Genomic DNA, 144,179 nt, shown 5'->3' on the forward strand with positions numbered 1-144,179 from the left:
ATTTTATAACATAAGAATACAATAACAAAGGTACAAAATACATCATTAAAGAACATAACAATACAGATAACAGTTGTAGTAAAACAGGCTTTACAAAAGAATAGAAATAAACATGCACATCAGTGTTACAAACATTATGACATAAGTACATACATAAAGATCAGAATAACTTTTGAAACATAAACTTCACATGTGAGTATTAAAACAGAACACAACAAATAATGGCTAAACATCTTAATGAAGTAAATAACATATTATTAATGCAAATTATACTTGAGGATAACAGTATTCCCCATCATAGTGAATTTAGCTTAGTATTAGAAGATAAAAAATTCTATAACACAGTACACAGAGACAGGGAGAAAACAAATACACAAGGGTACACAAACACATAGTGGGATAACACAAGAGGAAAGGGGAGGGTTTGTTTTCAGTGTAACATTTGGTACTGCAGTCCAACCCAAAACTTCATGTCATAGATCTTTCGTCTTATTTCAACATTTGTTTCCACCAAAAAAATTCTATCCAAGCATGCTTTCTGTATTTATATGTTCACATATTTCTTACCTCATTATTTATATTTCAGTATCTTACCTCATCATTTATTTCCAAGAAAATCCTACCTAAACCTGTTTTCCCTAAACCCTATTTTTTTGTTCCTATCGTCTTTCAAAATACTTTTTTGGCCAAACAATTTTCTTATAGCTTCTCAATGCATTCCTTCCAATTCATCGCAACTCATTCTCTTATATAGTCTACTCCCTCTTAAGCTAACTTAAATCTACTGAGCTCAGATGCTAAACTAACGGAGGAGGCAATGCAGCAGCACAAAACAATTAATACAAGCAGCAATGACAAAAATGGAAATTGTCAAAGCAAGCAGCAGCAAATGCAATAACTTATATCTAAACATGACAAAGGTCAAGCAGAAAAAATATTACAGTAAAAATGGCCATGTTTAATAGATATGTCAAATCTTAACACTAGGGTGATGCATCACGAGAACTTACACTAGCAGATAAGTTACCAAATCATAAAAAAATTATTTTTGCAATTCCTGTGAAGGGAAATGTCTATTTGTGCTCTCTTTTCCACGAAAGTACATCGTAAAATTTTTCTTTACTGGGTCTGTAGACAGAAAATAGTTATATTAGTAAGTCAATTAAATTTTATTATAACCAATACTGCAGTGCAACTAGAAACTAGATATTAAACAAAATAGGCAAAGCAAGGTGTGAAACGTCATTCGCTAGCCTTAAGGCATTTCATAATGCAATAAACAATCTTTCAACTAGCAAGACAATAGACACGAAATGTTTCTCATCATTTCATTTCAGTAAATATCATAAATTAAGAGCTCCACAGTGTAATCATATGTTTTCAAGTTTGAGCGTGTCTTATTTGCGATACTTTCTACAAAGGAATGTCAATAGCGAGGATAATTGCCTCTTTTTTTACCTAATAACTTTCTTTTGTCAGGCGACTACCTCCAGTTCATGACATCCAGTCTTACAAATTTACTCTCTCTGATGGACACACGTCCAGATCATCCGCTCTCAAAACTCCGCCATTTCTCTCCCCACATCCACCACTGATTGCGGCTCACCTGCAACTCCGCAACGCTATGCGCTGTTAGCATCCAGCTGCCGCTGCCCATTACTACAATGGCAGACAACAATGCAAACCAGCCACAGACTGCAAACGGCACAGCCAGTGATTTTCATACAGAGCGCTACGTGGCGTTACCAATAAAAAAACCTAAACAGCCTACTTACAACATTCACACAAACACATACATAAGATTGAATTGTTACATCATTTGGTACAATTATGTGAAGTTAAGGTCCATAACTTATAAAAATTCATCATTATTATTCATTTTCTTTTCGACGCATCGCCACACTGACGCTGCGTCTGCACCAGACCATGCGAGCTGCTAACATGGCCCGGTTCGAAGCCAGTTTCTTCTTCTCCTACACTATGGCGAGGGTCCCACAGCATCGTATCGTATAAGGTAGCGAGTACGATCCGATTACTCGTGCCCCTCTGGTGACCTGCGTTGTCCAGTCGCTGCTCTCCTGGTAGACTGCACTAACAACTCAGTACAGCCTGCCGTAAGACGGGCCGCGTCACCACTGTGGTTCAGTCTGCAACAGTTAGCTCACTTCTCTCTTATGCACATACATGTTCATTGTTTTCGTCATGGCACATTGTTTCTGCACTTAATTGATTGTGTGCATCTAGTATGACTAATCTCTTGTCACTTCACAAGTGTCCTATCGGTCTAGTAACCAGTACAGCTTTTTGAACACTGTCACTATTTTATTGGTAATGCTCTATCATCGAAATGTTTTTCACCAATTTTAAGTTTATTGGTTTATCTGCTTATATTTATTTTCCTTTACTCGTCTGTTATCTGGTTTTTCTCAAAATAAGTGATCATTTCCTGTTAAATTAATTTACTTACTCCGGAATGAGCATGACAAGATGATTCAGTGTGCTTGCGTACTTTATATTACGTTGATGCCTCGTTTATTTCATAACATGATGAGACACGTTAGTAAAAGAATAACAAACAAACATTAATAATTAAGTTAAAATAGACACATACTTAATTACTTAATAAACTTTTAACAAAAGCCGTTATCTTTCTCGATGGCTTACTAAACAAAATGAAAAATGCTTCTGTTCCTTAGTAAACTTTCAATGAAACTCGTCATCTTCTTTGATGAATTAAAATGTAACGTAAGTATTACAAGAACTCCTACTGCTGATTAATTGTCCACTAAGTCTACATTGAAAAGTTGATAAACATTGTTCACGTCTTCTTGCTTTCCATCTTATCCTACATTACACCTGAAAAAAAAATTAAGCATAACTTAACTTCTTGTTATGAGTTGGCTTGAAATGCTTCATGTGCCTCCTAGGTGCAATTACGTTTACTGTCTGCTGCTACTTGCAGAGCGCATGACTTTGTGTCACATTTGTACTATTGGAATTAAAGCATTCTGGAAAATCTTGGACTCCCTGGAACCGATATCTCCCGAAATGGATAAACTGTTTATAAGCCAGATCTTTATTTTATTTTCGCGTTAATACTTTAAGGCAGTTCGTACAAATGTTACGTCCGTAACCATGGTATGACCCCATATAGAAGAGCCACAACCGCCTTGGGTGAAATTAAAAGCAAAGCCTCCAATATTAATACTGCAAGAGGAATTCCACAGTCAAACGCAGGGGATGGAGGCCGTGAACGGAAGGGGGTCACTGAAAGCCACTATCAGGGGGATAACAGTCTGATGACGTGTTAGAAGAAGAAATGAGAGTCGATATAGAAGACATAGGAAATCCAGTTTCTGAGCCAGAGTTTCACTAAGCTTTGGAAGATCTGCGATGAAACAAGTTGTACGACAGAGATAACATTTCTTTGGAATTGGTAATGAAACAACTATTCATGCTGGTTTGTGGAATCTGAGTCTTGGTAGATGCCATCAGACTTTCGAGAAAATATGACTCACACAATCCCGATGATAGCAAGGGCAGACAGGTGCAAGAAATATCGTACAATAAGCGTGACGGTTCAGGCATCCAAGTTGCTAACAAGAGTAATAAACAGAAGAATGGAAAGGAAAATGGACTATTTGTTAGTTGACGGCCAGGTTGGCCTTAGTGAAGGTAAAGGGACCAGTGAGGCTGTTATGACTGAGAATGAGATTCCAGGTTAAAAACATGGGTGGAAAACTTTGGGCAGCCTTGGGATACCAGCATAACCATATGGTCCGAAAACCAGGAGTGATGGTTTGGTTTGCTATTTCACTTTATATCAGGACAGATTTGGCTGTCATCCGACGCAGCCCTACAGCACAGCTGTACGTTGACGACATTCTACGCCTGTTCTTGTTGTCCTTCACGGTAAGCCATCCTGGGCTTACGTTTCAGCAAGATAATGCCCGCCCGCATACTTGTGTGCATATCTTCGTGGTTGCCAAATTGCACATTTGCATCCCCAATTGAGAACATTTGGAGCATTACGGGCAGTGCCCTCCTATAACCTCGGGAGTTTGACGATCTAATACACCAGTTGGGAAGAATTTGGTACGATATCCCTCAAGGCATCCAACAATTCTACGAATCAATGCCAAGCCGAATAACTGCTTACATAAAGGCCAGAGATGGACCAACACATTACTCACTTGCTCAATTTGTGAAGCTTTTACTCTTGAGTAAATCATCCAGTTTTTCCGAAATCGTGATCATTTTCTGTCCATAGAAGCATTAAACATCTATTGCTCTCCGTCCTATTCGGATAATTGCCTCGTAATCCGCCGTTTTCTTCTGTCTTAGAGTACAATACGAGACAGACGAGGGAAGGAGGACGACAGAAGTCGACTAGTACAAGCGAAGAGGGAATTTCTATCCAAAATAGTTCTACTAGTATCATAAATCGGCCTGATTTGAGAAATAAATTTCTGGAAATGAACACGTGGAGCACAGCGTTGTACGAAAGTGAATCATATACTGTGAAGAAACGGGAACAGAAGATAATCTAAGCGTTTGAGATGTGGTGCTACAAGATGATATTGGACATTACGTGCATTGACATGATCAGAAATGATGGGATTATCCGCAAGAATCGGCGAGGAGAGGAACGTGTGGAAAACTGACAAGAAGAAGCACGATGGTAGAACATGGGTTCAGTAATAATTTCCATAGTACATGGGAGAACTGTGCACGTTAGAAACTGTAAGGGAAGACACAGACTGAGGAACATACAAAAAATATATAAGTATTTTCGGTGCAATTGCTACACTGTGATGAAACGTTTCGCGCAAGAGAGAAATTCGTGGCGAGGAGCTTCAAACCAGTCAGAAGGGTGAAAAAAATTTAATTCCAACAGATTACGTATTTCACGTGGGTGTACATTTACAGGGATAAGTGTGTCAGAGAATGGGAAGTGGATATCAAAGGAAAAATAATTGGTTGCTGTCAAATTTGTGGACAAATATTCGACTTGGTAGAGCGTTGAAGATTAGAAGCTGATACAACACTCTTGTGGGGAAGGTTAACCAGACCAAAAAGCGAGATGGAGTGGCATTCCAGGATTTGGAGGTAGTCAAAGAGATTTATCATATAGGAATGAGAGGCATCGCTGGCATCCTAGAGGATAACAAATGAACCACTCTGCTCCGGATATGTGCCGTTCTCAAACTTCCTGGCAGACTGAAACAATATCCCCGACCAGGACTCAAAACGGGAACCTCAGCTTTGGCAGACAATGCACCTAGAGACTGAGCTAGCCACGCAATCTCCTACTGTCCAAACATCATTGTCTCTCTCCCAAATATCTCGGTAAACCAGGATTCCTGGAAGGAAGGTTATTTTAGAGAATCTCCTTGCCACAGTCTAAGGTGTCGTTTATAGAGCTAAGAAATAATAGATCTCATGAAGGCTTTGTAGATGTAGAGCACCTGTGCGTGCTCCAGCATTGTGCTCTTTTGGCAGAGATGCTACTGATCACCATCTATCCTACTTTACAGAACAGACAAGTCTACGAACGCCATGTTCTGTTAAGAGTCGTGAACATCCAACCATTCACTGTCATACCTCTTTTCGTAGGTGCCCAGGACAGGAGCAAGTGAACATCCAACCAACTTCGCCGTTTTAGTGATACTCGTTCACAGTCTCTTCGTATTAATAACCTGCCCTTTGTCAAAGGTGCTTATCTCAGTGGATCTTCCAATTTGCAGACCATATCTTCGCTGGGGTGATCCCCCGTCCGTCTCTGTTCCGCTCACTTACTATTGTCTCCGCGCCATGATCCCGCAACGCCAGCAGGCGGTATCCAACGTCGCGGTGGGAAGTGATCATAATGTTTTTTCTTATCAGTGTACAGCAGATATTCACCTGCGCTTGCATGTAGCCTATGATAGTAATCAAAGACACGCTAACAGCTGGGAACCACCTGCATCCCTTCATGCTTAATGTCTTTCCTGACGGCGATGTCATCTTTCAGCAGTGTAATTGTCCGTGTTTCTGAGACAGAACCGTGCCACAGTGGTTTGAGACGCATTACAGCGAAATCATGTTGATGTCTCGGTGACAAAATTAGCCTGATGTAAATCCTATGGGACCCATTTCGATCGCTATCGGGCGCCATCATTACGTACGCAAATCAGCGGACCACTATTTCGCGAATTACATGACCTGTGCGTGGACACCTAATGCTGCATACCTCCACAATGCGCAGAATGAGTGATGTATTTCGTTCCAAAGACTGACAAGTAAGCTATTAAGCAGGTGGTCATACTGTTTTAGCTCATCAGTTTATACTGCATATATGTATACATTAAACAGGGTCGGCAACATACTGCAGCCCTAAGTGCTTTCGATTTTTGGAATGTCTCATCAACTTTCTCCCTATTTTAAATGCTGCATACGATTGATGATATATTCTCCGAACTAGGGATATTTTTTGTGCTTCTACATCTATATACTCCATCGCTTCCCATTAGTACGTTAACGGATACAGAATCATACGCTTTTACCTAAATCCACTAATGTTAGGTGTACTTCCTGACCCTCAAAATACGTCTTCTCACTTATTTATCTAATGCTAAAAATAAGATCCACACAAGATCGTCCAACAGTAAAACCTGCCTGTTTCTCTCGCATATTTCCCTCTGCCTCATTCTCCAACATGGTTTTCAGTATAGCGCTAAAAGGTCTGCTGATAGATGCCGCAACACTAGTTCTCCTATAATTATTTGATTGCTTCTTGTGTCCTTTTTCACACACCACTCCCTTGGTATTTCCTCTTCCTCCACAATCTGACTGAATAGTTTACATATAAGTCTCACCATTTGAGGGGGTCCATATTTCCACAATTCCATTACAATTCCTCCCGGTCCACTTGCCTTTTTCACCATCTCTTTTGATTCTTCCTCTAGCATGTCTTCTGTTCTCTCTAATAAACTGCTTTTGTTGTAGATATGTATCACGTGGTGTATTGTTTTTTTTTCTACCAGGAGCTCTTTGAAGTGTTTTTTCTCGTGTGCAATAGATGCAAGTTGTATTGTGGGTGCAGGATTGCTAGCCATTTTCATATTCCTTATCATTTTCCATGCCTCTGTCGATCTCCTATATACAAGCGAATGCCCTACTTTCCCACACACTCTTTCTCATTTCTCTTCCATGCTTTTTTGTTATTCTTTAGTGGCACGTCATATTGAATAGGTTGACGTTTTTAGAGCAATGTCGATTTTTGTACTTTCCGGTCACTAATGGTTTGAGCTTCTCACCCGAATTGCAACACAATACCACCGCCAGTCTCTCCATGCCACATTTTCCTCCATGACATTTTTTGCCCTTGACATGTCATGTTTTTTGAGACATCATGCTATAAAAAACGCTGGAGTCGTCATATTAAATATATCTCTTAGGTGATACAAATGAGAGAGCTAGGACTAAAATTCCCGTGCCCACTCGTTAGGATCTTCCTCAATTATTCTATGTGCTTCGACAAACACGCTGAAAGTACAGATTTTATGTCTCTTCTATAAACGTCTTAGTCCGTCCTCAGAACACGTAAACACAGCATTTGTCTTTCTCTGGGCGATTCCACGACCCTTTTCTTGAAGCATGGAGCTGGACAAGGGAATCTGCAGCGAGCACATATGTGTTGGAACCATTCAGACAGCGAATCCTCCACTTCTTCACGTTCGTCTTCCTCATGTGTTAGTTATTGTTGCTGAATGATCAGCTTGTCAGACTTGCCTCTATTTTCTGTCTTTAACTTATTATAGGCGAGAGAGTAGATTTTGGGATCTAAAAGTGTTCTGCAACCTGTGTTTCAGTCTTTTCCCCTCTGTCTACCACATGTAGAACTTGGCGCCTTTGTTTTAGCGTTAGAGCGTTATGAGCTCGTTTCTACTTTGGCAGCAAATTGGGAGTGATGGAGCGAAAGGAAAAAAAAACACATTCACTGTTCAGAAATACAGACAGAGAGCTTTCGGTATTGTGTAGCGAGCTGAGTGTAGCGGTCTACTGACAGGGCTGGAAAAAAACAGTCTGTTAAAAAAAAACAGTCAGTTAAAACCGCTAGCGGTATTTCAGTTCTGAATAACCGGTATTTTTCCATATTTGGTTGGCCTCGGTTATAACAGAACCGAAATATCAATGAGCAATAGCAGCACTGCTAGAATTTATCGTTCCTAAATAAACCTTTTTAAAAAAATGAGTAACTCTTATTGGCAAAATTTCCATTGCTTTGAAATATCGCGTTATAACACAAAACGGAAAAAGCAATCAGTGCTGTTTTAATAAGAATGCCGACAGAAACGAGCATAAGAAGTGGCATAAGAAGTGGTACAGCGTTGATCAGACAGTGTTGTGGCGTGACAATTTAGATCTACATCTACATCTACATCTACATGACTACTCTGCAATTCACATTTAAGTGCTTGGCAGTGGGTTCATCGAACCACAATCATACTATCTCTCTACCATTCCACTCCAGTTTTCACTGTCGTCGACGGACATCAGTTGTATTACAGAATGGCGACATTCATAGTCTGGAAGTATTTTACGAAGTACTGTATCAATGAAGTACAATGCTCCATTTGATTTAAAAGATTAAAAACCATAGGAGCCACAACAAAGGAGAACACTTAGAACTTAACATTTGATTCATAGTTTACTATAGAAACAGAAAGCAGCTGATCAGCTGCCTGTGTTTAAATAATATGCCTTTATCTGCTTGCAGCCCTTGAAAACGGACAAATTAACATATACTTCAGCCTCAATTTTCACTCTTTAGCACTGACTCTTCGTAATGCTCAAATAGTACTATGTTTCTCGATTACGACATAATTTTTGGACAGAATTTCAAAACACTAGAATCAGTAGGACAATACTGGTGATTTTTTTGTAGTATTCATCCACTTATCACTTTTCGAAAAGAAAAGGGCGAAGGGTGGACGGATTAGGGTTTCTTTCATTTGCTGTTTAATTTAATATTTTGACTCTGTTTAATTTGAAACTGGGGGAGTCAAATTTTTCAATCTTTGTTCGATATCTACGTTCATCATAGAAAATAAGAGGAATAAAACGAAAATCAATTATTTCGGGAATCGGTTTTTTCAGCTGTCTTAACAATCAGGTGAAACTGGCATAGAAAAGAGCGACATAATCGAAAACTGGTTGTTTCAACGATAACTACCAATCCTGTCTGGTGACGAACCCTTCTCCCCCCCTCCCACACCCTTTCCCTCTTAGGCTTCGGATGCGACGCGTGAGCAGCTAGCAAGCGATTGGGCCATTGTTGCAAAACTACAGTACAGTACGTTACCGTGAAAAATTATGTGGAATGCATAATGGAGAACACCGTAGGTTCCAGCACTACATATATACATACTTATTCGGTCTGGACGAAGAATGAGATATGGCCCATGTATGTGGGTACCAAATTTTCGTTTGTAGCACGAATTATCCGAACTTCGGTTTACGTGGTAGATCTTTGAATGTAATTTGGCAGGGATCGAACAGCTAGTACGGCTTCATCGAGTTTTTGGTTTATCTGATTTCGAAATAATGAGTGTCTACTGTACTTCGCTTATAACGTCACGTGTCCGCCACGCTAACATAGCATTCGGTCTCACGCTCGGTAGCGCTCTTAATGGCTCATCAGTGCATAAGTGATGAGCGATCGATCTGTTGTTGAGTGCTTCTAAATATGGCATTAAATGAAGTGGATAATTAGAGGCTAGCAACGAGATAAGGCCGGGTATACATGGGGGGCGAGCAGCGGAGTCACCAGACGACAGGATGCGCGCCTCTGCACTGTGTCTGTCGCCGCTGCTGGCATTACTGGCGCCTGCGCTGGCCGCCGTCTCCTACAGGGGGTGAGTCTCGCTAATGTAACGCCAACTGACGTGGCGGTCCACCTAAAGCTCACATCCTCGCTATGGCTCTCGGCGATGTGACTTATGGGAGTTCCTGAAACGATTCAAATCGAAATAGGCTGACCGTCTTTGAATGCTTCCCGGGAGCTAGCAACTTTAGCGACCAGACGACACATAGTGCATCTTACGTCTAACTTGTCAGTACATCGATTAGTCAATTACGCACAACACTTCAATGATCATCACGTCCGTCAGTCATTTCTGGTTTACTGATTATAGACACCCTAAGTCCAGTGTCGTCTGCTAGTTAAAGCATGCAAAAATCAAGAACCAGGTAATACCTGTCGAAGTTATGTGATCTCTGTTTACTGAGATATTGCTATCAGCCGTCTGAGCGAGATTTTTGTAATACTCGAATAGGATACACATGTGCGTGCTCTTCAAAGATAAGAGTGTTGTGTGGAAGAGTTTCAGAGATTTTACGCCAACCGGTGTGACCGAGCGGTTCTAGGCGCTTCAGTCTGGAACCGCGCGACCGCTACGGTCGCAGGTTCGAATCCTGCCTCGGGCATGAATGTGTGTGATGGCCTTAGGTTGGTTAGGTTTAAGTAGTTCTAAGTTCTGGGGGATTGATGACCTCATATACTAAGTCCCATAGTGCTCAGAGCCATTTGAACAAGTCATTTCACAAATAAGAAACTACATATTACTGCAGAAACTTCATTCTAAATCCTTCTGTCTAAAATGCTTGAGATAACTGTATACTTGTTGTCACTTTTTTCTAACATTCTAACATTGAACCCTACCACTTCTCCTCAGTTCTCCTTCTTGTTATGTGATGAAAGAGAGTAAATCAGTGGTTCAAAAGAACTTCGTAACGACCAGATTCTTGTTTGATTATAAGAGGGTGATCTTTATCATAGTATGAAACACAGGTTTCGTCCCGAAATCCACCAAACACACTCAACTGAAGAGTTTCAGCTATTCACTTCGCTTTTTACTTCCTCTGTACTAGATGCGACCGGATATGTGTTCATCTACTAGGGAGCTAAGTCATCCGTACTATCGACAGTGGAACAAAGGAAATACAAGATAAGGCAACTTGGACAGCCCCCAAACACATATCCAGAACTATTAAATGTATGGAGCTGCGGTTTTGTATATTTTAACGGACAATATAGCGAATTTATAGCGGCTGAGTCATAACAAACACTTTTTCAGTGGTACAATATACTTCTTTAGTGGCACTGCAAAGAGCCTGCGATGAGATCTTGCGGACATTACATGTGTAGAACTTGATCAGATAGTGACACCGTGAACCACTGTCTCGCCGTAAGCAGGAGAGGTCCCAAAAAATCTGTGCTACAATACTGAACGTAAACAAATACATAATAAACCTATGGTGTTTCTTATTATGACTGTCATATCAAGTGCTCAAAATGCTGACCTCAGTCGTCGATTCGTGCTAAATGGGATTCCGGACTGTCATACTTACATATCAAAGCAGTGTATCACCGTATTTAACATCATACAGAGTTGTCGATGTGTCATTGTAGATCTTATAATTATTCCCACGGATAAAAGTCCAGAGGTGTTAAGAAGTGCGAACGTGTACGCCATTTTGTGTTTCCTGAACGACGGGCCAAACAATGTCAAAATTTTCTGTTGAGGTAGTCTGTAGTTATCTGTGCAGAATGATTGGGCCATCATCCATGCTCCACAAGGATTTCCTCATAGTGGGATAACTGAGGCAGCATGCCTGCTAGGACCTGAAAGTTATCTGTCGTTGTTTAGAGTCTCATCAATGAAACAAGGAACCAAAGATGCGATTCTTGGAAAATCACATCACACGTTGACGCATTAAGGTCATTGTTTATCCATTTCTCTCAGCCAGCAAGGATCTCCAGTTGACCTGTAGTGTATAATATCAGGATTAATTTGATTGTGGTTTGTAAATAATGCTCAATACGTAAGAAAAATCCTACATAGTATCGTTTCAACGCTTTGTAGTTGTAGACAACAATCAGAGAACTTCAACCAATTCTGAAGGTAATTACCCCGCAGCAGGGCATGGAGCGTAATGTGCAAAAAATGATATACATTAGAATGTAACATTCGCACGCACTTATTTGGCTGATCTCACTTGCACCCCAAGTTGCCACGTAGCAACATGAGGGCTGTGTGCTACCGTTGCTAAAACGTAAGGTGTATTTCTCTCATCTGCTACTGTATTTATTCGTTGGCATATTATACCATTCGAACTTCGAGTTTCTTGAAATATTTTGACAACGTTTGTAAAGACAGATGGTGAGTGTTTGGCATGGCCAGGATACCTCTCAGTTGCATCCGCACTGCTGCTCCAACAGTTTGGTGACATCGAACTGTCGTATATGTTGCGTGGGTCTGAACAGCAGCACAAGCAAATTACCTGGCCAGACTAGAGGGCTTCAAGTTCACTGTGTCTCAAACAACTAGGGAGAAGTATCAAGTTGCAACGATTATCGTACTTGTGCTAGAGCGGAGTTACATTAATTTAATTGAGTACAGGTAGAATGGAATACTAGTTATACTGTTGTAATCAATGCTCGCAAATCATCTTAGATACGTGAAAGTTGATCCAGCCTTTGGGCCATTAGTTGTAATACCAAGAAAAGTCTTAGAAAACTGCTTTCTATCAATAGTAATGAACTTTGCGAGACATGTTATTACTTCCCAATATCAAAAGTTGCAATAGGCCAAGTCATTGTGAGAATAGACCCTAAAAACTAACAACTGTTACAGAATACCTATGAAAGGTGTGTTCGGTAACACTATTAATTGCCGCCTAAGTCCTGATAACAGGTTCCTAGGAGATGATGACTCTGGTCCCTGTCGTTTGATTGCAGACCACTTGCTATCGATGCAGCATTTTTATACGAAAATATCAAATGAATCAGTTGAGTTCATAATCATTTTCTAAAGTCAATTCTTGTCGTTGCGGCAGATCACTTCTTTCGTCTACATTTCCTTGCTTAGTAGTTTTAGTATCTCATGATCTGTACTAATTCTATGATACTCATTCATTAGAACAATCATTACTCAAAACATATTTAAATATTACGGAACTGAATAGAGTACCCACTGACGATAGCTCAAGGGCGCTGAAAAATGTTTAGCTGTATACAGAAAATAGCTGTATGTATATGAGATGGACCTGAAATCCAGTAACTTGAGAAGCTACGTCAGCAACATGATGGCCATTTTGAAAGTCGCGTTCTTGAATCACTAATGGTTCAAATAGCTCTAAGCACTATGGGACTTAACATCTGAGGTCATCAGTTCCCCTACATCTACATCTACATCTACATGATTACTCTGCAATTCACATTTAAGTGCTTGGCAGAGGGTTCATCGAACCACAATCATACTATCTCCCTACCATAGCACTCCCAAACAGCGCGCGGGAAAAAGAACACCTAAACCTTTCTGTTCTAGCTCTGATTTCTCTTATTTGATTTTGATGATCATTCCTACCTATGTAGGTTGGGCTCAACAAAATATTTTCGCATTCGGAAGAGAAAGTTGGTGACTGAAATTTCGTAAAAAGATCTCGCCGCGACGAAAAACGTCATTGCTTTAATGACTTCCATCCCAATTCGTGTATCATATCTGCCATACTCTCTCCCCTATTACGTGATAATACAAATCGAGCTGCCCTTTTTTGCACCCTTTCGATGTCCTCCGTCAACCCCACCTGGTAAGGATCCCACACCGCGCAGCAATGTTCTAACAGAGAACGAACGAGTGTAGTGTAAGCTGTCTCTTTAGTGGACTTGTTGCATCTTCTAAGTGTCCTGCCAATGAAACCCAACCTTTGGCTCGCCTTCCCCACAATGTTATCTATGTGGTCTTTCCAACTGAAGTTGTTCGTAATTTATACACCCAGGTATTTAGTTGAATTGACAGCCTTGAGAATTGTCCTATTTATCGAACTCCAACGGACTTCTTTTGGAACTCATGTGGATCATCTCACACTTTTCGTTATTTAGCGTCAACTGCCTCCTGACACACCATACAGCAATCTTTTCTTTGCAATTGATACTGGTCTTCGGATGACCTTACTAGACGGTAAATTACAGCATCATCTGCGAACAATCTAAGAGAACTGCTCAGATTGTCACTCAGGTCATTTATATAGATCAGGAACAGCAGAGGTCCCAGGACGCTTCACTGGGGAACAACTGATATCACTTCAGTTTTACTCGATGACTTGCCGTCTGTTACTACGAACTGCGACCTTCCTGACAGGAATTCACGAATCCAGTTGCACAACTGAGACGATACCCCATAGGCTCGCAGCTTGATTAGAAATCGCTTGTGAGGAACGGTGTCAAAAGCTTTCCGGAAATCTAGAAATACGGAACCAACTTGAGATCCCCTGTCGATAGCGGTCATTACTTCATGCGAATAAAGGGCTAGCTGCGTTGCACAAGAACAATGTTTTCTGAAACCGTCCTGATTACGCATCAATAGATCGTTCCCTTGGAGATGATTCATAATGTTTGAATACAGTTTATGCTCCAAAACCCCTAGACTTATAACTACTTAAACCTAACTACCCTATGGACATCACACACATCCATGCTCGAGGCAGGACTCGAACCTGCGACCGTAGCAGGTGCGCGGTTCCGGACTGAAGCGCCTAGAACCGCTCGGTCACAGCGGCCGGCTCTTGGATCAAACTCGTAATTTTCAGATAAAGGGGGTCAAGTCACATATCACGCAGAGAACTACACGAGAAAAACAATGGTGTCTTTTTTAAAATATCTTTATTCATTCTAAAGTTACAATTTTATAGAACAAGGAAAACGCTGATGATAGAGCGACCGCAGGATGTGCTCGGTGTGTTGTTAGGCGTATTGTAATGTTGTTGTTACCCGCCTCGCCCATTCCGTAACTAACACATGCACCAAAATGTGAAAATCAGCAATCTATCCCCCGACACGTGCAAGATTTGTGATCATCGCATACTCACTTGAACTCACATGTCCCCACAGGTAGTAAACTATAGGTTTTAAGTCTGTGGAACATGGAGGTCACTCCACCAGACGTCTGTGGTCTATCCATCTGCAGATACGTCCAGACAGCTATCCCCAATGAGGCGCTGCACTCCATCCGTGATTATCAGTCGATTACAAGGGTCACCCAGAAAGTGATATACCTCATCTTTTTTCTCTGCCAACAACAATGGTATGAATGCGAAACTTTAAGTATGCATTATTTGAAGTTTCCGGAGTGCGCGTATGTGAACATTTTGAGCAAACTCAAGAAGAGCTTACAACAACTTGAGCGTCGTTAACAGACCAGATGATAACGCTAGGCTTGACACAAATTTGAGGACTTCGGAACACATCATTAGACACGGTTGGACAGTCTTCCCCTATCCACCCGTAAGTAGCCCTCACCGAACTCCCTAAGAGTTCAACATGTTTGAGCCATTAAAGGATGGTATTCGTGGAAGACATTTTGAGGATGACGAGGGGATAATGCGCGCAGTGAAGAAATGGCTTCATGACGAGAAGGTGGAATGGTACCGACAGGGCAAACACGCCCTTGTGTTTCGTTGGAGGAAGACCGTCGAACATGTTCTTAGCTGTTTTAGAGGAATCGACGTAGTTTACCAGTTCTTCTATGTGAAACCACTTTTATGTGATGGTAGGTAAATTACGTGCGTTGAAAAATCTTCTACACCAAAATGTAGTTTGAGCATTGTTATTAATATTATGATTATTATTATTAATCATATGGTAATTACGTATCAGTTTAGAAATAGAACTGCAATACACAGTTCCGCCATTGATGGGCTTTTATCCCTGTGTAAGTGCATTGTAGACATAGTAATTTTCTTTTGTATAAGAACTGGTAGAGGTGGGTGTTCGCTTTAAGGCCTGGAGATCTATGACTTTAAGGTGACAGTTGTGTGCTATGAAATTATCTAGAAATGTGGACTGTGGAAGTTCACTAATTATTGATCTCATGTGTTACGCATATTTTATTCGAAAGATTTGATACGCTATATCACACGCGTATTGATTTTCAGTCATCACTTGTTAACTAGGATCTCCCTGCTTCGCCGAATTCCTCTGAGACTCCACTTGGCGTTCGTAACTGTTTTTGTGGTGTGTTACCTGATCTGCGGGTTTCCTGCACTCCCTGTTTTCGTGCGACGTTTTCCACTCCATAGAATACTTAACTATTAAATGCTTGTGTGTGCCACTGCTATAGGTTTCCTCCTTCATGTGCTATTGCTATATGGCACTGGAATATTCCTGTGTAACGTTTCAGTCTCCTTGGTTATGTGTTAGACAGTCACGTTTACACTTCATGTTTCAGTTTGTCTACTGTGTCTGACTTTCTCTTATGTCTTGCTGTGGCGCTTGCCTTGTTAAGAGAGGCGTGCTTTTAGAATGCCACCCTATAAATCCTTAGACAAGGCAGCCATAAAATCGTCATACAACGACATTCCTTCCTCAATACTTGCCTAAACTCACTACTTTTTCAAGACAAGAACAATCACAGCATTTTCTACAGAGTTTGTCCCTTAGAACTGCTTGTAGTGCGAGCAAATATCAGGATCTGTTACGCTGTGGGCTCCACATAAGGCCCATGGCAATATTGCACTGTGACGTTGCCTGAAATGACATTGAATCCAATTCATTTAAAATTTTATGAGAAGACCTTTAACGCATGGTAACTGATGGTAATACATTAAGGACGGTTTTCTTAAATGAAGCATAACGAACTGTGGAGGTAGAAGAGAGTTGGCGATAAAATTGAACTATGAATATTGAATGGCAGGTAACAAGTTTTATGATTGGCATAGTATCATTAAAACTGCCCACTGACACGAAAAGGACGGAAAGTGTGCTCCCAGAAACTACAGAAAAGACGAATCTGAAATATTAAAAGTGGCTGTACTCTATTACTCACAGTTGACATGTTGGATCATCTGTCGGATCGTTTGTCAGCGGACACGCAGTATCGACGTTTCGACCGGCGAGAGTATCATCTGTACGAGAAGCCTGTAGACCTCAGTAAAGTGGCGTCTCTTACTGTTACCACTATTACTACTACTGCCACTACCAGAAGGGGGAGTGTTGTTGTTGTTGTGGTCTTCCGTCCAGAGACTGGTTTGATGCAGCTCTCCATGCTACTCTATCCTGTGCAAGCTTCTTCATCTCCCAGTACTTACTGCAACCTACATCCTTCTGAATCTGTTTAGTGTATTCATCTCTTGGGCTCCCTCTACGATTTTTACCTTCCACGCTGCTCTCTAGTGCTAAATTTGTGATCCCTTGATGCCTCAGAACACGTACTACCAACCGGTCCCTTCTTCTTGTCAAGTTGTGCCACAAACTCCTCTTCTCCCCAATTATATTCAATACCACCCCATTAGTTATAGGAAGTATCATTTGCAAAGTAAGCATTCAGGATTCTACATGGAATAATTAATGTACATTTGACTTTCATCCTTTACCAATCACTCCGAGATGTACTGGGCCCACATTTAATCTCCTTGTTCTACTGAAAATATAAATTAATAGTGTATTCGTCAATTTAACTACATATTGTGCTGCACTGCTCACTTTCCCTTCCTGTAATCTGTTTCCAACCATGTAAATATAGTTGTTGTTGGTTTACGATCAGCTATTTGGCGTCCAGAAGTCATTGAAATGGCTGATAGGACAAGAGGGTCAAATGATAATTAGTGTTCAACGTGAGGTCATAAAGCACACCAACGTAATCGATGCCCAAAGAAGTAAACACTACCCTGATGCGGGATGTGTTAAGTTTTCAGGTGTCGCTGCATCAACTCTGTACAGTATGATTCCAAAGATGTGTGTTTATGTACTGTGGAGTGGTTCGATGTAATGTGTCACTGATTCATGGTTTGTTGAGAGGCCGAGATAGACATTGATATGAACGGAAAATGGTAGCCAGTTGGACCATAGTAATACCACGGAAAGCTTGCAGTTTGATGATGGTATAGCCGTTGTGTAAGGGGACATAGAGACTGATCGAAGTCCGGCGACTGTCGGCTTAGGTGGTGGCTGAAGGAAAACGGTTAATGAATGGAGTTGGATGTATGAGGTCCGCAACCCAAAGTGTGGCTCTGCCAGAATGCAGTTGCCACATATCTCCTTGCTTTTAGTTACAGCATCCATCCCAATCCTCGAGCGGTTCTAGGCGCTTCAGTCCGGCTCCTACGGTCGCAGGCTCGAATCCTGCCTCAGGAATGGAGGTGTGTCCTTAGGTCAGTTAGGTTTAAGTAGTTCTAAGTCTAGCGGGCTGATGACTTCAGATGTAAAGTCTCATAGTGCTTGTAGCCATTTGAATCATTCCAATCTCTTCTGGCGGAAACAGACAACACATAAATTGAACGGTAGCTGGCCGGTGGCTTTTAGACTAGTCTGAAGAGTCGCACCTGTGCTTTTGGTAAGACGCAATCCATCGAGTGCATCGACAGCTCAGTGAGACACTTCACCTGTCGCATGTATGTGTAAGTGGTGTAGTTCAGACCGGAGGTGGTCCTGTGAGCTTTTGGGGTGTTTTTCGTGTCATGGTTTTGGGCCTATGGATCCAGCATTCTCGGTGACCAGATTGTTGCTCCTTTTTCTACATCTTAGTGAAGAGTACTCTGTGGACTTTCCTATCTTCGAAGACTACAACATGAGTGGTCGCAGAGTTGCACGGATTCATTCCTAGTTCGAGTGTGACTCAGGCAATCTATCACACCTTGAAGTGCCCGCTAAACCGTGTGGTCTTAATATGGGACCAGTTCGACTAGCAGATGAAATGTAGCAACTAATATCATAGCAATTTAGTGGCTCTGCTGGTTCTAGTAATGAATGTGTGGCTTCATTTAGATGTGGCATACCTGAAAATAGCTTGTGAAGGCTCTTTCTCAAAGAATTAATGCCATTTTCAGGGCTAGAGACGGTATCATGTCGTAATAGCATGTTGTCTCCTCGGGGCTACTAGTACACTACTGGCAATTAAAATTGCTACATTACGAAGATGACGTGCTAGAGACGCGGAATTTAACCGACAGGAAGAAGATGCTGTTATATGGAAATGATTAGCTTTTCAAAGCATTCACACAAGGTTGGCGCCGGTGGCGACACCTACAACGTGCTGACATGAGGAAAGTTTACAACCGATTTCCTGTACACAAACAGCAGTTGACAGGCGTTTCCTGGTGAAACGTTGTTGTGATGCTTCGTGCAAGGAGGAGAAATGCGTACCATCACGTTTCCGACTTTGATAAAGGTCGGATTGTAGCCTATCGCGATTGCGGTTTAACGTATCGCGAAATTGCTGCTCGTGTTGGTCGAGATCCAATGACTGTTAGCAGAATATGGAATTGGTGGGTTCAGGAGGGTGATACGGAACGCCGTATCACCTCGTATCACTAGCAGTCGAGATGACAAGTATCTTATCCGCACGCCTGTAACGGATCGTGTAGCCACGTCTCGATCCCTGAGTCAACAGATGGGGACGTTTGCAAGACAACAACCATCTGCGCGAGCAGTTCGACGACGTTTGCAGCAGCATGGACTATCAGCTCTGAGATCATGACTGCGGTTACCCTTGACGCTGCATCACAGAGAGGAGCTCCTGCGATGGCGTACTCAACGACGAACTTGGGCGCACGAATGGCAAAACGTCATTTTTTCGGATGAATCCAAGTTATGTTTACAGCATCATGGTCGCCATACTGGCATATCACCCGGCATGATGGTATGGGGTGCCATTGACTACACGTGTCGGTCACCTCTTGTTCGCATTGACAGCACATTGAACAGTGGACGTTACATTTCAGATGTGTTACGACCCTTGGCTGTGCCCTTCATTCGATCCCTGCGAAACCCGACATTTCAGCAGGATAATGCACGATCGCATGTTGCAGGTCCTGTACGGGCCTTTCTGGATACAGAAAATGTTTGACTGCTGCCCTGGCCAGCACATTCTTCAGATCTCTCACCAACAGAAAACGTGTGGTTAATGGTGGCCGAGCAACTGCCTCGTCACAATACGCCAGTCACTACTCTTGATGAAGTATGGTATCGTGTTGAAGCTGTATGGGCAGCTGTACCTGTACACGCCATCCAAGCTCTGGTTGCCTCAATGCCCGGCGTACCAAGGCCGTTATTACGGTGGTTGTTCTGGGTACTGATTTCTCAGGATCTATGCACCCAAACTGCGTGAAATGTAATCACATTTCAGTTCTAGTATAATATATTTGTCCAATGAATACCCGTTTATCATGTGCATTTCTTCTCGGTGTAGCAATTTTAATGGCCAGTAGTGTATTTTGTGTGCTGTGTTTGTTTTGTGTTCTGTAGTTGCTCCAAAATTGTGTTCAGGAACATGTCCGCATTTCTTCATTGTGCTTATCGTTTGGGCGTTGTTCTAATGGCTGTGTTCTTCGTACAGACACGAAGTGTACCGACTGGTGCCCACGGAGGAGCAGCTGCCTGTGCTGGCAGAGTGGCGCCAGCGTCCTGGCTTTGACTTCTGGTCGCAGGCGCACCTCGCCGGCCACCCTGTGGACGTGAGGGTCCCTCCACACTTGCAGCGAGAATTCCGGGCAAACCTAGACAGCCACGGAGTGGAGAACCAGCTGCTGATCGACGACCTCGAACAGTGAGTTTTCCTTTCTCTCACACGCGCTCTCATTCGACAGCAGGACACTGTTCACAAATACACCTCCTGAAAAAAAAGAAGTGAAGCACCAGAAGGAAAGGAGGAAATGAAAATTCGCTACTGAAGAGGACATGTAATGTTATTTCAGTAGTTTCAACATGGAATAAGATTTTCAAAGAACTTGGCAGGAAGGGCCCACTTATCAGTATAACATTGCGCCCCTTTCCGTCATGATGCGTGCAGTCATTCGGTTGGGATGGGTGCTATAAAGTCGTGGCTTACAAGGTGCTTGTTCGACAGATTCCTGAGAACTGTTCATCTATATGAGAACCTTACCAGGTAAGAGTGATAGAAGAGACAGAATATCTAAAGAACAGAGGCGGATTTCGTCACATGATAGTTTAATGGGCGCGAGAGCGTTACAGAAATGTTCAACGAACTGTAGCGGCAGACTCTAGAAGAGAGACGTTGGGCATCACGGAGAGGATTTCTTCTGAAATTTCAAGAGAGTGGTTTTTGGCAAGAGTCGGACAACATATTATTTCGTTCCACATGCATCTCGCGAAATGACCGCAATGAAAAATTCGAGTTAATACAGAGGCTTACCGGCAATCATTCTTCCCACGCGCCATTCGCAAGTGGATCAGAGAAGGCGAATCCGTTTGTGCTACCAGAAGTACCCTTCACGACACACCGTCAGGTGGCTTCCGGAGTATTGATGTAGATGTAGATCCTCTTGTGAGCAGAGCTGGTTTAAGACCGAAATGATACAAGCAGTGATTGCCACAATTTCTGCATTTATACGGTGTCTGCACACTACTTTACAATGTTCTTCTGTATGTATGTCTGGAGGACATAGTAATGTAAAATACAGACAGTGTATGAATATATGCATTGTGTAAATACTTTGTATACAATCCTCAATGGGCTAAAATGACAACAGTAAAAGTTTACTTTCCCTGTGAGAGAAGTACAAAGTTCGAGTACTTTTCATGTGCCATTAATAAAATGTACAGCTGACATCAATAGTTACTCGCATATTTACAACAGCTGCGAATCGTAAAAACGGTGTCTCTTCCTTTAGAAGTTCATGCATATTTAAAGGACATAATAATGTAATACACTCTACAAACAAAGACATTGTATAGATCATTGGTATGTATCCCTCGATGGGCTAAAATGACCGTAATAAAAATTATCTCTCCCTGTGTGGGAAACAAGGACTTCAAGCATAGGGGATATAGACAACATGACAATGGAAGTTTGGGTCGGCCCAGGAGGCGTTTGCAGACAGCCGTAGTTGTTATGGCGAACACTCGCAATAAACGAAAAATCCGGGTTCGAGTTGTCGTCTGGCACAGATTTTCATGTGACTTGTACACTGACGCCACTACATATTATCAAATTGCGAATCCATTTCGTAACAGCATAAAAAGCAGCAACCAAGCTGAGAGGGAAGCCAAAAGCGATCCTAGTGCAAAATTTACACACAGGATGTATGGTAATTAATAATGAAAACAACCCATTTCCAAGATCACTACCTTTAGATTTATTTTTAAGAGTTTTACGAAGTCGGCAAGGAACGACAACCAGCGTATTGGTGAGGGAGGGAAAAGGGGGTGGGTGCCAAATGATACCCCGGCTGTGTGAGAAAAATGAGGGTTGAGGGGTTGCCAAATAATACTTCGCTTGTGCCGCTCCTGAGGCAAGCTGGGCAACAGCTGCTGTTACTCGTCCTTGTTATCCCGGATATCGATCCTGGGACGGAGGGCACGCCTGAAACCATCCCACACACGTTCTGTCAGTCATAGGAGTAGCTCAACATCATGTAGACAATTCAGTGAGATATGTACGAAGTGTGGACGAACATTGTCGTATTGAAAAATGGCGCCACCATTCTCTCACATGATAGATGACAAATGAGGACAAAGAATATCCAATCACTTACCGTTGTTTCTCCAGCCACTATCAAGTAAACGTGACACCAGAAGTAACTACGCTGTGTTTCCCCGTCTCTCCAGAACAATGTAAGACTGGAACCTCTCCCAAGATTTCCATCATACTCGCCAACGGTCAGCTGGGATGGTGTAGAAATGCGATCCATCGTGGAACCCAGTGCGACGTCATTTATCAGCAGTCTTTGCTTCCCAGTCATGGCACCAATCCACGCAAACACGTGGGACGGTAACTCTGTACTCCAGCTGCTCCGACCAGTGGAGCAGAGTGGCACACAGTCTGGCAGGGATTCTGTTACTTGTTCTTCAATGGCAGGCTCAGACGCTGTGCATGGTCCACAATACGGCTCTGCTCCCATATAGTGGTCAGATGTCGTTGACTAAAAACTTGATCAAGAGTATGTTGCCATTACGTTTAAATCCAGTTCAGCACGAGGCCAACGTCACACCCGGTAGTCTCACAAATCTGGATGTTGCATGATTCGACCCGTCGTTGAAACCGAGACCCGCAGTACCGCCCCATTCAAACCGTCAGATGGTGATAACACCGTCTCTCACGAGTACGCAACATCTCCGTCTCCTTCACAGTTATCACAACACCTGGCGCTGTTCCCGCCCCTTATATAGTGAAGAGCCAAATAAACTAGTACTCCTGCCTAATATAGTGTAGGGTCGTAACACGGCGTGGCATGAATTCGACTAAAGTCTGAAGTGGTGCTGGAGGGAACTGACACCTTGAATCCTGCGCGGATGTCTATAAATCCGTAAGAGTACGAGTGGGTGGAGATCTCTTCTGAACAGCACGTTGCAAGGCATCATACATATACTCAGTAATGTTCATGTCTGGGGAGTTTGGTGGCCAACTGAAGTGTTAAAACTCAGAAGAGTGTTCCTGGAGCTACTCTGTAGCAATTCTGGACGTGTTGGGTGTCGCATTGTCCTGCTGGAATTGATCAAGTCCGTCGGAATGCAGCATGGACATGAATGGATGAAGGTGATTAGACAGGATACTTACGTACGTGTCTCGTGTCAGCGTCGTATCTAGGGGTACCATATCACTCAAACAGCACACGCCCCACACAATTACAGAGCCTCCACCAGCTTGAACAATCCCTGCTGACATGGAGGGCCCATGAATTCATGAGGGTGTCTCCATACCCGTAGAAGTACATCTGCTGAATAAAATTTTAAACGAGACTCACCAGACCAGGCAACATGTTTAGAATCATCAACTTTCCAATGTCGGTGTTCATAGGCCCATGTGAGGCGTAAAGCTCCGTGTCGTGCAGTCATGAAGGGTACACGAGTGGGTGTTCGGCTCCGAAAGCCCATGTCGATGATGTTTCGTTGAATGGTTCGCACGCTGACACTTGTTGATGGCCCAGTAGTGAAATCTGCAGCAATTTGAGAAGAGCTGCAGTTCAGTCACGCTGAACGATTCTCTTCAGTTGTCGATAGTCCCATTCTTGCAGGATCTTGTTCTGGCCCCAGCACTGTCAGATGTTTCCCCGGATTCCTGATATTCACTGTGCATTCGTGAAATAGTCTTACGGGAAAATCCCCACACAATCGCTACCTCGGACACGCTGTGTCCCATCGCTCGTGCGCCGAGTGTAACACCACGTTCATACTCGCTTAAATCTTGATAATCTGCCATTTCCTGACAACTGCGCCTTACACTTCTCTTCTTATATAGGCGTTGGCAATAGCAGCGCCGTATTCTACCTGTTTACATATCGCTGTATTGGAATAGCATGCCTATACCAGTTTATTTCGAGCTTTAGTTCATATCCTACCACGCTTGGTAAGCGCGCTACATACGAAGAGCAGTAGTTACTTTCGCAGACAGTTCTAGCTGTCTCAGAGAATTGCGAGTCTAATCATTTACAAACCCTCCGATAGGGTGCACATGTACGACGTTACGTTGACAGCCGACAAAGTCTTCCAGGTGCTTCACATTTTTGGCTAGGCAATAGAGATCCTGTCGTACACTTGTCACAAAGGGTAGGGTATTCAGGAAATGTTACTTAAAGCAGAATGGGCAAGTTAAATTCTAAATCAAAACTGTTTGGAAACGTTGATGGCTTAGTCTCATATACGTTGTAGTATATTAGGTGAATACTGTGGTTTATTCGTAGGATGAAGACGTACTTGAGAAATATTGACTTGTGTAGAATGTAGATCATCTCACCGGCATGTAAAAATAAAAATGTCAAAAAAATTGTTGCTCATTTTGGATGTGGCGGTCATAATATTAATATATATAAAGATTCTACAGTTGATCCTACATAAGGTCCTTTCTTGTAAGTTGCGGGAATGTCTACTTGGCACGGCATTTCGACAACGTAACTAAGCCAGATGAGGGACCGCGCTACCTGAGGTTTACGCCGTCGCATAGTGAGAGGTAGTAGATTGGTCAATGGATACCCAGGAGCGAGTAGCTCAATGTTTCTTCTGTGGTATTCCCTCCTGGACAGCATCAAAGGTAGTGGCATTCAGATCTGAAAATGGCTCTGAGCACTATGGGACTTAATATCTGAGGTCAAAAGTCCCCTAGAACTTAGAACTACTTAAACCTAACTAGCCTCAGGACATCACACACAGCCATGCCCGAGGCAGGATTCGAACCTGCGACCGGAGCGGTCGCGCGGTTCCATGCAGATCTAAACTCTTCCATACCTTCCTACCTTCTTAACACATAAATTGTTAGTTTAAGCATTTCCGTTTCCTGACAAGTTTTCTTCCCCAGGATATACACTGAAGAGCCAAAGAAACTAGTACACCCGCCTAATGTCGTGTAGGGCCCCAGTGAGCAAGCGGAAGTGCCGCAATAGGACCTGGCATGGACTTGACTAATGTCTGAAGTAGTGCTGGAGGGAACTGACACCATGAATCCTCCAGGGCTGTCTATAAATCCGTAAGAGTACGAGTGGGTGGAGATCTCTTCTGAACAGCACGTTGCAAGGCATCATACCTATGCTCAGTAATCATGTCTGGACAGTTTTGTGGCCAGCGGAAGCGTTTAAACTCAGAAGAGTCTCCCTGGAGACACTCTGAAGCAATTTTGGACGTGTTGGGTATCGCATTGTCCTGCTGGAATTGCCCAAGTCCCTCGGAATGCACAATAGACGTGAATGGATGCAAGTGAACAGACAGGGTGCTTATTTACGTGTCACCTGTCAGACTCGTAGATAGACTTATCAGGGGCCCATATCACTCCAATTGCTGAAGCCCCACACCATTAGAGAGCCTCCACCAGCTTGAACAGTTCCTTACTGATATTCAGGCTCTATGGATTCATGAGGTAGTCTCCATACCCGTACACGTCCATCGCTCGATACAGTTTGAAACGAGGCCCATCCGATCAGGCAACACGTTTTCGGTCACCAACAGTCCAATGTCGATGTTGACGGGCCGAGGAGAGGCGTAAAGATTTGTGTCGCGGAGTCATCAAGGGTACACGAGTGGGCCTTCGGTTTAGAATGCTCATGTCGATTATGTTTCTTGAATGGTTCGCAAGCTGACACATATTGATGGCCCAACTTTGAAATCTGCGGCAATCAGCGGGAGAGTTACACTTATGTCACGTTGAAAGTTTCTCTTCAGTCGTCGTTGGTCCCGTTCTTGCAGGATCTTTATCCGGCCGCAGGAATGTCGGAGATTTGATGTTTTACAGGATTCTCGACATCCACTGTGCACTCGTGGAAATCCCCTCTTCATCGCTGCCCAGAGATGCTGTGTCCTATCGCCCGTGCGCCGATCTGACAACTGCGCCAGACACTTGTTGTCTGAATTAGGCGTTGCCGACGGCAGCGTCGTATTCTGCCTTTCTACATATCTGTGTATTTGAATGAGCGTTCCGATACCAATTTCTTTGTGCTTCAGTGTAAATCTATTAACTATGTTTGAGCGACTAGAAACCAAGTTACCTTCATTTTTAAGTGCATGTACAATTTAATACCGTCGAAGGACGACCTGTCTTAGCCACTACCATCAGGTCAAATTGTTGCAAATAAAAACTATAAAATAACACGTGATCCTTGTCAGGTGCCAAGAAAGATGCTCTACCTTTTATATGTACTGATTGTATTGAAATTTACATATAGCTAGACTTGAGGATCGCCTTAAACTAGTTCTTACCTTAGTGAATGGCTCTTAACGACACCTTCCTAGATCCTCTCTGGTCGGCACAGTAGTTACATCCAACTTACTGGGAACCAGGTTCTCCATATTTAAATACAATACTAGTTTTTTCGCAAACATGTAGATCATAAAATATCTCTCGTAATTCACATTTTCGAAACTGCAAATACATTGGCATTAGACAACCGTTAGGTACATAGGGCAATATTTGTAATAAATGGTGATAAAGTTGGACAACTCGTGCCAGGAAACATCTGTTACAAATCACAAATTGACGATGCTGCTCAAACGCACGTGCACGAATGGTTCAAATGGCTCTGAGCACTATGGAACTTAACATCTACGGTCATCAGTCCCCTAGAACTTAGAACTACTTAAACCTAACTAACCAAAGGACATCACACAACACCCAGCCATCACGAGGCAGAGAAAATCCCTGACCACGCCGGGAATCGAACCCGGGAACCCGGGCGTGGGAAGCGAGAACGCTACCGCACGACCACGAGATGCGGGCGCGCACGTGCACGATAAAAACATTGGGCGCTGCAGCTAATATATTCAAAGAAGTGGCGCTAGATTAGAAACATCATATCAGAGTATAATTTCTACAAGTGACAAATCAGATAACTAGAGTCATTACGCTGTGATAAATGTATTGGTTTCTAAAAATATTTTCATCCCAATGTGTCCTGTATCATAGTAGTCGTCTAATAGTTCTCTACAAGTCTTTGAAGATCTTTGAGCCAACAGAATCTATTTCACCTGAATATTCTTTAACGTAAATAAATAAGTCAGATAACTGAAAAAAGGTTCTCAACTATACCTTCTACAAATTTCGGATGATTATTTTATTAGTGGGCCTGTTTTTACACTTACTTACTTTTACCAAGGGAAGAAACAGATGAAAGCAAAATGTTGTATTTGTACGTTAATTCCTTCACGCTACCGGAATATTTGTAATGACTGAGCTGATGGACAGCCGTTGTGTTATTAAACACTCATGCTTTTTAATAACGGCATATACTGGGCTGACAAAAGTCATGCAATACCTCCTAATAAAGTGTCGGACCTCCTTTTGCCCGGTTTAGTGCAGCAGTTCGACGTGGCATGGACTCAACCAGTCGTTCAAAGCCTCTGCAGAGATATTGAGCCATGTTGCCTCTATAGCCGTCCATTATTGCCGGTGCAAATATTTTGCACACGAACTGACCTCTCGATTGTGGCACATAAATGTTGGATGGAATTTATGTCGGGCGATCAGGGTCGCTAAATCATTCGCTCGAACGGTCCAGATTGTTCTTCAAACCAGTCGCGAACAATTGAAGCCCAGTGACAGGGCGCATTGTTATCTACAAAAATTCCACCATTGTTTGGGAGCATGAGGTCCATGAATGGCTGAAAGTGGTCTACAAGTAGCCGAACATATCCATTCCCAATCAGCGGTTCATTTGGACCGGAAGAAGCAGTCCATTACATCTAAACACAGCCCATATCATTACGAAGCCAACTCCAGCTTGCGCAGTGCCTTGTTGGCAGCCCGAGTCTATGGCTTCGTGGGTTCTGCGCCTCGCTCGAACGCTACCATCCATTCCTACCAACTGAAATTGGGACTCATCTGACCAGGCCACGGTTTTCCAGTCGTATAGGGTTCAACCGATATGCTCACCTGCCTAGGAGATTCCTGCAGGCGATGTCACGCTGTTAGCAAAGACACTCGCGTCGGATGTCTGCTGCCATAGCCCATTAATGCCAAATTTCGCTTCACTGTCCCTACGTTTACGTTAGTCGTACATCCGACAATGATTTCTGGAGTGTTGCTTGTTTGTTAGCACTGACAACTCTACGCAAATGCTGCTCTCTATTGTTAAGTGAAAGCCGTCAACCATTGCGTTGGCGGTGGTGAGAGGTAATACCTGAAATTTGGTATTCTCGGCACTCTATTAACACTGTGTATCCCGGAGTTTTGAATTTCCTAACGATTTACGAAATTGAATGTTCCACTCGTCGTTCAGAGTCTATTAATTCCCGTCGTGCGACCACAACCACGTCGGAGGCCTTTTCAAATGAATCACCTGATTACAATGGACTGCCCTTTTATAGCTTCTGTACGCGATACTACCTCCATCTGTATATGAGCATCTCAGCTCCATCACATTTGTCACTTCAGTTTATATGAGAGTTGTTATACCTCCTTCATTGCGTTAACATCGCCTCAGGGGTGTCGAGACAAAAAATGCTGTTATTTATTTATTTAATCGTATGGCTAGGGCTCTCGTCCGGAAGACCGTTCGCCTGGTGCCGGTCTTTCAATTTGACGCCACTTCGGCGGCCTGCAGTCGATGAGGATGATAGGATAATGATGAGGACAGCACAACACCCAGCCCCTGGACGGAGAAAATTCCCCCACCCAGTCCGGAATCGAACCCGGGCCCAGAGGGTTGACAATCCTGACAATGACCATTCAGCTACCGGGAGCGGACAACAATACGGTTATTTACCTGTACGCGTCCGGAAACATGCGCTAACTAATGTGTTACAAAACGGTGCGCATAGAAACAGGATTCTTCCGCCGCTCATACTTTGGATTGTATTGTTGGTAAAAACGTAGGGTGCAGCGCTGTGGATAGCCCTTGTATACTCAATACAAGGATAGTCTCAATGTCACTCTCCCTCAGTGCAGGGTCAAAAATGAGTATTATGCATTTTTTTCTGCTTTGGAGAATGGAGCTAATCAATTAACTTCTTTTGTATTTGCGTAGGGGGAGGGGAGGGGGAGAGCCTTAAGGGGGTTATGGAGGCACCAAAACGGAGCCGCATATTCCAAGACGGTTATGCAAAGCAGCGCTTGAAATTTTACTATGTATTTTTAAGACGTAGGGGTGGAACAACCTTTAAAATTTTCTTGATATTATTGTTCGTTTCCGATATGCAGCGGTGCAGCTTTACCCTACTTCTATACTTAAAACACGCACGTAAAATCGAGTGTGAGGCGAAACGTAGTTTGTAAAGTAAATGAAATGATCAGATGGCATTTTGTCCAGGAGGTCCCCTTCGGGTGAGTTCTGCCGCCGTATTGCAAGTCCTTTTTTAGGTGACGCCGCATCGGCGACTTGGGAGTCAATGATGATGAAGGACACACAACACCCAGTCCCCAGGGAATCGAACTCGGGCATCCTGCGTGGTAGGTGGTAGCGCTACCGCTACGCTACGGAAGCGGACAGTTTGTAAAGTGACGTAGCACGAAGAAATATGCTGCAGTGTTTCCATTACCATCATAAGGGTTCTGGGAACCCCATGTTGTAGTACTGAGCAGAAGCAAAATTTTTGTGCCTGTAAAATCCGGTCTGACGTGTATAATTAGTATTGCGTTACTTCTTTTCACGTAAGTAAACTATCAAAATTTTACTGACCCATAAAGCTCTTTTCATATGAGTGACATGTCCTGCTATGGTAAGAACCCCGAAAAAAAATTCTCAGTCGGAGTACAAAAAAGGCGAATATGCTCCTGTTTAAAAGACTCTGACTGGAAAGTAATTCCACCTTTCTCAGCATCTTTAAATATTTTCCGAAATCTTTTTACAAGCTAACATATTCGCGCTTTCTATACTGAGAGCAAAGGAGACAGTGGCAGTGGGAAAGAGACGGAAGAGTAATAAATAGTGGAAGGCAATAGTGTTTGTGATATAGAAAGAGCGAAGGAGATAATGGCATTAAGAGACAAAAGAAGGGACTCAGTGGCAAAGGAACATAGCTGACATGGCAGAACAGTGCTAGGGAAAAAGTGAAGGAGGCAGTGCCGGTGGGAGAGGAATAAAGAGACAGAGAAAGTGGGTGCGAGCCAGTGATAATGAGAAACAGTCTATGACAAAGACAACTAGGAAGAGAGGGATAATAACAGTGAGAAGAGACAGCAATAGTGGGTAGGAATGAATGAGTAGTAGCAACAAAAGAGAGGAAGAGGGAGAGAGCTGCAGTGGGAGGAGACAACAATAGTAGGACGTGACGAAGGAGACGTGTATGTGAGACGGGAGACATTGACAGAGAGACACAAGGAAATAATGACAATGAATTGGGCTGAATGAGTGAGTAAGAATGGGCATTTGGGAGTGGGTGTGTATGAGCGACTTACAGCGATGGGCTAGTGTGTGTGTGTGTGTGTGTGTGTGTGTGTGTGTGGGTGGCTTACAATTAGGGGAGGTTTTGGGAGTGAGAGGTGCGTTACATGCTAAAAAAGCGCTAATATGTCCGCACGCCAAAATGTTCCGTTAAATTTGTAAAGGTGTTGAGAAAGGTAGAACGGGGCAGCTGGAGCCCGGCTTTTCAGTTCGACCTTTTTAGGCAGGAGCAATTTTCTGCTTCGACTTGGGACGTTTGTGACCAATGTAGCTGTATGTATAATCGTTAATTAAGAACAATTGCTTTTCTGTATTGTTATCGTATGTATTAAATTAAATTATTATCATTGTACTTGTATCAAACCATTTCTACTCTTTGAATAATACCTCAATGTCGCTTTGCAGGGTCTTCGAGAAGGAACGACAATGGGCGCAGACAAGAGCAGTCTCCAAAAACACCGAGTCTCGCATATCGTTCACCGAGTACCTTCGGTACGATGAGGTACGTTGCCACAAGACGGAACTGCAAATTTAGAACCATAACATTTCACACAGGTTGGTCACTACATTATCTTACGTAAGCTAAATACACACCACGGCAAAAAAGTGATGCAGCCAGAAAGGGAGGAAGAAACGAAAGGAAACTTCCAGTGATTATCAAATCAAGTGAAATTTACCAACAATTTGGCAGAATGAGACTTGTCATCGTGACGTTGCACCCCCTCTGCATGTGTGACACTGATTTGATTGGGGAAGCTATCATGAAGCCGTTGTATGCCCTCCTGAGACAAGATGCCCTACAACAGCTGTAACAGGTCGTAAATATTCTAAATACTGGCACTGTGACGGTGTTGATGTCCGAGATGGTGTCACACATTATATTGGAGACAGATCTGGGGATCTAACTGGTCACAGTAGTACCTCAACATCAGCGAGACCGTTCATAGAGACACGTGCCAAGTGTGTACGATCCTAGTCCTGTTGAAAAATGGCAGCGCGATTCTATCGCATGTGATGTAACACAAGAGGACACGCGAAGTACATGGCGTACCGTTGTGCCGCTAGGATTGCGTTAATCACCACCTGCCTTTGCCTAAAGCCATACCAGATGGTTCCCTATAACATGTCGCCAGGAATAACATCACTAAGCCTCTCCTAAACACTGGAACAATGGAACCTCTTCCAGATCGCCGCCATACTGTTCGACGACTGTCATGCGGATAGTGAAGAACCGCAGTTCATCACTGAACTCAGTGCGACGCTATTCCACAGCAGTCCACGCTTTCCAGTCATTTCGCCTCTCCAAACGCAGCCGTTTGTTTTTTCTTAACGGGAACCTGCTTGTGGGACTGTAATTCCCAAGTCCGGCTGCAGCCGGACGCAGGGAATCCATTATTTGTTCTTAGTAGGCAGGAACTGACGTGAAGGGGTTATGATGTGCTTGGCGCTCAATACGGCTGTACCACACGGTGGTGGTCAAAAATGTACGACCGAGATGTGTACTTGCCCTTACTTTCCCATGCAGTCAAGCACAATGTCAACGTCACATCCGAATGTCCCATAAATTTGGATACTGCATGATTCGACTAGCCGGCCAATTGGAGAACCACAATAAGGCCCCTTTGCAACTCTGTCAAGTGCTGACAACGCTATCTCACACGAGCACTCAGCATCTTCATGTTATTTACAGCGATCACTCAAAATCCTACGCTGCTCGTGCCCCTTTTATATGCTACGAGGCCTGGTAACAAAACTAAACACATGCAATACTAATGCAGTCTGGTGGCCATTCTACTTGTCGCAGAGAATTGCAACTCTAATCATTTACACACCGGCCAAAGGTGCTTCATTTTTTTTTTGTCAGTACAGATGTGTGTGTATGTGTGTGTGGTGTGGTGCGACAGGGGGGAGGGGGGATGGGATACTGTCTAATTTTGTCAAAAGCTTGGAATTAGATTTTTGAGTCTCTATTTGGTTTCCCTTCAGGCTGTAGGCTCTAGCGAACAGTGAATGGGTGTTGAGCGAAATTCTGAGTTGAAGTGGGCGGTTTGTATGGCAAACATGTGGCTGTGCAGTACCCGTCCAGCAGAGGAAGTAGCTATTTCAGTTCCAAGCAAGATTTCAGTGTATTTCGTTGCTTTCATTGACGCAAGCTACACTCCTGGAAATGGAAAAAAGAACACATTGACACCGGTGTGTCAGACCCCCCATACTTGCTCCGGACACTGCGAGAGGGCTGTACAAGCAATGATCACACGCACGGCACAGCGGACACACCAGGAACCGCGGTGTTGGCCGTCGAATGGCGCTAGCTGCGCAGCATTTGTGCACCGCCGCCGTCACTGTCAGCCAGTTTGCCGTGGCATACGGAGCTCCATCGCAGTCTTTAACACTGGTAGCATGCCGCGACAGCGTGGACGTGAACCGTATGTGCAGTTGACGGACTTTGAGCGAGGGCGTATAGTGGGCATGCGGGAGGCCGGGTGGACGTACCGCCGAATTGCTCAACACGTGAGGCGTGAGGTCTCCACAGTACAACGATGTTGTCGCCAGTGGTCGGCGGAAGGTGCACGTGCCCGTCGACCTGTGACCGGACCACAGCGACGCACGGATGCACGCCAAGACCGTAGGATCCTACGCAGTGCCGTAGGGGACCGCACCGCCACTTCTCAGCAAATTAGGGACACTGTTGCTCCTGGGGTATCGGCGAGGACCATTCGCAACCGTCTCCATGAAGCTGGGCTACGGTCCCGCACACCGTTAGGCCTTCTTCCGCTCACGCCCCAACATCGTGCAGCCCGCCTCCAGTGGTGTCGCGACAGGCGTGAATGGAGGGACGAATGGAGACGAGTCGTCTTCAGCGATGAGAGTCGCTTCTGCCTTGGTGTCAATGATGGTTGTATGCGTGTTTGGCGCCGTGCAGGTGAGCGCCACAATCAGGACTGCATACGACCGAGGCACACAGGGCCAACACCCGGCATCATGGTGTGGGGAGCGATCTCCTACACTGGCCGTACACCTGATTGGGAAATAGCATGGCAAGCCGTTCCACAGGACTACATCCAGCATCTCTACGATCGTCTCCATGGGAGAATAGCAGCCTGCATTGCTGCGAAAGGTGGATATACACTGTACTAGTGCCAACATTGTGCATGCTCTGTTGCCTGTGTCTATGTGCCTGTGGTTCTGTCAGTGTGATCATGTGATGTATCTGACCCCAGGAATGTGTAAATAAAGTTTCCCCTTCCTGGGACAATGAATTCACGGTGTTCTTATTTCAATTTCCAGGAGTGTATTTGTGAGTGATAGCGATTATTAAAGGTACAGCTTTGGAACATCGAGGGCAGCATTATCACTATATTCGCTGGAAGTACGCATGAAGGATTCTCATTTTGAAATTTCAATGAATTACAAACATCAGCTGTGCCCGACCGGGCAGACTCTCTACCGCATAAGCCACCGAGGACACAGGAATTAGCGCGGCTGCGCGTACGAAAGTAGTGCTCCTCACCCATTAATCTCAACGCTCGTGTCAAGGCCTATTCCCGCATGAGTTCGAGCGTAAGTGTGCATCTGCACAGAAATGATATTTGGCCTGCGATCACCGTAATTTCATGTGTATGACAGAAAAGACACCATTCACCCATAGATTCTCATTTTGTTGAGGTTTGCCTTTGTTGTTTCCAAGCTGTACCTATTTGTGAGGAACTATAGATAATAATTATGTTTCAATCAGTCCTTATAACTTCCCAAAATTAACCAACCACAAACAATGGACTATGCTCTTGAAGTCCAGTGCTTCTTTTTTAGACCACTTGTCCAAAGTGCTAACGCAAAAGCAACTCTTTTTCTCGATGAGACGTAGTGAAATAAAGCACCAAACGGAGACAAGCGCGGTCACACCTACGACTGTTGCACGTGTCTCCCTGCTGAGCTGGCGAGAGTTATGAAGCCCTATGCGCTGTGGTCCGTGCGCAGAAATCAGAGGCACGTGTGACCGGCACAGCAGAATGCCCCCCCCCCCTTTTTTTGCTCTTTGTGCAATGGCCGCAAGCACTTAGTGCGCACTGAAAGTTGCGCAGGTGTAAGCACAGCGTAAGACTGCTACATTCGGCGTAGTCTGTGAAAGAAAAGCAGGCTACCAAATATTATAACTGGCTGCATTGTAATTCCTACGTCGAATTCAGATATTCCTTGTTCGTTTTGTCCCTGGCTGCGGCAACTTCTCGTGGAAGCTTGCCTCACCTTACGACTGACCAGTGGCATTATTGGAACGCTGAGGTTTCTTCCCATCTTGTGAATTGGATACAGACGTCTGATGCTGTCCAGCGTATATATAAAACGCCTTATTTTTAGTTGCCTTGTAAATGTTGTTCTGTGAAGTGGCATCATGGAGCAGAGTCAGAAGGTGTCTCGGCCCCTTGAACTCGGGGCGGTCTGTTTTACAGTGCGACATGAAGAGGAGGGTAATGCAGTGGAGGTGCAATGGATACCACCCGTGCCTGTTCTTCATTCTGATTATTAATGGCTTATACTGGCAGGCAAGTGAATGGCCCTAAAAACAAACGCTAGCGGAAAGGGATGGTTGGATTCTTGTCAATGTTTTCGTCTCGTTTTTTGGAGCTATTTGATATTCCAGGCTATCCGTCAAATTTCCGTTTCTTAACTACGGCTCCAATGCCAGTGTTTGGTAATCTAACCAAGCAAGACCTCTTTTCAGCGGGACTGACAATTTCTAACTGATCTAATACAGTCTTTACTGATGTACTATCTTGATGCTCCACGTGGGGTCAATACACCTCACTACACTGCTAGGATGTAAACTGTAGCACCACGAAGACAACAACCGTAATGCCATCTACATTCTGTGCGGAAGTAGACAATACAGAACCGGTTTCTTCTTCATAAACTGCATTTGAACGTCATTTGTTTGTCAGAGGATCCTGTTACGCTTCGTGTATGAAGGAGAAATTTCTGTTTTTATGTGCCGGAATCCGACAGTGGCAGCAATTGAAACTGTGCTTTGTCGTTCCGCAATGCTGTTCCTCACATCCGTCGGGATCCCACGACTGTCAGGTTAATACTCAATCGACTGGTTCAGGAGAGCCTTAGTCGATGCCATGCAGGGTCTCAATGGCCCCACAAAACAAGTGCCTGAAAGAAAAGACATAGCTTTCGCTCTGCCGTATAGGAAGTTACAGTCAAGTCATGTACATGGAGCCAGGAATAGGCTGGTTTGCAACAACATCCACACGGACAGAGCGACCACGTTTGAATCACTACAGTCAGCACGGCGTCCATTGTGTTGGTTTCCTTTGACGTTGTAGCAGATAGAGGCACACTGACGCTGTTACACTCAAGGAACACACTGGAAAGAAAAGTATGCTTCGTTCTTTCAGGAGAGTTTCAGTTATAGGTGCAGCATCACGATAGACGTATCCATATGTGGACGCTCTGAGGGAAATGAACATAGCACATTGCAATTGTTACTTTCATTTCATTGCTTCTTCAATGTAGAGATAGAATGGTATGACCGAAAGACTGCATCCCGGTTTCACCCCTTTTTAAACCGAACATTTCATTCTTAGTCTTCTGTTCTTATTGTTACCTCCTGTTCTAACTACTGGATATTATGGGTAGAAATAATGATTAAGTTCGTTGTGTCCAGTAAATATAATATCCAGCCTCGAAAGGGATATGGTAACAGTGAACGAGATACTAAGAACTGACATTACTACCAAGTAAGTGTGGCAAGTATGGTAAATGTAACGGTTGTTTCTCGACGGGGACTCTAAGGCCATCAGCTACAAAGATTAAATCCTCTTTCCAGAGGTGAAAAATTAGAGACCAGGCATGTCAGTCTATAAACAGAAATGTTACCTCGTGTACTGACATAAAAATCTGTCTGAAACGTTAACTTGTAAAACGGACAAAATAACTGTGTGGAATGACGTTACTGTATGGAAACATGTGGAATTACCAGTACCATGTAAACAATGAAGTTCGATTCAGCACTAATGTTATACATATTCTTTCCGTTACTGGTTTCACAATTTGAAACAGGAGACCAACAGACATTTCATTGTAAACTTATATAATATTTGGGCATTTAAAAAGGTCCTTCACCGCTTCAGACGTCTTACCAAGCTGCAGTTTGCTTCTTCCAACATAATTAGGCGACCGTTCGTTTGGCTGTAAATGTACAGGATTGGGTAAATGACCATGAACATAAAATGAATCCTCTTCTTTGGCTATTAACGAATTAAGGATGCATCACCTTTTTACAGGTACACAAATTATTGTTTTGTTCTATCACCAAACATGTTTCCGTCCTCAGTGTGGTTTTTTCTTTCATTTTTCTGAAATACATACTTATGATTTTTGTGTAGGTTAGGAAATATGTTACTTCGGATTTTGTTGTTATCTAAATTTTATAATGCAGACTGTGTATCTTCCTGTGGCTGCCAACGAAATCAGCCACAGATCTAATTTCCTACACTATGACATCTACAAACATGAGGGCTTCATTTTACCACATTTCCACTAGAAAAGAGAATAAAAATTAACTGTGTTTGTGGTATAAAATCAAAACAATTTCATTTAGTTTCTCTCGTGAAATATGAAACAGTCATATAAAGAAATACGCATGATGTACAAATGTATAAGTACAGCTGCTTCGTGTGTCTACAACGCGATTTTTGAACGTCTCTGTGTCAACACGTCTTCATAGCTCTGTGGACGGCTACTATTTTCTCCTACAGGTGTTTACGTTTCTCAGATGGAAGTTGTCAAAGCACTGCAAGCTGCCAAGAGTTTTCTAAACTTGACCTGACTGTAGATATATATTAGTAGTAAAGAACAAATGTATTGAAACTTCATCCATGATGCGGCATTATTTCACGTTTCTCAGTGTTTATCAAATCTTCTGATATATGCGTGGTACCATGATATAATTGTGTAGGTGTATTCAACGACGTATGTGGGTACCGTCTACGAAATTTATTGTGAATAGACTTAATAACACAGAAGTAATAAATTTAAAAGTCATGCATGATGCGGCAGTTTTTCACGCATCCCATTGTTTATGACGTCATAGCTCCTGAACTATGATAGGTTTATGGGTCTTTCCCAGACAGCGATTACTGCCTAACACTAAGGGACATGTGCACCAAGTTTGGCTGAAGTCGGTCCTGTAGCTTAGGAGGAGATGTGGAGCACACACACACACACACACACACACACACACACACACACACACACACACACACACACACGCACGCACATACACACATACGTAGAGGCCTATATACACCCATTTTTATAAAATGTATGGATTATAGCACTGATGATAGCTGCAAGGTTACCTGAAATCTAGATCTGCAATAAAAAAGACAGATGGCATAACGATCGATGCTACCTTCTTCCTGTTCTGGATAACATCATGGTCGTCGGACACAGTTATTCCATTGTAATCAAACATAATGAATATTCTGTACCTTACTGCCTCTCTAACATTTCCTGCGTTCTTGTGCAAAAGAAGCACAGCCAAGGCATGTAATATCTCTTTTTCAGGTTAATATCATTTACGAGCCCAAGGACACCATTCCAAGGCCTGCTCCCATTCCTTTTTGCTAATCTTCACAGAAACAACCACTGCAGAATATGCATTGATTGTCTTCTTCTTCAGACTGCACACCCAAAGAATTGTCCTCAGTTAAATTTAAATTAGACTACGAATGACTGGAAACTGTCTCCTGTATATTCCTTTTCTTCTTTTTCATTAATAAAACTTCCGCTTCCGTCTCTGATTTCGCTACGGCTTTCATCTCTTTGTACTGCCTCACGCATTCCCTGTACGCAGACGATGTTAGCTACTTAACCGATTCAGAACTTGCTGATATTACTAGATCAGATGGCTCCAGATTTGGCTTGCTGATTTTAGGAGCTGGCCTGATGCCAATTGGAATCACATTTGCTCCGTTGGTTTCATCTTGTGTCAGACTCCTGGTGTATTGAAAAGTCATTGTCTCTAAGTATACGCCAGTTACTTGTAAAGAATCACGCTTTCCAGAGACCGTTTTGGAGTATTTTACATTTTTACTGCTCTCAAGCATGCTTGTTACTGCTGTCAAGTATAGCGCTCCAAATAACCTCGTAATCAAAAGCGATTTTGCTACTTGACCTGAGTTATTTGCACACCAGATTTCTACTTCTTGAAGATAACAAGTTTTAAACAGTCCCGTGAATTCTACACGTGAGGCTGTATTTTATGCGTTGTATGGGGTGGTAATCAGATATTGTGGACTCTGTTTTCTTTTGCTTTGTCTCCACACAAATGTGATATTGAAACGGTACAATAGTTTCCACTCTATAAGCAGCAGGTTTCGCTGCTCGCTCGCACCGGGAAATAGAAACAGATGCAGCTCCTCAGCCAATTTTATTACACGACGTGGACGGATGGAAAGAAATGTGTCAGTCTTCATAATACGTAATTATATGTGTCGTGTGTTATGCATTTCTTGTACGTGGATGTGAATCTGCACATGAAGTTTCCTAATCCTCCTCACACCTTTCCGTAAAGCGTGGCCACATCTTTGTTGGGAAGTAGTTCTGTAGTATAGTAGTGCCAATCTTACTCCTGGCTAGGGGATCAGAGAGACAGCACAGGCTGGTCAAAGGCAAAGACTTTAGAGTGTCACATGATTTGGGGTGGAGAGGTTGGTCACGGCCAAGTGATTCGACCACCCCCTCCACCGTGGCCCAGGAAGACCTGCGGGTGCCCGTCATATCCAGGAGTGCTACAGAAGACGGGAAAGTGAGCAGACGTGGCCTCAGTGCGTCTGTCTCAATGTTCACGCATGGAAGAGAGGTATTTGAATATTTGTACTAATTCTTTTACACTCCTGGAAATGGAAAAAAGAACACATTGACACCGGTGTGTCAGACCCACCATACTTGCTCCGGACACTGCGAGAGGGCTGTACAAGCAATGATCACACGCACGGCACATCGGACACACCAGGAACCGCGGTGTTGGCTGTCGAATGGCGCTAGCTGCGCAGCATTTGTGCACCGCCGCCGTCAGTGTCAGCCAGTTTGCCGTGGCATACGGAGCGCCATCGCAGTCTTTAACACTGGTAGCATGCCGCGACAGCGTGGACGTGAACCGTATGTGCAGTTGACGGACTTTGAGCGAGGGCGTATAGTGGGCATGCGGGAGGCCGGGTGGACGTACCGCCGAATTGCTCAACACGTGGGGCGTGAGGTCTCCACAGTACATCGATGTAGTCGCCAGTGGTCGGCGGAAGGTGCACGTGCCCATCGACCTGGGACCGGACCGCAGCGTCGCACGGATGCACGCCAAGACCGTAGGATCCCACGCAGTGCCGTAGGGGATCGCACCGCCACTTCCCAGCAAATTAGAGACACTGTTGCTCCTGGGGTATCGGCGAGGACCATTCGCAACCGTCTCCATGAAGCTGGGCAACGGTCCCGCACACCGTTAGCCCGCCGTCTTCCGCTCACGCCCCAACATCGTGCAGCCCGCCTCCAGTGGTGTCGTGACAGGCGTGAATGGAGGGACGAATTGAGACGTGTCGTCTTCAGCGATGAGAGTCGCTTCTGCCTTGGTGCCAATGATGGTCGTATGCGTGTTTGGCGCCGTGTAGGTGAGCGCCACAATCAGGACTGCATACGACCGAGGCACACAGGGCCAACACCCGCCATCATGGTGTGGGGAGCGATCTCCTACACTGGCCGTACACCTCTGGTGGTCGTCGAGGGGACACTGAATAGTGCACGGTACATCCAAACCATCATCGAACCCATCGTTCTACCATTGCTAGACCGGCAAGGGAACTTGCTGTTCCAACAGGACAGTGCACGTCCGCATGTATCCCGTACCACCCAACGTGCTCTAGAAGGTGTAAGTCAACTACCCTGGCCAGGAAGATCTCCGGATCTGTTCCCCATTGAGCATGTTTGGGACTGGATGAAGCGTCGTCTCATGTGGTCAGCACGTCCAGCACGAACGCTGGTCCAACTGAGGCTCCAGGTGGAAATGGCATGGCAAGCGGTTCCACAGGACTACATCCAGCATCTCTACGATCGTCTCCATGGGAGAATAGCAGCCTGCATTGCTGCGAAAGGTGGATATACACTGTACTGGTGCCGACATTGTGCATGCTCTGTTGCCTGTGTCTATGTGCCTGTGGTTCTGTCAGTGTGATCATATGATGTATCTGACCCCAGGAATGTGTCAATAAAGTTTCCCCTTCCTGGGACAATGAATTCACGGTGTTCTTATTTCAATTTCCAGGAGTGTATTTCCAGCTTCGGATTGTGTAAGGTAATGAAATTTGACCCCCTGTGTTAAAGTATCTGGTCCCCAGTTTGCGCGTTGTCCTCCTCACATAGTGAATGTCCTATATAAAATATTGGGAGACTTTGGTGGTATACATTTGGCCAACGCAATTCCGTCTTACCCGTAGAAATGTGCGTGCAGATTAGTATATAATATACTCGAGCTGTAAGTTGTAAAATTGTAATATCTGTAAACTGAAACAATTGCTGCTCTCGCTGTAAAGTCGAGTGATAATGTTTAAAATAAATATGAAATCAACGGTCATCAATCTTTAACATACCTTAAAAATCACGAAGAAGTCAAGTTAAAGGAATTTATTTAAAATAAAAGCTATAGAATGGAGGGACCCACAAATCAGCGTGTGAGCCCTCCAGCCCCTTGCCCAGTATCGTACAGGAAGGGCTCGCCCTTTAGGTAGCGCTTTCAAGCTCCTCTCCCCAGTTATCCGTTGCGCAATTTTGATTCAGGGCTTGACGACATCAACTTTCATCTGGCGTCCCTAGGCAAGGAAGTATAACGGTAAACTTTCAATATGATACCCCTCAAGTATTAGCGCAACAGGATCATCGCTAGATCGATCCAAAAAGTTCGCGAAGTTTTCAGACCACTTAGTAAAAATAAGAGTCTGAATCCATCTACTATCGTCGAAAGATAAAGACATTCTGATATGAGATACCATATTCTAATACGCAATACTGTCGCGTATTAGGATATCCATGGTATAGCATGTTAAGAGTAAAGCATTTAACGCTAGAAACCTAGCGCTATAGCTATGCTGCTTGGCTTGAACAATTCACTATAGCGAATGAAAGAGTACTTTGTGAAAAATATGATTTTGTTGCGTTGTTGTGGTCTTCAGTCCAAAGACTGGTTTGTTGCAGCTCTCCCTGCTACTCTACCCTATGCAAGCCTGTTCATCTCAGAGTAACTACTGCAACCTAAATCATTCTGAGACTGCGTACTGTATTTATTTCTTGGTTTCCCTTTACGATTTTAGAGTAAAAGTGCAAGTGAACTTGGTTCTTACTTTCGACATCATAATTCGAAAATTAAATAATTACCATTTAGATTTGCACCAATGAACTGAATGGCTATTCGATTGGTTACCATCTCCTGCATTTGAAAAACGAGTTTCGTGAAAAATAAAATGTTGCTAAAATATGACTAATCAAGAATCAATTTCTCATCGAGATAATAACATTGTCTCAGTCCCATAAAACGAACGCCCCTAACGTAAGTTGCATGAATTTTGTATAAAATTTTTCAGCTTTTTAACTTTTAATATAATAGTTCTTATATTATGAATGAAAACACACACAACACTGGTGACAAATTCTACAATATTTGTTATTTATTTCACAAAACGGTTTTGCTGTTACGACATCAACACGTACAAAGATAAACTTGTGGTGCAGTGAAATTTTGTAGGACCAAAGATTTGAAACTAGTGCACCTACAAAGTATCTCCATTTCCAGAGATGAAAATAATGAGATTCAGGAATAAAACAAGAGCAGTTATTTCAGTGTCAGTGTGATGTAAGATTATTTAACTAAGATAAAATGTGTGACAAATTAACTAATGAACTATACACAAATAACAGACTGTGCAGATGGCTCTGAGCACTATGGGACTTAACATCTGAGGTCATCAATCCGCTAGACACACAACTACTAAAACCTAACTAACCTAAGGACATCACACACATCCATGCCCGAGGCAGGATTCGAACCTGTGACTGTAGCAACAGCGCTAGTTCCGAACTGAAGCGCCTAGAGCCGCTCGGCCACACCTGTACAGGAATTACAAAAAAGTAAATTGAACAATAAACATTGGTGAGATGGTCGTCTTATAGGACTGAGAGAATATCATTATGTCGAGGAATAACAAAATAGTCATGTCTTTAACAGATCATAAAATACACTCCTGGAAACTGAAATAAGAACACCGTGAATTCATTGTCCCAGGAAGGGGAAACTTTATTGACACATTCCTGGGGTCAGATACATCATATGATCACACTGACAGAACCACAGGCACATAGACACAGGCAACAGAGCATGCACAATGTCGGCACTAGTACAGTGTATATCCACCTTTCGCAGCAATGCAGGCTGCTATTCTCCCATGGAGACGATCGTAGAGATGCTGGATGTAGTCCTGTGGAACGGCTTGCCATGCCATTTCCACCTGGCGCCTCAGTTGGACCAGCGTTCGTGCTGGACGTGCAGACCGCGTGAGACGACGCTTCATCCAGTCCCAAACATGCTCAATGGGGGACAGATCCGGAGATCTTCCTGGCCAGGGTAGTTGACTTACACCTTCTCTAGCACGTTGGGTGGCACGGGATACATGCGGACGTGCATTGTCCTGTTGGAACAGCAAGTTCCCTTGCCGGTCTAGGAATGGTAGAACGATGGGTTCGATGACGGTTTGGATGTACCGTGAACTATTCAGTGTCCCCTCGACGATCACCAGAGGTGTACGGCCAGTGTAGGAGATCGCTCCCCACACCATGATGGCGGGTGTTGGCCCTGTGTGCCTAGGTCGTATGCAGTCCTGATTGTGGCGCTCACCTGCACGGCGCCAAACACGCATACGACCATCATTGGCACCAAGGCAGAAGCGACTCTTATCGCTGAAGACGACACGTCTCCATTCGTCCCTCCATTCACGCCTGTCGCGACACCACTGGAGGCGGGCTGCACGATGTTGGGGCGTGAGCGGAAGACGGCGGGCTAACGGTGTGCGGGACCATAGCCCAGCTTCATGGAGACGGTTGCGAATGGTCCTCGCCGATACCCCAGGAGCAACAGTGTCCCTAATTTGCTAGGAAGTGGCGGTGCGGTCCCCTACGGCACTGCGTAGGATTCTACGGTCTTGGCGTGCATCCGAGCGTCGCTGCGGTCCGGTCCCAGGTCGACGGGTACGTGCACCTTCCGCCGACCACTGGCGACAACATCGATGTACTGTGGAGACCTCACGCCCCACGTGTTGAGCAATTCGGCGGTACGTCCACCCGGCCTCCCGCATGCCCACTATACGCCCTTGCTCAAAGTCCGTCAACTGCACATACGGTTCACGTCCACGCTGTCGCGGCATGCTACCACTGTTAAAGACTGCGATGGCGCTCCGTATGCCACGGCAAACTGGCTGACAGTGACGGCGGCGGTGCACAAATGCTGCGCAGCTAGCGCCATTCGACAGCCAACACCGCGGTTCCTGGTGTGTCCGCTGTGCCGTGCGTGTGATCATTGCTTGTACTGCCCTCTCGCAGTGTCCGGAGCAAGTATGGTGGGTCTGACACACCGGTGTCAATGTGTTCTTTTTTCCATTTCGAGGACTGTACATACAAATAAAATATACTACTGAGATTAAGCAGGTAACTTAAGCAGAGGTGATCGTTCGAACTATTTTTTTCAGCACGACAAGATAAATTATAGTAACTAATATAAAGGAAAAAGGCTGCGTGTGAGTAAGAGGAGTAATTTACAACACGGCCTGGATGAGATTATGAAAGGGTACCAGCAGTTAGGAGCGGTGAATAAGGGAGCTGTGTCTCGTCATTCAGAACTAAGCTGGGGCAGATGGACATATGTATATTAATTTCCACTATTTCAAGACAGTTCATCTTCCTTCCCTTATGGATGTAATATAATACTTGAGGTTGAACCTTGTAACTATGTCCTTTAAGCAGATGGTCTGCAAAAGTAGGATCTCCTTTTCTAAGTTTCCAACTTCTGCGATGTTCCTTCAAACGGGTGCACATTGCCGTGCTAGACTGACCTATACAGAATTTTCACAATTAAAAGTAATTTTACATGTTCCACTCTTTTCCAAGGATGCAGTTTTATACATTCTACTCTTTTGCAAGGCTACAAAAAATTACTTTGTATAATCACGGCTGCTTCAATTACCTGATAAATGTCACCAGTATAGCTTATCTGTTTGTAATGTAGGACCTATTGAAAACAAGATTGGTTTGTTCAGCCACGCCCTTGAAATAGGTCATCGATGTTTACTGTTTAGTTTATTTTCTTCGATGAACAATTTCTGTAATTTGTGTACAGTTAATTTCTTAATGTATCACATATTTTATCTTAGTTAAACAAACTTACGTTGCAAGTACACTGAAATAATTTCTCTCGTTTTATTCTTAAATCTGACATTGTTATTTTCATTTCTAGAAATGGAGAAACTCGGTAGACGCGCTAGGTTAAAATCTATTCTGATGGCTCTAAGTTTATATGCTGAAAGTCAATAAAATAAAAAATGGTTTAAAATCTTTGACCCTACAAAATTTCACTACAGCCATATTTATCTTTGTAACTGATGATGGTGTAACAGCCAAAAACGGGTTTGTGAAACAAATAATAAATATTGTAGAATATTACGCCAGTATTGCATGTGTTTTCATTCATAATGCATAAAATATTCTACCAAGGAATGACGGAACAATCAAGGTAGTCTGATAGTTCTCTTAAAGAGTACAAATAATACGTACCTGTGTTGTATTCATCAAGACAAGAGAAGCTACCAAAAAAGGCCACTGATACCTACCATGATGGGAGCATAAATAGTATTGGCCAGATGACCAAACCGAAGTCTAATTCAAGAAGTGACGTCCAGACACTTTGACGTGGAGCTGCTAGCGCAGTGATGCTAACACCTCCTTAGGACCACATCTAGCGCTAGCACTACATATATCGCGAAGCTGTCAACATCCAATACTTCCGTGTATAATGTTTCACTGATATTAATTTCCTTTGTTGTAGTTAATATGTCGCTCTGTCATGATAATATTTTGCGGCTGTAGCGCAACATTGGCATTAACAGGGCGAAAGTGTTGCACCTGTTTGCGACGTGTTTGTTCATGCCAAGAATGCACGATGTGCGAACAGTTTTGTTTTGTCGACTGCTTGTTTTCTAAATTAAGAGGGGGATGTTTCTGCTTCGTTCCCCTGTCTTTTTCTTGCAATAAGCCATATTATCACTGGGTTGTTTTGAAAATCAGTCTCACGTAAACACAATTAGTTTGTTTTTATATTTACCCAGACACGTTTGGACACCTATGTGTCATCTTCTGTGGATCAAATTTTTATTTCTGTAAGGTACAATGTCACATTAATAATAATTTCACTGCTATATACCTAAGAATTACAATATGTGTAGTTTACTTTGTTTTGTTCAGACGCTAACCTTAAAATTACATCGCTAACTAAACTGTATTATTATACACCGGTTTTACTGCACTTTTTTTTTTTTTTTTTTTTTTTTTTTTTTTTTTTTTTGACAGCATGGCATCTGCAAACTAGCCATGAAGAAAATTAATAAGTATTTGTAAACAACTGTTTCGAGGGTAGAGTTTATGTAAGTTTCTGTACTTATTTTTTGTCCTGTTTCGTGTTTCTGGTTGGTGTCTTGATCAACTGATATTTAGTGCACTGTTTTCACTAGTTTTCCACAAGTTTCCTTACACTATTGCCAACAATAGTCATCCTCTCCACGAAGGGCTCTTTGAAAATAGAGAGCTGAGGACGGAGAACAAAGTTTCATGACATTCGTGTTCTGAGTGCCTTGGCTTTCGTCTCCCACCGCTGTCTGGTGATGATGGGCGCACGCTGTGCTGATTTTGGGGAGATGTAAGTTCCACAGACTTCACTAGTACGATCCATACTCTCAGCTAATTGTCTACCGAGGCAGCACTGAGGATGATACAGGCATATCCTTATACCGTACATTTACTTATTATTAAACAACATCCCTTTTATCATGATAGTATGCTCTGACCTAATGTTATATGGTCTGTGCTCTCCTCCACGGTTTTACAGATTCTCCAGTACATGTCGGATCTGGCTTCAAATTACTCCGACATGGTGGCGGTAGAGTCCATCGGGAACAGCTACGCAGGCCGCGACCTGGACATCATCAAGATCTCCTCCGGAGGTGACGACACCAGGCCTGTTATACTGATCGACGCGGGCATCCACGCCAGGGAGTGGATCGCGCCAGCTGCTGCCCTCTACGTCATCAACCAGCTGGTCGAGAACGCTGCAGAAAGCGCTCTAACTGACAACGTCGACTGGCACATCGTTCCCGTGCTCAATCCCGATGGTTACGAGTACACCTTCAAAGAGGTAATGACACCAGAAACCAGAGGGGACTTATACACTCTACGAAAAAAAGGCGCACCATCAAGGAATTATGCCAAGGGGACAGAAATGACAGATGTGATGTACATGCACAGACAAACAAATGATTACAGTTTAACGAAAATTAGATCATTTTTGCAATCGAAAGAGCTCCACAAAATGAGCACGTTAGTAACACTATAGTACACTTCTAGCCCTTATGAAAGCAGTTATTCGGCTTGGCATTCATTGATAGAGATGTTAGGTGTCGTTCTAATTTCTGTCCAATAGGCGCATTAAATAATCAAAATCCCGAGCTGGATAGAGGGTTCTGCCCATAATACTCCAAACATTCTCAATTGGGGAGAGATCCGGTGACCTTGCTGGCCAAGTTAGGGTTTGGCAAGTGCGTGACGCACAGCAGAAACTCTCGCCATGTGCTGGCGGCAATTACCTTGCTGAGGTGTATGCCCAGGATGGCATGTCGTGAAGGACAACAAAACGGGGCGTAGACTATCGTCGATGTACCACTGCGCTGTGCTGTGAGGGTGTTGTAGATGACAACCAAAGGGGTCCTGCTACGAGAATAAATGGGTATCGAGACCATCAGTCCTAACTGTCGGGCCGTGTGATGGACGACACTCAACTTCGTATCCATCGTTGTCCAGGCCGTCTCCAGACACGTTTCGGGTCTGGAATCTCATTGACTGGATTAGAACTGTCTTCAGTGATGAGTCCCGCTGTGAACTGAGCCCCGATGACCAGAAAACAAAAGTCCGGTGAAACCCTGGAGAGCAGTGGCACCCCTACAGTACTGCCCGACTGCCGGTAGCCAGGAGTGATGGCCTGGGCTGCCATTTGTTTTCATAGCAGGACGCCTTTTGTTGTCATCCGTGGTACCTTTACAGTACAGTGGTACTCGACGATATTCTACTCACCGTTTTATCTTCCTTTATGGCAAGTCATCCTAGGCTTACATTTTAGCAATATAGTGCCAGGACTCACATGGTGAGAGTTTTTACAGCTTGTCTTCGTGCGTCCCAAAGCCCACCTTGTTCAGCAAGGTCGTCAGATCTCTCCATAATGGAGAACGTTTGGAGCATTATGGGCAGGACCCTCCAACCACCTCCCTCACGAGAGCATCTAACAACTCTGTCAATCAATATCAAACCAAATAACTTCCTGCATAAGGGACAGTGTGTAGTAGTTCCATTAGCGCGATATTTAAACTTTTCCCAGTACAACGACTATTCGTAAAAGAATATTTCTGTAGATGATCATTTCCCTAGGAGAATCCACAAGAATTACATGGTTTCTCGGGAAGTGGCAGGGGAGGAGATAAAAGCCGCCTGCCAGCTCCTAGGCAGTCAGTTCATCAGCCTACCTAATGATGGCAAGGGTGGATACTTGCCGAAATATCGTGGCCATAGATTAGATTAGATTAGTTAGATTAGATTAGTACTTGCTCCATAGATCATGAATACGACACTTCGTCATGTTGTGGAAAGTGTCAGATTAATACAAGGTGTCTATACAAGATATTACATTACACAAAATCTTACATGACACTTACCATTCTTAATTTTTTGTTTTTGTTTTGTGGGGGTTGGCGAAATTACCCACTTACTACATCGAAAAGTTCATCTAGTGAGTAGAAGGAGTTGCCATTAAGAAATTCTTTTAATTTCCTTTTAAATGCTATATGACTATCTGCCAGACTTTTGATGCTATTAGGTAAGTGACCAAAGACTTTCGTAGCAGTATAATTTACTCCCTCCTGATCCAAAGTTAGATTTAACCTTGAGTAGTGAAGATCATCTTTTCTCCTAGTGTTGTAGTCATGTACACTGCTATTAGTTCTGAATTCGTTCGGATTGTTAATAACAAATTTAATAATTGAAAATATATATTGTGAGGCTACAGTGAAGATCTCTAGCTCTTTAAATAAGTGTCTGCAGGATGATCTTGGATGAGCTCCAGCAGTTATTCTGATTACGCCCTTTTGTGCAATGAACGCTCTTTTACTCAATGATGAGTTACCCCAGAATATGATGCCATACGAAAGCAGAGAATGAAAATAGGCGTGGTAAGCTAAGTTACTCAGATGTATATCGCCAAAATTTGCAATGACCCTAATAGCATAAGCAGCTGAACTCAAACGTTTCAGCAGATCCTCAGTGTGTTTTTCCAGTTCAACCCCTCAACAATGCATACACCTAGAAATTTTGAATATTCTACCTTAGCTACCGATTTCTGATCGAAGTCTATATTTATTAATGGTGTCATTCCATTTACTGTGTAGAACTGTATATGCTGTGTTTTGTCAAAGTTTAATGAGAGCCCATTTGTAGAGAACCACTTAATGATTTTCTGAAAAACATCGTTTACAGTTTCACCAGTCAATTTTTGTCTGTTGGTGTGGTAGCTATACTTGTATCATCGGCAAAAAGTACCAGCTTTGCATCTTCGTGAATACAGATTAGCAAGTCATTAATATATATTAAGAACAGCAGAGGACCCAAGACCGAACCTTGAAGCATCCCAGCCTTGATTGTTCCCCAGTTTGAATAATCACCCGTTTTTTGCATGTTATTTGAACTGCTTGCTTCAACTTTCTGCACTCTTCCAGTTAGGTATGATTTAAACCATTTGAGCACTGTCCCATTCATACGACAGTACTTGAGCTTATCTAGAAGTATTCCCATGATTTAAACAATCAAAAGCCTTTGATAGATCACAAAAAAATCCCAACGGGTGACTTCCCGTTACTCAGAGCATTTAATATTTCATTAGTGAAAGTATATATAGCATTTTTCGATGAAAAACCCTTCTGGAAGCCAAACTGACAATTTATTAAAACTTTATTTTTACAAAGGGGTGAAGCTACTCTACAATACATTACTTTTTCAAGAATTTTGGATAAGGCAGTCAGAAGAGAGATTGGGCGGTAGTTGTTGACATCAGACGTATTCTCGTTTCTATGCAGTGGTTTAATAATGACATACTTCAGTCTATCTGGGAAAATACCGTGCTGACATTTGGTCATTTACCACAAACTATTCCGTAATCTAACCCTGTCCCCTGTAGGACTGAGATGTACGTGCTGAAGAATATTTACAAATTCTTCATATTAAAAAATACTGGTTCTTGAGATATAAAATTGTAAGAGGCCTTTCGCAGTATAACAGGCGTCTATCTTCAAGAGTCTGCAATTTATGTTTCTCAACATTTTCGTGATGCACTCCCATAAGTCATACAATCCTGTGGCCATTCGTGGCATCGTTCGTTGTATAAAATATATGATCAGGCAAACATCCGAAACTGGGAAACTTATTAGTAGAATAAAACATCCGCTTCAGTTGCCATTAATTTTGTATTTATTGCACTACCGGTTTCGAATCCTAAAGCATCGTCTTCAGGTGTCACGAACAGCGAACGAGAGAAGCTGCTAGCGTACAGGAACTGTGGGATTGACATAGCAAAATAAACGTAAACCCATGAAAAGTGATGTTCTTATGAAAACATAAATATGTGTCAGTCAGGCCAATCTGTCACGGGGAGGGGAGGCGGACATAGCCACGTCAAACAAACGCATAGGACTAAAATGAATACGCTAACATAGAGGGAGGGATCTGGACAAAAAGACCTCGATAGGAAATAAATAAATAACTGCACTCACACGTAGGACCAGCAACCGGGTTGCCCTCATCGACAGCACTACACTGAAGTGAGTAAAGCAGAGACGGACCAGAAGCCAGCTGACAGCGGCAACAGGAGCGACCGACACACTAGCCAATGAGGTGGGAACCACAGTAGATAGCCGAGAAACTGCGGGACACAGGGGCTGATTCGTGTGCTCGCTTACATAAGTGTGGTTCACAAGATCGATACAAAATAGAACTACAAATGCAAGAATAAATATTCTTACAAATCAGCGTGACAGAGTGCCTCAGGGTAAAAACGTGAAAGATAAAAATACAACTAAAATAGAGGGCACAGATAGTGGGCAAAAATATATCTAAAAACTGAGCTATAAGACGACAGGTGAAGTATCGTAGGAGAATAATATCAACCGTTAACATCGGTAGTCATGTATGGCCTCGTCTTAAGGAGCCAAAACAAAGTTTATAAAAAGATTAGTCTGGTTTAAAGAGATACACGCAACAGAAATAGCAATCTACACATATAAAACAGCACGGTGCATCCCCACAGTACCAATACGTAATAAACGTAAGCGAGAAAAAAAGGGAGCTATAGACTAGAACTACCGAAAGCGAGAGAGAAGCTAAGCCTACATGTAGTGTACGAGAATACTCTAATCAGGGTACAGTAGGATTACGTTAAAATGAAGTAATACAAACCATATTAAATATATGGAAGTACAACCGTTGAGACACTAAATATAATAACATATAAACCTAAGTGTTCAGCAAGAATCCCTGAAAGTCAACGTGACAGAACACACAACAATAAAAAGATAAAAATAGCGGTAAAATAGGGCCTACTGATAGTATAAACAAATATATTAAAAATTAAAGTAATACGACGAGTTAATGTTTGTCCAAATTCCTCTCGCTATATCAACGTCTTTGTTTTAGTCCCATGCGTTTATTCTATGTGGGTGTGACCCCTCCATTACTGGCTGCTCCAACCGCCATACATTTATGTTTCCACAAGTGCACCAATTTTCGTGGCTTCACTTTTCACTTTCAACCTCATAGTCCTTATACGTTAGTAGCCCTCTTGTTCGCAGTTGGTGGCACCACAAGATTAAGCTTTAGGCTTTGAAGCCGGTAGTGCAGTATATAAGAAACTAATGGCAAATGAAGCGGATTTGTTTGTTCAGCTACGGGCCTCACACGTTTGAGAAGTATTCGAAGATGGGACACACAGAAGTTTTATGAGCAATATTTTTTGTAGACTGACGGCATTTACCTAGTATACCGCCAATGAACCCAAGTCTATCATCCCCCCAATCAAAGACTGAGCTTAGGTTATCATTCCATTTCATATCACTACAAATTGTTACTCAAATATTTGCACGAGTTAACTGATTGAAACTGTAACTCAGTGTCTTATAAGACACTACTTTTTCTACATTTTGTGCAGTGCACAATTACACGTCTATGAACATTGAAAACAATGTGCCAGTCTTTGCATGTTGAAATCCTATGGCGATCTGACTGGACATTTGTGCAGCTTTTTCAGATTTAGAATGGGGGGCTAGCCCCGCCAAAGGATGCGTCCGTGGTGGGCGTGCCAGGCCTATCGTTAGCCTCTAGGATGGTTAGAGGAACCGGATGTCGATGCCAGCGGCGTGGAAGTGTGGTCCCAACATGGCGTAACCCATGGACAGTGTCCCGCAGGGCATCCATAAACTTCCTCATATAGCCGCCACGCGTTGTTACGTATGGTCGTCATTTCATTGCAGATAACTGCATCATCTGCAGAACGTCTGAGGTTATTGTTAATATTGTCTACCAGGTCGTTAAGATGACAATATGAACAACAAGGGTCCGTTCACACTTCCCTGGCGCACACCCAAAGTTACTTTAACTTCTCCTTACTATTCTCTATCCAGAACAACATGCTGCGTACCCCGCCCCCCCCCCCCCCTCCCTGTCCAAAAAATCCTCAATCCAATCACTAATTTTGTTAGTTACCGCATATAATCGTAATTTTTTAACAAACGTTGGTTAGGGGCGAGTCAAATGCTTCTCTGGACTGAAAATATACTGCATGCATATGATTGACTTGATCCACGAATCTCAGGATGTCTTGCGTGAAAACGGCAAGTTGAATTTCACACGATCTATATTTTCGAAATCCATGCTGGTGCGGTCATTCTGCTCGAGATACCACTCTGAAATAAGTTGGCATCTGTTATACTGTTTCCAGTCGCGATTTGGCACATACAATCAAACTAAAGGATCTTAAAAATTTCTGCCTCGAACATAAGTGATACACTCATTTTAAACAGCTAAGCAAGTCTGTGAAGTCGCGCGATTGGAGCTCTGCCTAACTTCTCGTCTTGCAGAGAATTACTTCAGCAGAAAGATCTTAGACACTTTCAAGCTATTGGAACTGTGTAATGAACGATTCCATAGAAACGAAATTACTGTTTGGTCTCGTAACAAGGGCGGATGGTTAGGCTTACATATTAAATGGGAGCTACCCGTCTGTCTGTTAAAATATGGAAGTGGTCGAATTGGCACCACCCATTCGTCTATGCGACACATTTTTGCCATAAAAATATTGTTGGCTGTTGTAATGTTTGCTTTTGGTTTCCACAAATCGCGCATCTGCTAACTAGATGCATTTTGTCTCCTCGAGTGTCCTCTTCCACGTTCACGACACCAGTGAATTATAATAGAGGCGGCGAAAGATTATCCTTGACAGATGGCAGCGCTGTTATCAGCTTTCAGTTGCAAAGTTTCAAATGGCTGCAGGAGAAAACATTATAGTCTCCTATACAGCTTTGACAATACTGTCGTGTTGCCGCAGAGACGTACCAAAATGCAGTGCGTGATTGATTCAGGTGGATGCTGCATGGAGCGACCACATGAAACCCACTGCAACTGTCAGGGAACTTCTTTCGCCGACTTTACTATAAAACGTGCTAAAAGAGCAATTCCGCTTGGAATCCCACGTTGTTCTCCACAGTGTAATACCGGCAATCTACTACTACTAATGTGAGGCAAAGCACCTTCCGCCAGACCTAAAGTAACCTCCTCTAGATGTTCGACCCAAACTACTTCACACCCCTACAAGTCCCCAACATTCTCTTCATCGAGCTATGTACTACCGCTCTGCAAATTACGTTTCTGGAGAACGAAGCTCTCCTCTATAAGAATCAACCTGGATTCCTTACGCAGAGGTGTTGTAAAACTCATCTTGCTCTACATGTCCATGAAATCCAGAGCGCCGTACACAGAAACGCCCAGGTTGATACCGTGTTCTTTGACTTCTAGAAGGCATCTGACACAGTTCCATAGCGTCGTTTAATGAAGAAAATGCGAGCTTACGAAGTATCAGACGACATTTGCAACTCGATTCACAACTACTTAACAAATATAACTCAGTACGTAGTTCTTAATGGCACGAATCTGATAGATTTAGAGGTAACGTCGGGATTATTGGAGGCCACTACTGGTTATAATTTACAGGAGTGATGTAGTTGAATCAGTCGGAAGGTCTATGAGGCTGTTCCCAGACTATGCTATCACCTACAGCGAGGTTGGAACCCCAGATAAGTGTAACGAAATGTAATAACCTGTTGGGTATCGACGATTGGTGCAGGCACTGCCAGTTGACCCTCAAAGTATTGTATATAAAGAGGCAAAGAAGCCTCGGTTCGATCACTGATAACAAGACACTTCGGAGATACCTAAAATGGAATAACCATCAAAACTGACAGGAAGGAACGCAGGTTACAGGCTGAAATTCATTGGCAGAATCGTAAGGAAATGACGTTCAACAATGAAAGACGAGCCTTACAAAACGCATGTAAGACCATGTTGGTTGTTTTTCACTAATCTGGGACCCTTATCATGTTGGATTGTTAGATAATGTAAATAAAATCCAAGGAATGTCACGTTTCGTCATCGCATCGTATAATAAGTGAGAGAAATTCTGCTTAGATGCTCAATAAAGTCCGGTGATACACACTGCAAAACAGACATTATACATTACAGAGAGGTTTACTGTCGTATCATGACTCGGACAACGCATTATTTGCTCCCGCATGCATCTCGAGAAATGGCCAAGACGAGTCCATTGGCTGACTACTGGGCCACATCGCTCGGCTGCATTTTTCTTAAATTGCAATGTGCGGAAAATAATGTATCAATAACAGAAACGAGCTCTCCACACCTTGTCTGTTTCCCATAGGTTTCTCTCCACGGTGAGAAATTCGTTATTGTCAGGATAATGCGTTACGAAACACCTTTCTGCTGTTTTCCTCGAGCTACATCATTCTGCATCATACGTTAAACGCATGTTTACAATTTTCTGTGGCAAATGATGCTTCATTTTTGACAGCCAATCGCAAATGTAAATCTCCATCCCAGATTCCTACTTACTGTTTAACTAAATAGGACTACCAACGCCGATGACGCGAAGAGGTTTTTGTTTTAAAATCACTCATTTTACATACTCGTGTGTCACAGGCATTCCTCATTCCAGCCCTCAGTCCAACTGCAATATTAATTTCAGACTACTGACTCTCTGTCTGAAAATTCTAAGTTTAACATGCTCTAGCGGCTGTAAAGTTTTAATCCAAATACTGAGATACTGTTATTAGCAACTCACTAATACTACAATCGTGTTGCACAAGGACTGTTTGTGCGGTTATATATATACATATGAAGAATCGTAATGGAAAACATTTTATGTGTCATCAATAAAAAGAAAAAAGAACAAGAAAACAAAACGCTTTCTCGGAACTCTGTTGCGTGTTTCTACCTTTGATAGAGGTGGTAAAGCACGTATAAAGTGAAACTTCCAGGCAGATGAAAGCTGCGTACCGAACCGAGACTCGAACTCGAAGTTTTAATCTGCCAGGAGGTTTCATATCTCATCTGCACAGTGAAAAATTTCATTCACGTAGAAAGTATTTATTTAAAACATGCCTTTGGCGTTTCAAAATTAAAGGAATATGAACAGTGGTTCTTATTCACTACAGTTCTACTTCTTAAAAACGTAAAGTATTATTTCTGTGCTTGTATTATCACAAATAAAAGTTAGTGCCGCAGTATTAATCGTATTTGGAAGAAAAACTTTCTTTTTATTTTGTTGAAACCACGTCTTTCACGCCACTGCTATGTACAAAACACAAGTTCATTCTCGAAAACAAAACAGTAAAAAATGAAAGTTAATAATGATTTCTAACTATATAAATAGCGCCATTTCCGATTTAGAAACGACAGGTCCGTCTTCACACGACTGTTTACCCTTATAGTACATTTATTGTTGCTTACATTAGCTGTTGGCCAGTTTTCTTCCAACGAGTAATGTAAACAACAAGAAATGTAATATGAAGATAGACAGCCGTCTTGAGATGAATTTGTCGGTTAGAAACCTGTAACAGTTCTATTTATATAAATAAATAGCATTATTATCACTGGTTGTTTTCTGCAAGAATCAGTTTGTAAATTCTTTCTTCTACAGCAGTAAGAAACAGCAGGGAGAAAAGCACAGCTCAAAAAGAAATGATGCACGTAACCGAAAACGGAATGGTTGAAACCCTTTTCTTCTCCGCACGCACCTTGTTAGAAAACCCTATACCATTTTGACGGAGACGCTCCTTGAAATGAAGCTAAGTCTTGCGACAGCTACGATGAACACATGTGGGCGTAGTGTAACGTCATACCAAATACTCCTCGGTATTGTGACGTATACCAACATCTACAGCAACATCCATACTGTGAAAAGCCCTTTGGAATGAATGGCATAGTTAAAGTCTCACTTTCTCAGTCATTACGGATATTTCCTTCTCCATTTGTGTATGGTAAGTGGAAAATTTCCTGTGCACGCTGTATTTATTAAAAAAGCCTATTACTGCATAAGCCAATCATTTGTTTTAGAGCAACATTTGTAATTGTACCTTTCTGTTTGTAATGCGTATCAATTTTTTGTAGGAGAAATACATATTTACGAATTTTTAGCACATTGTCGCTGCCAACCGACCGCGAGATTAAGAGATGCCGGGGCTGGACTTCAGTTAAGTAGTTTTAATTCGACATGCTACCACGGTACTATAGGTTTTAATGTTAATGTTGACTGTGCCTTATTCTGGCATGTTATAGTAATTTTATGCTTCTGAAGAAGGCTAGATTAATTTAGTTGAAACCTGGAAAAGACCACAAAATTTGCGCAACTGAGGCTGATTCTTGAAAATATTAAATATTTGAAATACATATGCTTAATGTTTATTTAAAAATTAAAATTTCCCCATCAGTGAGTGCTTCTGCTTGTACCCACGCCTCGAAGACTTATACACTTCTACTTACTTGTGTTTATATATGTCACAGGACCGAATGTGGAGGAAGACCCGATCCATTGAAATTACGGGATGCGTTGGAGTGGATGGTAACAGGAACTTTAATTTTCACTGGAATGGTAAGAGGAATTGCATATAGCATATGGAATTTTTATTTTATTGCCTAAGACTCATACACTTATAACACTTATTCCACAGAGCACACGGATATAACTTTCGTTAGTGTCACAAATGAAAATCATAAAATTGTAGGTGATTTACAGTGTTAAGTTATTTGGCTAAACAGTTTTCCTGTTACAAGACAATCATCAGACTATAGCAAAAGATAGTCATCAAACAAGATGTAGCACAGGTTAACAACACTCCAAAAGACATTACACGTGGGGAACGAGAGGTAAATACCAAGTAAATCTCTCATCTTTGATAATGCAATAGTAACATAACTGAAAATATGAAAGCCAAATAGTTTGTAACTGTAAAGGGAACACAGCAGGAAAATACTAAGACAAAACATAAAGAAAACATGAACAAAGCATTACAGTCAAAAGAAGGGAAGATGTACATGTGGTAAAACAGCCCAATAACCTATACAAAAATTTAAATGAAATTAATACACTCCTGGAAATGGAAAAAAGAACACATTGACACCGGTGTGTCAGACCCACCATACTTGCTCCGGACACTGCGAGAGGGCTGTACAAGCAATGATCACACACACGGCACAGCGGACACACCAGGAACCGTGGTGTTGGCCGTCGAATGGCGCTAGCTGCGCAGCATTTGTGCACCGCCGCCGTCAGTGTCAGCCAGTTTGCAGTGGCATACGGAGCTCCATCGCAGTCTTTAACACTGGTAGCATGCCGCGACAGCGTGGACGTGAACCGTATGTGCAGTTGACGGGACTTTGAGCGAGGGCGTATAGTGGGCATGCGGGAGGCCGGGTGGACATACCGCCGAATTGCTCAACACGTGGGGAGTGAGGTCTCCACAGTACATCGATGTTGTCGCCAGTGGTCGGCGGAAGGTGCACGTGCCCGTCGACCTGGGACCGGACCGCAGCGACGCACGGATGCACGCCAAGACCGTAGAATCCTACGCAGTGCCGTAGGGGACCGCACCGCCACTTCCTAGCAAATTAGGGACACTGTTGCTCCTGGGGTATCGGCGAGGACCATTCGCAACCGTCTCCATGAAGCTGGGCTACGGTCCCGCACACCGTTAGGCCGTCTTCCGCTCACGCCCCAACATTGTGCAGCCCGCCTCCAGTGGTGTCGCGACAGGCGTGAATGGAGGGACGAATGGAGACGTGTCGTCTTCAGCGATGAGAGTCGCTTCTGCCTTGGTGCCAATGATGGTAGTATGCGTGTTTGGCGCCGTGCAGGTGAGTGCCACAAACAGGACTGCATACGACCAAGGCACACAGGGCCAACACCCGCCATCATGGTGTGGGGGGCGATCTCCTACACTGGCCGTACACCTCTGGTGATCGCCGAGGGGACACTGAATAGTGCAGGTACATCCAAACCGTCATCGAACCCATCGTCCTACCATTCCTAGAATGCTACTTGTATTATGTATTAATCTGCAAGCTGTACATTTCTGCTTTTACAGAGACAGGCTCCAGCAACGACCCCTGTTCTGACACTTATGCTGGGCCTATGGATTTCTCCGAGGTGGAGACCAGTTATCTGAGGAACCACATCAACAGGAACATCGATCGTATCAAGCTCTACCTTACGTTCCACAGCTACGGCCCTGTAAGTACTTAACGCACTATTTTCCAAAGTTATATAAAGTGCTACTTGATAAACAGTATATTATAACCTAATATAGAACAAATATGAAGTTTTGGTGCTTCATAAGTAAATGAGAAACAATTTACATTGAGAAAATTAACGTTTTTCAAATGAACAGTAGCATTTTGTTTGTAAGGAAAGATCTTTGTGTATAGAAAATCAAAGATCTGTGTAATTTACATTGTCGCTTAAGAAATATTATTTCAGTCAAGTAACGACCATTATCTTGTATACAATTATCAATTCTCTGCAGGAACATTACTCATAACTCGAGAAAAGAGGCGCTGATCAATCGTACACTCCACTTTCTTAGTACAGCTTTCAGTTCTGTCAAACTTTGGATTTTCTTACATAGACACACCAGTTCAAATGCCCTCACAAAGAAAAGCCACAAGTGAACAACTCTGATGTTCTGACTGGTAGGGCAAGTCATCAAAATGAGAAATGAAGTCTCCAGTGGAAATGTTCGATACAATTGACATGGTTGCATTTTAGATGTGTGATGTTGCATAATCCTTTTGAAAACAAAAATTTCTCACGTGCATCAGTCGTATTCACAATTCTAGAGAAAATAATGTGTTGATCATGATTATGTAACGTGTGGAGCCCACCTTCATTGTTGGACAGTCCTCCTGCAAAACGTGAGATCCAATTACGTCAGCAACTGCTGCAGTACACCGCACAGTATAACATGGAGGTCGAAGAGGGCTATCATGAATTGCACAAGGCTTTTCAGGGAACTAAAAAACGATAATGCAAGTGAAAATGGGCGCATAACACGTAAACACAGCGGCATTTGAGTCTTCCTCAAAGACCTTTCTCCCATGTGCAGCTATGATTTCTCATTATTCGAAGTCCCTGAATTTGTTGGACGGATGGTAATATTTTCCTCTCATACTCACAGTTTCTCATCCGAGAACAGCGTGCATACAGGTGTACGAATCGTCTTCTGCCAATTGCTGATCTCGTAATGGCTATGCTTCCATTGTTCTCGCTTTTTTCCAACAGGTCTTGGCGGCTTTGTTTACTGTTGTTCCTAAAAGCTGTAACCCACCTTGTGATCGTAGTATGACTGGAAGTTGTGTGATTAAAAAAGCGACGAAATATTCGCCACGTTACTGCACAGACTCAGCATTTAGCAATATGGTATGGCAACCAGACACACGATGCTCTATAGGCGATTTTTCCATTGCTACTGAAATGGCAATCAGTCTGGAAGTGAATGACAGTGAAGTATGTGCCATCTCAAAAAAATGGTTCAAATGGCTCTGAGCACTATGGGACTTAAATGCTGAGGTAGTTAGCCCCCTAGGACTTAGAACTATTTAAACCTAACTAACCTAAGGACATCACAGACATCCATGTCTGAGTCAGGATTCGAACCTGCGACCGTAGCGGCCGCTTGGTTCCACACTGTAGCGCCTAGAACTGCTCGGCCACTCCAGCCGGCTGTGCCATCTCCCTCCCACCACTGACAGCTGTGTAGTAGCCAGTATAAAAACGTTATTTTCCCATACATCACCCTGCATTTACTCTAGTTTTGAGTCCTGTCAAACTGGTAAATCATTACAGTGTTTTAGTCAAGTACTCTTCCGTTATCTGACTCAACCTCCAAACACTGAGTCGACATATTGTGTTGATTTAGCAACTTCATTAAACTTATTTAATTATACTGAGTATTGTTTCTATAATTCCACTGTAGTAGATTAGATTTGCCGGTTCCGCATCACCTGTCTTTGATCACAATTTTTAGCCAAAATCATTTACTCAGTACAAATTAATTAAATTAATATGGGCAAGAATAATTACTCGACCTCATCAGCGCACTGCAATAATATAGAAATTTCAGTCCTACATAAACACATAAAAAATCTAAAACAGAGAATCTAAATCAAATCGTAAGTAAATAATGTACCCATAGGTTTAAAAATAAAAATACAGACAAATGATCACCACCAAAAAAACAGCCACCATTTACTATGAACCCGCAATCTTGTGATAAGTCACAAAGGCCTGAAACCAGATAGAAATCAATCCCCATACAAACGAATTCAATGAAAAGTTAAACTCCGCACAAATGGCGGGTTTGAAATAGAAATCAAGTAAGAACAAAAACGAAAATCTTACGTAAATACAACAACACATTGATATGAAGACATAAACAGGTCCCTCTTTCTATAGTTATCAAAATCGAAATAAATAAATCATAAGTAAATCGCTCACATAGATACAAGTTAAATCTAAATATCATAGCAACTAATCAAACAACATTTCTGCTCCACTGTTCCATGTACACAATTAATGGTGGAAAATGAAAAAAAGAAGAAAATTTTGAAAAATCCATAGGGTACCCCCTTTGATCTTCAAAAATGGCCGAAAATGATTAATTTATTTTTGATGAAGATAAAAATTGAAAGACCATAAATAAGTTTTCTTATGTAATAAATACAATGTCTAATAATATAAGTGAAGAAATTAATAGTGGTATGAGTGAGAGAATGAATGAGAGTGTGAATAGAACAGCATTTGAAAGTATGTCCATAAATAAACTACAACAATTATCTAAAGCCATAATATTCATGGTTATAGTACTCGCAAGAGAAACAAACTAATTCAACAACTAACACAATATCACAACACACCTGATCAACTAAAACACATCTATGAAATGATGCTTTTAGAACTTAAATCCTATTGCAACAGTAACAACATTCGAGGTTATTACAAATGTAATAGAGGAGACCTCATCAGGCACATTATTAATTCGAATCCTCAACTAGGTTCCTTAACACAAATGCCCTGTTACTATGAGAGAGATCAAAACACATTTATTAAGCCCACAGCACGAGATCGAATTAATGTAGTGATGAAAGATAAGGCATTCACTGAAAAACCTAAAAGCAGACATGAAACATAGACGTTTGAACAGCCGCACATCAAAACAAAAAAGGATCCAGTGGTTTCATTTATAAACAGAATAATTAAAGCTCTAATTAAGAAAATTGAAAGTGCAGACATATGCACAACGCTCTTAAAGTTAATGTACAAGTAACATGTGATTACATTAAAGGCAGAGAGGCGCAAGAGTTCAATTTCAAAACCCCAAACAATAAGATTTTAGAATCAACCAACCTAAGAGGGTACATGTGCTGTATTGAAGACAAACTCTTAAGAGAAATGAGTGAATTTCAAGGTCGAGGATCAGGTTGGTCATTACACAAAATTAAAACATTTGAACTAAGATTTAGTCAGTATACACCATATTCAGGAGCAACTTACTTTGATTTATCATATCACATAAAGTCCAAAAAGGCGGTACTAAACATAATGAATAAAGATGATCAGTGCCTTCTGTATTGTTTGAAGGCTCACTTGAATCCATTAGATCGTTTATCAAATCCAACAAGAGTATATCGACTTTTAAGAAGATGAACTGATATCGACGAAGCATTAAAAGACATTGAATTTCCTGTAGCACTTAAAGATATACCAAAGATTGAGAAAATATTAGGATTACAAATCAATGTGGTTGGTTATAATGAAAAACATATAATTTATCCACTATACCCACACAAAGGAAGAATACCAGCTGAAAATCCTGTAGATCTATTACTAGCAACTAAAGATGAACAAAAACACTATTGCTTAATTTGTAACCTATCACGTTTAGTTTCATCTCAAGTAAACAAAAACTAACACAAGAAGCATATATTTAGAAGTTGTATGCTGTGCTTTAATGATGAATCTAAATACAAAACTCATATGCAGGACTGTTGTAATAGTGAAACTGTTAAGATTGTAATGCCATATAAACAAGCCAAATCTTCTTTAAGAGCATTCAAAACACAATGAGCATACCATATGTTATTTATGATGACTTCGAATGTTTAACCCCTAAGATTGATCCCAAGACACAAGAGACCGCCAAGAAAACTAAATGTGACCAAAAGCATGAACCATGTAGTTATGTATACTGTATTATTAGCAATGGCATATTCATAAAGCTTAAGCATTACAGAGGTCCGGAGGCACCAAAGAAGTTTATTGAAAGCTTCATAGAATAAGCCTAGAAGATTCATAAAGTGTATAAAAACGTTGTACCACTAGAAATGATTGAAGAACATGACTTACAATATGAATGTACTGAGAACTGTATATAATGCAATTGTTAATACACAGAAAAGAATATAAAAGTTTGTCATCATGATCATATTACTGGTAAATTCATAGCAACTACTTGTAACGAATGTAATTTAAAACTAAAAGCACCAAATTTTGTTCCTGTATTAATGCATAATCTTAGTGCTTATGATTCTCGTCTGTTTGTTAAAGAACTAGGATGCACAACTGAAGACATGGAAGTTATTCCAAATGATGAAGAAAAATACATATCATTTAGCAAGAATGTTAAAGAAGGTGTGACGTTAAGGTTTGTTGACTCATTTAAGTTTATGCCTAAATCCCTTCATCACTCATTAAGAATCTAAAGCCCGAACAAATGGCTGTTACAAAACGGTTTCTCGACGGCGAGGCATTAAAACTTGTAACTAGGTGTTTATCCATATGACTATATGAACTCTTAGGACAAGTTTAAAGAAACACAACTTCCAACTGTAGAAGCCTTTTACAATAGCATTGAACAAATGATGATTATAAACATGCAGTAAGTGTTTGAAATCACTTTAATTTACAGAATATGGGCGAATATCACGACTTATATTTAAGGACTGATGTGTTACTACTTGCTGATGTGTTTGAGTGTTTTAGAGCTACGTGTATGATAGTTTATGATCTAGATCCAGCACAATATTACACAAGTCTAGGTTTAGCGTGGGATGCAATGTTGAAAATGACTAAAATAAAATTAGACATGAAAACAGATTATGATATGATTCTAATGATTGAAAAAGGAATAAGAGGTGGTATATCACAATTCTGCCAAAGATATGCTCAAGCAAATAACAAGTACATGAACAACTATGATCCAACATAAGAAAGTACATACATTGCATATTTAGATGCTAACAACTTATATGGTTGGGCAATGAGTCAATATTTGCCATACAAAGATTTCAAACGGTTAACGAGAGAACAAATAAAACAATTTGACATCAAACATTTGCCGAGGAACAACAACACAGGTTACATCTTAGAAGTTGGTTTAGAATATTCACAAGAATTGCACGATCAACATAAAGACTTTCGATTAGTTTTAGAGAACATGTGCTCCCAATTAAAATCAGCCAACACTGCGTGGAACATTATACAGCAAAGAGAAATACGTTATACACTATAGAAATTTACAACAGTGTTTAAAATTTGGACTGAAACTAACAGAGATACACAGAGTTATTAGCTTTAAACAGTCTGATTGGTTAAGAAAGTATATAGATCTAAACACACAGATGGGGACCAAAGCAACAAACGAGTCTGGAAAGGACTTCTATAAATTGATGAACAGTAACGTTTTTGGTAAGACAATAGAGAACATACACAATCGAGTTGACGTATGACTAATAGCCGATGGAAGGAAGTGTGCTGAGCTTATATCAAAACTAAACTTTAAAGATCGAACTATATTAACCAAAGATCTTCTTCTTTGCACATGAATAAAACCAAAGTGCTCTTTAGCAAGCCTATATATGCTGGGATGAGTATTCTAGAATTGTCTTAAGAGCTTATGTATGACTTCCATTATACCGAACTGTAGCCTAAATATAGAGAAAACATAACTATTTGCTGCAAAGATACAGACAGCCTGATATAACATATAAAGACACACGATTTTTACCAGGACATGAAAAATATGATTAACCACTTTGATACAAGCGACTAATCCATACAACATTCACAAGTTAACTAGAAGGTCTTAGGGAAGATGAAAGACGAGCTAGCAGGAAAGGTTTTGGCTGAGTTTGTTGGTCTGCGATCAAAGAAGTATGATATAAAGTATGATGACAAAGAGACTAAGAAGGCTAAAGGCGTTAAGGCAAGCACAGTAAGGAAAAAATCTTGATTTTACAGACTACAAAACATGCCACCTACAACAGACCGAAAAGAATGGAAGTGTGAAACTTATTTGAAGCAAACGACATGAAGTCTACACAGTTGAATTGAACACGCCAGCACTGAGTTACAAAGATGATAAGTGATACATACTACCAAATGGAATAAACACATTGCCTTGGGGACACCATTAACTTGAGAACTAATTAAATCAACAATGAACATCCATATCTACATCTTCTCTTTATGTTAATTACCATTTTTCTCTCTCTCTCTCTCTCTCTCTCTCTCTCTCTCTCTCTCTCTCTGTGTGTGTGTGTGTGTGTGTGTGTGTGTGTGTGTGTGTGTGTGTGTGTGTGTGTGTGTTTGTGTGTATTTTAGTATTAGCACTTTTGAAGGCAGTGCTTACAAAAGAGTCCACATGGTACCTCCTTTGACCCTCAAAAATACCCAAAAATGAAATTCAAAATCATTTTTTAGCTTATAATAAAGGAACTTAAAATGAATGATAAAACTCTGAGGAAACTTAAGAAAGAAAACCTGATTGCATTGGTACAGAGTAAACAAAACACCATTGGTAAACTCTTAATGACTATGTCCAACGATAAACTAGTTAAGCTTTATGATGATGAAGAAATAAGACATGATGTAACGAAAACACTTAGAACTAAGAACATTAGATGGAAAAAAGTGTCAACATACCCTAACCTTTCAGAGAACTTCATAACAGAATTTGAAAATTAATTAGATTGGTCTGAAATGTCATACAGTCAAATGTTCACAGAAGCCTTTATAAGAGAATTCAGTCATAAAGTCAATTGGCACAGTATCAGCTGTTCACAAAAACTAAGTGAAGATTCCATTAGAGAATTTCAAGATAAAGAATTCAATTGGTTAAATTTCATTACTCATCAAAAAGTGTCAGAAGACTTCATTAGAGAGTTTGCATTTAAATATAAGTCACTGAGCTGTTGGCGAATAATTCTAGTCTGCAGAGCAATTTTTAAGAGATTTCAGTAGCGAGCATGATAACGAATTGGGGCATGTTGTTGTTGTTGTGGTCTTCAGGACTGAGACTGGTTTGATGCAGCTCTCCATGCTACTCTACCCTGTGCAAACTTCTTCATCTCCCAGTATCTACTGCAACCTACATCCTTCTGAATCTGTTTAGTTTATTCATCTCTTTGTCTCCCTCTACGATTTTTACTTTCCAGGCTGCCCTCCAATACTAAATTTGTGATCCCTTGATGTTTCAGCACATGTTCTACCAACCGATCCCTTCTTCTAGTTTAGTTGTGCCACAAACTTCTCTTCTCCCCAATTCTACTCAATACCTCCTCATTAGTTATGTGATCTACCCATCTAATTTTCAGCATTCTTCTGTAGCACCACATTTCGAAAGCGTCTATTAGCTTCTTGTCTAAACTATTTATCGACCACGTTTCACTTCCATACATGGCTACACTCCATACAAATACTTTGAGAAACGACTTCCTGACACTTAAATCAATACTCGATGTTAACAAATTTCTCTTCTTAAGAAACGCTTTCCTTGCCATTGCCAGTCTACATTTTACTACTTTAAGTGTCCCATTTCCTAATCTAATTCCTTGCCATCACCTGACGTAATACGACTACATTCCATTATCCCCGTTTTCCTCTTGTTGATGTTCATCTTATACCCTCCTTTCAAGACACTGTCCATTCCATTCAACTGCTCTTCCAAGTCCTTTGCTGTCTCTGACAGAATTACGATGTCATCGGCGAACGTCAAAGTTTCTATTTCTTCTCCATGGTTTTTAATACCTGCTCCGAACTTTTCTTTTGTTTCCTTTATTGCTTGCTCAATATACAGATTGAATAACATCAGGGAGAGGCTGCAACCCTGTCTCACTCCCTTCCCAACTACTGCTTCCCTTTCATACCCTTCGACTCTTATAATTGCCATCTGGTTTCTGAACAAATTGTAAATAGCATTTCGCTCTCTGTATTTTGCCACTGCCACCTTCAGAACTTGAAAGAGAGTATTCCAATCAACATTGTCAAAAGCTTTCTCTAAGTCTACAAATGCTAGAAACGTAGGTTTGCCTTTCCTTAATCTTTCTTCTAAGGTAAGTCGTAGAGTCAGTAGTGCTTCACGTGTTCCAACATTTCTACGGAATCCAAACTGATCTTCCCCGAGGTCGGCTTCTATCAGTTTTTCCATTCGTCTGTAAAGTGTTCGTGTTAGTATTTTGTGGCTGTGACTTTTTAAACTGATAGTTCGGTAATTTTCACAGCTGTCAACACCTGCTTTCCTTGGGTTTGGGATTATTATATTCTTCTTGAAGTCTGAGGGTATTTCGCCTGTCTCATACATCTTGCTCACCAGATGGTAGAGTTTCGTCAGGACTGGGTCTCCCAAGGTTGTCAGTAGTTGTAATGGAATGATGTCTACTCTGGGGGGCCTTGTTTCGATTCAGGTCTTTCAGTACTCTGTCAAACTCTTCACGCAATATCATATCTCCCATTTCATCTTCATCTACATCCTCTTCCATTTCCATAATATTGTCCTCGAGTACAATGCCCTTGTACAGGCCCTCTATATACTCCTTCCACCTTTCTGCTTTCCCTTCTTTGCTTAGAACTGGGTTTCCATCTGAGCTCTTGATATTCATGCAAGTTGTTATCTTTTCTCCAAAGGTCTCTTTAATTTTCCTGTAGGCAGTATCTATCTTACCCCTAGTGAGATAAACCTCTACAGCCTTACATTTGTCCTCTAGCCATCCCAGCTTAGACATTTTGCACTTCCTGTCGATATCATTTTTGAGACGTTTGTATTCCTTTTTGCCTGCTTCATTTACTGCATTTTTATATTTTCTCCTTTCATTAATTAAATTCAATATTTCTTCTGTTACCTCAGGGTTTCTACTAGCCCTCGTCTTTTTACCTACTTGATCCTCTTCTGCCTTCACTATTTCATCCCTCAAAGCTACCCATTCTTCTTCTACTGTATTTCTTTCCTCCATTCCTGTCAATTGTTCCCTAATGCTCTCCCTGAAACTCTGTACAATCTCTGGTTCTTTCAGTTTATCCAGGTCCCATCTCCTTAAATTCCCACCTTTTTGCCGTTTCTTCAGCTTTAATCCACAGTTCATAACCAACAGATTGTGGTCAGAGTCCACATCTGCCCCTGGAAATGTCTTACAATTTAAAACCTGGTTCCTAAATCTCTGTCTTACCATTATATAATCTATCTGATACCTTTTAGTATCTCTAGGGTTTTTCCATGTATACAACCTTCTTTTATGATTCTTAAACCAAGTATTATCTATAATTAAGTTATGCTCTGCGCAAAACTCTACCAGGCGGCTTCCTATTTCATTTCTTAGCCCCAATCTATATTCACCTACTATGTTTCCTTCTCTCCCTTTTCCTACTGATGAATTCCAGTCACCCATGACTATTATATTTTCGTCTCCCTTCACTACCTGAATAATTTCTTTTATCTCATCATACATTTCGTCAATTTCTTCGTCATCTGCAGAGCTAGTTGGCACGTAGTTTGTCAACTTCAAAAGTTAAGTGATCAATTCATTAGAGACTTTAAAGATCAAGTTGACTGGACAGCTGTTAGCTATAAACAAGAGCTTTCAGATGAATTTATTATAGAGTTTGCAGTTAAAGTTAATTGGCATGCTTTAATAAGTAAGAACAAGGTATCGAGTGTTGTAATCGAGTGACTCAGTCATAGTATGTATAAAAACGTTGGAAAAAATAGAAAACCTTGTAGTGTATGTTTGTTCTTTAATCGTCATTCTAATAAAGTAGAAACAGTTTGCAATCATTTTTTCTGTGAATCATGTTTAGAAACCTGGTTACAAAGTAACAACACCTGCCCACTGTGTAGACGCATTTTAAGATATGGGTCTTACACACAAGAACCTGAAGAGAATGAAATTATTGTTAACAGGATGATTTTTGATACTGATGATGAATTTGATTTTGATAATCCAACTATTTCTGATGATTAATATGAGATTCATGAAGAAGAAGCGGTTTCACGCTAAACATCACAAAAACGAAAATGAAATTAAAAAATATTTTTACTCTTATAATAAATAGGATCATGGAATCTGGTATCACTAAACTCAATGAAATAGCTAGACCTAATATCCCATTCAAGAGCCTAAATGAACTTCCACTAAACAAAACACTATTAATCAAAAAGACTGAACTACTCAAAACTAAAGTTGGTGCTAAGTTCGTTGTTTACATAGACAAGTATAAAGTATTTTTACCTTATTGTTACTTCAAATCGTTTGATAAAAAGAACTAGAAAAGTAAATAACTATGGTAAAGAACAATTATATCTTGCCTATGGAGGTAAAATCGATTTGAGTAACAGTAGAAGTTTCCACAAGATTTAATTTACACGAAAATCAAAGGAAAAACAATCTGAACCAGAAATTAGCGATAGTGAGTTACTCCTTTTTTTAGTTTTAAATTTGTTTATGCTTTTATGGTATTAACCATTAAAGCCCAAGCTTAACTGTGTTTATGTAAAACCTAGCCTTTTATAAATGTCTTTCAAATGCCATCTCGAGTTGTTTTTGTAATAAGATGTTTTTGTGCTTAAGCCTTTTCATTTCTATTTCCGTTTTGAGTTTGCCTATTGTTATGTTTTTCAGTTTAAGTTGCGATCTAAGCCGGTCTCTCTCGTTTACTAATTTTTGAAGTTCAAAGCCATTCTTGTCGTTTAATTCTTCATAATAGTCTATTGTCCTTTTGAGTTGTTTCTTATCCAGCACAATTAGCTCTTTGAAGTTTCTATAATGAATCTTTGCACCTAATCTGTTAAAGTGTCTAGAGAGGGAACTTTCTGCATTTCTTACAAACAACAGATCGCTATAAGAAAAACATTTAAGAGTTAATACTACATTTTAATGTGGTCTTTTGTTCTTTCTTCTAAGTCTTTCGTTTTACCATATTTACACACAATGCATTTATCATCAATAACATCATTAATGCAAAACTCCTTGCAAAGGTCTTTAATGGTACCTAATAAAAACAAATAAACACAAGAAATAGGATTAGTTGCTGTCTTTAAAACAGCTGTAATATGTGCTGAGGTAGCTTCTTTTGATCTTAGTAGTTTGTTATCTCCTTCTAGTTGTTTAATCCTATTTGTTTGTTGGTACTGACCTGTCTTTCCTATTGATGGTAAAACTTTCTTGTAAACCAAATCTTGAAAATTTTCTGCTTCTTTCATGTCAGACTTCATAAATAAAGAATACAGACCAGGTTCATTGATAAAGATAGAGCAAGGCTGAATATTTAGAGGGGATAACGATTCGTTACCCCATTGTGTCTGTGTATTTAAAGGAGGTAACGAATCACTACCCCTTAATTGTGTATATGTTTTTTGGTATTTAGATTTGATATAACCTTCAATTGCTTTGTTTTTGTTTGTATACTCGAAAATCTCTGCCACAACTTTGCCTTTAAACCATATCTTAACATCATGGTCTTCATTAACTTTCGTTTGTTCATTTAAAGGGGGAGCATACCGTGCCTCCGTTAGTTGTTCGAATGTTTTTTGATATTTAAGTTTGACATGACATCTAATTGATTTGCGAGTATTAGATCTTTACATAATCATCGTTTTCTTCAATAATAAAACTCACAGTTTTTGTTTTAAAAGTAATTAAATTATTCTATAAATCAATCGAACTATCCATTTATTATGTAAAGAATTAAAAATTTTGTTTGTGCTCTTATGGAACAAGAAACCAGAAGCAGAAATGTTTCAAGATTCTGTTACATTTACTTTTTTTCGTGTTATGCCTATGTTACATTTACGTTTTTTCATGTTGAGTTTACGTAACGTTTACATTGATATTGCGTTTGTTTGCATTACATTTACATTGTATTTACATTTTATTTTGTATAATAAATGGTTGGTAAAATGAAGAATCCATATGACGTAATAAAGCATGAGAAGCAATTAAAATGAGAGAATATTTGAGGGATAGGTTTGGAGGATTTACAAACAAATGAGTTGATGAGTAAGACAAATACAAAAAACAGGAATAACCTGTGATTGATACAATTGGTAACCTTGGTGGACGACTTGAAAGCAAACTAGATAAAGCTCTTGAGAATAAAAGTAAAGACCTTCTTCCATTTCAGTCTAATACAAGTGAAGATTTGGGAATCAATAGAACATTAAACGAATCGGAAGTAGATATTGTGCTTCATGATTATGATGAAGAAACTATGAAAAGTGAAATGAAATACATAACAAGTCAAATGGCTTATGATTATCAACAAGATGATGAATCAGAAGAACTAGCAACTCCAAACCCGAAACCAAAACCAACTTTTATAGGAAAATGTTTACTGAGATACTTGAACAATTGTAATGACGAAATTCTCGGTTTAAAATCAATTAGCACTGAAAAATATGTTGTTGATGAAGCTGTAAAATTTAACCCATTAACTATTGAAAGGAGGCACTACGATTATTTAACTGTACAAAGAAAGGAATATCAAGCCACTAACGGTTTAATGAATCTTCTTACTCAAAAGTATATTACTTTGGATTATCTTCATGGTAAATTTGATCAAGATGATTTACAAAATTATGCAGAAATTTTACTTGAATCAAACGCAATTTTTTGTGATGGGAAGCATAGATCGAGTACAGGGGCAAAATACGAATCAATAATTGAGCACATCCTAGGAAAAAACTGTAGAAACGATAGTAGCTCAGAATCAAGTTTTGAAACTAGTACTCCAAGACCAAAGAGAGGTAAAGGATTTGTTAAAGAATATAATGAGCTACCAATCGAATACATTTGGATGAACGATGTTAGAGACTTAATCGATCGTCTGGCTTTTATTGAGGGTGAAGAGAAAGCAGGAAACGATAATTTTCGAAATGAGAAAGTTGCAATAATGGAAATTTTAACGCCGAAGTTTAACGATTTTTTGATTAATAACCCTAAAGGTACTTCATACGTTATACAATTCTTAAATATGTTACCACCATCATTCTGGGAAAATAAGAAATATGGCAAAGGAATAGTTAAGTGGGCTTTGTATAATCTTAAAATGCCTGAGCATCACATTCCTGGTTATAACTACTGTGGTCCGTTTACAAAGCTGGAAGAACGATTAAACAGAGGAGATGAAGGAATTAATAGGTTAGATGAAGCTTGTAAAGAACACGATATAGCTTATCACGAGAATAAAGATTTAAGTAAGAGACACGAGGCAGATAAAGTCCTACAAGATAAAGCATTGGCTAATGTTTTTAGTAAAGATTGTGATTGGGATGAAAAGCTAGCATCGGCTGTTATCGCAGGTGTCAAGTACACGAAAAGGAAAATAGACTGGGGTTTGTAAATAATTGTTTGTTAAGTTTAATTTACGATGTTTTTATGGGCCAATCCATAAAAGCTGGTTTAAATTGGAGGCAATACAATGTACTGCTGCGTAATCGGTAAGAGGAAACGGTAGCTGTTAACCTTGGCGTGCTTTTTGCGCTGTGTGTGATGCAACCAGCTAGTGAACTTGTCAGCCTCGCTATCTCTCACAGCTGCACGGCGCTGATTCATACACTGCGACACATACCAGTTTTGAGCTTCCGTCAACAGATGGCTCTGATCTTTGTTCCGTTTGAGGCAATAATAAAACATTTTTCACTTTAAACTCAAATTAATTATTTTTAAAGCTGTTTTCAGTATTCGTACTATCATTTGCACAGAGCTTACATTTCATCTCTTCAAATGAAATACAATAATGTGAAGGAAATCATATGTTTACGTCCAGAATATGCTGATGAAAGTAGCGCTTTTTTAATATACTTTATCACTAGAATACGAACTATATATACAAACTGCAAAGGACTGCTCGCCTCCCGGTTGCCCCAGGCCGCGAGTTGAGCTAGCTATGGAGATCATCGTTGGTCAAGAGGCTGCTGTCTGGAGCTCTGCCCCCTCAATTAAAAACGACGGGTGACAGAAGCGGAAGGGCAGCTACCATCAAGTCGCTGGAAGACGCATTTGGACTACGAGAAAACTTCGAAACAACCCCGGAGGGTAAAGATGAGATAAAGAGAAGTTGGAATAATGCCCTCCGGGGTTTCCTTCAATGGCGCGGCAGGTTTTTGCTGTTTTTGAGAATGATTTTCAGCTTTGATTTATTTTAATTTCATTATTGTACAGCGAACTTGTTCATTTCGTTTTAACCCCGTCGTTTTGACGGCTTTGAATTGTTTACGGTTGCTCTTTTTGAAGCCTACTCCCTGTTTAGAAAGAGAACCATGTTTCAAAGCGTATGGTTTATGTGCTTCTTTTGTATTAGCTTTATAACTAAAAAATACAAGCCGAGTTCATTGATAAAAATAGCATGAGGTTGATTATTGGAAGGGAGTCTATAGTATAGACACCTTGAACTAGAAGGGAGTCTACAGTATAGACTCTTTAATGCTTCAAATGTTTTCCGATTTTTTTGCCCTTGGTTGTATGTTTATTTGGAGAGAGTAGCGAATTGCTACCTTTTTTTGTTTGTTTATTTGAAGAGAGGAACGATTCGCTCTCCTTTATTTGTGTATATGTTTTTTGGTATTTAGATTTAACGTGATCTCTAATCTGTACATAACCATCTTAAACAACAATAATGAGGTGCACGTTTTTCGATTTTGTTGGTGGGGTTTAATTCATTCATTAGTTTAAAATTAGAGAATATAATCCAACTCGTTAATAAAAATTGTTCTTCTTTCGTTAACATTATACTTGTCGTTTTTGGCTGTATATTTCCGTCGTTTTGACAGCGTAGACCAGGTATTTCACTTGCTTGTGTGTTTTATTATTTTCTATGTCTACATGTTTCCTAATTGCTTCATCCTTATCTCTTTATTCAAGTGTATCCGTCATATCTTTACCATGGAGTGTGCAAGTGTCCGTTCTATTTGGTTTCAGGCCTTTGTGATTTATCACATGGATTGCTGGTTCATAGTAACGGGAGGCTGTTTTTTTGTGGTTATCATTTCTCTGTATTTTTATTCTTAAACCTATGGGTAAATTATTTACTTACGATTTGATTTCGATTTTCTGATTTAGATTTGTTATGTGTTTATGTAGGACTGAACTCTTCTATATTATCTTTCATGCGGTGCAGTGCGTTGATGAGGTCGCGTAGTTACTTTAATTAATTTGTGCTGACTAAAGATTTTGGCTAAAAACTGTGATCAAAGGCAGGTGACGCAGGACCGGCAAATCATATCTACTCATTGGATTTACAAAGCCTGCAGTTAATATGGAAATAATGAAGCAGTTCACTACACCCTGTCAGTCTAAAAAGTTTTGATGCTGGATTAATAAAAATAGGGAAAGGTTAAGATTGTGATTTTGATGCTTTGGGGTTTGTACATAGTCTCCACTCACTTGAGTACAACGCACTGAACGTTCATACAACCATGTGAAATGTTAGATAACACGTTCTTTGGGATGTTGATCAACTCGCTTGTCACATTGGGTCGAACACTGTTGTCAAAGCATTGACTTTTCATGTGAGTTTCTGCGTTTTGTCCTTTTGTGGTAGGTTCACGTTGATGTCGCCAAAGAGTCGTCCGCATTTGCCATTTCAGACAAGTGGTGGAAGGTGTGCATATCATTGCCTGTCGGTTGGGGAAGTTAAGCTAGGCTGTTCCCTTGGTGCTCTTCAAGAGTAGTAGCCTTTGTGTCGGCACCAGGATTAAACCTCTCCCTTCTCTCATCATCTTTAGTGCGAACACGACGCTGTCTTCTGCACACATACACCACAGTTACCTACACTTAACGTAAACACTTCAACACACAGCTCTCACAATTCGCGAAGGAAAGGTATCCGCGGCCGCGAAGGATAGGAAGAAACCGTTCCAATTCTGGCGCTGAATCTGCACTTCCGTATTTCCTATCCATTCATGACATACGAATTTACTTTTATTTTGTTGTTTCCTCTGGGTGTCGAGGTTTGTAGGGCAAAGTTTGAACACACTTTTCTCCTCTTCAAAAAATTCTGGAAAATGTCTTGGTCATTCGATGTAGAGATGATGTCTGGGAGACTAGGCGTGAAGGACAGAGTCTGGACACACTTTTATCTTCTTCATAACATTTCGGACAATGTCTTGAACACTTGACTTGCAGATCTTCAGTTCATTGCTACATCGCGATTTGTGATTCAAGAAAGCTGACAAATTATAGTGGCACATTCACTACATAACACTGTCTGCTCACAAGTGAGTGGCCGAATACACGTCTGTTGTTTACAGTCGCCGTAGTTACTCGGCTGATGTCGCGTACATGACAGAGTAAAACCAGCTCCGCAATTTTTTGACGTACGGTGTATACAGCACCTCCTGAAAGCACATCACAATGTTCAACATATTATGGTCATGTAACTTACGCTTATGGTACCCTTAATGTCAACCTGTTATGTTGCACCTTACTATAAAAGACTTCACTCTGAAGCGAATGATGGTACATCATTTGAATAGTTTGCTTCTAATGAACTATGAGTTATGTATAAGTCTCAAGAAGATTAAAACCGTGTTTTGGGCTAATTCTTAAATTTCGCTCTCAAAAATGGCTCTAAGCACGATGGGACTTAACATCCGAGGTCATCAGTCCCCGAGACTTAGAACTACTTAAACCTACCTAACCTAAGGACATCACACACATCCATGCCCGAGGCAGGATTCGAACCTGCGACCGTAGCAGCAGCGCGGTTCCGGTCTGAAGCGCCTAGAACCGCTCGGCCACAGCGTCCGGCTTTCGCTCTCAGTACCTCAAAATTTTGTACCATGGATTATGCAGATACCACTCGTAAAGCTTTTTCCATGAAAGGCAAAGCTCTGTGATTGATCCTGGTTTAACGAATATTTTAGTTAGCTACAAATCTTTCTAAAGTATCCGCACATCACTTATCATAAGGTTTCAATATCTTCTACAATCCCTCGGCACAGAAAGCGCTCGTCATTCTAAGACCATTGTTTAACGTGCAACAAGATCTAATATTTGCTGGGTGCGAGGTTGGGGCTATAGCGCAGGCGTACGAAAAGTTTCTAACAAAAATCCTGAACTGTCCTTAGTATGGCCAGTAGTCTAGTATCACACGTCGTATTTGGGTAGCCAGCCGCTGTGACCGAGCGGTTATAGGCACTTCAATCTGGAACCGTGCGACTGCTACGGTCGCAGGTTCAAATCCTGCCTCGGGCATGAATGTGTGTGATGACCTTAGGTTAGTTACGTTTAAGTAGTTCTAAGTTCTAGGGCACTGAAAACCTCAAATGCTATGTCTCATAGTGCTCAGAGCCATTTGAACCATTTTCGTATTTGGATAGGTCCTTATACACATGAACATCGAATTGTAGCACACATTTTCAAAGTCAGTACTGGATATTTATCTGACCTTTCTTAATTTATATACCACCTGACAAATAAAGTGAACCATCCAGAAGGGAAGGAGGAGTCGAAAATGGATTTTACTGCTTGAGAGGAAATGTAATGATATTTTGGTGTTTCTCTATTGTGGGACCGTTAGGATATGTAGAGAACTGGAAAACAGTATGCTGCTTGGTATTTCTTTTTGGTACACAGGGTGTTACAAAAAGGTACGGCCAAACTTTCAGGAAACATTCCTCACACACAAAGAAAGAAAATATGTTATGTGGACATGTGACCGGAAACGCTTACTTTCCATGTTAGAGCTTATTGTATTACTTCCCTTCAAATCACATTAATCATGGAATGGAAACACACAGCAGCAGAACGTACCAGCGTGACTTCAAACACTTTGTTACAGGAAATGTTCAAAATGTCCTCAGTTAGCGAGGATACATGCATCCACCCTCCGTCGCATGGAATCCCTGATGCGCTGATGCAGCCCTGGAGAATGGCGTATTGTATCACAGCCATCAAAAATACGAGCGCGAAGAGTCTCTACATTTGGTACCGGGGTTGCGTAGACAAGAGCTTTCAAATGCCCCCATAAATGAAAGCCAAGAGGGTTGAGGTCAGGAGAGCGTGGAGGCCATGGAATTGGTCCGCCTCTACCAGTCCATCGGTCACCGAATCTGTTGTTGAGAAGAGTACGAACACTTCGACTGCAATGTGCAGGAGCTCCATAGTGCATGAACCACATGTTGTGTCGTACTTGTAAAGGCACATGTTCTAGCAGCACAGGTAGAGTATCCCGTATGAAATCATGATAACGTCCTCCATTGAGCGTATGTGGAAGAACATGGGGCCCAATCAAGACATCACCAACAATGCCTGCCCAAATGTTCATAGAAAATCTGTGTTGATGACGTGATTGCACAACTGCGTGCTGATTCTCGTCAGCCCACACATGTTGATTGTGAAAATTTACAATTTGATCACATTGGAATGAAGCCTCATCCGTAAAGACAGCATTTGCACTGAAATGAGGATTGACACATTGTCGGATGAACCATTCGCAGAAGTGTACCCGTGGAGGCCAATTAGCTGCTGATAGTGTCTGCACACGCTGTACATGGTACCGAAACAACTGGTTCTCCCGTAGCACTCTCCATACAGTGACGTGGTCAACGTTACCTTGTACAGCAGCAACTTTTCTGACGCTGACATTAGGGTTATCGTCAACTGCACGAAGAATTGCCTCGTCCATTGCAGGTGTCCTCGTCGTTCTAGGTCTTCCCCAGTTGCGAGTCATCGGCTGGAATGTTCCGTGCTCCCTAAGACGCCGATCAATTGCTTCGAACGTCTTCCTGTCGGGACACCTTCGTTCTGGAAATTTGTCTCGATACAAACGTACCGTGCCACGGCAATTGCCTCGTACTAATCCATACATGAAATGGGCATCTGCCAACTACGCATTTGTAAACACTGCACTGACTACAAAACCACGTTCGTGATGAACACTAACCTGTTGATGCTACGTACTGTAGAGCAATGAGTCGCATGTCAACACAAGCACCGAAGTCAAAATTACCTTCCTTCAATTGGGCCAACAGGCGGTGAATCGATGAAGAACAGTACATACTGACGAAACTAAAATGAGCTCTAACATGGAAATTAAGCGTTTCCGGATACATGTCCACCTAACATCTTTTCTTTATTTGTGTGTGAGGAATGTTTCCTGAAAGTTTGGCCGTACCTTTTTGTAAAACCCTGTATAATATCGTGTCCTGAGAGGGAGTTAGGAAGCCACGCGCAAAGAGCGACAGGGAGACTTACCTCGTTGGAAGACTTCGATGAGGAACGGCTTGTGGATCGGCTACCGTTGCCCCGACCTGGGCTAAAAGTGGACTATTGAGTGGTGTAGAGCACGGAACTCGGTAGGATTCGCTCGGGAACTGGATGTAAGTCATGTACTGGTAGGAAGGAATACACTCCGTGGAAGTGCCTCCTGTGACATTCCCTGCGTATAAGGGACTATTTACAAGTATGCAGAAGTGCTTGTATTAGATTGTACTACTGTTGTCTTCAAAGTACAAGTTCTACCATGGCGGAGACTAGTGAATCCTTCTAAGTACAGCCTGTTCCAAATAATACAAGTCCAGCCCATAACCCCGAGCGATACGGAGGTGGTGTCCCAATCAACTGTCGATCTGCTCTCCCCTCCAGTCGGTGGTTGGCCTATTTATAAGGAGCCGTTGCACACTGCACCAACCTTCTGGAGTGTCCCATGATGACTGTGACGATTGCGATCGTCATGCGGCAACAACGTGACGTCCGCCGTACTTTTCCGTCGTATTCTTGTGGGCGCTGGTGCCTGTACCGTTCAAGGGTCAAGTTGCTTAGCTCACCAGTTGCCTCGTAACGCTCCAATATCGCTTCTTGTTAGCTGATCAGACACTGGATAGCGGCACCTAACTCGTCACACAAATATTTCACTTCCTCTCTCCAAGAAACGATTTCCCAACTTTCTTACTAACTTAAACTGAATACTTTACTATTGAATATTTTACCCATACTGACAATAAGCTTATTTCAGCTTTACTGGCTTCATCAGTACATGCACTGACGTTGTAGATAGACATATGTCAACTCTGAGTAAACCGTTATTGCTGTCTGTAGTTGTTGGTTGTAGTAATATTATTCTCAGCAACATTTTAAGCTCTTCAATACTGTGCTGTTCCATGTGTATTACAATCCGTTTTTTACTATCTGACAGCTATAGAATTCAAGGTTGACACTAGCTGTTCTCTCTAAGAGTGAATAAATTTAACATACTGTGCACAAATATGCGAAGAAATGCACTACTGTTCTGTTACACTATTGGCGAGAGATCACTGATAAAGGTGAGGAACTGCCAAATGGAAATCTGTAGTGCGTGCATGAAGTACCTACAGAAGAACCAATGGACACACATAAGGAATAGAAAACTGAAAGTAAAGCATAAATCACATCCATATCTTTGTAAATAGTTAGATACTTTAAATGTGGCGCCAGGAAACACTACTGATCTCCTAACAGAAGATGCATAATTAAATAATTTTCTTTGTGTTATGGACCACTGGTGCATAGGACGAATAGAGAAATTTTTCTTATCCACATGATAAACATAATAATCATCAACTAGTTACCGAAGCAAATAATTCGAGCTCTTTCCTGATCAATCACTGATAGGTAATGTAGTAATGGAGAAATAAGCAAATGCGAGTATTTATTAACAAAAGATATTATATTCTGAACACAAGTGACAAATATTAATCTCACTGCAAAAAGTCGGCATCATTATGTACTTTGTGTTTAATTGTAAAACATATAAAAAGCAATACTATCTGTGTCAGATTAATTTTGTAAACTTATTTATTTTGCAAAATTTATTTGGAAAGAATGGTAGCAGTTATAATGTGATCTTCGTTTACTTTTTGACTCCATATGTGTTTAGCACAAACATAAACATCACTGAATGTGGTGAAAAAGCCGCTTATAACTGTCCACTCAGAAGAACGCCTGGTAAATAGATTCCTGCCTTTTGAAGTGTTTGACCCTATGCTTTATCAATGGCCATTGCCAAAGCTACTTCTGTGGTGAATTGTTGTCTTATGTTAAGGAAAGGCATGGCTGGATCATGAGGTGTGAGGTTAGTGTGGAGTATGAGCACAGTTTATCAGAGTCAATGAGTTTAACAGTCATGATGTACTTGCATATATGAGTTACCACTAATCTTACAACATTAGTAAATGTCAGATTAGCGTTAAGAATTCAATTTAACGAAATATCAGTATTTTTCTTTCAAAGCAGATGATAAGGTGATAAACCAGACGAACTGAAAGAGTTGAAAAATTCTGTGTGGTACAAATGAACATTATTTATTTCCTCGTGTAGGACGGGATCAGAACTGACGTAAGCCATTGTCGCTCCAGGTAACAATTTGGAAACGACATATACATTATCTGCTGTACAAACATAATTTTTTGACGTAGAATTCCATTGAATGCAATTTCGAAACATTCTGTTCATTGATTTCTGTAGCATTGAGTATAGTGGTAAAGAACTATCGTGACTTCAGTAAAAGTATTTCGCAATTTTGACACGGTTTAATGGTATTGAGGTTAGAAGACGTGTAACATAATGTTGCAGACCCCATAAAGTAATGAAGAATTAAGTTATAAAAATAAATATGTAGCTGAATGGTACAGAGGTCAGGATACGTGTAACGTAACGTTGCAAACGCTGTAAATGAATGAAGAATTAGAAGATAATATTTAAGGTATAAAGGTAAGCGGTGCTTACCTGTGTTGGTGAACGCTGATTTCACTTTATTTGAGCAGTATGCAATGCTTGCTTAAGGAAAGTAAAAACTCCAGTCACTGTTGTGCATAAAAGTATAATTATATTGCCAATGCTACATTGGCTTTATAAAAGAAGACTTCTCAATAAAGTTTGTTAACGAAAACAATAACATCAAACTGTGTAGTTTTCATTAGTGGTGAACAAGACCTTGAAAATGATGTCGCAGTCATTAATTCTGGAATATAAGTCTCCATTGGCGTTTTTTTACTTCACTCTTCTAAACTTGATAAGAAGAAAAAGTACTGAAGTTTCACTTATTCCGCACTCAGCACAGTGTTTTAATTTGTTCATTTGCTTTCTGTGTACGTTGTATTGTCAACTTTGTGAGAGTAACTTTTTTTACACTTTAGTAGTCGTGCGTACGCAAGAGAGAGTATAAGTTACAGAAGATATATTAGGTGTTATTAGTGACTGACGTCGTTATATGTGGGGCGAACCGCATGCTAATAGCTGGAATTAGATTCGGACCATGTTCATTTTCAGGCTTCTCAGACGAAATTACATGTTGTGTATAGAAAAATGTCATGCATTTAATTGTATCTTGCATACTACTTTTGTTTTAAAGTAGTTTACGAGTCTTAAGACACTCTGTGCTTTCAGTGGAGATAAATAATGAATGTGTAATTTCTTTGCAGTACATGCTTTACCCCTGGGGCTACACTAGCGAATTGCCTGACGACTGGGAAACTCTGGTAAGCTGAACTGCACATTCCCTTCAAGTACTAACTGCTTTGATGTATTGTAAGTTGAGATGATAAATTCCTTTCCTCGCATAGGACGCCTTGGGACAAGAAGCAATTGATGCCCAGCTGGCAGCGGGAGGGCCTAACTACACCATTGGCAGCATCTACAACGTCATGTGTGAGTTGTCCTGCTGCTCTCATTTTTAAAGAGCACTGTTTCGAGGAAACTGGAGCTACTTAAGAGACAGTATTATTCCTGTGTGTATCGTTTCTCTCGGTATTTCGCTACTACTTTCAGATTGAAACACCATGCACGACTAGCTCGTGTGAAGTCGTGTACTACACGGACCTGGCATACTATAATACCAAAACGCAGTGAATGTCTTGTAAGTCTTTTAAGTTACATTTTTTTAGCCTCAGTTCACATAGCAGATTTCGACTTATTGCCAAGGCATTATGAGATTATATGAACAGGTTACATCGGAACTACACACCTATATCATTGACGTCGGTTTGCAGTAGGGTTTTGGAGCATATACTGTATTCAAACATTATGAATCACCTCGAAGGGGACGATCTATTGGCACGTAATCAGCATGGATTCAGAAAACATCGTTCTTGTGCAACGCAGTTAGCTCTTTATTCGCACGAAGTAATGGCCGCTATCGACAGGGGATCTCAATTTGATTCGGTATTTCTAGATTTCCGGAAAGCTTTTGACACCGTTCCTCGCAAGCGACTTCTAATCAAGCTGCGGACCTATAGGGTATCGTCTCAGTTGTGGATTCGTGATTTCCTGTCAGGAAGGTCGCAGTTCGTAGTAATAGACGGCAAATCATCGAGTAAAACTGAAGTGATATCAGGTGTTCCCCAGGGAAGCGTCCTGGGACCTCTGCTGTTCCTGATCTATATAAATGACCTGAGTGACAATCTGAGCAGTTCTCTTAGATTGTTCGCATATGATGCTGTAATTTACCGTCATCCGAAGACCAGTATCAGTTGCAAAGTGATTTAGAAAAGATTGATGTATGGTGTGTCAGGAGGCAGTTGACGCTAAATAACGAAAAGTGTGAGATGATCCACATGACTTCCAAAAGAAATCCGTTGGAATTCGATTACTCGATAAATAGTACAATTCTCAAGGCTGTCAATTCAACTAAGTACCTGGGTGTAAAAATTACGAACAACTTCAGTTGGAAGGACCACATAGATAATATTGTGGGGAAGGCGAGCCAAAGGTTGCGTTTCATTGGCAGGACACTTAGAAGATGCAACAAGTCCACTAAAGAGACAGCTTACACTACACTCGTTCGTCCTCTGTTAGAATATTGCTGCGCGGTGTGGGATCCTTACCAGGTGGGATTGACGGAGGACATCGAAAGGGTGCAAAAAAGGGCAGTTCGTTTTGTATTATCATGTAATAGGCGAGAGAGTGTGGCAGATATGATACACGAGTTGGGATGGAAGTCATTACAGCAAAGACGTTTTTCGTCGCGGCGAGACCTTTTTACGAAATTTTAGTCACCAACTTTCTCTTCCGAATGCAAAAATATTTTGTTGAGCCCAACCTACATAGGTAGGAATGATCTTCAAAATAAAATAAGAGAAATCAGAGCTCGAACAGAAAGGTTTAGGTGTTCGTTTTTCCTGCGCGCTGTTGGGGAGTGGAATAGGAGAGAGATAGTATGATTGTGGTTCGATGAACCCTCTACCAAGCACTTAAATGTGAATTGCAGAGTAGTCATGTAGATGTAGATGTATTGATTTCACAATTACATTTGCTTTTCTGTATACTTTACCTCAACCTTTGTTTGATAGTTCTCTTGAAAAAATCTTATATATTGATCTCTGAGAAATATATTTTATAAGTCTTTAGTTGGGGATGTTTCTCCACGTCCTATTTTACTGTTATCATTTGGCAGTAATCGTCCTAGAGTCCAAGATCTTTTACAGATACATCACACTCTTTCCTGCCGGTATCTGTGGTCACATTGTCGATAGCGGATGCAGTGATTGTGGCATTGTGGGAGTGTGTCTACCACGCTACCACAATATTGGCTGCTAATGGCAACAGGGGGTGAGACTGGAGGTATCCAGTGGAGAGCGCAGCATGGGGCTACGGAGCGTAGTTGAACAGCGTAGTCGATGAGGTACTCATAACAGTGCTGCAGTGTAAGTGGTTTTGGTACAAAACAGAATAATAGCAACGATAAACAAAGCAAGCATTTGCATTATATGTACAACAACAGTTACCGAAGTTGACATTTCGTCAGAGATGAAACCAAGGAATTTCGCAGAGTGAGAAAGAAGTGGCAGATGCAATATTAGCGTTTCTGCAAGATGAGTCTCCTATACACTAGATTGTGCGAATAGTGTACATGTGGAGTACAGTGATGACAGGATGCGCTTAACAAGTCAAAGTGATATGGAAGCTGGTGTCAAGCCATGTAGTTCATCATCCTTGTCACACAGGGAGTCACAAATCCCGTTCCCAGTGAAACGTAGTAAAGGAGCATCGCTGTCCAAGTAGCGGGATCTAAACATAATTACCTACATAGAAGATCATCCGCAGCACAGGAAAAAAAATTATATGTAGATTTTGAATAAGTCCGCAGTAATGTGACCGTGTAGAGCATAAGAAAAACGGCGGATATCGAAGGACGGCCAGGGAGACTTGTTACAAAAATTGGTGTTTCCGCTTTTCAAGGATGCTCGATATAATTTATAAGATATTCCTGACAGTCTCCTATTACGTTATGTACTCAAACTGTGCACGACATGCATTGCAGTGGATAGTTGCATAACTTCAAACAGTGCTACAGAATTGGAAGACGTAAGATAGCGAAATTTCAAACAAAGCGTCAACTTGACGATGTACAGCAAGCAGAGGAATCGGCCCGAAAATTTGTAGATGAGGTAAACAAACGTATTCCGTCGTTCAGTAAGGAATTTGTTTTTCAACTCCACCCAGTCCGGATCTGAAGAGCAAATGCATATGAAAGGAACCATGGAAATTAGAGGTACAAAGAGAGTTGTATCAACACCAACTAGCATTAGTGTCTTAACGCATTCGTATACAATTATGCCGACTTTTTTATTTATTGATTCTTCCGTCGCTTCTTTATAGAACATTTCCATATTGAGGGTTGAATAACACGTACTCGGTTTTTTATTCTACTGATTTTTATGTGGGTGAACTAGTTTTAGGCTTATTAGGCCATATTCAGATAACTACTGGCTATTGTTTACAAGGAGCTTGTGTTCTTACTCTAAACATTCATGGTGGTGTCTGATTGTACTATATCGTGTCTCCCAACCACTTTCGCGCAACGACGCTCTGAGCGTGTTTTTTAGGGAACTAGTTTGAACCTGGGACCTGTTGCTGGTAAGGAGACGCCAGACCACACATGACATGTAGAATTCAGAAGAGTTCAGTGAGACTAGCGATGATATAACCAAATACTAAATGATCTCAGCGTCAGCTCCACTGCACTCCCTGTAAAAGAATCTTAATTCTAACTAAATATAGTGGAAAGGGTTCAAGGCTTTCCTATTTTTAGTTATCTGGTAAAATAACGTCGAAAAAGCAGTTAAGTTTACCATTGGAAATTTATTCTAATCACAAAACATCGTTTATAAATTGCACTATTGATAAAAGGAAATGTTTTAATACATGATGGTAAAAACCAACAGCGTTCAACAAAAATGTGAACGAATATTCCCTAAATGGGTTTCCAAGTTCTACAATCGATCGAAGGATGACCTATGCCTTATCACATCTATAATCTAGGTTTAAATTGAGTTTCACAAAAGAGAAAACTATCAAAATGGTCTACAGTGACCCTCAATTATCTTTAATTACTTATCTAACCTGTCGTAAATTACAGTGGCTGATGTGGCTTCTCAATAACTATAAAATAGAAAAATCATCTCGTTTCAGATCTTTACTTCAAGTGGCAAATGTGAACACCATGAGTTTTAATTAACGATCGACACTAGTATTACGCAAAAAGGGGGTGTAGCAGATGAGACTTCTGCAGTTCTGAGTGAAGCCTTATGCGCTCAAAAATGCTGCATCGCGTGCGTTCATTACCTTGTCGGTGTTTAGGTAGCGTCAGGGGGGCGGCGGCCGGCGCAGCAGCCATCCAGCTCGCCGTCTCGGAACCAACTCTCCAACTTCTCCTTACTACAGTTTTCCGAAGTTAGTTTAAAAAAACTATCTGGCTATGTTTTCATCTGACCAATCAGGGTCTCGATGTTAACCTTATGCTCCGCCTACAAAAATTCTGTCTATCCAATGAGAAACGTTATACTTTTCGTGGTGGGGCATTGTTTTTAAAGTTTGCAACGTAACAGAGACGCTAAAAAGTCTCACGCTAAAACCTGCAGCTAGTGTGGTCCTTTTAGCGTTATCGTGAGATCTATACTGCTCTTCTGGAGGGCTCTATCTTTTAACATGGGCTGGAGGATTGTCCTAATGTAACAGACACGCGAAAAAGTCTCACGCTAAAACTTGCGGGTGGTAGTGGCCCTTTTTGTGTTATCGTAAGATCTATACTGCTTTTCTGCAGGGCTCTAGCTTTTAACATGGGCTGGGGGTTGTCCTTGACATACCTGAGACGCGAAAAAGCCTCACGCTAAAACGTGCGGGTTGTATAATTGTACAGGTAGGCTCGCGGCGTGGGTGCCCAGCCCCTCTCTTTCCTAGCTTAACACGGTTCTGCTCTCGGCTTCTGTCCTCGTTTCTCCCCTCGGAACTGCGTCTGCCTCACGGTGGGAAGGTACGTCATGCATTTAGGCATTCTTGTGTTAGTCTGTGGTATTCCATTTGCTCACTCGTTACTCGTATTACTTTGGTTAATTTAATGTCACGATTTATTCCGAGCTATGTGACATACTACTGGATTTGCTTATCATGTCAGGGTTTTCATGTAAGGTGTTGGATTTGCCTGACACCTTACATTACGAACCAAACATTCTGGACTAAGATACAACCTCCTTACATATAATCTTTAGTTGTATTGTCTTTGAAATTGTCAAACGGGTATTTTGACTTTTTGTTCTGTAAAACTGTTCTTTAACATAATAAAACACATTTTATGGTTTTCAGTACCATATATGACAACAATTAGAACTATTTAGAATATTCATAAATACAAAATCACAAAGTTTTTTCGTATTTGTTGTGAACATTTTTCGGCCGGCTAGAGTGGCCGTGCGGTTCTAGGCGCTCCAGTCTGGAACCGCGCGACCGCTACGGTCGCAAGGTCGAATCCTGCACCGGGCATGGATGTGTGTGATGTCCTTAGGTTAGTTAGGTTTAATTAGTTCTAAGGTCTAGGCTACTGATGGCCTCAGAAGTTAAGTCGCATAGTCCTCAGAGCAATTTGATCTAATTTTTGGTTATACAAAAGCGATGTTTTCTTTGGGGGTTACATTTTGTTATCAGAAGAATTGTGCATTAATAAATACCAAATATTACATTATTACAGTCGAGTTACAGTTAGGAATGTAAACACATAAGGGATATTACATTATATTTGGGTGTGAATTTGTTTACTATTGGGACACTTTGTGGCTAGTAGCAATCGGCATGACTCAGAAGGACCAGCCATACCTCTGAGGATGTCCAACGTAGTATTGGACGAAACGTTAGGAATAGAAGAATTCCATGGACCACGGCCATATAACGCGGAAGAATGATCAACAACAGTAGCAGGTTTACTGTATTGTGTAAAGTTTAAGAGTGGTGATGTGCTCAGTTGTAATTGTTCATTTAGAACCAGCTGGAGATTTAGGGTTAAGTTTTTGTTAATTTCAAGTGCTTCTAGTAGGCTGATTTTTCTGCCTTTGTTGGTTGATGTAGCACTTCTGTGTGTGTTAGATATTTGTGTCCTTCTTTGAGCGCATGTTCAGCGAAGGTGGAGGCTGATTAATATGATCTCCAGCTGCGTTCATGTTCAGTCAGCCTTGTTGATAAGCCCAGCCCGTTTGACTAATGTACAGTTTATTGCAGTCAGTGCAGGTTATTTTGTACCCCCCCCCCCCCCAGTTGCTTAGTTTATCTGTTTTGTCCTTGCTGTTGAATAGGAGATTAGCTGTAGTGCCTCTTACATAAAATGATGTTTTATTGATTCAGGACTTCTGTGTTTTGGCTAGTTTGTCTGATAGCTTACCTAGATATGGAACAGTACACCAGTCGGTTTTTAATGTGGTTGTTATTGCAGAGGGGGCATAAATGTAAGGCAAGATTTTCCTTCTTCGTTTCTTGTGCAGGGTTTTGTCAACTAATTCAGGGTTATAGCCAATGTTATATGCAAAATATTTAATTGCGTCTACTTCTGTTTGGAAATTTTCTTTTTGACATTGTAACATTACAGGACATATTGGGACATATTGAAGTATTCGATACTGTAGACTTTTAGGGGATGTCGATACAGATATGCAAAATGTAAAGGGAAACTTTGGTGATGTTTAAATATTGTACTGTGTCAATATTAGGACATTTTGCACAGAAAGAACAAAAATAGAATTAATGTAAATATATATTAGTGTTAGTAACCTATTTTCATTCAATTTTGTAATTACATTTCATTTTGTAAAAGAAAGACTCACTGTTTGCTGTAGCTCTGATTAATTGTATAAATTATCAGTTTTGAGCTAAATTATTTCGTATAATATGGACAAGATACTTTTAAAAACTCACCAGCTAAAGAGAAAGTCTGTAAATGAACGTTTACTGCACACGTCTGGAACTTTCTATGGAGAAATTCTATATTATGATTGCAAAACTACGAAAACTTGTGAAAACTGTTTCATAACTTAATTTCGAAAGACGATTTGTATCAAGAAATATTGCTAAAAAGATTTATTTACGTTTTGAAACACGATTTAAATCATTTTACATATAAATAGTTGTTCTAAATCACTCAAGAAATATCCAGAATCAAATGTCAAGATATTTCTGGAAACATCGGTACAAATCTGGTGAAGGTTATCCAGAAGCTGGTAGAAAAATGTTATAAAATCTATTTGGAAATTATGCTTGCAAGAATTTATATGTACTGATCCTTTTACTTACTTTAATCTGTACTAAAATTCTGTAATGTCTAATTTAGTTTTAAGTCGTGAATTGCTATCGTATTGTAAACAAAACATTATCAAAGACTCTCATTGTTTGGAAAGATATTAATACACCTAGGAGTTGTGAGTTGCCAGTTCGGATATGCAGTGCGGTTAGCTCTGAGAGTCAGTTGTTGAGTCTGTGAAGTCTGTCAGTTCTGTTTGTAAATAAACGTCTGTAATGAAGAATTACTTGTTGTCGTCAATATGAACCCAAGACCTTTTGCACGAAGCAGACACCTCCTAATGCAACGTTTTAATTTGGTTGAGGAAGCTGGGATCGCTATAAGTGCAAACAAATTGAAGTGGAACGTTTTAATTTGGTGTTGAGGAGCTCAAATGTTATAATTTGGTGGAGGAAGCAGAGGATATGACGACCACCCAGTGATTCTTCAAAATAAATTACGTCTCTTTTGGGATCACAAGAAGAAAATATGTCTGTTTTGGGACCACAAGAAGAGGATATACGACGGACCAGTCATTCTTCAGACGTAAATACGTCGATTCTGGGGTCACAAGAAGAGGAGTGAATCAACCGAGCGAAACCATCCTGGAATTGAAGAAATTTCGCAAAACACGGACACCAACGACCGGCGACGGACACTAAGATAAGTACCTGCTTCCTAAAATAATGGAAAAAGACGCAGATTTCAGTATTGACAGCGGTGTAGCGAGTACACCTATTAGGGAAAGTGCTTCTGACAGTGTAGGAATGCTGGAAATGTTAAAACAAATGTTTTCAGAGTTAACCTCGAAGTTGGATAACACAAACTCGAAGATGGACGATTCTCGTGCCGAATTACGTCAATAAATTGAACAGACACAACAACAGATGGACAGGTCGATTTCGAAGGCTGTGTGTGATTTAAAATCAGAAATAAATTCAAATACAGAACAGATTGCTCACACTAATCAGGTTCTCGAAGAATGGCGAATTACTTTTAAGTCAAACCAAAAAGAACTTAGTTGTCGTGTGGACACGGTTGAGAGCAAAATTTCTGTCCTTGAAACTGATTTAAGTAACGAAATTTCAAATAACCACTCAAAACTTAAAAAAGTTGTTGATTTTGTAAATGAGGAAAATTCTCAATTGAGAAATGAATTTGACCAGACAAAACGATTTTTTGAAAGCGAAATTGAATCTTTCAAATCTGATTCTGACAAAAAGGTCACAGAAATTTGTAGTAGAGTAGGTAATGTCGAAAAAACTGTAGACAGAAAATTTGTAGAAATACAAGAAACTATGTTGCAAAAAGGTTTTAGTAATATTTGTAATGGGGTATGGGGAAATTTTCCCATTAAAACTTATCCCGGTGACAAGAATATACACCCAAAATACTTCATGCAATTCTGCAAGGAGCAGTTCACGGCCATAATGACAGATAGTGTTAAGATAAAATTTTTAAAGAAATTACTTGATGGTGAGGCGCTTTCATGGGCCAATCAGAATTGTTCCGTGGAAATGTCCTTTGAAGATTTCGAAAAATGTTTTCTAACCAAATTTTGGTCTGAAACTGAGCAAGCTCGAATCAAAAGTGAATTCTTGAATGGTCCTAGTTACAGAGAATCTGATGGGTCAATGAAAGCCTATTGTGAGAAACAGTTGCAAAAATTAGTGCATTTGGATAAGCCATTTGATGAGCTAACTCAAATTGATGCACTAAAACGGAGACTTCAGAAAAGAGTACAATGGGGTTTAGTATATAGTGCAGATGAGTCCATAGAACAATTCTTGAAATATGTGGACAAACTTGATAGAGCCTTTAACAAAACAACAGATTTAACGACTTTGTAGGTTCATCACACAGAGGGTGGGAACCGAACCGTGGAAATAATAACAATAATAGTGAACGAAGAAACTTTAACAACAACAGGGATAATTATAATAGCAATGACAGAAGAAATTTTGATAGGAATGATCAGCACTTTAATTCAAACAAAGAATGGGAAAATCGAAACAGGTCCTGGGGTAATGACATGAGAGAAGGTAACCCGAGGCAGGGAAACGACAGACATAGGCCTTTAAACGAATAAATGCTCCACTGGGAGTCTGTCAGTTTGGGGCAAGGAATTTTCAAAATCAGGCTAATTTCACCCGGAACAGACAGCACTATAATCAGAGACCTAACCAGTATAGACAGTATGCTTATGATCGATCTGTAGATAGAGGTAATGAAAAAATTAAATTTGACAGGAAATTTTGGAATGTCATCAGAGAAAATACTAGAAACAACTGTAATAGGAACCAGGCTACCTTTGATGAAGTAGGCTTAGAAGATGGTATAATTGCAAATTTATATAATCAAGAAGAAGCAGCTAATGCTGAAATGAAAGGTAAGGATAACTTTGATAATTTTGGATTGTACAAACTTATGTGTGGTGATGTTTTAGATGTAAGTTGTCATAATGATGTTCGTACTGAAGTTTCTGGAAAGTCTGATATTCATGTGGATGTGGTTGGTGAAGATCGTGTTGTGAGTAATGTTGGTGATACTACGAGGGTCGGTCAAAAAGTAATGCCTCCCATTTTTTTTTCTACTTAAAAAAATTAAGTTAAGTGAAAAATTTGAATTTGGCGCCATTCCTCATACCTTCTTCTGCAATCCACTGCAGTAGTAACTTTCTGTGTCAACAGGTGGCAGCACAGCAGAAGTTTGTAAGATGGCCGACATCGATGTTCGTTTGAGACAGCGTTGTGTGATTGAATTCTTGAATGCAGAAGGTGAAACGCCCATACGCATTCATGAAAGACTGAAGAAGGTGTATGGTGTTGTGACAGTGGATGTCAGCACTGTTAGACGATGGGTTCGTCGTTGTAAGGAAGCTGAAGGGCAAACACCGTTGACTGACGAAAAGTGGAGCGGCAGGCTGGTGAGTGCAGTGACTCCACACAACATTCAGCAAGTTGATGACATCATTTGTGGTGACCGTCGGGTGACTGCAGATGAAGTGTGTCGCATTATTTCTCTTAGTAAAGGCAGTGTGATCACTATTATTAAACAATTGGGGTACTCAAAAGTTTGTGCACGGTGGGTTCCAAGAATGTTAACCGATCAGAATAAAGAGGCAAGGAAAACAATAGCCTCCCAACACTTGCAGCGCTTCCGTTTGGAGGGAGATGAGTTTCTGAAAAAATTGTGACCGGGGACGAAACATGGGTGCATTTTTTTGAACCCGAATCAAAGAGGCAGTCAATGGAGTGGCGTCACACAAGCTCGCCGAGGAAGAAAAAATTCAAAACTGTGCGATCGGCAGGGAAAGTTATGGCAACAGTTTTCTGGGATACAGAGGGTGTGATTCTGGTTGATTTTTTGGAGCAGGGATGCACAATAAATTCTGTTCAATACGTCACAACCCTCAAAAAACTTAAAGCACGTCTTCAGCGAGTTCGCACAACAAAATCAATGGCAGATGTTCTTCTTTTGCATGACAATGCAAGACCACACACCAGTCGTCACACCTCTGACGAGATTGTCAAAATCGGATGGGAAGTTTTGCCTCATCCCCCATACAGCCCTGACCTGGCACCATCAGACTTCCATCTGTTCGGGCCACTAAAAGAAGCTCATCGTGGGATTCATTTTGAAGATGAGGAGGCCGTCAAAACATCTGTGCGTCAATGGCTTAGGAAGCAGAGCTGTGATTTTTACCGTGCTGGGATACATGCCCTTGTTCAAAGATGGACCAAAACTGTAGAGATGGGCGGAGATTACATTGAAAAATGACAAAATGATCCTCAATGTTGTGGTTTTCAACCTATGTAATTGCATTTAAATTTCCTGACAATTAAACGTAGAAAAAAAATAGGAGGCATTACTTTTTGACTGACCATCGTAGCAGTGTTTGTAGTGTAAGCTCAGGCAATGATGATGATAATGTTGATGTTAAGGATAATGGTGATTATGTACTAGAAGATTTTGATGGTGAATTGGATGGAATAGTTTATGTTGAAGTTAAGGAGGATGTTATAAGCAATAGTGTTGAGAATAGTTGTGCCAGGAACTCTAACTACATTCCACATGAGAATCAGATTGTGCCAGTTCAGCTTAGTAATACATCAGGAGACAGGGGGGTTGATTGTGCTGATGCATCTGAGATTATTTTGAAATCTGTTTGAGACAAATTTAAAGATTACAGTGATGACAATGATGTTAAGATCAAATTAAGGGAAATTTGTGAACCAGTTTCTGCTTTTAAGCCTAATGAAATCATCAAACGGGGTACTAGTCAGGATCTGTGTGAGGTAAATAGTATTCCAGACATTCCAGTAAATTCCAGTAGACCTAGAAGTTTGAAGAAAGTATTGCCTAATAAAGAAAACCAAAATATGGAACAGAGGTATGATGAGATAGCAGAAGATCTTTTGTATGAAGAACAGGAAGAAAGGGAAAACACCACTATTGGTAGTCCATACATAAAAATTAAAGCTGCAGGTTGGGAAGGGTATTGTTTGATTGACACAGGGAGTCCAATTAGTGCCATTTCAAGCAAATTAAGAGATATAATTAAGCATGATCCTGACTTTGTTGAATTACCAGTTGTCGGAATAAAAATTAGAGGCATTACCGGCAAACTGAACAAAATTGTTAATAGACAGGTGTTGTTGTCCTTCAGTATAAATGATGTACAGTTTACTCAAGGATGTCTTGTAATAAGTGACCTAAATGAGAATGTACTGTTGGGTATGGACTGGATATTAAAAGCTAATGCAGCATTTGATTGGGAAAAGAGTTTGTTTACCTTTATTGATCCTAAGACGAGAGTATGTTCCAGTACTAACATGTCGGTTCAAAACTGTGCTGATAAGGGAATTGAAATTAGGGACGTTACATTTTCTGAAGACAGTGGTTATTGTGTAGAGGAAATTACTGAGGATTATGATGATGGAGAATATGGGGATATAGTTCAAGAAAAATTACGGGAATCAGATAATTTGAACCAAGAACAGAAGGTAGAGTTAGAAAGATTATTGTGGAATTACTGTGATGTTTTTGATGATAGACCTGGCAGAGTATTGAATTATCAATGTAAACTCAGATTAAAACCACATGAGCCATTCTTTATAAAAGCTTATAGTGTACCCATTGCAAAGAGAAAAGATGTAGAAAAGGAACTTCAAAAGATGGAAGAGTGGGGCATCATTGAGAGAAGTAAGAGCCAATACAATAATCCTTTGGTAGTGGTTGCAAAACGTGATGGCAGTGTCAGGCTTGTACTAGATTCTAGACACCTAAATAAGTATCTGGAAAGAGAGACCGATCATCCCGAGAATATAGACGAATTACTTCATAAATTTGAAAGAATGAAATACATGACCAGTTTAGATCTCACATCAGGATTTCACCAAGTAGAATTAGAAAATGATTTCAGAAAGTATACTGCCTTTTTGTATGGGGGAAGATGTTACAAGTATTGTGTGGTACCATTAGGGCTGAATGTCTCAGTAGCCGAATTCATTACAGCACTTGACTTTGTTTTGGGAAAAGATCTTTTATCAAAATTAACTGTGTATGTAGATGACATTTTGATCACTGGAGAAACTTGGGAAGAACATGTTAATACTTTGAGGGAGGTTTGCAATAGATTAAGGAAAGGGGGAAAGTCACTTAAATTATCTAAATGTAAGTTTGGTATGAAAAAATTGAAGTTTCTGGGGCACAGTATTTCTGAGGAAGGTATTTTGCCAGATCCTGAAAAAACTCGAGGCAATTGCAAAATTCCCAATTCCAAAAACCAAGAAACAACTAAAGTCATTTTTCGGGATGTGCAGTTACTACAGAAAGTTCATTAGTACCCAAGCTCTAAATGCTCCAAGTCTTAACAGATTGCTGAAGAAAAACGCAATGTGGGTTTGGGATCAGGAATGTGAAGCTGCTTTTGATAAAATAAAAACACAGTTATGTAACAGTCAAACTTTGTACCGTCCTGATTTAAGTTTACCTTTTTGCATTATGGCAGATAGTAGTGATTATGGCCTAGGTCCTCACCTTTTCCAAGAAGTAAATATAAATGGGAAAATAGAACACAGGTCTATTGCTTTTGCTAGTCGAACCTTGAAAAAACATGAGAGGCAATACACTGTTACCGAGAAAGAGCTTTTGGCCATTTACTGGGCATTTTCTAAATTCAGAAATTATTTATTGGGAAACCAGGTAGTTGTCTACACAGACCATAAGGCATTAATTTATATTCAAGAATGTAGGTTGCATCATGGAAGGATTACCAGGTGGGCACTCTTGTTACAACAATTTAATTACTCAATAAAATATCTTAGAGGACCCAATAATGTAGTTGCTAATGCTTTATCTAGACTACCTGTGGGGGGTGACTTTGAAGATGACAGTGGGGAATGTGAAACAGAATTCAAAATTATGTATTTAAGAGGGGTGGACAATGAACAAGAAATCAGAGATATTTGTAATGACATCCGACGGAATCAGAAACACGATGAGAACTGTAAACTGGTCAAAAGTTATTTAGGGAAAAAGGGACATGAAAAAGTGGGAGATTATTACAAAATCTACAAGGGGATTCTATTCAAGAGAAACAGTGTAGATAGCGATGTATGGAAATTATGTTGGCCTGAACAGTGCATCAATGTACTCATCAAGAACATTCATGAAAGTTTTGGTCATTGTGGGATTCAAAAGTGTATCCAGAAAATCCAAGAAAATGTGTACTTTAACAACATAGCCAGGAGGGTTAGAAAAATTTTGACGGGTTGTGACAGGTGCCAAAGAGTAAAAGTATCCAACCAAACTTGTCGAGGAATGATGCAAAACATCTTACCAAAAGAACAACACGAGTTAGTCGCTGTCGACTTATATGGACCATTACCGAAGACCAGAGGAGGCTATTGCTACATTTTTGTTATGGTTGATGTTTTTTCAAAATTCATTAAGTTATACCCTCTTCGCAAGGCAAACAGTAAGAGCATTATTTCAAAAATCAGAGGAGACTCTTTTGGCAGGATTGGAAAACCTCAGAAAATCTTATCAGACAATGGGACTCAATTTACTTCTGGAGTATGGAAAGCTTTTGTTGAAGATGAAAATATAAGTCACATTCTTATTTCAGCTTATCATCCATCAGGAAACCCTTCGGAGAGATACATGAGGGAAATTGGGCGATTCTTTAAAACCTACTGCAATACTGATCATGCTAGTTGGATTGACTGTGTTGAGAAATTCGAAGATGTTGTGAACAGCCTACAGCATTCCTCAACAGGGTTTTCGCCTTATGAAATACAGTATAATAGCAAACCACCACATCCAATTAGTGATTTCATTGATTTTCCAGTCTGCAAACCATTAAGTACTCAAGAGAGAGAGGAAATAGTGAGAAAGACCATGAAATCTCAAGGTGATAAGAGGAAATGTAGACATGACAAAAGATTGAAGCCTACTCAATTTAAAATTGAAGACTTGGTCCTTGTTAAAACACAAGAGAAGTCTAAAGCCATCAGTGGTGAATTAAAAAAGTTTTTTGACATATACATTGGACCTTTCAAGATTCAGGATAATCCTCATCCGAATGCTTACCGTCTAGTCTACCCAAATTCTGGCAGACTGTTTGGCCTACGAAACGTGACCGAACTGAAATTGTATAAAAAAATGTAAAAAACTATTTTAGATAATAGATGTTTATAGACTTTTATATGTAATCTTACCAGGATATTTTTGTATACTTTGTTATGTTGTATTTATCTGATTCCTCAGGGGAGCATACATTCTTTGTGTGCTAAGTGTTTGGCGAGCACTTGGTCCCCTAGCTATGCAATTGTCATATTTCATTTTCGTATTCTGGCATTGCATCTTACACTTATTCTGTGCCCTGTGTAATCAATTTTCTCCATCTGTCAGTCTACCCTCTCTTAGCTTTAAGAAATTATTTAGAGTAAATTTTCTTGAGTAATTAGACTTTAGAGAATTCAAATTTCTGTGTCCTTAAAAACCGGTCCACCGACTATTAAATGCTTTTGCTAATGTTTAACTGGGTTGGACCACTGTATGCTGTATATTCATAGCGGACTGTGCTATTGCAGCCTGTGATAGCCTGCAGTGTATATGGAAACCATACGGACTGTGAAGATGAGACTGAAATACAGTGTGTGGCATTGAGGTATACCGACCTTTAAGGAAGAAGATCACCGACCTTCAAGAAAGAAGATCACCGGTCTTCAAGAAAGAAGACACCAAAGATATGTGTAAAACTTTTCTGTTTTGTAATGTAAGGACATCAACCCTTCCGTGTTTCACGTGGAAGTGCTGATGGGGGGGGGGGGGGGGGGGTTGTGTAACATTACAGGACATATTGGGACATATTGAAGTATTCGATACTGTAGACTTTTAGGGGATGTCGATACAGATATGCAAAATGTAAAGGGAAACTTTGGTGACGTTTAAATATTGTACTGTGTCAATATTAGGACATTTTGCACAGAAAGAACAAAAATAGAATTAATGTAAATATATATTAGTGTTAGTAACCTATTTTCATTCAATTTTGTAACTATATTTCATTTTGTAAAAGAAAGACTCACTGTTTGCTGTAGCTCTGATTAATTGTATAAATTATCAGTTTTGAGCTAAATTATTTCGTATAATATGGACAAGATACTTTTAAAAACTCACCAGCTAAAGAAAAAGTCTGTAAATGAACGTTTAATGCACACTTCTGGAACTTTCTATGGAGAAATTCTATATTATGATCGCAAAAATACGAAAATTTGTGAAAACTGTTTCATAACCTAATTTCGAAAGACGATTTGTATCAAGAAATATTGCTAAAAAGATTTATTTACGTTTTGAAACACGATTTAAATCATTTTACATATAAATAGTTGTTCTAAATCACTCAAGAAATATCCAGAATCAAATGTCAAGATATTTCTGGAAACATCGGTACAAATCTGGTGAAGGTTATCCAGAAGCTGGTAGAAAAATGTTATAAAATCTATTTGGAAATTATGCTTGTAAGAATTTATATGTACTGATCCTTTTACTTACTTTAATCTGTACTAAAATTCTGTAATGTCTAATTTAGTTTTAAGTCGTGAATTGCTATCGTATTGTAAACAAAACATTATCAAAGACTCTCATTGTTTGGAAAGATATTAATACACCTAGGAGTTGTGAGTTGCCAGTTCGGATATGCAGTGCGGTTAGCTCTGAGAGTCAGTTGTTGAGTCTGTGAAGTCTGTCAGTTCTGTTTGTAAATAAACGTCTGTAATGAAGAATTACTTGTTGTCGTCAATATGAACCCAAGACCTTTTGCACGAAGCAGACACCTCCTAATGCAACGTTTTAATTTGGTTGAGGAAGCTGGGATCGCTATAAGTGCAAACAAATTGAAGTGGAACGTTTTAATTTGGTGTTGAGAAGCTGAAATGTTTTAACATTGGTATGGATGTGAGGCGATGCGCCATGGAATGGAAGGCGGCATGTTTGTATGTTGTTGGGTATTGTGAACATGAGGATATCACTATGTCTGCTGTTGTGGGTTTTCTGTAAATTTTGAAAGTATGTTTATCTGTGGTGATTTTTACGTTAAGGTCAAAAAAGTTAATGGTTTTTTTACTTAGCTCCATGGTGAATTTTATGTTTTTATGTTGTGGATTTAGATGTTCTGGGAATGTGTTCAGTTGTCTGTTGGTACCTGTCGACATACACAGTACATCATCTACATATGTGTACCAGTATTTAATATTATTACTGCGGGGTTCATTTTCTAGGAACTGTTTTTTGAACTTTTCGATGAATATTTCAGCTAACAGGGGACCACACTGCCAATCTTCCTAACTGTTTGTAAAGTGTTCCTTCAAATTGGAAATAATTTTCTTTCAGACATGTTTGAGTGACAAATTTTGTCTTCTACTTGTACTGGGTTGACACCAGCTCTGTATAATAGTTCTGTCAGAATACCAAGGCACTCTTGTGTAGGTATGTTTTTTAAGTAAGCTGTTTACATCAAAGGATATTAGTTTTGTACTACTCCTTTTATTGCTTTGTATCTTAGTCCAGAATGTTTGGTTCGTAAGAATACAAGCTCCTTCCAAGCATTAGCCAGTAGTTGTCTGAAGATGGCCTAAAAAGCCGAAAACTAGGTGATACAAATAAAAACCAGTAGAGCAAAAAACCGGCTAAGTGTTATTCAACCATCAATTATGCTGACTGTTAATCTAGATGTTAAATCCACTGGGACGTTGTTTCTGAGCTGTGTAAAGTTGGAAGTGCTTTGCCCCCTACGATTATTTTTAATATGCGTAGTATAGGAAGGGCAGTACGTGATATTTACGTCACAGTAAGGAAGAGTGGGAAAATGGGCGTAAGAGACCTACAGTTACGGTAAGAGCAGCGGGTTTGGCCAATAGCTGGTCAAAATACAAACTTTTTCTTGATTCCTGGTCTGCGTATAAATATCATATCGCTGTATAGCAAACTATCGCTCCTGAAAAGCGTGTGGTACAGCAGTTCATGTCATTTGGAACGACCGGACAAATTCAGTCTCTGGATAGTTGCTTTTTCCGTGCCTGTAACATACTATCGCGCTATCTGCAGCTACGCCTTAAAGGATAGCCAGTTTCACAATAACCTCTACGACAAACAGTTTCGCATTCCACCAGTTTTCGTCGCCCCGTTACAGCAATATGATTCTATGTGCACTCTTTGAGAGTGGATACATAGCTGACCACCTTGCACGGTTTGTAAACTGCCAAGAAGTTCACCTTTGATCTTCATGGTGCGAGCCTTTGTCATCACGATGGCGCTCCAGTTTTCATTCAGTATTGATGGTCCAAGTTAATGATTTGTTTTGAACATTTCTTGACTGTCGACGATGTCTCTTTGGTGAAGTATAACGCATACATCCCATAGAAAGCTGATCTCTGCACCTCCCGGACACTCATTTTCTGTCAGCCTCCTGATGCACATGGTAAGTCATCAGCAACTAATAGTTTTAATGTAATAATTGTTCACATAACAATTTCAAATGAGCCTTAATAAAGATTACACTGGAGGGGTTCATTGTCAGCTGAAGTGTGCTGCACATTTCCTGCTCCAAGTCCTACTTGAGACTCCTTTCCACTTATTTGTGGCTGTGGTTGATACATGTCTTTAGTGTTAGTCACAAAAATTTCATACTGCGTTCTGTTTCTCCCTGACTTCTAACCAACTGCCAACTACAGACCATCCTCCTCTCCTCCGTCTCCCTTGATTCTGATGAATTCTCTCCTTGCTTCCTCTAAATGGGCCTGAAGGGAGCAGATTTTACCAGCGAGTCACGCAATCAAAATGTTCCTCCTGCGTACTCCCACCAGGTCAGCATGGATTGTTGTAATGTTGTTCCCTCTGTAATGTAGAAACGAATTACAACGATAATGCACTTTATCAAAGCCCTGTGCCATTTTGTTTTGCAGTTGTAGCGGCATGCTATAGCACTGTGTTGAGCCCGACAATCCCAAGAGGCTTGTAATCTTTAAGAATTTGTTTTTTTTTCTTAATTTCTAAGATTTCGTTCTCTGTTCTTGTAGACTGACGTATATGTGTGTGGATAATAAGTAGATGTGTGTTTCTAACCGTTTGGACGACCCATGTTTTCACAGATGCAGCGTCTGGCGTGAGCAACGACTGGGTGAAAGGTGTGCCCGGAGTGAACCTCTCCTTCGGCATTGAACTGCCTGGTGGCGGAGACACAGGTTTCGACCCTCCAGCATCCGACATCCTCAGCATTGTGACACCATTCTTTGAAGCAATTCGTGTTTTCGGACAATATGTTGCTGACAACTATGGATAAAAAAAGACTGCGTGCTGAAGCAGTTTCTATAAGGGAGACTTGATGCTTTGTAATAAATACCATTTCGGGAATCACATTCTCATAGTCATTGTAAGGGTAAATAATAAAACCATTCGTACCTTTCGTCGGCTCGCCCACAGTTTAATACTTTCCTTGAGGCGCCATACTAAGCAAACTATGTAAATGTATATGATCATCATTTACCTCATGGGCCTAAGATTGTGGTTGGTAAGTTAAGGGTATATGACGTCAAACGGGCCGACTTGGAGCAGGAAAGGCATCACAGAAGATTTTAATTTCCACTGTCTATACTTCTACAAATAAATTCATAGAATTTTGTCAGCATGGTCAGGAGGGATTCGGGATTCACACTTATAGCAGTTGAAGTTCAAAAACACAACAAAATAATTTTTTTTACATGTGAAATTTCGTCATTTTTCGCTTACTATTGGCTGCATTTGTTGCTATAGGTACATTTTTCTACACAAGTAAGAGAGATTCTTTGATGAATTTTGCACAGAATACAAACCATACTTACAGGGCTTCAAATGATGCTTGCTGGGACGGACCTCACTCAGATTTTCTCCTTTCTTTTCTCAACTCATTAACGGGGGAAACTCTTGAAAAAACAAAAAACAAACAAACAAAAAAAAAAAGATCGCCGTGCCTGTGAAGCGAGCCACTGCCTTCACAATCTTAAGCGATGAGCAGGCACGATTTTCTTCCTTCCGTGCCTGGTCGCTGCTAACTACCACAGTTGGAACTAAGTGGCTAAAAAGGAGACCTCGGGCTGGGCGTATTTCACGTTACATGGCTTAATAGGAGATCCTGATTCTTTCAAACGTTCAAGTAACACCCTAATATTACCCAAATGCTCTTGAAAATTTTTACTAACATAACAATATCACCTGAATAGCCATATGCAATGCTAAACTTTCAATCTGAAACGACATTATCCGAAATATGAGGTGGTGGACACGCCAAAAGAAACCCGGTTATATTCGAAAGGATTATAATCAGTCACAAAAGCAGTTACTGGTTTTAATTACTCAGCCACGGCATTTGGAAATAAGTTTAATTGTGATCAAAGGTAATGGACACTTTTGCCTTCTGCAACCCTGAAATACATGGGTGCAAATCAGGCAAGGGTACAGAATGTGGGAGAATCTTATTATTGAGGGTGCGGTAGTCCGTAAGAGGTTGCACCCCCATCCTCTGTGGTTTTGGGACCAGAAAAGTAGGGAGGAATGTGGAAACGAGGTGAGCCTGATAACTCCCTCTCTCAGCATCTCATTCACTGAGAAGCTTATTTCGTTCCTTTACGGAGGAAACAGATGATAAGGAGGATGCCTGGCCATAATAGCGTCTGTTAGTTCGATTTTACACTCTCCGCACCTTACAAGTCGGAAATGGGTAGTGCGAACATCTCTAATTTCGTATTTCTTTATGAAAATTCTCCAAATTTTCACGCTGCTCCGAGTTCAAATGTCTCAACTCAAGGAGATGTCTCCCGAGTGCGATTTTCAGCAACTGCGGAATGCACATCCAAGGAGCTACAAATCTGCAAAATTCAGTGACAGTTTGAAACTATTCACGGGGCAATTAGGAATTAACCGAACAGGACGACGATTAGTGAAACTCACAACCTACGAACAACCCTGACCTTAAACCGCCATATGACGTTATGTAAACGCAATCTAACAACCAGAACATCTAAAAAGTGCATTTCGGTGGAACTGATCACCTTGCACGCTCGACCGCATAATGCCATAAATATATTCTTGTCTTACAAATAAAAACCCTGACTGGTTAAGGTAGGAGAACGGCCCGTATCCAGCAGTGCACATGCCGGTTCTCTATTAACACTAGCTCATACAAAATAGACCCGAGAAGCATAAAGCCTATAACACCTTTGCACTCTTTACAAGACTCATTTTCTCCACCGTCATCTATTGGGACATCCACCTCTACCCGGAGAGTCCATGGCTAAAATGACCATAACGGCGACATCTGAAACATCTAACGTTTTCCCAGATGCACTTCCTGGCCGGAGGCCCTCCATCTTACTCCACCACTAACGCCGAGCTGCTCCCTTCTCGTCTCTTACCATCAGATTCCCATACGTCCTCAGCTAGCTGATTCAGTTGCTCCAGTTGTATTAAATTCCCTGGACGAGTACAGATGTTATTCGTGTGCTCTGCACTGAACACATTCCCTCCGACATGTTTTTAACAACTTATTCCTCAGAAAGGAAAGAGATGTACACTCAGTACCGTGTTTAATTCTATTAACATAGTCCTTCGTGGTTCTCTGGAACACTGCACTACAAATTCATGTTATTCTGCAGTTCGAAGAGGAATGTAATTGTATTTTTAATGTCTTCACTACTCCAAATTGACAAAACATCGCATTCACATAATAGTGCTACCAAGTGGTTAGGCAGCCTAGTGAGTACTCCAGACACACCATCGAGGTATCTGAAAATCACTGCTTCAGTATATCCTTACTTTTTCCTGGTAAAGTTTTCACAGTCTGTAACAAGTTCTGTTATCTTACTCAAAAGTGGCTGTGTATGCTCTCTTACCTTTTCACTTGATACTGCACCAAGGTGATAGGTTTCCTAACGTCTTCTATCTCATTGGCGCTGTGCATGCCTCCATGTCTGTTCATACTAGAGGAGTTGATTAAGTAATGCAACACATTTTTTTCTGATATCAGGTTGGTTTTATACAGTATTCCAATACACCATATTGTTACTCACTCTTTTGACTACAGAACGTATGTTTCAACATAATTTACGTTCAACGCGACGGCCTTATGCCACCTTCTGGGAGGGAGTGTATGCTCACTTGGTACCACTTTACTGGTCAAAGTCTCAGCTAGTGTCTTGCTAGATTAATAACCTCGACATCATCCACATATTGCTTCCCGTGGAGTGCATCTTCTATTGGACCAAACAGATGGAAGTCGGGAGGTGCGTGATCCGGGCACACACCTTTGAGTACTCCAACTGGTGGACGAGTGTACCAGCACTACCGACAGAAGTATTTGATTGTGATCCGTCGATCACCTTGAATAATAGTCTTCGCATGTTCCGACGTTGCAGAAGTGACAGCTGCTGACATCTTGAAGATGGTCGTATTGTTATCAGTCACAATATCAGAAAAAGAAATACGGGAGGTATTCAATAAGTAATGCAACACATTTTCTTGTTGAAACCAATTTCGGTTTATTCAGGATTCAATACACCATATTTCTCCCAACTCTTTTGGCTTCAGAACCGTATTTTTCAACATATGTGACGGCCTTGCGCCACCTCATGGCAAGCCTGTATGCCTTCTTCGTACCACTCTATTCATCGACTTCAGAGCCAACGTCTTGCTACATCAACAACCTTGCCACCACTCTCGTAATGCTTCCTGCAGAGTGCATCAGTTCTTGGCCTAAGAGAGAGAAGTCGGAAGGTGCGAGATTAAGGGCTGCAGGTTGGGGAAGAACAATCCAATGAAGGTTTGTGCGTTCTTGTCGGGTGAGCAGACTCATGTGAGGCCTTGCGCTTTCATGGAAAAGGGTACTTTCGTTTGCATTTTGTGGAGACGAACTCGCTGAACTCACCTCGATTGAGAGTATTCGCAAGTTCCAACTCTGCGGGAATCACAGCTGTGTGCGGTCGGCCGACACGCGGGAGGTTCGACAGGTTAGCGCTACCTTGTTCAGATGACGACAGATGCCCCGCCCAGCTACTCGACGTGCTTTTGTTCACTGCCAGGTCTCCCTAGACGTTCTGGAAGGGCCTGTATACATCTGCGACGTTTTAGTTTTCCGTTAAAAGAAACACAATGCAATTCCCAGTTTGGACCGCACCTCCGTTTCAGACGATATTTTGAAGGATATCTATAGCGCCGTCACATAATGGAACTTCATGAACCTAATGGGACTGAGGCGATGTCCCACAACAAATTCCACATTTTGTTCGACAGTTCCTCTGTAGGTTTCCGGAGGTATATAACACCAGACATCTACACATTGGTCACACGATTACCGTAAATCACAAGCTGGTGGTCGGCGGCTGCGGGGCTGGCGCCCTACAGTGCCCTAGATGTACTCCATCTGGTCGAGGCCAGGCACATGTGGTGGCCGAGACATCGCTGTCGTGCTCCTGAAACCTCTCTAGCAGCATTCTGGTCTAGTGCCTGCTGAAAGACTCCATCACCATCAAGGAGTTAAGCATGGAGCGCAACAGGTGATCTTAAGTGTTATTCACGTAGCTCATAGCTGTTGAATGTGGCTTCGATTCCTACCACTAGTCCCATGGAAGTCCAAGTGAATGTCCCCACAGCATAATATTGCCGAAACCGGACCGCGTTTCGAGCACCCGTTTACGTAGATACCCGGCGTATTCGGACACAATCATCGACCTGGTGTGACGAGATACGCTTCTATTGATCCACGATCCAATGCCGATGATCCCGTGCCCACTACAGTTGTAATCTGTTGCGTAACCTTAAGCCATAGGCACACTGACCGTGCATTTGAACTTCAGTGTTGACCATGCCGAGTTTCTGACCTCATAGCGCGGAAAAAGTATGTTGGGGTTTTCTTCTCAAGGAGTAGAGCAACATCAAGCATATCTTCTGAAAGTTCTTTTCAACATAGGCCAATGAAATGGAAGAACGCCATGACGTCACACTCGCAGCGTCTTCAGAGGCTTTCAGTTGACGCCCATATATGGTGGCTTTCATACATACATCAAAAAAAGTTTTGCATCACCCCAGTTCCCAGAACTCCTTAAGATAGACGTTGACTGTGGATACTGTATCACAGACACAGCCCCTTTGACTGTTCAGAGATGTCACTAAACCCGCCCAAAGATGTCAACAGCCATGCATGAGCAGCGCCTATTAGACGGAGGGGGTTCGACACCCGATCAGTTACAGTCATTCCGCCACGAAGGAGGTACACGGCGCGTGTTGTCTGTAGTTCAACCATACCTAAACGGTCAATACCACGGTTTGATCACGTCCGCATTGTTACTTTGTGCCAGGAAGGGCTCTCAACAAGGGAAGTGTCCAGGCGTCTCGGAGTGAATCAAAGCGATGTGGTTCGGACATGGAGGAGACAGAGAGAGACAGGTACTGTCGATGACATTCCTCGCTCTGGCCGCCCAAGGGCTACTAATGCAGTGGATTACCGCTATCTACGGATTATGGCTCGGATTATTGACAGCAACGCCACCATGTTGAATAATGTTTTTCGTGCAGCCACAGGACGTCGTGTTACGCCTCAAACTGTGCGCAATAGACTGCATGATGCGCAGCGTCTCTCCCGACGTCTATGACGAGGTGCATCTTTACAACAACGAAACCATGCAGCGCAGTACGGATGGGCCCAACAACATAGCCGAATGGACCGCTCAGGATTGGCATCACTTCTCGTCACCGATGAATGTCACCTAGCAGACAATCGTCGGAGACGTGTTTGGAGACAACCTGGCCAGTCTGAACGCCTTAGACACACTGTCTAGCGAGTGCAACAAGGTGGTGGTTCCTTGCTGTTTTGGGGCGGCATTATGTGGGACGGTGTATGCCGCTGGTAGTCATGGAAGGCGCCGTAACGGCTGTGCGATACGTGAATGTAACCATATCGGCAGCATAATGCCGAGGAATTCGTCCTTATGGACGACAATTTCGCACATCTTGTGAATGACTTCCTTTAGGATTCGGAAAGAGGTGCTGGCCCGGATGAAGTATTGTTTGTGGTATTTCGATGAAATGAGTTTTCTTCTTGACCAGATGTAGTGAACTCGGCAACAGACTGGAATCTGCAGATGGCCTGGACGAACCACTCCTGTGAAATACACATCAGTTGTTGATATTAAATATGTCAGATTATAAAATACGTATGCCCGCTTATCAAAATACATTGAAGCGATACTAACATGGTTTATCTTCCCAATGTACTTTAGCCTCATTATTGAAGTAACATATGAAACAAGAAAAGTTGTTTGGGCTTTCAATTCAGCGTCATTCTCATTACTGATAAGCTTTACTGCAGGTCAATCAAACAGAGGATGCAGGTTGTTCATTGTCTCCAGTCAAAAGGAATTAGAAGCTGTCGATTCAAGAGGAGATCCTAACTTTAGCCCGTCAGTGCCTGCTTACCACCGGAAGCGACACGATGCCATCTGTCAAAGCTTGGGCTGTGAAGCTGCAAAGAATGACTCCAGAACAACAGATACATGCCAAGAAAGAAATTTCATATAGAGATGTACCCACCTTCCACAACCACAGCTTTGCTCTCTTCATCTACTTCTATCTCAATAGCACTGAGTCTACAGGAGACTATAACAATATACACAGCAGATGCAGCGCAGTTTTTTTTCGCAGTTTGAGTCGTTCGTTCACGTTATTCTCGTCGAAATACCGTAAAGTACGTTCCAATACTTCATCAGAGCCTGCACTATTTTCCATGGAATTTTTTATTCTTTTTCACTTTTTTATGATTATTTGTCCTTAAAGAATTATTTTCTTTAGCACATTATCCTTTGTGGCTGGGTGACAATTTTCTCTGTGCTTTACTAGTAAAGCATTATAGTAATCATTCTTTATGTTTGTTTTTGTAACAACGCAAAGTTTGCACGTTCTCAAACAATTTTATAGAAAAATATGCAAATAATTAATAAAAGTCATATAATTTTTCTACCTTAAGTTTTCTGCATCGTCATAACTGCACCAAGTGGACTACTCCTCTCATTGTAGGCAAAGTGTTTTGCGTCCATAGGTCAACACTTCAACACTTGATCTGCCGCCCAGGAGAAGATAAACATTAACGGCTTCTTCTCGCCACAGGTATCAACCGAAAAACATTCTTCTCCTAGTAGCTATAATTATTAGTCTGCAAATGAAGTAAATTCTGATACAGTGTTGTCCAGTACATTGTTCTCAGCCACTATTAAAATATCTGCAATTGTACCCCTCATAATATATATATATATATATATATATATATATATATATATATATATATATATATATATATATATATGCTGTTGGATGCTATGTTTCCACAGCTATTTTTGCAGTACGTGTTCTGTTGCTATTGTGCAATGTCGTGAGAGTCTGGAATGAGTGGTAAAAAAGGGAGAGAGCCTTTTCAATACAATTAGATCATTTCTAGCAATGTGGCATGTGAGGGGAGAGCTTAACAAAAGCAGTTGTGTAAATATTTTTGTAATCGACTTCTTCCGGGGGTGAAAGGCGTGCCGGTTCCCAGCACGAATCTCTCTGGCGGATTAGTGTCTAGGTCCGGTGTGCGGCCAGCCTGTGGATGGTTTTTAAGACGGTTTTCCAACTGCCTCGGCGAATGCCGGCTGGTTCCCCTTATTCCGCCTCAGTTACACTATGTCGGTGATTTCTGTGCAAAAACTACCTCCGCGTACGTGTACACCATAATTAATCTATCACGCAAACATATGGAGGGGGGAGGGGAGTCACTGGGGGCCGAACCGCACAATAACCCTGTTATCGGTATGTGGAGCGCGGGGGGAGGGGGGGGGGGGGGCGGACTGCTGTAGCCTCTTGTGAGGTTGAGTACCACTCAGGGCTACGACGGGGACGAAGCCTCTCCGTCGTTTCTAGGTCCCCGATTCCATACAATACAATACAAGGCAATCGACTTCTTATACCCATTGAAACGCACAACAGTAAATGACTATTTATTATTTACAAAATAATAAATATTGGGTGCACATGAGAACTGGATAATACATGCCAGGTTATAATAGTCCTTTCAAATACAGCTAACAAACTTTACCTTGTCCAAATACTTTATCCTCGGTATTGAGGTAATTACGGACAGTGTTGTTGTGGTCTTCAGTCCTGAGACTGGTTTGATGCAGCTCTCCATGCTACTCTATCCTGTGCAAGCTTCTTCACCTCCCAGTACCTACTGCAACCTACATCCTTCTGAATTTGCTTAGTGTATTCATCTCTTGGTCCCCCTCTTCAATTTTTACCCTTCACGCTGCCCTACGATACTAAATTCGTGATTCATTGATGTATCAGAACGTGTCCTACCAATCGATCCCTTCTTCTAATCAAGTTGTGCCACAAACTCCTCTTCTCACCTATTTTATTCAATACCTCCTCGTTAGTTGTGTGATCTACCCATCTAATCTTCAACATTCTTCTGTAGCACCACATTTCGAAAGCTTCTACTCTCTTCTTGTCCAAACTATTTATTGTCCATGTTTCACTTCCATACAGGGCTACACTCCATACAAATGCTTTCAGAAACGACTTTCTGACACTTAAATCTATACTCGATGTAAACAAATTTCTCTTCTTCAGAAACGCTTTCCTTGCCATTGCCAGTCTACATTTTATATCCTCTCTACTTCGACCGTCATCAGTTATTTTGCTCCCAAAATAGCAAAACTCCTTTACTACTTTAAGTGTCTCATTTCCTAATATAATTCCTTCAGCATCACCCGACTTAATTTGACTACATTCCATTATCCTCGTTTTGCTTTTGTTGATGTTCATCTTATATCCTCCTTTCAAGACACTGTCCATTCTGTTCAATTGCTCTTCCAGGTACTTTGCTGTCTCTGACAGAATTACAATGTCATCGGCGAACCTCAAAGTTTTTATTTCTTCTCCATGGATTTTAATTCCTACTCCAAATTTTTCTTTTGTTTCCTTTACTGCTTGCTCAATATACAGATTGAATAACATCAGGGATACGCTACAACCCTGTCTCAATCCCTTCCCACCCACTGCTTCCCTTTCATGTCACTCGACTCTTATAACTGCTTTCTGGTTTCTGTACAAATTGAAAATAGCCTTTCGCTCCCTGTATTTCACCCCTGCCACCATTAGAATTTGAAAGAGAGTACTCCAGTCAACATCGTCAAAAGCTTTCTCTAAATCTACAGATTCTAGAAAAGTAGATTTGCCTTTCCTTAAACTATCTTCTAAGATAGGTCGTAGGGTCATTATTGCCTCACGTGTTCCAACATTTCTACGGAATCCAAACTAATCTTCCCCGAGGTCGTCTTCTATCAGTTTTTACATTCGTCTGTAAAGAATTCGCGTTAGTATTTTGCACCCATGACTTATTAAACTGATAGTTCGATAATTTTCACATCTGTCAACACTTGCATTCTTTGGATTTGGAATTATTACATTCTTCTTGAAGTCTGAGGGTATTTCGCCTGCCTCATACATCTTGCTCACCAGATGGTATTGTTTTTTCAGGAATGGCTCTCCCAAGGATGTCAGTAATTATAATGGAATGTTGTCTACTCCCGGGTGTTTTTTTCGAGTCTGGTTTTTCAGTTCTCTGACAAACTCTTCACGCAGTATTATATCTTCCATGTTATCTCCACCTACATCCTCTTCCATTTCCATAATATTGTCCTCAAGTACATTGCCCTTGGATAGACCCTTTATATAGTCCTTCCACCTTTCTGCTTTCCCTTCCTTGCTTAGAACACGGTTTCCATCTGAGCTCTTGATATTCATGCAAGTGGTTCTCTTTTTTCCAAAGGTCTCTTTAATTTTCTTGTAGGCAGTATCTTACCCCCAGCGATATACGCCTCTATATCCTTACATTTGTCCTCTAGCCATCCCTACTTAGCCATTTTGTACATTCTGTCGATCTCATTTTTGAGACGTTTGTGTTTCTTTTTGTCTACTTCCTCTACTGCATTTGTATATTTTCTCCTTTCGTCAATGAAATTCAATAGCTCTTCTGTTACCCAAGGATTTCTAATAGCCCTCGTCTTTTTACCTACTTGATCCTCTGCTGCCTTCACTGCTTCATCCCTCAAAGCTACCCATTCTTCTTCTACTGTATTATGGACAGTATCTCTGATTATTTCGATACTCTGTCACGGATTTTTTTGCGTATGTGGCCTGAAAACATACTAAATCGCCTTTTTTTTCTCTCCATGATCTTGGTATCGTATGTCTCTCCTCTATGTCAGTGTCTGTCTGCCCTGTGTGGCAGTAAGATACATATTTCCTCCTCCTCAAGCAATTGCTGCAGGCAAAGAAGGGCACGGCCGGTTTCCTTCCCCATCCTTGATGTAAGCCGGGGTTGTGCTCCGTCTCTAATGACCTCGATGTCGATGGAACGTTAAACCCAATCTTCTTATACGACTGAGACGATAGTTGGAAATTCTTTGTTGCATAGTCAGTCCTGTCTCACTGTATGGTTTCAACAAATTATCTGTCATTGCAAATGCCTTATCTCTGGCGAAAACAAACGAATGGGAGATGGCACTCATTGGTAGGAATTCTTCTGGTAGGGTACTACGTTTGTTCGATCTAAGAAAGTCTCCAGACTTCGAATAACAAAGAACAACGCTATGTGATGCAAGACCATTCGTTCAGACATCCAGCATTAACAACTCGTAATTGGCATTTACCACTCCCAGAATAACTGTGCTGAAAAAGTGTTTGTAGTACTGGTAAAGGGACCCAGGTGACAGGTGGTGTTTTGATGGATACATGTTGAGATTCAGTGGTCAGGCAAGCTGGGGAAATACAATGAGCAGACAATGCACGCAACGGAGCCGAGGGTTCCAGCCGGACAGATCATGGAAACCGCACTTGTCACGTCTGCGCCCTCGAAGTCTTCACTGCTTGGCACTCCGGCGCGTGCCATTTGTTTTGATAATCAACCACTTAATTATGAAGTACTGTAAATTTACTTCCTTTGTTTTACTCTTTGATACATGAAGTTTTATCTGCGACTGAATACCCTGTTGCCGACAATGTTATCTCTGACGCACGCGCGTTTGCTCCACAGTACTGCACCGACTGGTTTAAATTCTGCCACAGATTCATTTTGAAGATGGTCGTATTGTTATCAGTCGCAATAACAGAAAAAGAAATACGTGAGGCATTCAGTAAATAATGCAACACATTTTCTTGCTGAAACCAATTTCGGTTTATTCAGGATTCAATACAGCATATTTTACCCAACTCTTTTGGATTCAGAACCGTATTTTCCAACACATGTGACGGCCTTGCGCCGCCTTATGGCAGGCCTGTATGCCCTCTTGCTACCACTCTAGTCATCGACGTCAGGGCCAACATCTTGCTACATCAATAACCTTGCCAGCATTCACCTAACGCTTCCTGCACAGTGCGTCATTCAAAATGGTTCAAATGGCTCTGAGCATTGTGGGACTTAACTTCTGAGGTCATCAGTCCTCTAGAACTTAGAACTACATAAACGTAACTAACCTAAGGACATCACACACATCCATGCCCGAGGCAGGATTCGAACCTGTGACCGTAGCAGTCGCGCGTTTCCAGACTGTAGCGCCTAGAACCGCTCGGTCGACCAGCCCGGTAGTGGGTCATTCAGTGGTCTAAGAGAGAGAAGTCGGAAGGTGCGTGATTAAAGAGCTGCAGGGTGGTTGAGGAAGAACAATCCAATGAAGTTTTGCGCGTTCCTGTCGGGTCAGCAGACTCATAAGAGGCCTGCGTTGTCATGGAGAAGGAGAAGTTCGGTTGCATTTTTGTGGCGACAAACTCGCTGAACTCAACTCGATTGAGAGTATTCGCAAGTTCCAACTCTGCAGGAGTCACAGCTGTGTGCAGCCGACCGGCACGCAGAAGATTCGACATGTTAGCGCGACCTTGTTCAGATGATGACAGACGCCACGCCCAGCGACTCAACGTGCTTTTGTTTACTGCCAGGTCTCCCTAGACATTCTGGAAGGGCCTATAAACATCTGCGACGTTCTAGTTTTCTATCCAAAGAACTCAAGGCAGTTCTCAGTTTGGACCGCACCTTTGTTTCAGACGCTATTTTGAAGGTTACGTATAGCGCCGCCACCTAATGGAATTTCATGAACCTATTGGGACTGAGACAATGTCCCACAACAAACTCCGCATTTTGTTCCTCTGTAGGTTCCCGGAGGTGTGTAACACCAGACGTCTACACGCTAGTCACACAATTACCGTAAATAACGAGCTGGAGGTTGGCGGCTGGGGGACTGGCGCCCTACAGTGTCCTAGATGTACTCCATCTGGTCCAGACCAGGCACATTTAGTGGCCAAGACATCACTGTTATGCTCCAAAAACCCCTCTAGCACCTTTCTAGCCTAGTGAAATGGAAGATTATACTGCTCAAAGACTACATCACCATCATGGAGTGGAGCGCTGCAAGTGATCCGCAGTGATGTTCACGTAGTCCACAGCTGCTGAAAGTGGCTTCGATTCCTACCATAAGTCCGACGTAAGTCCAAGTGAACGTCCCCACAGCATAATTCTGCCACAACCGGCCTGTGTTCCGAGCACCCGTGCACGTGGATCAAGGCGTATTCGGACCCAATCGTGTTATTATTAACAGATTTTTTAAAAACATTTACATGGGACTTGATGTAACAATACTACATATGCGCGAGGCTGCTTTTACCTTATCCTACAACGCTCAGGCTCCGCCATCGCTGCACACGACCGGCCCAGCCAACACGATACACCAGACACGACCGCTCGCTAGTAACAACTTACTCCTACTGCTACACAAGTTCCTACTGCAGCCAATACTGCTCTTTGGTCTCAGATTCTCTTCTAGCTTACATATCGCAGGCAGCGCTCGTGAGCAATCCATCGAAATTAAATCTGCTCGACTGTGCTAGCAACAAATTCTTTAATCATGGACCTCTAACAACACACATCAAAAAATTTTGCGTCACCCCGGTTTCCAGAACTCCCGAAGATAGACGTTGACTGTGGATATTGTGTCACAGACACAGTCCCTTTGACTGTTCACAGATGTCACTAAACCCGCACAAAGATGTAAGCAACCATGTATTCAAATGGTTCAAATGGCTCTGAGCACTATGGGACTCAACTGCTGTGGTCATCAGTCCCCTAGCACTTAGAACTACTTAAACCTAACTAACCTAAGGACATCACACACATCGATGCTCGAGGCAGGATTCGAACCTGCGATCGTAGCAGTGCCCGAGGCAGGATTCGAACCTGCGACCGTAGCAGACGCACGGTTCTGGACTGCGCGCCTAGAACCGCGAGACCACCGCGGCCGGCAACCATGTATTAGCAGCGTCTATTAGACGGAGGGGGTCCGACACCCGATCAGTTCCAGTCATTCCACCAGCAAGAAGGTACACGGCTCGTGTTGTCTGTAGTTCAATCATGCCTAAACGGTCAATACCAGGGTTCGATCGCGTCCGCAATGTTATTTTGTGCCAGGAAGGGCTCTCACAAGGGAAGTGTCCAGGCGTCTCGGAGTGAACCAAAGCTATGTCGTTCCGACATGGAGGAGATACAGAGACACAGGAACTGTCGATACTTCACTCAGACCGACCAAGGGGTACTACGTCAGTGGATGACCGCTACCTACGGATTATGGCTCGGAGGAACCCTGACAGCAACGCCGCCGTGTTGAATAATGCTTTTCGTGCAGCCACAGTACGTTGTGTTACGGCTCAAACCGTGTGCAATAGGCTGCATGGTGCGCAACTTCACTCCCGACATCTATGGCTGGTTCCATCTTTGCAACCACGAGACCATGCAGGGCGGTACAGATGGGCCCAACAACATAGCCGAATGGACCGCTCAGGACTGGCATCACGTTCTCTTCATTGATGAGTGTCGCATATGCCTTCAACCAGTCAACAGTCGGAGAAGTGTTTGGAGGCAACCCGGTCAGGCTGAACGCATTAGACACACTGTCCATTGAGTGAAGCGAGGTGGAGTTTCTCTGCTGTTTTCGGGTGGCATTATGTGTGACCGACGTAAGCCACTGGTAGTCATGGAAGACGCCTTAACGGCTGTACGATACGTGAATGCCATGCTCCGACTGATATTGCAACTGTATCAGCAGCATGTTGACGAGGCATTCGTCTTCATGGCCAATTCACGTCCCCATCGTGCACAACCTCTAAATGACTTCCTTTACGATAACGACATCGCTCGACTAGAGGGCAATAAAAAGGGAGGAAATGATGTTTATGTTGATCTCTATTCCAATTTTCTCTACAGGTTCCGGAACTCTCGGAACCGAGGTAATGCTAAACTTTTTTGATATGTGTATAATAACTTACTTCTTGTTAACATATGTCGTTTCAAAGCACCAGAAGAGTGATCTCTCGAAAACCTGTTGTTTATTGGTACGATTGCTTGTGATAAAATGATGAGAAATGTCGTATTGGAGGTTAAAGGATTTTCGAATAGTAACTCGCGTGTTGTGAAACCATGTCGTTTCAAGGCAGAGCCATCAAAAATGCATTTTTCTTGCCACGTTACGTAAAAATTAAGCTTCATTTATGACATACCTGCGACTGAAGCCTTACGAAGAGAGTAACATACAAAATAAAGTCACATAGTATGGAAGTTCAGCGTATCGTAATGGATAGAGACACTGAATTACAATGAGATGTGTGACAAGTTGCAGGTTTACATATCAAAAAATCTGAATTGTTTTTACTCATCTTTGCGATTTCTTATAGGTTATGAGACTTTATTATTAATGTATTAAAAGTTTATTCTACAATATTCGTTTTTATGTGTACACATGCTCTCTCTCTCTCTCTCTCTCTCTCTCTCTCACACACACACACACACACACAGGAGCGTATGTTAGATTGGCTGTATCTACAAGAGAGCTTGCAGTACTTACAGCGAGATATATAGCTCTTTTTTTATTAAAGTATCTTGTATTTAACATGTCCTAAAGATCCTGTTGCTGAATAGAAACAGTGATGAAATACGAATGACCTTAGAATTTTACTGAAAAGTGAGAATGGTGAAGTAATAAAAATCTACGTGGAAGACTATCGTAAATTTGTGTCGCATCTTTTGTGATGGAACATTCATAAGCTGATGTCCTTACTGACTGTTTGTGGAATTTTCCCTTTTTTTACCTTACAACATGTTCATGGATATTGAAGTTTTCATCTGTGTAAGACATATCAATATGACTGGAGTATGTATAAGGGAGGAAATGTGCGTTTTAATGAAGCTGATATAGGAATTTTACGCTCTTCCGTGCTGTAAAGAAACTGTGTGTTTTTCGAGCCTGATAGAGCGGACAACCGCCGCTAGAGTGCATTGTAATCGCGTATACCACGTTGAGACACGCGTGCCGCATGTGCGAGCCGCACAATTCTGTTCATTCAGCAGCATGTTGGAATGGGCACGCTCAATTTTGACGTTCGAATGCATAGTCCGTCTGCCGCCGATTTTATGTTCATCAATGTGCGCTAAACGGTGTGCTCCGAAACATTTGGTATCTGCACCAGTATTGTATTACATCGTCAGTCACACAGATCGCTGCTTATCATGCCCTACAGACATCTTCGGCGGAACTCGAGAGAGTTGCGCCCTTCGAGGATTGATTTCCGCAATCGTCGAAGCGATAGGTTTAGCAGCAGCAGCAGCAGTTTCAGTAGGGTTTCCCGTCGCAGTTCCAGCACTTCCAGCAGTTCCAGCAGTTCCAACAGTTCCGGCAGCGCAGGCACCAGTGTCAGCAGCAGCAGCAGCAGCCGCCGCCCCCGCAGCGCGACTCCTGTCGCCGGTGCAGCCCCTCCTGCTCGCCGTTCTCGTCGCCGGCTGACGCAGTCTGCCCCGTTCGTCGTCATCGCCGCCGCCGAGCCCGTCCTCCTCCGCCGCCGCAGCAGCAGGGCGGGGCCCCGGACCCCGCTCCCCGCCGTCGCAGCAGCAGCCGCCGCCGCCGTCTTCGCCTTCCTGGACTTGTGCAGTGTAGTGTCGTGTTCGTCTTCATCTTCGTCTTCGTTGTCTGTCATCCTTAATGTTTCTTTTTCCCTCATCCCGTTCAGTTGTTTCATTTCACCATGACCACCCCTACCACCACCGCAACTATCACAGCCATAACTTACACCTCCCCCTCAGCAGCTGCCACCACCATTACTTGGTGTGCTCAAACACCCCCCGCCCCCTACATCCCACCCCTCCTCACCCTTCCCTCCCCAGCTCCCTTTGTCGCTCCTTCTCCCCCAGCCACCTCACCTGACCCCTTCCCTCCACTCCCCCACGCCACTTCATCCGCTCGTGCAGCCCCCGCCAGGGTTGTGGCTCGGAGAGCCACCACCCATGCCGCACCTTCACCAGCACCAGCACCAGCTCCAGCACCTGCGCCCGCACCTGCATCATCTGCAGCACCGGCCCCAGCACCACTGCCGGGACCTGCCTCCTCCCACCATCTCCCGGTTGCTCCTGTACCCCGCCCCTCTTCCCATCCTGTAAAACGTCCAAGTGGCACCCCTGCCTACTCCACTCCCAAGAAATCACAGCCCCTCCTCCCCCCAAAGATGCCATGGATGTCTCCCCGCCCGCCCCTTCTACCGCTTCCTCTACCACCCCCTCCTACAGATACCTCCTTTCCCATCCAGATCCCTCTCTCCTGGAGGCCCGCAACCTCACCTTGCTCCTCCGCCAAAACTTTCCTGGCGCCCCTATCTCCCTTCTCACCCCCCGTCGGGACTCCGTCCTTATCACCTCCTCTAGCCCCACCCTCCACACCGACATCCTATCCTGCATCCCCATTACCCGCTTCGGCCCCAATGCCTCTCTCGCCCCTGCTCCTTCCCCTTCCTCCTCCCATCAACCCCAACCGCCGCGTCGCCCGCCAACCCTCACCACCGTGATCACTCGGCTTAGTCCGACGATCACGGAGGAGGAGGTGTTGGCAGAGCTTAAGGCGCATCCCTACCTCGATGTCCGTGCCGTTCGCCGGATCCACAACCCTGCCGGCCCCACCCGCCTTATGCGGGTTTTTTCTGAGCACACTCCTTCGATCCACCTTCTCCTTAAGGAGGGTGCCCTCCTCTTCAACCGCCGCTACAAGGTCGACCCTTCCTGCTCCCCTCCCCAGTCCATCCGATGCCAGAGGTGCCTGCGCTATAATGCACACCCAACATCTGAGTGCCGCGAGGCCCCTGTCTGCCCGCACTGCAAGCAAGCGCACTTCCTCCGGCAGTGCCCCAACCTTCAGTCCCCTCCATCCTGCAACACCTGTAATCTCCCTCACCCCACATACTCCCAGAAATGCAAGGCTCGACCAGCCCCTTCCACTCCTGAACTCACCGTCCCTGTCCGCCCTCTGGATGACCCTACCCCCCCTGGTAACTCCCTTCGTCCCCCCCCCCCCCCACTGCCGAGGACATCATCCGCTTTGTCACCATTGTCCTCTAAAACGTCCATCCTTTTCAGTGCCCCCACACCCTCCAGCAGATATCCCTCGCCGCACGCTCCGTGTTCCATCTCAATACCTATGCCACCTACTCCCATAACCAGGCCCACTTCACCTTCTCCCGTCTTGACACCCTCGTCTAAATTCCCATCATGGCGCGACAGCACCATATCTTGTTCAATAACATCCGCTCCCTTCCTGTCAACAAGAACCTCCTTCTGCATACACTCACAACCCACCGCCTTCCTCCTGAACGAAACCTTTCTCCAGCCCCACATCACCGTCCACACCTCCCCCTACCTCCTTCATCGCTCCGACAATCCCCTCCCAATAGCGCGTGGTGGAGTCGCCATTGGCCACCACCACCAGATCCCTGTTCGGCTCCAACCCCTCCTTCCTGACCCCACAGAACATCTGATCCTCAGCCTCTTCTTCCCCGGCCTCACCATTACCTGTGCCACCATTTATGTCCGCTCCACTGCCCCTATTCCTTTCGACTTCCTTTCCCACATCGACCGTACCTTCTCCTCCTACGTGATTGCCGCCGACCTTAACATCCATAATCGCTCCGCTGCCCAGCTACAGCGGTGGCATCGGTTCCTCGCCACCCTCTAAGGAGATGTCCTTCCTCTTCCCCAACACACCCACCCTGAATCCAATACCACTCCCGATGTTGTCCTGGCCTCCCCCAACCTCCTTGGACTCATATCGGTGGACGTCCTTGATCCTATTGGCAGTGACCATCTCCCTGTCCTCCTTACCATATCTGACGGTCGTCGCCCCCGTCCCGGCCCTCGCCTTGACCCACCCCCAGGTATGTCCATGATTACTCCCGTGCCGACTGGAATGCCTACCGGGATACCCTTACTGCCCGAGTCAGTAGCCACCCCCCTCACCTACCACCAGCCTGATGACATCACCCATGCCGCGTCCTTTCTCCAGCAGACCTTGTCTGAGGCCGTGGAGGCCCACATCCCTACCGTCGCTATCCACCCGCACCGTCCCACTTTACCCCCACAGGCCGTTCTCCTCCTTCGAGAATCCCGTCGTCTTTACCGTGCCTTCCTTCACACACGTGACCGGGACACACTACGATGCCACCGGCAACTCCAGAGACACATCCAGAACTTGCTCGCGGCTAAGAAACGCCGGGACTGGCGACAGACATGCACCCGTCTTAATGCTACCCTACCTCTTAACTCGTCCAAGTACTGGTCTGCCTTCCGCCGCCTTACCGGATCTAAACCCCCCCTTACTATCCTCTCCTTCATAATGACCGTCCCTTTCCTGACAACCTTAGTAAGGATCCCCAGTTCGATTATTCCCTCTCCCCCGATGTCCGCGATCGAACTGACACCTCTGTCCCTCCACTCGCTCCTGGCTTCCAATACTTGGACAACATTACACACACCGAACTCAATACCCCTATCACTACTCAAGACATCCTAGCTATACTCCGCACCAAACGCAACACCGCTCCTGGTCACAACCGTGTTACTTACCGTCACCTCCGTGAACCTCCCGCCTCCTTCCTCTCCACCCTGGCCAGACTGTACAATGTGGTCTTGTCCACCGGCTTCTACCCCGACCTGTGGAAAACCTCCCGGATCCTGATGTTCCTCAAACCTGATAAACCCCCTTCCACTGTCTCCTCCTACCGTCCTATAAGCCTTACCTCGGTCTTCAGCAAGGTCCTGGAATCCATTCTTACCCGCCGCATCCACCAGCACCTCCACCAGCACCGCTTCCTTCCCTCCACCCAATGTGGCTTTCGGCCATCCTTCTCTGCCGATGACCTTCTCCTTCACCTCACTCACCTCCTCTCAGAACAACTCAACTCCCGTCGCTCTGCCATCTTCCTCTCCCTCGACCTTGAACGCGCATATGACCATGTATGGCATTCTGGTCTCCTCTTCAAGCTCCAAACCTTTGCCCTTCCCATCAACTACGTCCGTCTGGTCGCCTCCTTCATTTCCCACCGTCCTTCCTATGTCACCATCCACAACACGGATTCCTACACCTTCTACCCCTCCGCCGGTGTGCCCCAAGGCTCCGTCCTTTCCCCTCTTCTTTACCTTCTTTATACGGCGGACATGCCTCCGCCTGCACCCCCCTACACCTTCTCCAGTACACCGATGACACCGCCTTCCTTGCCCTCGCCCCCTCCCTGCAACGCTCCCAGCACCTTCTCCAATCCCATCTTGACCGGTTCACCTCTTGGTGTAACCAGTGGTTGCTCAAGGTCATTCCTTCCAAGACCCAGGCAATCATCGTAGGCAAAACCACCCCTTCCTTCCGTCTCCTTGATTTCTATCTTACCATTTATGGCCGTCCTATTAACCTCACCCCCACCCTCAAGTACCTTGGCGTCACCCTTGGTCGTCGCCTCTCCTGGACCTCTCATCTCCGGACAATCCAAGCCAAGGCACGCTCCCGACTCCGCCTCCTCAAGCTCCTCTCTGGCCGCACATGGGGTCTGGACCCGTCCACCGTCCTCCACACCTATAAATCCCTCATCCGTCCTATCCTTTGTTATGCCCATCCCACCTGGATCTCCGCCCCTCCTACCTTTTACCAATCCCTTCAAATCCTTGAACGCCATGCACTCCGCCTCGCCTATCACATCCGCCTCCCTTCCCCCACGCGGATCCTCTATGACCTCATCCCCTTCCCACACCTCCTCCTTTTCCTCGAACAGATACGGATCCTCTACACCTCCCGCAAGCTTGATCCTCCCCACCCGCTTGTCTCTCCCATCCTCTCCCACCCCAACCCGCTGCCGCGCCTGTACTCCTGTATCCCTCCTGCTCTCCATCTTCACACTCTCCACACCCTCTCCCAAGGTGGCTTCCGCCAACTCCCCCTCCCGGATGATGCCCTCCTCCCCTCCATCTACCCCTCCCACCTTTGAGCCTTGCCTTCTCCTCTCCTTCTCCTGTGGGCACCCTCTCTCCCTTCTCTCCCTCCCTCCTTCCCTCCCCTCCCCCTCTCCCTGGGCTTCCACACACCACCCCTCCCTCTCCCATCCTCTCCCCATTGGCATCAACCCCTCCCCCATTCCCTCCTACCCCCGCCCCTTCCCTCTGGCAGGTCCCCGGCCTTACTCGTGTGACAAGTGCATCACCAACCGCCGGAGACTGTCGCCGCAGTGCTTATGTGTTTTGTTGTCCTGTTAGTGCATCCGTGTCTCTTGTTCCGTGCTCCATCGTTCACGTGTGCTACTTTGTATCTCTCCGTTATGTGCTGTGTGAATCGCTTTTAACTTGACTGCTCCACAGTGAACGGCTTCTGTTATTTTACTCTGTTTGTCTACTGTTTTTTAACCTCCATGTCTCTTTGTATCTCTTACTGCTTGTACTATGATCATGTCTGTGGCCGAAGAGCGGCTTAGTTACGCCGCTGCTGGCCTACCTATGTATAGGTATAAAATAACAATAAAGAAAAAAAAGCCCTACAGAGAGAGAGAGAGAGAGAGAGAGAGAGAGAGAGAGAGAGAGAGAGCGAGAGCGAGAGCGAGAGAGCCTTTGACCTCCTTGTTTTTCGATGAGCCGTTGACGTCCACCAGTTTGTCGCCCACTCGTGTTTTTGCCGTCCTTCTCCGTCCACGACAGCAGCACACAAACAGCCGATCAGCTTCGCAGCTCCTCAGATGCACCCGGCCATAAAATTCTGCCCTTTGTCAAAGTCGCTTACGTCAGCGGATTTCCACATTCGAGACCCGTATTGTCGCTAGAATGATCCACCGTTCGTCTTTTCTCCGCTTGTGAACTTTCCTGACTGCATAGTGTACCCGCAGTGTCAGCAGCCGGCATTCAGTGTCAAGATGGACTGTGTACAGTGTAAATTTCGTTTAACTAATTATCATCACTCACATTATGCTACTAAGGAATATCGAGAAGAAAGTTGTAACTTTTTCTCGTTGTCCAAAGACTTTCGACCATAAAGGAAAACAAGGAGTTTGTTGTCACCGTATGTACTACTACTGTTATACAGAGTTATTCAGTTGCTCCTACTGCTGGGTTTTTGCATCTTGCAACACATTCAAATACAAGTGCAAGATTTTCATATTCTCTCGCTCGATATGCGTAAACTATTAGTCCTAAAAAATGAACAGGACCCTTTTGTAGGAAATTTACTATAGTTACGTTTTGTACTGGGATCCATTTTCGCTAGAGGGGGTAGTTCTCGAATTACTCAAGAAAAACTGAAACTGACATTCTAATGCGTTTTGCTTGAACAACTCTAAGACTGTGGCCTCCAGTGAACACGTAACCCTGTACAAAAATAACTACATTAAATTTCCTACAAAAGGGTCTTCTTAGTTTTTGTTAGAACAACGAGTATTCACATATCGAGCGAAAGAGTATGAATATCTTGTGCGTGGTATTTGAAGGTGTTGTGAGCTCCATAAAATCTTGAGGTTTATGCCGAATCGCGCTGCATATGGCAAAAATCAAACAATATCACGGAAGTATTATTCAATGCTCAGGTCAAACGATCTCAGTACGTTACTTCGAGATTGAAATTAGTCTATATCTTTCGTTCAAAAGTGATTTTGTAGAACTCATGAATCATTCTGTAAGGAATGTGAATTACGAAGGTGAGTCGTATAAGCATTCTACGGAAAAATTCCCTCGACTGAGCGAATCAAAAGTCGAAGATGGTATATCTTTGTGGAACCACAAATTAGAGAGGTTTTCGTTGACATGATATTTGATGTTTTTCAATGTCAATAAACGTCACCCACAGCAGTATAACTTGAGATATTTTATTTTATTCTGAAAGCAACCAGTTTCGCCCATTCATTTTGCCGTCTGCAGGCCCCATACGCTTTTATCCAAATAACAAACGTATCGTGTAGCGCTATAAACACTTGATATCGTGAATCCCAGTCATTTTACAAATACTTCATACGAATACACGACAGCAAGTGAGTTGCTGTCACTCATTTCTTCGTATGAAGTATTTGTATAAGACCCTGCTGCACTTATTAGGGAATTTACAGAGGCCATTAAGCAACACGTTCTCTCAAGAGTGCAGAAATACATTCAAGTTGACCGTGGGATATTTGAACACTTATTGTGAACTGTACAACTGCTGTAATATGACGAGCATAATAATTTTTAAAGGTGAATGTGTTATGTATTTTCAATTAATACTTTGTAAAATGTATGTTGCAATGTTTACTAACTGTTGTATAAGTACATGTGCAAACCTGTCTGAATAAGACAGAAAATAAATAACAATGTACGCTAAATGCATTCTGCTTCGGAAACTATTCCGAATACGGCATATGTCCATATGAAGTTTTTTGGTTCAAATCATAGTTACGTGTACACAGAGAGTCTGAAAGTCTACCAGTACGATTCCTTAAGGAATCGAAGTTCCAAGTATGAATCAGCTTAAAACATGTCATTACTGTACAAATGCGTTAGATATTTGACGTTAAGCATGTAAACGGGAGAAAGTTTAGAAAACATCTGAACTTATGTTTAGAGTTTATTGGAAGTGCCCTTATTATCAAACACTGAAAGAGAACAGTCTGTGTAATTTTCGTTCCGTTTTAAACAAATGTCAGTATTTTATGCATCATTTATGAGGTCATATCTCCTGAGCTATGTGTCGCACAATGATAATGTTTTGCAGGTATATTCAACTGTATATCTGGATAACTGCGAATAGAATTGGGAGTACAGAAGTAATAAATTGAAACGTCGTTCCTAATGCTGAACATTTTTTGCGCGAACAGTGAAAATCAGTAAGCGATAAACCTTTTCCTTTCATTATTTTGTGGTAGGTGCCAACGAGAAAAAGTTCTGTAAAGGTTTGAAATTAGGTGTAAAATCTGTCCAGTCGCTTAGTTCTCTCACTCTCAAATATTGGATGAATATGTTGTTGTTGTTGTGGTCTTCAGTCCTGAGACTGGATTGATGCAGCTCTCCATGCTACTCTATCCTGTGCAAGCTTCTTCATCTTCCAGTACCTACTGCAACCTACATCCTTCTGAATCTGCTTAGTGTATTCATCTCTTGGTCTCCCTCAGAACATGTCCCACCAACTGATCCATTCTTCTGGTCAAGTTGTGCCACAAACTTCTCTTTTCCCCAATCCTATTCAATACTTCCTCATTAGTTATGTGATCTACCCATCTAATCTTCAGCATTCTTCTGTAGCACCACATTTCGAAAGCTTCTATTCTCTTCTTGTCCAAACCGTTTATCGTCCATGTTTCACTTCCATACATGGCTACACTCCATACAAATACTTTCAGAAACGACTTCCTGACACTTAAATCTATACTCGATGTTAACAAATTTCTCTTCTTCAGAATGGATGAATATAGTCCGTGTATTTGAGCGCCATGAGCTATGCTCGCTTAAGACATGTTTTACTGTGTCAAACCTTTAACGTCAGATTATGCCTTTTAATGAGTAGACTGTGACAGCATTTTAAATTTTCAAATTCGGTCAGTTATACGGTGTAATGAAAATCGATTTTTGTTGCTCGTGCAAGCTGTTGCATAGGCAACATACAACCGAATCCAGTTAGCGCTTAATAATATGGACAATTCAAGGTTTTTGGTGTCTCTCATGGAAAAAAAGGACAAATGCGAGTAGAACACACGTTCTACCGGTTCCGTACAAGCTCACTTATCTATATGCACAGTTCATCTATAGGTTTTGGTTAGTGAGTTCGCGTGGGTCAAACTATGTAACATAAATAACCGTATCTGTTGATTACACTGGGTTAGAAAATTACAAAGTTTACACCGACAAGGGACCGTAGACCTTCGTAAATGACGTAAATATTCAACTTGATACCTGAGAAATGGAGTATTTACAGGTGGACAGACAGACGGATAACAAACTGCTCCTATAAGGGTTCCGTTTTTACCGATAAAGATACGAAGGCCTGAAAGGAAAGCTCTTACAATGTAATTACAACATCGCAAACTACAGCGTCAGCTTACCGCTAGAAACTCCATCGTGATTAAAATTGATACTAGTCGTTTCATAGCAAAAATTGTATTTCATTCTATTTGAAGGAAATGCACTGTCTGCTATTAAACATTTTCTTTATCGCTATAGGGACCAAAATAAAAATTAGGTTGGTAGTGCCTATGTCTACTTTCACTCTGTGGAAATAGGATGTTAGTTGTATATTTCAATCTTTGGAATTTCGCGGTGGGTGTTTTGTGTTATTCTCCTGATATGTGACAAGTAGGCTAACACTTATCCCAATAGTTGATAACAGGAGATCAATAAGGCCTGTCCTACTGGAAGGTAGAGGAACCAGCGACAACGAAGTTTTTGAAATTTATTTAACTAAAGTTTAAGGACGCACGTCTGTTTTCAGAGATTTCATACTGAACATCTCCTGATAACTGCGACCGTAGAGCCACCAATGTAGAATAACCACTATAGCCTGATGATGATGAGTACTTGTACGAATCCAATGATAAAAAAAATTGCGAAATTAGTCTGTAATAGTAGGAAGTTTATAACGACGTATGCTCTACTCGCCTCTAATGATCTACTAGCGTGCTATTACTACATTACGAGGAACAGTGCACAATCCGAGTCATAGGTCACAAAAAATAGGTAAATAAAAATAAAAGGAATTGCAAATATAGGAAATAAACACTTGAAAATGTAAAGAAATGAAAAATACCGTATTTGATAAGAAATTAATTCAATAGTGCGAGGTACAAGTGGCACTTCTTACAAAATGTACTGTTGCAATTGTGCCGGATTGCAATATCGCGAACTAATGGTATCAGTTAACTATGCTGCGTGCTTGGGTAATGTCGGTTGCGTAAATAACCTCGAAACTTGTTTAGTAGAAAGATCAAATCACAAACTCATGAATGATCTCCTAAGATATAAGTAAGTTATCTCTAAAGGTTTATGTATGAGCTTCGCAATCAGACAAGAATGGACTATCGGCGTAAATATCTGTAAAACACTTGATAAGCCCAAAATACACAGCTGGACGCCAACAACTGCGACGCCATGAACACAATCTGAAAAAAATTTCAAATTGGCATGAAGTGTACTACATGTTTGTATGTGCAAATGGTTAGCATTTCACTGTAAGCGCACAGAACTACACTGATCAGCTAGAACATCTAGAACATTATGGCTACCTACCTAATTGCCGGTATGTCCAATTTTGGCACGGATAACAACGGCGACGCGTCGGGGAATGGAAGCAATGCGGCGTTGATGGGTCGCTGGAGGGAATTGGCACCACATCTGTACACACGAGTCACCAAATTCCCGTAAATACCGGGGAGCAGGGTGGTCAGCTTTGACGCCACGTTCACTCACATCCCAGAACTGTTTCATCTGATTCAGCTCTGGCGAGTTGGGGGCCAGTATCAATTGGAATAGCAATAGGCTGGGAAGACTGGTAAAACAGGACAGGCAGTGAGCTGCGGCGGAAATAACATCATACTTTAATGTTGGCAGATTACGAATGCGTCTGAACACACAGTGCACCGAACTCTCCTAAAGATGGGTCTCTGCAGCCGACGACCCATGCATGTGGCAATGTTAACACCACAATTTCATCAACTATAACTGAAATGGGACCATCGGTACTGGGTGTCGGCGCAATGGCAAAGCGCTGCATGGTCTGATAAATTGCGATACCTCCTTCATCATGCCGATGGGAGGGCGCGAATTCGTCGTCTTCAAGGCGAACAGCTCCTTGGGACCTGTACTACGGTACTGACACAAGCTCCCGGCGGCTCCATTATGTTCGGAGAACATTCACGTGGGCATCCATGGGTTCAGTGGAGCTCGTGCAACGCAACGTGACGGCAAAGGAGTGTCGTTGTAGACCACGTACACCCCTTCACGACGATCATGTTTCCCGACGGCAGTGGAATTTTCCAACACACTAATGCGCCATGCCACAAGGCCAGCAGTGTTATAGAGTAGTCCGAGGATTATAATTACAGGATGTTTCAAAATTCATGTTACTCACTTCTGCAGAACTTAGATCACGTTTTATATAGGAACCCATGTCCGGAAACGGTTTGTGTTTATGTTAGTAGGAAAACAAGAGCTACTCAATCGCTCACTGTATGTTACTTATTCAGATCGCCTGTTATGGTAGGCCACCCATATTCATGAACAGTAGGATGACGCAATATCACGTGATGTCGTCTGTTTCCACCTGCCTTGTTTTCATGCTTCCTTGTGATGCGTCAATTTACACTACGGCGACTAGTACTGCAGTAACAGAATATCTGAGTACATGTTCGCAGATTACATCGATATGTCGTTAATTAATGGTGAACCTCACTGTAAAGGACTTCTCTATGATGGGTACTTTCTAAACTGAGTGTCTCCATCTCATCCCATGTTTACCAAAATGGAGCAACGGCTGCGGGAATGTGGGTAATTCACAAGCGCTAGAGCAAACTGTGATGGTCCAAGAAGGTGGCGCAGTGTAGTACTGGAAGAGGAAGTCCTTCACCAAGCCGAAGATCACCCATCGCTGCATACTGGAGACATTTCACGTGACTTGCATGTGTTTCAGTCGTCTGTCCGGCGTATTCTGCATGAACAGTAACTCCACTCATACCGTTCTCAGAAGGTACACTCGACAGCAAAAAAAATGGGTCACGCCTGAATTCCAACGTGTAGGCTGCAGCTGAATATATGCAACCAACATAGTATATCTGTGTTGCACATCGTCGCAACCTTCCACAGTACAGTCGTTGTAAGATACATAATGGGTACCACTAGAGACTACTAGATAAGACCAGTCTTTATGACAGTCTGTCCAGATGTAAAGTAACACCACGATAGTACAGAAGAGATCAGAAAGTCCTTAACGTTTGTAAACTAAACTTATTTACAATAAGTGACATTTGAAACGTTATGGGACAACTGATGTTGTCACATAAATCATTCAGTAATCCTTAGGCACAATTAAATATTTTATACAGTATATGGATTTTTAAAGTTGTATGGCAATTGGAAACAAGTTCTTTGCTGTCTAAAAGGTTTACTCAACACACGCTGAACGTCGTTCAACGTTCAACGGAGAGTGACTTCGCATCAATTTTATGTAATACTAAGCAGTTAAAAGCAAACGTGATTAACGGCGGCAAGCACTCTACGGAAATCCCAACTTTAACAGCGAATCACAAGTAATATCATTGTTCTCATTACTCATCGACTGTTACTTGTACACAAAGTTGTACTTTAAATGACATGACCAACGTCTTCGTTCTGGATCGGGATGCAAACCCAGTACGTAAAGCCATTGTTAACCAAGAAAAGCTTTGTGCCTCATCGAGACTCGATCACTAAGCAGAAAGAGACGTCAAATATTGACGTTTGCACCAGTATCAGTTATCAACTCTCAACTTGAAACTCGAAAGACGTTGTACACTCCTGGAAATTGAAATAAGAACACCGTGAATTCATTGTCCCAGGAAGGGCAAACTTTATTGATACATTCCTGGGGTCAGATACATCACATGATCACACTGACAGAACCACAGGCACATAGACACAGGCAACAGAGCATGCACAATGTCGGCGCTAGTACAGTGTATATCCACCTTTCGCAGCAATGCAGGCTACTATTCTCCCATGGAGACGATCGTAGAGATGCTGGATGTAGTCCTGTGGAACGGCTTGCCCGGCCATTTCCACCTGGCGCCTCAGTTGGACCAGCGTTCGTGCTGGACGTGCAGACCGCGTGAGACGACGCTTCATCCAGTCCCAAACATGCTCAATGGGGGACAGATCCGGAGATCTTGCTGGCCAGGGTAGTTGACTTACACCTTCTAGAGCACGTTGGGTGACACGGGATACATGCGGACGTGCATTGTCCTGTTGGAACAGCAAGTTCCCTTGCCGGTCTAGGAATGGTAGAACGACGGGTTCGATGACGGTTTGGATGTACCGTACACTATTCAGTGTCCCTTTGACGATCACCAGAGGTGTACGGCCAGTGTAGGAGATCGCTCCCCACACCATGATGCCGTGTGTTGACCCTGTGTGCCTCGGTCAGATGCAGTCCTGATTGTGGCGCTCACCTGCACGGCGCCAAACACGCATACGAACATCATTGGCACCAAGGCAGAAGCGACTCTCATCGCTGGAGACGACACGTCTCCATTCGTCTCTGCATTCACGCCTGTCGCGACACCACTGGAGGCGGGCTGCACGATGTTGGGGCGTGAGCGGAAGACGGCCTAACGGTGTGCGGGACCGTAGCCCAGCTTCATGGAGACGGTTGCGAATGGTCCTCGCCGATACCCCAGGAGCAACAGTGTCCCTAATTTGCTGGGAAGTGGCGGTGCGGTCCCCTACGGCACTGCGTAGGATCCTACGGTCTTGGCGTGCATCCGTGCGGCGCTGCGGTCCGGTCCCAGGTCGACGGGCACGTGCACCTTCCGCCGACCACTGGCGACAACATCGATGTACTGTGGAGACCTCACGCCCCACGTGTTGAGCAATTCGGCGGTACGTCTACCCGGCCTCCCGCATGCCCACTATACGCCCTCGCTCAAAGTCCGTCAACTGCACATACGGTTCACGTCCACGCTGTCGCGGCATGCTACCAGTGTTAAAGACTGCGATGGAGCTCTGTATGCCACGGCAAACTGGCTGACACTGACGGCGGCGGTGCACAAATGCTGCGCAGCTAGCGCCATTCGACGGCCAACACCGCGGTTCCTGTGCCGTGCGTGTGATCATTGCTTGTACAGCCCTCTCGCTGTGTCCGGAGCAAGTATGGTGGGTCTGACACACCGGTGTCAGTGTGTTCTTTTTTCCATTTCCAGGAGTGAATATTGCTGCGTTGTCAAGGAACGAAGGATGCACATGTTTAAAACTGAAATGCCTTCATGTAATGCTGGTGACAAGGACGCGAACCCAGCACATAATGGGATATATATATATATATATATATATATATATATATATATATATATATATATATATATATATATAATTCTCGCACACATTTTATATATATATATATATATATATATATATATAGTAATTATCTCAATTGGATGGGAATTGGATGTACATATATTTTACTCGATATTACGGGCGCACGCTATGCGGGTTTGTGGTTATCTTAGTTTTTAGTATGTGGATTATGAAGTCAGTCAAGTCACATTTAAAGCTAATATTGCATTAAGGATTATTTTCATTTTAAAACTAGAGTTAGACAATTGCGGATGCAGCGGCAGAGTTAGATGATACGGTATACGAAAATTTTTCTTTTCTACATGAACAATTTCATTCACGAAATATTCTCTGTTTTCGTTCACAAACTGTCGAACGTGTGGCGTACTTTCCAGCCTCCAATCAGTGAGAAGTGAGATTTTTCTATTGCACCGGGTTGGAAAAAGATCAGAGTGGTGGACTGATGTTATATTTGCTAATGAAAGCAAATACAACTTCCTTTCAACAAATGGAAGAACTACAATGTGTCGAAAACTATTTGATTTGCTGCAGGCTAAACATTTGCTACCTATATCCTATATCAAAATACAGGGGGTGGTTGCTGAGGGAGGATTTTAGTATCGGGCTGTGATTTGTCACCTGGTGTGGGAGAGAATACTTTCATTGACAGCACGTGAAACGAGGAGAGATACCTCAACTACTCGTAACAGAATTTGCACAGTCACATAGAAAAGTTGGATTTTAGATTCATATTTTCCAAGATAATGACCCAAAACGCAAGTCTTACCTTGCAAAGGAATAATTTCATTATAACTTTTATTCAAACACCACCTTAATCGCGAAAGCTTATCCCTTAGTGAATTCGTGAGAAGGTCTCCATGGAAGGAACGGGAGACAATGAATTCGAAAATTCTGAAAAAGAAGCTGAAGTAGTAATGGAACTAACTGTGTCTGAATAAACCGCAAACGTCGTAGCTAACTCGCAAGAGCATCTGTCGTTTCTAAGGCAGAAGTGATACCCCACAAAGTACTGAGTTTCAATACTACTCATGAAATCCCAGAATTATGTTGTGATCGAATATTAAAGAGACGGCAGTGTTAAGCTGTGAATTCTTATTTAAGAAAACACTGTCTTGCAACGTAATTTAAGAAATTATATGCCGTAGTTTACACGTATTAAGAAAGTGAATATTTTGTTTGTTGGAATTTCATTTATTAGTAGACTGCGTGTGTGAATGAAACCCTATACTACTAGAAATAATGGAGCTACGGAATATGAATTTTAGCCCGGTCCCTGCGACTAGAAACGAGTGCAGCGCGACACCACATCAAGCGGGAAAATCCAATCCAGCGCGGAAAACACCATTACGAACGCGCATAAAATGAACCGTACACAACCGGTAAACAGCCCAGAGGTATCAACGATACGACAATACGCTGCTGATAAAGACAATGACAAGAAGCAAATGACTCACCTGCACAGGGTCAAACAACGGAAATGCAACAGAAGTACCTCCATATTCAGAGATCGTAGGCAGGCTTGCAATTGAACAAATTATGCCACAGGGCAGAACTGAAAAAGCTACAATTGATACATCTAATTCTATGCTAGGTCGTTTGCAAAATGGTAGTTAGGTTGTGAGGATCCTAGATTGAAGAGACAAAGAAACTGGTACACCTTCCTAATGTCTTGTAGAGCCCTCTCGAGCACGCAGAAGTGCAGCAACACGACGTGGCGTGGACTCGACTAACGTCTAAAATAGTGCTGTAGGGAACTAACAACATGAACCCTGCACGGCTTCCATAGATCCGTAAGATTATGAGGGGGTGGAGATCTCTTCTAATCTCTTCTGAACAGCACGTTGCAAAGCATCCCAGATAAGCTCAATAATATTCATGTCTGGGAGGTTTGGTGGCCAGCTGATGTGCTGAAACTCAGAAGAGTGTTCCCGGAGACACTCTGAGCACATTTGGACGTGTGGGGTGTTGCATTGTCCTGATGGAATTGGCGAATTCCGTCGGAATGCATAACGGGCATGAATGGATGCAGACGATCAGACAGGATGCCTACATTCTTGTCGTATCTACGCGTATCAGGGGCCCCCATATCAATTCAACTGCACACGAACCACACCATTACAGAGCCTCCACCAGCTTGAACAGCCCTCTGCTGACATGCGTGGTCCATGTATTCATGCCCGCATCTCGTGGTCGTGCGGTAGCGTTCTCGCTTCGCGCGCCCGGGTTCCCGGGTTCGATTCCCGGAGGGGTCAGGGATTTTCTCTGCCTCGTGATGGCTGGGTGTTGTGTGTTCTCCTTAGGTTAGTTAGGTTTAAGTAGTTCTACGTTCTAGGGGACTGATGACCATAGGTGTTAAGTCCCATAGTGCTCAGAGCCATTTGAACCATGGATTCATGAGGTTGTCTCCACGTCCATCCATTCGATTTGGAACGAGGCTCGTCCGACGAGGCAACGTGTTTCCAGTCGTTAATAGTCCAATATCGTTGTTGACGGGCCCAGGCGAGGCGTAAAGCTTTGTGACGTGCAATCATCAAGGGTACACAGTAGGTCTTCCGCTCCGAAAGCACGTATCGATGATGTTTCATTCAATGATTCGCACGCTGTCACTTGTTGATGGCCCAGCATTGAAATCTGCAGCAGTTTGCGGAAGGGCTGCATTTCTGTCACGTTGGACGATTCTCTCCAGTCGTCGTTGGTCCCGTTCTTGCAGGATCTTTTTCCGGCCGCAGCGATGTCGGAGATTTCATGTTTTACCGGATTCATGGTATTCATGGTACTTTCGTGAAATGATCGTACGGGAAAATCCCAATTTCAGCGCTATCTCGGAGATGCTGTGTGTCATCACTTATGCGACGACTATAACTCACTTAAATCTTGATAGCTTGCCGTTTTAGCAGCAGTAACATGTCTAACAACTGCTCTGGGCACTTGTAGTCTTATGTAGGTGTTGCCGACCGCAGCGCCATTTTCTGCCTTTTTTTAAAAAAATGTTTCAAATGGCTCTGAGCACTATGCGACTTTTCTGAGGTCATCAGTCGCCTAGAACTTAGAACTAATTAAACCTAACCAACCTAAGGACATCACACACATCCATTCCCGAGGCACGATTCGAACCTAAGACCGTAACAGCCGCGTGGTTCCGGACTGAAGCGCCTAGAACTGCTCGGTCACTGCGGCCGGCGGACGTGTTACCATCAAGTTAGGCGGAGCGCTCCACTGCTAGATACTCTGGGAGAAGATAGTAGAAGTTGAAAATGCCACCAGTACAAAGTAAATTAAAGGTAAAAGATCTTCATAGTCAGCCATGCCAAGTGGTTGCAAATGTCGACCAGGAAGCTGTGCTAGGTGTTCCATTGAAACTACAATCTACCCTGAAAAGAGTGGCCGAAGCAACCGCTGCATCGTTTACTTCCGCCGGCGAATCAGTAGGGAACTGGAAAGAGTCGAGGCAGGTGAATACTCGACGTCTTCTGTACCTCACAAGGAAAGGCCCAGAAAACGTCGGAAGGCCAGTTTGGACAATTTTAATAAGAAAATCTTTCGCCGCGCGGTGAATAATTTATGCATTACAGTCAAAAGAAGACCCACTTCGAAGGAAATTTATAAAATGTTACAGAGCTTAATAAATATTGAACGAGGCAAAACTCACTTCGTAATATTCCTTGTACTCTAGGATTTGGACGGAAGAAGGTGGCGAATGACCGAAAAGTTCCCCAGGGACAAATTAGTATCAGGGCAAAAACTGAAAAATTATCCCAGACTACAGACGTGAGTGTCTTCATCAGTCTGTATGATTGAGAAATATGTTCAAATTTGTCACACAATAGCACGCAGACAGACTGACAGTTCACAAAAGGGTCAGCTGAAACTTGTTTCGAAAGGAAGCAGAGTTATCAACATCCATGCTGGTTGGGAGAACGGTTTTGTAACGAATTCCTACGTAAGGTTTAAATCTGCTAGCTATCATAACGATTTGGGCTTCTAGAATAAAGAAAAGTGTCTCAGGGAATGATCAGTAAGTAATCTACTACCTAATACTATCCTCGTTGTAGGTAACGCCACTTACCACAGTGAACAGCTGAAATGTGCTTCGACTTCTAAAGTCTACACGCAGAGATATGATCTCCGTCACAAGGTCATGCTGTGACGCCAGTTTTATTCACTGATCAAAGGGAACAAGCCAAGCAACATCTTTTATAATATATCCAGTGTTTTAAGTGCTGTGTTACGACTTCCTCCAAACTGCCCAGCATTGAATCGTATAGGGCTGATATGAACAAGAGGCAAGAAAGGCGTTTCTGAAAGTAACGTGAGATTCAGAATGGACTTACAGACAAACAAAGTGCCTCCCTAAGGAAAGAAACCTGGAAGAAACGCTGTGAGCACGTGAAGAATATTGAAGGGCAGTACAGGGTCCTTATGATTAAACTTAAACCGCTGTATAAATAACACCACTGATCAGAACGGCGTCAAGATGCAACGCAATATTATCGGAGAAGGGGGAAAACGTATGGCAGAAGAAAAATAACTGGTTACAAAATGTAGCATTAGATAGCGCTGTAAGCATCATAATTTAACAGTGGTCTACTACAAATGACAAATGAATCATGCAACAAAGCCGAAGGTGTACGTTTGATGTTAAACAAACTGTATTACTCAGTGTGCGTGGGTCTACAGTTGTTATACTGTTACTTACGTAAGCCCATCCACCAAGGCAAGGTTATATCACATCGGATGGGAAAAATCGGTTTTTAATTTCCCTGAGGCCAAAAACGGCATAAGTAGCATCATTCACATAGGTTTTTAACTCTCCTGAGGCCAAAAACCGCATATACATCGTCAATCACATCGGCTTTAATTGCCCCGAAGCCAAAAACCGCATAAAAATCATCACTTACATCGGTTTTTATGTGCGATGAGGCCAATAACGGCATAAAAAGCATCAATCATATGTTCCACATGTTATTCACCATTTTCTGCAACTTGAGATCGAGAAACAGCATGTTTCACGACTGATCGAAGTATTTTGGGAATCACGTTCAGATTGTGTTCACTATGTATGCCTTCAATGCAGCTGAGTTTGCAATCGGAACATTGAACACAACATCTTTCAGATGGCCCCACAGCTAGAAGTCACACGGATTAAGGTTAGGTGATCGGGACGGCCAAGTTGTACGGAAATGGCAGCTGATAATTCTACCATTTCCGAAATAGCGCTTCAGCAGCTGCTTAACTGAATTTGCAATGTGCGGAAGTTGCGTCATCTTGCATAAAAATAATCCCATCCACACATCCACGCTGTTGGAGAGCTGGAATGACGAGGCTGTGTAAAAGACACTCATAGCGCTTACCAGTGACCGTACTGGTAACAGGACCAGAAGCACCTGTCGCGTCTAAAAAATATGGCCCCGTGATAAATGATGCAATAAACCCGCACCACAAAGTGACCTTTTCAGAATGAAGTGGCACTGTTTGATTTGTTTGTGGGTTTTCCGTTGCCCTTTTTCGATAATTCTGTGTATTGACATTTCCTGTCAGATGGAAGTGGGCTTCGTCTGTCCACAAGATCTTCCACTGCTAATTATTGTCCTCTTCCATGCGAGCAAGAAATCCTGAAGTAAGTCTCTCTTGCTGGCAGGTCAAGAGGAAGCAACTCGTGCACATGGGTAATTTTGAATGGATAGCAAAATAGCAAAGAAGGATGTTTCGTAGGATTTTACTCACAGTGCTGACGGGTATGTCCAATGGTCGGGAAGTTCTCCGTGCACTACAGATTTGCACACCACCACTCGTCTCACATTGCTGCATTGCTGTGGCCACTGCTTCCACTGACGACGAATCAATTCGTTTCCTCCCTCTACCAGGTTGCACACCAAGAAGAAGCCGTCTTTTTCGAATTTCGGAATCATTTTCTCCAGACCTATCGAAGTCATTTGACCAACGCCTTTTTTCAAACCCTGCAGTGTCCGGAACTTCAGCAGAGCGACGTGTGCACAGTCATCATTCTTGTAATACAGCTTTACAAGCAGAGCGCGATCGTGCATTGAGATAGTCAAGGCGAACGTCGCACACGCGAAAGGAGGAAAAGCCTCGTACCCGTCGTGTTTATACCAACCTCAATGGTTCATGCGCATGACAAGTGTTTTCATTTACGTAATTTACGTATTCTGACACATAGAGCGTCATCTATTGATCAAGTTTCTCACTACTATTTTTTTCTTCTGCCTTACGTTTTCCCCCTTCCCCGATAAAATTCAGTGGCAATTTGACGTCTTTCTGACCGGTGGTGTTATTTCTACAGCGTTTTGGAAGTTTAACCTTAAGTATAATCACCCCGCATATTTCAAGTGAAGATTTACTGCACCAAGCGCTGGACATGATCATAAATGTGGGAATAGTGACACTGAGAGCGATGTAAACATTGCTGATTCCGCAAATGGACAGTGAATCAAATGGCACTACCTGTGGAAGTGAAACAGATACGACTACTAAAAATAAAGAAACTTTGGATGCCAATGAAATATCCTTATTATTATGTCACACAATGAACTGTACACTGATGAGCCAAAACATTACTACCAACTGCTTAATATCTTGTCTGTCTGTCTTTGGAACGAAATACACCACTGAGTCTGCGTATCAGGGATACGACATTTTGTTAGTAGGTTTGTGGAGGTGTGTGGCTTTAGATGTTTACGCATAGATCCTCTAATTCGCGCCGGCCGAAGTGGCCGTGCGGTTCTAAGCGCTACAGTCTGGAGCCGAGCGACCGCTACGGTTGCAGGTTCGAATCCTGCCTCGGGCATGGATGTATGTGAAGAGCTTAGGTTAGTTAGGTTTAATTAGTTCTAAGTTCTAGGCGACTGATGACCTCATAAGTTAAGTCGCATAGTGCTCAGAGCCATTTGAACCATTTGTAATTCGCGTTACGGGCTGCAGATTTGCGTACTCAGTGATGGCAGCCGATAGCAAAATTTTTTTGGAAATTTGTGGTAAGTCCTATGGCACCAAACTGCTGAGGTCATCGGTCCCTAGGCTTACACACTACTTAATATAACTTGAACTAACTTGCCCTAAAGGCAGCACATACGCCCATGCCCGAGGGAGGAGTCGAACCTCCGACCCACCCGATAGCAACCGAGATGGGTTCCATAGGAGTCACAAAAGGCGAAGTTGGTCACCGAGATGTCAACGTGAGCTCACTACAATCCTCATCAAACAACTGTAGCACGGTTGTGGCTCCGAGACACGGGCTGCTGAAGAATGACATCGCCGTCAGGGATGGCTCAAGCATGTAGGGATGCAGATGGTTCGAAGCTGTCAGCGTGTCTTCGATCATACCACAGATCCCATGCAAGCGCAGGGGAATGCCTCCCAGCATAATACTGCTCCCAGCAGCCCGCGTCCTTGGCGCGCTGCAAGTTTCGAACCGCCGTTCACCTCGATGACAGCGTTTATGGAGACAACCATCGACGTACTGTAGCAAAAGTGTGATTCTTCGGAAGAGCCAACACTTTTCCATTGATCTAAGATCGAATCCTAATAGTCCCGTGCCCACTGCAATCGTAACAGACAATGTAGTTCGGTTAACAATTGAACACGTGGGGGAGATCTGCTGTGGAGCGACATGTTCAACATTATGCGATGAAAGGTGTGCTCCAAAACACTTGTGCAAGCACTATGTTCTTTCAGCAGAGATGCCACAGATCGCCATCTGTCCTACTTCACAGAGCAGACAAGCAGACGTCCAACAATTTAGCGCCTAATGGTAGTTTCTGTTGTATTCTCCATCAGTTTATTGAAATTAACTTCTTCTACAATACAATAGCTGGCTGTACAATAGATGTAGACGTCCGTCGATCTAGCCAGAGATGTGGTTCCTCTCGGTCGGTTGGTACTTGGATCGGCGGTGCAGTACAGCGGCTTCGGTGATATCTTCTCGCAAACTGTGCTATAGCGGTTGCCCTTAGCAGCGGACGAAGACTGGTCTGCCTTCGACCGGCCGGTCCTATATAGTGACCTGGAGCCAATAGAAACCCGGCGTGGAATGTCGCGGCGCCGGCGGGAGTGGCCAAGCGGTTCTAGGCGCTACAGTCTGGAACCGCGCGACCGCTACGGTCGCAGGTTCCAATCCTGCCTCGGGCATGGATGTGTGTCATGTACTTAGGTTAGTTAGGTTTAAGTAGTTCTAAGTTCTAGGGGACTTATGACCTCAGCTGTTGAGTCCCATACTGCTCAGAGCCATTTGAACCATTTTTATGTCGCGGAGAACTCTGCAGGGAAAGGTTCCTATTAATCGACTTGAATCTTCGGCGTGTTTACCTGATGTCTTCGCCTGTTTGCCTATTGGTTTGTTTCCTTCATAGCGTGGCTGTTATGCGGTGCTGCCTGCCATTTAGGGGAACCCGATGGCAGACAGTACACACCGCCCTTCCCTAGGGGGGGGGGGGGGGGGGGGAGGGCAACGTCGCCCTGCTCGGCTTTGGCGGCCTCGTGGAGGAGGCGGTGAAAACCCGCTCCCGCAAAGTAGGGAGCGGTGTGGTGGGCCAGACGGGCGGAGCTGCGTCGCGGAAGAGGCGAGGAAGCCGGCCGCGACGGGACCAGGGGCATAGGTTCACCGACGTCCGCGTGATGGTTGCCCGTGAAGTGGACCGTGCGGGCGTCGCCGGCTAAGCTGCGACATCGGCGGCGGTGGTGCCAAGGGCATGCTGGCATCGTCAACGATGGCGGATGGCGCAGCCGGTCGGGCCGGCGGAGGAGCTGGTAGTGCCTGCAGCCGCTGTGGAGACGACGGCTGCTGCTGCTGGACGGGGTCTGGCGCCCCTGCACGTCGACCGTGGGGGGAAGGGAGCACATCAGGGAGGCCGGAAGAAGGCGGCGGAGCGGCTTGCCGGAAAGAAGGGGCGGCCGGAAAACCCTGATACCGGCTCCGGAGTTGGTTGCGGTGCCGGCGGACCACAATGTCGGCGATGCGGACCTCAAAAAGCTAACGGCCTCGCGGCCGGACGATCACACCCTGAATCCATCCGGCTCTCAGGCCGAAACCTCGCGCCCAGATGAGGGATTCCGGAACATAGGGAGCCTGTGCAGTCGGAACTCGTTGTTTGGGTCCGAGCCGGAGTAGGTGCAAAAAGGGTATGAGGTTGCCGGTCATGCAAAAGTTCCGCCGGACTACGGGAGCCTATGGGCGTCGACCGATAGGAACTGAGGAACAACGTCAGCGACTCGTCCAAAGTGTGGGCGGAGGCATATTTTGTCATTTGGGCCTTAAATGCCCGGACGAGGCGTTCCGACTCGCCGATTACGGGTGAAAGGGCGGAATGAGGACGTGTTGGATGCCGTTGGCAGAACAAACGTCGCTAATTCCTGGCTCCAGAATTGAGGGCCGTTATCGGTAACAATTTTTAGCGGCAACCCTTCCAAGGAAAAAACTTTCTGGAGAGCAGCGGGGGTCGCTTCCGAAGTGGTGCTGGTACAGCGGATAACGAACGGAAAATGTGAAAAGGCATCGGTGACGAGAAGCCATTGGGAGCCGAGGAAGGAGCCAGCGGAGTCCAAATGAATGCGATCCCAGGGACCCGCCGCCTTAGGCCAAGAGAGGAAGATTTGAGGGGGCCGGGACAACTGTTGGGCGCACGTGGAGCGATTCTGAACCATGTGAGTGACGTCTCTGGTAAGCCCGAACTAAAAGACGTGACGCCGGGCCAACGCCTTGGTGCGAGGGATTCCCCAATGGCCTTCATCTAAGATACGGAAGACTTCAGTCCATAGATGCTGGGGAACGACCACACGCAGAGTGGACGTAGGGTCTACCCACAATAGAACACCATCCACCGCCGACAGATGATGGTGGATAGAAATATAAAACCGAAGGTGCTGCTGGTTGCAGGTGGGGGCGCAGCTGGGCCACCCGTGCTGAACATAGGAGCGGACACGGCGCAACAATGGGTCACGCGTGGTCGCAATTGCCACCGTGGAGGCTGTGGTGGGAAACCCGCGCAGGGTGTCGTGGATCGCTTCATCAGCTTGGAACACGAGGACGTCCGAAGAGTCAAACACAGCGTCTGGACCAAGAGGAAGGCAGGAAAGAGCATCCACGTTGGCGGGCTGGGAGGTGGACTGAAAATGCAAGGTGGAACGGAATTGCGAGAGGAACAAGTCCCATCGTTGAAGTCTCTGAGACGTTTTCGTAGGAAGCCGGGCCTCCAGAGAAAACAGGGAGAGGAAGGGCTTGTGGTCAGTGACGATATGAAAGGCCCATCCATATAAAAAAGGCATGAGTTTGGAACAGGCGAACAGCCACATCCTTTTACATCTGAGAGTACTTCAGCTGGGTGGCAGTTAGGGCCTTGGATAGAAAAGCCACCGGACGTTCTGTCTCATCCGGAGGCTTGTGGGAGAGGACAGCCCCGACCCTGTAATCAGAGACGTCCGTGGCCAGGAGCAACAGCGAACACGGATGATACGGCATCAGGCAGGAGGCTGATTGCAACTGGCGTTTGAGGGTGGAAAAAGCCGTCTTACAGGCCGGGGACCAACTGAAGGGCACATTTTTGCGGCATAAGTGCTAAAGGGGGCCGCCACCTGAGCGGTCGACGGAAGGAACTTCCGATAATACGATATTTTTCCAAGGAAGTATTTCAGCTGATGGTGTATGGCGTCCGCATAGGAAAATGACGGAGAGATGCCTTTATGTGAAATAAAATAGAAGGTTGAAAGAAGGAACACTTCTCCTTATTGCATTTTAGCCCAGCCTGGCGGAGGCGAAGAAACAGCTGACGCAAGTTCGTACGATGGCCTGCAGCAGTAGGGCCCGTAGCGACAATGTCGACGAGGTAATCAATGCAACCGGGAATGCCCTGCAGAAGTTGTTCCAAGAAACTCTGGAAAAAGGCCAGGGCGCTAGCAGGCCAAACATGAGGCATGTGACTTGGAACAGGCTGGCGGGTGTATTCAGAGCTTGAGAAGCTTCATCCAAAGGAAACTGGAGGTACGCCTCAGCTAGATCAATTTTGGTAAAGTAACGACCACCAACCAATTTACAGAAGAGATCATCAGGCCAAGGGAGCTGAAAGTCGTCCACCTGGAGCTCAGGGTTGAGGGTCGTCGGAAAGTCCCCGCAGAGACGGAGACGCCTGCCTGGCTTCTGGACGATGACGAGAGGCGTGGAACAGTGGCTGAACTGAACAGGCCGCAGCAGCCCTTCCTGTTGCAGATTGTCCAATTCGTCGCGCAGCGGCTGCTGGAGAGCAACTGGGACCTGCCTCGCCCAGAAGTATCGAGGGTGGGCTGACGGCCGGAGGTGGAGGGTCGCCGTAAACCCCTTGGCGCACCCGATGCCGAGGGAGAAGAAAAAAATGGTTCAAATGGCTCTGAGCACTATGGGACTAAACATCGGAGGTCATCAGTCCCCTATAACTTAGAACTACTTAAACCTAACTAACCTAAGGACATCACACAGATCCATGCCCGAAACAGGATTCGAACCTGCGACCGTAGCAGTCGCGCGGTTCCGGACTGTAGCGCCTAGAACCGCTCGGCCACCGCGGCCGGCAGGGCGAAGAAGAGATCCTGGGATTCGGTGCAGAGAGAGTCAACTTCGGGAAACGGCACCTGTGGAGAAGCCAGATGTACATGAACCCGAACATTTGGAAAGCATCCAACCCAAACAGATCAGTGGCATCGGAACTGTTGACTACCAGAAAAGAAATCGTACGACTGACAGATTTGTAAGAAACCAAAGTCGTGAACTGCCCCAACAAAGCGATTTCCTGTATGTTGTACGTAAGGAGGCGCCGAGGAGCCGGTTGAAGGCTTGGCGCTCCTAAAACGGTGTAGGTAGTGTAATTGAGCAGGGATACCGCAGCCACTGTATCGACCAGAATCCGAACTGGCTGACCCAATATGGTGACATCAATATACAGTTTGGGGGACGCCGCAGGCACAACTTGGTTGATGTCAATGAACGCCTCGGTGTCACGTGAACATTCGATGAGCTTCGCCGTTTTCGAGATTCACGCTCATCAGCTCTGCGTAACAACAATCTGTCCTTTCTCAAAGTCGTTTACTCAGTGGATTTCCCCATTTTGTTATTACTGACGTACGTTGTGTGAGCGATTGAGAAGTCTGAAGAGGATGTGATTTTGCTGAGAGCAGGATACAGATGTAATATTTGCTTCTGGGTCACACTAGTTGCACTTTTTTTCGCATTTCGAATAGCGGCTTGTTAACAGACAGCTAATATTCGTGGGAAATGTTGTAGTGAAATTGCTGTACAGTGTCCTTGCTATGTGAGTTCATACCGGTTGCACTGCAGACCGCTTAAGAGAAAGGTGATGCGCAGAAACTGTGCTGGTAACAGCCGTGCAATGGTTTGTTACCTGATTTCATTCTACTTGCTTTCGAGATCTCATAGCACATAGGCGATATGGTACGATGGTATTTTCACTTTGTGGGCGGTAGCAACACATGAATACACTAAAACCGACGCTTCAAGGCTCAACTACTAGACGGAACTCCTCCAGGTACAACCGAAGCAACTCATCCTTCTGGGTGGATTCAGCTAGACTTGTTCACGAAATGGTTCCAGCACTTCGTCAGGCCACCCAAAAGCGACCCAGTTCTCCTGGTTTTAGATAGCCACATTGTAAATGATAGTAACATCGACGTTATACAGCTTGCTCGAGATAACGGCGTTTCCATAGAAGCAGAGTCTTTAGTCGCTGCGATGCGTCGCGCTTATACTAGAGCTGAAAATATGTCAACGGATATCAATGGGTTTACATCCACGAGAATTTTCCCATGGATGAAAATATCGATTCACTTGTTATGCAACCATACCCTGCTCCAGAAGTTGATAATCACCATATCACATAAGCGTGTTTGATCTGTGCCTGTCATCGAACCAAGCATTTCCACTTATCACAGGCCCACCTCACTAACATATTTTCGTGCAGTCACGTAAGAGGACAAGTAGGAATCAGCTGCAAGAAAGAAGACGTATTGTGCAAACCGAAGGTGGAAAACAAAAGTTTCTTCCTCTGAATCCTCAGAAGATTCTGTGGCTGATGAAGAGTTTGATTCAAACTCTGATGAAGCAGGTGTTAGTAATGAAAGTGACGGGGTTGAAGATGTAAAATTCCCAGTGCGTAACAAACTGTATTCGCAGGTTAACAAAAGACAAAAATGGATTCAGTGCGTACAGTAATTTTTTGTGGAGCCACAAAAAATGCAATCAACCGATTTCACGTAGAACGACATTTATTTGCACTCTTTCTTTGAAAAGTAACTGTTAATACTCCATAGTTTCCTACTATTTACTAAGTTTGTAAGTTCTTATGTGTTTTGCGATTTTATTACCAACTGTCAAAGTTTTGTGTGCCTTTAGTACATAGCGGCCATATTTGGATCACCTTTCTCATAAATAAAGGAATGCCACTTTTTTGTATTACTGTTATTTTTTTGTTCTTCATAAAGTTATTAGAAAAGTTTACCATGGTACATATAGTAAACATAATTGGGTGAATAATGACATATTTACTTGTCTTTCTTCTAGCAGTTTGATGTATTTGCAAGTGATAATAAGAAAGGGAGCCATATTTGGGGACCTTACATTAGTATATTTTTGTTACTCAGTGACAGGATGTTTGTGAAAATTAGCTTAAATTTTGGTAAATTAGAATAGGATGCGAAGTGCCTATACGAAAATATACCCACTTCTTATGCATATTGTTAAACAGCAGGGAAATGGTCGGCTGGCTGATGGTAGCAAAGGAACGTGTGTGCTTGTCGGTTTGATACTGGAGAACAACGAGTAGGAGTTCCAGTCAGCCAGCTGCTTGGAGAGCTCATCTCATACTGTGGCCAACAAGTTAGTTTTTGCGATGATTCGAATTCAAGACGTAGGTCTACAGTTCCAGTCTCCACTACTTCGCGTTGGTTTGAACAATGTATTACCACTACAGGTGATAAATCCTTAAACTACAGCAGGCTGAGTGTGCACTCAAATCCATAATCAATCTTGCAGTAAGATGGGTAAAACATTGTATACGTACCATACGACAGTCCATATATGTTTTTGTTCCAGTCAAGCTGTAAGCTATCCCATGGATAAAACTGGTTGTTTCGGTACACTCTAACACTGGTTAGTTTACAGTTGTCAAATACGCTCAAATCATTTTTCCAATTCCCCTTTCTGCCAGTTCGCACCACTAATAATACGAGTAAGCGAGGCATTGCTAGCTCAACGGATGTCTTAATCGTCCACACTAGACAAGATGATTCTGGAAGGATTGGATATTCGAACAGCTCCTACGAATGGAAAGTTAATGGCAGTTGAACTCCAGTATACAGTACATGTAAAAGTTTCAGATTATAATCATCTGATAGATATACAATAGTTTCCATCTTGAAAAGGAAACTATCCACACTAATTTAAGCAATAATTATTCGTTACATGATTTCTGAAAATATCTCAATTACAATTTCTAGAATACTAATACAACATGAGATGCA

General features: G+C 42.7%; 1 protein-coding gene across 1 annotated transcript; it reads left to right on the forward strand.

The window, feature by feature from the left end:
* The first annotated feature begins 9,818 nt into the window (after positions 1-9,818).
* LOC126268058 (carboxypeptidase B-like) lies at positions 9,819-100,626 on the forward strand. The gene is made up of 9 exons (XM_049973492.1): positions 9,819-9,899; positions 20,376-20,585; positions 31,204-31,300; positions 46,991-47,296; positions 57,322-57,409; positions 58,902-59,047; positions 81,540-81,596; positions 81,681-81,765; positions 100,312-100,626. Exons 1-9 carry the CDS (start codon positions 9,823-9,825, stop codon positions 100,500-100,502), a joined length of 1,257 nt encoding a protein of 418 aa, XP_049829449.1. The 5' UTR covers positions 9,819-9,822; the 3' UTR covers positions 100,503-100,626.
* The last annotated feature ends 43,553 nt before the right edge of the window (positions 100,627-144,179 follow it).

Source organism: Schistocerca gregaria, chromosome 4 (assembly GCF_023897955.1).
Source record: "Schistocerca gregaria isolate iqSchGreg1 chromosome 4, iqSchGreg1.2, whole genome shotgun sequence".
NCBI lineage: Eukaryota > Metazoa > Arthropoda > Insecta > Orthoptera > Acrididae > Schistocerca > Schistocerca gregaria.

Coding starts and splice junctions, on each gene's coding strand:
- LOC126268058 (XM_049973492.1), top strand. CDS start 9,823: ATGCGCGCCTCTGCACTGTGTCTGTCGCCGCTGCTGGCATTACTGGCG. Junction 20,586..31,203: donor CTGATCGACGACCTCGAACA/GTGAGTTTTCCT, acceptor GTCGCTTTGCAG/GGTCTTCGAGAAGGAACGAC. Junction 81,766..100,311: donor CAGCATCTACAACGTCATGT/GTGAGTTGTCCT, acceptor ATGTTTTCACAG/ATGCAGCGTCTGGCGTGAGC.